Source organism: Ailuropoda melanoleuca, chromosome 2 (genome assembly GCF_002007445.2).
Source record: "Ailuropoda melanoleuca isolate Jingjing chromosome 2, ASM200744v2, whole genome shotgun sequence".
NCBI lineage: Eukaryota > Metazoa > Chordata > Mammalia > Carnivora > Ursidae > Ailuropoda > Ailuropoda melanoleuca.
In genome coordinates, this window is record NC_048219.1 from 101,384,508 (window position 1) to 101,528,686 (window position 144,179).

Sequence of the window (144,179 nt, forward strand, 5' to 3'; positions counted from 1 at the left end):
CTTAACAGACTGAGCCACCCAGGCACCCCACATATACTGCAATTTACAACAAGAAATTAAGATAGTCAGTCTTTGTCCCCGTTTCTGGCGCAAAACTCCTAAAACCCTGGGAACTTCCCAAGTGATGAGAGCAGTAAAGATGTCCTGAGGGTCACAAAAAAACTCTTTTCAGCCCTTTCGAGCACACCGGAGCCAGGCTACTGAGGAGACTTCTGGAAAGCCCTTGAGGGTGAGGGGCTGGTCGCCAGGAGAAGCAAGCATGGGGTTAGAAGGTGGGACCTTCCAGTCCCACCCCACTAACCTTTGGCGGGGCGGGCACCTGGAGGTTGGTTGCCAATGGCCAATTTTGTAATCAATCATGCTTGTATAACGAACCCTCCACAAAAACCTAGGCAGACAGGCATGGAGAGCTTTCAGGTAGGTGAACTTGTGAGAGGTGCTGGGAGAGCATGGAAACTTCACCCCCCTTTCTCCTCACACCTCACTCTACGCATCTCTTCCATCTGGCCGCTCCTGAATTATATCATTTATAATACACTTTAATCTAGTCAGTAAAATGTTTCTCAGAGTTCCTCTGAGTGAGCCGCTCTAGCAAATTAATCAAACCCAAACAGGATGTTGTTGGAACCCCTGGTCTAGAGCCGCTGGGCAAGAAGCGCGGGTCACAGCTTGGACTTTCAATTAGCGTATGAAGTGGGAGGAAGGGACAGTCTCATAGGACCGAGCCCTTAACCTGTAGCATCCGATGTTATCTCCAGGAAATAGTCAGAATTCAGCTGAATCGTTGGGGAGTTGCTTGGTGTGGGGGAAAAAACCACACACACTGGAATTGGTGTCAGAATCTAGGGCTGTCTGACCGAAGCTGAGGCCTTTTATAGACTGATACAGGGATGCCTGGGTGGCTCAGTCGGTTGGGCATCTGCCTTCAGCTTGAGTCATGATCCCGGAGTCCTGGGTTTGGGCCCCACGTTGGGCTTCCTGCTCAGCGGGGAGTCTGCTTCTCCCCCTGCCCCTCACCCCACTCGTTCTCTCTCTGTCTCAAATAAATAAATAAAATCTAAAAAAAAAAAATTTAAAAATAAATAAAAAAGAAGAAGATACACCAACCCACACCAGGAGGGGGCCAGGGAAATCAATAACTTTTTTATTCTCCTTCCACCCCTGTGTCTCCCACTGGTCTTCTTATTGGTCAAACCCAACCAAAATCTAGAACCTGCTGTGCAGGACAGGAGTCCCTAGGCATATGTAGCTATTTAAACTAATTAAAATTTAAAATTCAGGTCCTTTGTCATATCAGCCACAGTTCAAGTGTTCAGTAGCCATGTGTGGCTGGTGGCTCTCCTAACTGGATGGCACAGACAGAGTATTTCCATCGTCCCAAAGTTCTACTTTGGACAAGCTCAAGAAAGGTCAAGGGAGGGCCACTGTCCAGGAAGGTCAGCCTTGTGGGCACAGAGCAGGGTAGGGAAGGCTCAGGAATGGCTCGGGAGGGACACACAGGAGATATACAATATGTTCGGCATTTCCAAAAGCATGTCTCATAAGCGACTCTAAAAAATATAGTAAAAATTGAGGATGGACGGGCAGTCGATGGCCATATAAATTTGACAAACTCTACACACTATTTTGTTACCTTGAAGACTCAAGATACAGATCAGCCTAGTAACAGCCATAAGAAATCCTGGAAATCTGTTCAACACTGTTTAAAAACAGGTGTTTTCTGAACTCTTTTGGCTAAGAAGCTCATCCCCCCCTTTTTTTCTGTATGGGACGAATTACAACACCTTTCACAAAGTTCTTTTTATACGGGATATTTATCATTTTGGGACTTCCAAGATCCTATCAACCTTCCTTACTTGGGGTGGGAGATCCTGGATGGGCTAAGAAGGTTGGATCCATCTGCCCAACACAGAAAGCTGACCAGTGGCTAAGAGGCTTTTGAGGAGCGACCTGGGAGAGATGATCAGATGCCTCCCACCCACGGTGGCGGTGGGGAAGAAACCGTGCCCAGATCTGCTGCTCTGGGAAACACAGTTGACTGACAGCTCCAGCTGCCGCCCTTCTGACCCACACTTGTGTTCTTGCCGCACTTGCCCTGGGCTGCTCCCAGCCAAAGCCGGAACTTAGCAGGGGTATTCGTGCAGGCCCATTCCTACAGACACGAGGGTCTAAAAACACTTTCGGCTTCGGGGCGCCTGGGTAGCGCAGGTGTTAAGCGTCTGCCTTCGGCTCAGGGCGTGATCCCGGCGTTCCGCGATCAAGTCCCACATCGGGCTCCTGCGCTGGGAGCCTGCTTCTTCCTCTCCCACTCCCCCTGCTTGTGTTCCCTCTCTCGCTGGCTGTCTCTGTGTCACATAAATAAATAAAATCTTTAAAAAGATAAAAAATAAAAAAAAATAAAATCACCTTCGGCTTGATGATTCCTCAATGGTCTTGTTGAGACTTTCTGAGGACTGCCCGNGATAAAAAATAAAAAAAAATAAAATCACCTTCGGCTTGATGATTCCTCAATGGTCTTGTTGAGACTTTCTGAGGACTGCCCGGCGGCCCGACACTCCTCCTACCCGCTCTCCTTTCTCCTACCTCATTTCAGAGCTGTTGCACCCGTGTCTCTGTCTAAAGACCCTGGCTTCCTGCCCTTTTTTTCTTCACAGGCACCCCCCACCCAATAAATCTCTTTCATGCATGTGTAATATTGTGTTGGTGTCTGCTTCTTAGAGAACCTGAACCAACATAACTCAAGACCTGAATCTTGAGGAGTATCTCAAAGACGTGGGAACACATAGAAATAATTCACGGCAGAGCTCAGCAACATGGACAACAATTTTGTCTGGCAGGCCAGTCAAGGCTCAAAAGGTTAGTGAATAAACTTCCCAAACTGCTTAAAATCATCTGTCGCTTTCACAGTGGTTAGCCCTGAAGACTGAACTCTTCTCACCAGTTTCCATTGCTAACGTGCCCTGACCATTTTAGAAAGAGCCAGGACCTTTCTCGTGGTCCAAAGCCTTGCCACACATTATCCTCACGATTGGATGCGGGGAGCAGCTCCAGGCTGAGGTCAGTGAGACTGGCGTTCTGCGGAGGGCCAGGTTTTGAGGAGAAGAAATGGGGATTTTGAATACAAGGCACTGTCCTTGCCTTGTATCAATACATACCGTAGCGTTTGGGGTACACACGTCTATGGAGGCTCGAAAAGTGGTGGGCAGCCTTCAGAAAGGGCAAAACAAGTTTCCTTTTTCTTTTTTTTTTTTTTTGGTCTCCCCTTTTGGAAACCTGGGGGTGGAGTAGCGGTACTGGAAGCCACTCCTGGCTCCCTACAGAGAAACCCCCCCAGACTCTGAGGACCTTTGTTTGGAAATGGAGGTCAGGATGGGTGCTGGAAAGTGGGAGGTAGGAGCTGTGCCTAGCTTTCCAGCAGAGCTTTCCATATCGTGGTCCCCATGGGGAAGGGGTTGGGAGTCCTGGGGAAGAGGTGAGGAACGACGGGCAGGAACGTCAACGGTGGGACCAGGCAGGAGACCGGAGCCCAGGCCTTTGCCCACCCACACAGCGCTCCTCTGCCGATGGCCCACGTTGCCTGCCACTCCATGAGCACAGCACTCACCAAAGGAATCCCGTTTTGCTCAATTTGGGTCCCGTACCTTCACCTGCCAGCACTGTGCTAGGCCTGGGAGCTACTGAGATGAATCATGAGTGGCCCTTGCCTTTAGAGAGCTTGCAGAGTGGAGGTCAGAAAAAGGGAGAAAGACATATAGAAATGCCACGTGGTGGCACCAGTCGCAGAGTCGACATGTCCTGGAAGGCCCAGCGAGGCTTCCCAGGGGCAGTGACTTTGAAGCTGGGAGTTAAGTACAAGCAGGAGGTTGCCAGACAAAATCAGGACAAGGAGAAGATGCGGACCCAGTCTCAGTGAATGAAGTCCCCAAATTCCAAACACACGCGTACGGACGTCAGAATGGCCAGTTTCAATACCATCGGTACTGTTTGCTCCTGCAACAGACTGGAGCGATCCAGCATTCTCTGTGAGATGGGGCTGGTCGTAGGTCTCCGACAGCGGGGTGCTGAGCACTAAGTAGCTGCAGTGTGCGCGCACTTTCTAGGCCGTGCGCAGAGCTAGCTCTACCAACACCCATGGCTCTGCCTGTCCGTGTTAGAGCTATTATTACTCATGAATTCAGTGCCAGGGGCTCACGGAGGCAAATAAATCAGAGCCCGGCCCTCAAGGTGCTCTAGGAATAATAAGTCACGCTCACGCGGGCTTAAAATGTGCCACCTTCGCTCCCAGGGCTCTATGTGTGTAAATTGTTTCACCCTCACGACAACCCGAGAAGCAGGTTCCTCTCAGCTTGCAGGTGGGATAGTGAAGCACGGGGCAGGGGGAGGTGGGGAGGGGCGTATGAAAACTTGGGCAAGGCCCCACAGCTGATGGTGGCAGCGTCCAGACGTGAACCCAGGTGAGCTGGCTCCACGTGACCCACTCTTCACCACCGTCCCCTCCAGGGGAATGGACCAGTGAGCGGCAACCATACTACGGCGTCAATACTGTGAATGCAAGTTGAGTGAGGACAGGGGATAGTCTGCGAAAGCTTCTTGGAGGAGGTGGTCCATGAGCTGAGTTCTGGTGAGGAGGAAGGGGAAGGGGTGCCGGCAAGAGGAGCGTCCAAAGGAAGACCCTGAGGGGTGGGAGAGAGCAGAGCTTCTGCCCTTCAGTGTGGGACAGGACAGGGGTGGAGATGTGGGCAGAAGCGGGTCCTGAAGGTCTCGGACGCCATGCTAAGGAGACAGACTGTCCCCTGAGGGCAGCAGTGACTGTGCTGGAAGGCTTGCTCTGACTGCACCGTGAAGGGCTAACAGGGAGAGGCGGGTGTGGGGGACCACTGAGGGCGGAGAGGCAGTTGGGTGGCCAGCACAGAGGTCCAGCTGCCATTCCTGGTGACTGCATGGATGCAAAGTGTGAGGACGGCTCACATACAGCAAACCAACGAGGAAAGAGAAAGCAGAAGAAAAATCGAGAGCGACTATGGGGTCCTGGCCTGCATGATGGGGTGGGTCAGGGTGGCAGGCCCCAGGACCTGAGGAGGAAGACCCGGGGCCTCCCCTGTAGGGAAGGGCACAGGAAGCAGAGCCCGGAGGTGACGGACCAAGAGTGAGCCGAGGGGAAGGAGGGAGAGAAATGAGCATCTGCCCAAGAATCCAGAAAAGTTGAAGGGCAAGGAGTTAGGTCAGACACCAAGAATCGACTTCGACGGAGTTCCAGGTACTTAAACCCAGGCTTAGATATATCTAAAGACCGTGCTTGTCCCTGTGGTTCTAAAAGTCCTTGTTTTCAGTCTTATTTGTCCCCAGTCTTCCTTTGCCAATATTTCACACTTTGCTGTCCCACTCACGTAGAACTGTTTAATGACTTTCTCAATATCTTCGTCTGCTCGTCACTGTTCCCTGCACACGCACGGGTAATGGGACAAGGAGCAGGTTCTGCTGGTGGGTATTTGTAATGTGTTGAGACTGATAAATAAACCGATAAACACACCACTGCTGTCACCACTAATAATAGCAACCGTTCTCAGCTCATGTTTATTGAGCATCTATTATGCCCAGGTGTTCCACTGGGAGTCTCACAAATGTGGCCAATAAATGGAGTAGGAATGACATTTCTCTTTTACAGAGGGAGAAACTAAGGCTCGAAGTTACACGAGGAGCTGAGGATCATACAATAAACAGTAGGTAGCCGCAGAGTATCTGGGTACTACCCACCGAGGGCCCGGCCTTAGGCAGCCCTTCAAAATGTATTTGCATCTACCTGACGCAAGATCCTTGCTAGGATTCCTGCGGAGAGAGGAGCTGTGCGCCAGAAGTAGAGGGAAAGGGGCAGAGCACAGGGAACAGGGTTAAGTGGACTCAGGTCAGGGGAGGACTGTTCCCGAGCCCAGGATTACAAGCTGTTACCGTGCCCTCAGTCAGTCAGTCCCAACAGGCTCTTCCAGAAAGAACAAGCACCTGAATGGGTGTTCGTATTTGTCACAGAGGTTTACCCAAAGAAATGGGTGGCTCAGATGGTTAAGCATCTGCCTTCGGCTCAGGTGGTGATCTCCAGGTCCTGGGATCGGGCCCTGCGTGAGGCTCCTGGCTCCGTGCGGAGTCTGCTTCTCCCTCTGCCTCTCCAGCCTGCTGCTCACTCTCTCGCTCACAGGAATAAATAAAATCTTTTTTAAAAAATAAAGAAATGAAATACATGATGCAAAAATTCCTGGCGAGCTTTCTTTCAGGAACACAGCTTACAAACCCTTTGCTCACTTGCCAACTATTTACCAAGCACCCCTGGAATGCCAAGCATTGGGCTAGGTCCTAGGCACGCAGTGGCAAACATAACCAACCACACCAGTATGAGACAGAGAAGAACAGAGGGTGCCCTGGCCTGAACTGTCTCTGTGGGGGCGACTTGAACCATGAGACTGGTACGCGGAGGAGACGGAGGGCCTTTTGGGCAGACGTGTGGCTTGAGCAAAAGCCTCTTGCTCCACACTGTTTTCACCACCTCTTGGCACCTCCATGTCTTCCAAACTCCAAGTCACCCCTGAAAACTCGGGCAGGCTTGCCTGGACTGCACACCCTCGCTGGGTGGTGGAGCTTTCAGGTGGGCTTCCTCTAGACATGTCTGGAAAAGCAGGTACTAACAGGTGGCCCAGCTCATGAGTCCCTCTCTGGTCTGAGCCCTCTGGAGACAAGTGGGGAGACGTTGAGTTCTTTGTCCCCGGAGCTGGCACAGGGCAGGTCCTCAATAAACGCAGTGGAGTCAATGTCTAGGGTCAATGTCTAGGGTCAATGTCTAGGACCCTTTAAGTAGTCCAGGACGATACTGCCCGTTTAACCACTTCATGGTTTGTTTTTGAGGAAGACAGATTGGAGGCCTGAGCTCTGCCACCATGACTGGAGTGTATCACTTCCGGTTTTGTTTTCCTCTTGTATCAAACGACAAAGTCAGATCAGCATTGTGGGCTTGGGACGTAATATACAACTTATCAAAGTCCATAAGTAGGATTGTTTGTGCTGGAGCAAGTCCAGGGTTTGCCACACCCTGTAGTCAAGATGGCGCAAAGAGAGCTCTTCTAGAAGGGACGTCACCAGCACATTTGGTTTTTATTTTAGTTAACTCACCCACAATTCTGTGACATAGTGTTGCTCTTGTCTGTAATTCACTCGACGCTTCATTTTTCAACAAGAACACAGTTCGAAGTTTCTGGCACAGAATACAAGGGTAGCTGAATGATAATATTTAACATCCATCGAGAACTTGACTTTTTGAATGGGTAGAAGGATCACATGGTCCAAAAATGAAAATGATAGAAAAAGATGTACATTGAGAACCCTGTCCCCCACTCATGCTTGTATCTGCCCCATTTTGTACCCCTGTTGTCTCCCCAGGAGCCACCGGCTTCAACAGTTTCTGATCTGTCCTTCCAGTGTTTTTTATGTAAGTTTGGATTCTCAGAAATGCATCTTCAGCATCTATACAAAGGATCATATGATTTTTCTCCTTAGCTCTATTTTGATGAACTGTCCTTGCATTTTTAGAATAAGCTGCACTTGGTCATGAAGAATTATTCTTTTCGTATGCTACTGCATTCTGATTGTTAATATTTCATTTAGGATTTATGCATCAATATTCATGTTGGAGATTCATTTATTGTTTCTTTTTTTTTTTCCTACAGCCTTTGTTATCGATGTTATCCTAGTAGGGTTAAAAGAAGAAGTTGCCCTTCTTTATCTCTGCTCCAGAACAGTTTAAATGGTCTTGGAACCATCCATCCTTTACAGGTTTGGCTGAATTTGCCCAGGAAACTTTTAGCCCTGGTGCTTTTTAAACATTAACTCCTTTATAATACTACCTAGCTTTTTCTATGAAAATTGGCTTATTTAAATGTTCTGGAGTTGGTTTCAGTAAAGTATATTCTCCTGGAAAAGTACCCATTTCTTTCAAATTTGCAAATTTAGATAAAGTTGCATAAAATTGTTTTTAAAATTTCCTTGCTTTCTGCATTTTTTCTTCTTGCCATTTTCTTTTTTGTCTTTTTCTTTCTTCCTTAATTTCTGAGAAAGCTTATCTGGTCTACTGATTTTGCCCCAGTGATCCAGTTATTTACTTATTCACTCTATTTTCCCCCATTATCTACCTCATTAATTCTTATTATTTCATTTCTTCTGCTTTCCTCTGGTTTATTTTGTTGTCTTTTTTCTAACTTTTGAGTTGATTCTTAATTCCTTATATTTCATTCCTTTTACGGGTTATGACATTGCCCGTGTATGCTGCTTTAGTTCAATCCTTTAGATTCAAAATCTAATTAGTAGTAGTATTTTCATCATCACTGGTTTTTAGAAATTCTGCACTTTGATTTTGTACTTTTCCTTTGACTCAAAGTTGTTTAAATGAAACCAGAGCAATCTACACTGTCAATGCTATCCCAATCAAAATACCAATGACATTTTTCAAAGAACTGAAACAAATAGTCCTTAAATTTGTATGGAACCAGAAAAGGCCCCGAATCGCCAAGGAACTGTTGAAAAGGAAAAAAAAAGGTGGGGGCATCGCAATGCCAGATTTCGAGCTGTACTAAAAAGCTGTGATCACAAAGACAGCATGGTACTGGCACAAAAACACACATATAGACCAATGGAACAGAATAGAGAACCCAGAAATGGACCCTCAGCTCTTTGGGTAACTAATCTTTGATAAAGCAGAAAAAAACATCCGATGGAAAAAAGACAGTCTCTTCAATAAATGGTGCTGGGAAAATTGGACAGCTACATGCAAAAGAATGAAACTTGACCACTCTCTCACACCATACACAAAGATAAACTCCAAATGGATGAAAGACCTTGATGTGAGACAGGAATCCATCAAAATCCTAGAGGAGAACCTAGGCAGCAACCTCTATGACATCAGCCAAAGCAACCTTTTTCATGACACATCTCCAAAGGCAAGAGAAATAAAAGATAAAATGAACTTATGGGACTTTATCAGGATAAAGAGCTTCTGCACAGCCAAGGAAACAGTCAAAAAAACTAAGAGACAGCCCACGGAACGGGAGAATATATTTGCAAATGACACTACAGATAAAGAACTGGTATCCAAGATCTACAAAGAACTTCTCAAACTCAATACGCGAGAAACAAATAAACAAATCATAAAATGGGCAGAAGATATGAACAGACACTTTTCCAATGAAGACATACAAATGGCTAACAGACACATGAAAAAATGTTCAAAATCATTAGCCATCAGGGAAATTCAAATCAAAACCACACTGAGATACCACCTTACGCCAGTTAGAATGGCAAAGATAGACAAGGCAAGAAACAACAATTGTTGGAGAGGATGTGGAGAAAGGGGATCCCTCCTACATTGTTGGTGGGAATGCAAGTTGGTACAGCCACTCTGGAAAACAGTGTGGAGGTCCCTTAAAAAGTTAAAAATTGAACTACCCTACGGACTCTGAGAAACAAAGTGAGTGCTTCAGGGGGGAGGGGGGTTGGGGAATGGGATAGACCAGTGATGGGTAGTAAGGAGGGCATGTATTGCATGGTGCACTGGGTGTTATACGCAACTAATGAATCATCGAACTTTACATCAAAAACCAGGATGTACTGTATGGTGACTAACATAATATAATAAAAAAACATTAAAAAAAATTAAAAAAATTAAGAGTTGATCCCCCCCACAAAAAATGAAACCGTTCTTAAAATTCTGATTTTATATCAATTTTAAATTTTACTGCATTGTGAATAGAAAACATCCACATTACCTCTACTTTTTGAAACTTACTGGGATTTCATTTGTGTTCATCAGCATATGGCCAATTATTGTGACTGTTCCACAGGCACACACACAAAAAATATGTTTTTTATCTTCAGGGCACATAGTTTGATATATATTCATAATATGTACCTTTATGATTCTGTTACATAAGTCTTTTGCATCCTTATTCATTTTTGGTCCAACTAATCTGAAAGCATGTTGCTATTCCTGAGATGTGGAAAGGCTGGGGAGGAGCCGGTTTCAGGGAAGAGTAGGTATGGAAAAATCATAAGGTCTGTTGGAGATGTCTGTTAGATCATCTCCAAACAAAAATCATTCTTGCCAAACACTAATTTGAAAAGATATGTGCACCCCTATGTTTACTGCTGTGTTATTTACAAAACGCAAGATATGGAATCAACCCAAGTATCCATTGACAGGTGAATGAATAAAGATGTGATATATACATGTATGTGTGTGTGTGTGTACATGTGTCCTATATATACCTAACATAAACTCACACATATATAATAGAATATTAGCCATAAAAAAGAATGAGATCTTGCCATTTGCAATAACATGGATGGAGCTAGAGGGTATTATACTAAGTGAAATAAGTCAGGCAGAGAAAGGTATCATATGATTTCACTTGTATGTGGAATCATAAAAACAAATGAACAAACAAAATAGAAACAGACACATAAATACAGAGAAGCTAATGGTTGCCAGAGGGAAGAAGAAAAAAAATCACTCTTGCCATAAAGAAAAGGGACCCCCAAAATTGACTAAGGTCTGTATTTTCCAACTTGTATTGGTACTACTTGACAGGAGAGTCAATCTTTCATTTAATCAGGTAATTTTGTATTGTTTCCTAATTTTTTTTAAGTAGGCTCCATGCCCAGCATGGAGCCCCACTCAGGGCTCAAATTCATGACCATGGGACCAAGACCTGAACCAAGATCAGGAGTCAGACACATGGGGCACCTGGATGGCTTAATCAGTTAAGTGTCCGACTCTCGATTTTGGCTCAGGTCATGATCTCAGGTCATGAGATTGAGCCACACAACCAGTTTCATCATGCTCAGTGGAATCTCTCCGTCTCCCTCTGCTGATGTTCTCTCTCTCTCTCAATAAATAAATAAAATATGAAAAAAAAAAGAATTGGACACTTAACTGACTGAGCCACCCCGACGCCCCTCCTAATTTTTTCATATATGGATTTTTCCCCCCACATCAAGCAAAAAATCGAGTCCTCTTTCACATTTCTATGGTGGGTAGGACAAGGTTCTATTGATGGCTCGGAGGAATTTGAGATGGTGATGTTCCTATTAATACCATTTGAGCACGGACTCTGAGCCAGGCTCTCTTCTAGGCACTCCATATGTCTGAGGCTATTTAATCCTCACATCAACTCATGGCATCCCCATTTTACAGATTCAACAACAACAACAAGGAAAGTGGAGGTAAAAGAACTTCCTCAAGTTGAAACTGTGAGTGAAGGCAGAGCCAGGACCCCACACTTAGTCACTCTGCTCTGCTGCCTCTTTCAGAGACCGGCTCATCCAGGGGCTTCATTTTATTGGTGTGGAAACAGACTCAAAGCTGTTGTGCCAGGCGGCAAACTACTAGCAGAGCTAACACTAGATCCATGAGGTTTGGCCCTTCATCCAGAGCCTTCCCACCATACAGCACTAACCCTCAGGTGCAGAGAAGCAGTATTTTGTCCTAGAAAGAGGGTGTAATTTGCTGGATGATATGGACTAATCCTTTGATAGCAACTCCTGCCTGCCTCACGTCATAGGACCACAGAGCTACCACAGCTCAGGCAAAGAAAGGGGTTTTCAGTAGAATGCTACCTGAATGATGTATACTTTCGACTTCTGAACAAATAATTCAGTGTAAAATAAATTCAGTTTTAATATGATTAGGATATATAAAACAACAAAAAACGAAGATTCTACAAGGGATAAAGGCTCTAGGTGAGACGACTTGCGTTTTTGATAGGCATCTCCTGCACTCTGCAACGCCCATGCACATGACCTTCCCTCTTTGTTTATGGCTTGTGGGTGTGAGGCTTGGAAACAGGCACTTTCCCAGGACAGGGAAGAACTGAAGACAGCCCATGGAAAAACACTTAATCAACCCATGGGGATGAGGAGAATCATTAAAAAACAACACAGAACGGTGAGTTTCTTGTATTGTCTTCAAGTCCAGTTCTCAGTTGTCAAGAGTGACCTAACATTTCCCTACATAGCTTGGCTTTGGAGGGCAAGATCTGTTTGTTTTGTTTTGCTCCATTCCATACTTATTCCAGGAATTATGGAGAGAGAAGGGTTTAGGACATGTGGGGAGGGGAGACTGACCCAGTGTATCAACTTCACTAAGAAAGGACATAAGGGTTTGGCAAAATAAGACAATTTCATTCTGAAAGTGTAAAGACATCCTATACTAATGGAATTATTTGGCTTGCCAAAAAACAAAGTGGTTTAGCTGAATATGGCAGGGACCGAAGCCATATGGCTACAGATGGTACCCCTGTACAACTCCATGGAGCCTTCTAGAAACAGCCTAGGGAAACTGATTCCAATGCTGGAGCTGGTGGTGTTCCCCTTGGATTCATTCATGGTGAGCAGCAAGATGGGAGAGACAAGAAGCCCAGGAAACCTGTCCTCTACTAGCACAGAATCTCTGGGAAACTGTGATCTTTCTCTTGAATCATGACATCAGGAAAAGACTTCTCCACAGTTAGTCCCACAACCTGCCTGCTTTGGGGCCTGCAGCAGAAACGGAATAAAATGCATTCCTCTCATCCTCAAGTGCAAATCGATCTCTCAAGCCTTGTCACCTCGCATTTGGTAGATGCCAAATGAAGAGAGGAGCGGCTAAAAATGTAGGATGGATTCCTTGGGGGAGGAGGTTCTAGACTCTCTTTTCTTAGTTTGCCTGGGTTTCCTTTCAAATGAGAGACTGAAATGCTTGAGTTGTAGTCTGGCTCAGATTCTAAGGAATCGCTTCAGTGGGGGTCTCTAGCTTCACTGACCTAAACATTCTTGTATGCAAAAGAACATTCTATTTAAAAGGAAGTGTGGCCAATTCATACTTTACCACATAGATTATCAGGAGTCTCTTCTGTTGCACCAAGTGACAAAGTTGAGCTGGGAACTTTCTCACTTGCTCCCAATTTAAGTCATAAATTAAAATGTATCTGGCAAAAGTGGGAAAAGGGTTGAAAAATGGTGAGTTTTGCATGAAACCGAGTGTAGACGTTTTCTGAGCACCTGGGTGGTCTTCTCTTCCCATGAAGGACACGAGTTATCTGAGGGCATCCATAGCTTACGTATTACCTGAATCCAGCCTTGATCAGTGTCACTTCGTTACAAAGAACGGAAAACCACTTAATTTAAATCCTTTTTAATGAGTTTATTGGAAGGAACATGTAGGTTTCACAAGGAGCAGAAAGATAGCAGATGGTTTTCCTCTCTTCTCTTTTCTCATTTCTTATTGTCTGTTTCTCTCAGCAACTAGCTCCTTCCTCTTGCTTTTCCAGCTTCTGCTTCATTATGACTTTCTGGCTCTCATACAGGACACCTGTTTTTGTTTTCTGGTTGTTGTTCGGGGTTTTTGTTGTTGTTGTTGTTGTTGTTTGTTTTTTGGGTTTTTTTTTTTTTTTACATTTACCTTATTTTTATCATCATGTCCCATTTTATCTGTGGAGAACTATCCATGGGAATCGGTTTGGCAGTGGATGCTTGACTTGACCAGAGCCAACAAGATATGTTGAGACCTTCGCTGAGGTTTCTGAGAGATGGCTTATGAGTGGGAGCAGACAGGGGGCTGGCTCTGCCAACACCATCCTGCCTCTGGGAAGCCCAAGACTAATGGCAACACAGCAGTAGACCAAAGGGATAGAGGCAGCTACATCTTGATGGCAGTTTGGGAAACTGAATCCCAGTTATATGTGAAGCCAGTTTCATAAGCCAGTAACTTTCTTGCTTGCTTAAGTCATTTTGGATCAGGTATCCTGTCAAGCATAACCCCCAAAGTCCCAACCGATATAGCCATCAGCCCTGGATTCTCACCCAGCCAACCCCATTCATCACCATGACCTTGCAGTTCTAGTTTCCTCATTGGCTTAGTTAGGAAGGGCATGCTCAGGAAGGAGTAGTTTCATGTGGTATGTAGGGCTAGCCTTTGCAGACCTAAAAGTGGGGCAGAGGGAGAGGAAGTAATTACCTTCTTGCATTTATAGTAATTACAGTCCTTGATCTGACAATTAACCTAATCATATTTTTTCCCTGTCTTCAGTAAGGGCATGAATGTCAAAATATGGGGGTAACATGAAAAAATCACTTCCAACTTCACAAATAATGCTTGTGATGCTTTTTCATATGCAAGTCTCATGGAAATTTAGAAAATGAGGGGCCTGTTTTGTCATCATTCTCTTGTGGATATGCCAACAACTTCGAAAATGTTTTCAATATGCCAACTTTAATTTTAAAATTGAAGACAATAGAGTGGCTTGAAAGCTCAGATTTAAGTCATAAATGAAAATGTTATCTGGTAAAAAGTGCATTACGTCCTATTTCTTCATTATGAGACTAACTTAATTCTTTGATTTAAAAATATCTCCACTTTCATACATCATGATTCAGACAATCTTTTCCCACACCTCTTCTTTCAAGACATCTAATTTATTTCATTAAAAAATGATAACTCTCAGGCTCAGAAATCATTTCTTAGCCAAGAATTGTACCAGTGACATTGTTCATTGTTCCAATTAAAATTTAAATTTGTTTAGGAAGGGCGAGGACAGGACTTTCATATACATGTTTAAGTTCCACATCTAACATTTCCTTTTCCACCGACATACATAACCTGTGTTGACATCACAAACAGTCCAGAGGCAGCCCGAGAAGAACGAGCACTTGGGCTCCGTCTCTGGCCATAGAGTTTACTTGTGTGACATTGGCAGATTATGACCTCTGTAAGCCTCTGTTGCTTCACATATAAAGGACTGATCTTATATCTTTATAGATAATAATACTGACCTCATAGCTCTAATGGAGTAAATGCGTGGTAAATGTAAAGCATATAATTGATACTCGGTCTTATTTACCCACCTATTACTTAAGGTAACAAATACTTGCCCTTCATAATAAAAACATTCACAACTCACAAATGCCCATTTCCTACCAGTTGCCAACACGGCCGTAAATCTGCCAGAGTTACAAAATCAAATCTACGCTTTTCATTAATTGAACTGTTACTACCCTCTTAATGCTACGGAAATGTCTCGTTCTGCTACTAGCGGGCCATGAGACCTGGGGCAAGCACTTAAGCAATGTGAGTTGTGCTTTTGCGTTTGCAAAATGCCAAGACTGGACTGTCCTACTCGTATTTGTCCTAGACGAATGTTAGGGTCCCCTCCACCTACACCATTCTTTCCCGTGCATCTTAGAATTCAGTTCAGTGGCCACGTGATGCCTATGAATCATCATGGGATAATTACACCCTGATTTCAAATGTTCTCCTCAGAGGAAAAACCACTGCCATTTAAACCTCATCTCCCAGACAAGTATCAACATCAGGATAAAAGGAAAGAGAGAGTGAGGTGATATAATGGTCTCATAATTCACAGGCTCAGAGTTTGTAATTTTGGAAATCTCTTAAAAGTTATTTCTCAAAACTTGAGGACGAATGTTGTGACATGGGGTGGTCATAGAAAGGTGTGCCCCAGGTCGTGATGGATGCCTCTCCACTGGGCTTATGGTCTACTGTTCCATGTAACAGCTCCGAACCCAAGCTGCCTTCCTTATTGGAAATGCTAATGATTGGTATACTTCCATTTTTCTGAAACTGCAAAGCAGAACTGTCTCATTAACCATTCCTTTGGTATTTACTTTGAAACCAACTGTGCATTTCTTGGCCCCTTCACATACAATCGATGCCAACTCCCACGCAATTCCACAGAAGCCTTGTACAATTTTCACTTGCTCTGCTCCCCTTTTTTTTTCTTAGCCTCCCCTCTATTACCTCACAAATGGTGAACGTTTCAGAAATTACAGTGCCCTTAGAAGGTCTCTACACATTTGTCTAGAAGACATTCGGGGGGAAAATGCAAAAGATGCCTTCTCAGGGAAGTGAGGAAGAGCGATGAATTAAATTTCTAATGGACATGGCCCAAGAAGAAAGTGTGAAGAGGCCAGATTCTCTCTGACAGATGGCACGCCATGCATGCTGTGAGCGGGGCAGTGCTCAAGGGCTTACGCCATTGCAAATACAGAAACAATAAAACTGCTTATTGATTTTAAAGAGATCTGTAATTAAGTATGACATTCTAACAGATAAAAGTTTACCAAGGCAGAACAGCCGGGATTTAAGTGGTCTTAAAATGAGATACTATTTAATGGATACAAATGTCATTCCTAGGATGGCAAAACTTGAAGAACTCCACCTTGTGCGTGTGTGTGTGTGTGTGTGTGTGTGTGTGTGTGTATGTCTGAGTGCAAGAGCATGCATACAATTCATCTAAAATTTTAAGCTGTGCGTGCCCATTTGAAATTTTCTTGAGATTAGAAAAGCAAAGGTTGCTACCCTTACATTCAGTTGCCTTGGGCAAGCAAAAAAAAAAAAAAAATCTGTCAAGACCCAGGTCTTCCTGTTAAGGCTCGAGTTGAGAAATGCCCTCCAAATGCCTTCAAGTCAACATTAGCTATGACAGAAGCAAGACTATTATTTAACAGTAGCAGCAAATGTCAAAAACAAACTGTGCCTGGCGTTTTGACAAGACACTGTTGAAAGAGAACCACTTTTTCAGCACTTGTGTAACCGTGGGGGAGAAACTTGACAATTAATATCCTGAGGTCTGGTAATAGGATTTCCAGGCTGCTTGGTGGTTTCCTTCTGATACACATAAAAGGAGTAGCAAGTGGCGGACGTGAGCAAAAAAGAACCTGAAACGAGGAGGCCCGGAGAAAAGGACTGATATATCAGAAATCAGGTACCTACGGCTAATTAAAACGTAACTCCTTCTTGGGGAAACCGCAGTCTCACAGTGGTGACACTGTGAAGTATGAGGACAGAGCCATCATCCCTAGGCAAAAATAAGATGCTGACAAAACCTATCTCCTGTTTCGCACATCCTTCTTTCCCTCTGGTGCCCTCACACCGTCCTGTGACACCTCCTCTGAGCTTCTCTCCGTGGATGACACTCCCCACCAAACCTGGTCAAACCTCCAGCCCAACAATCACTCAGTATCACCACAATGAGCCACTTTATTGCCCTACTTCCTTAGGAACGTGGTCCTGGAACGTAACCTGACAAGTGAAGCTGTGGATGGCTGTGGGTTGGCATAGAGGATTTGTGCATTCCGTGTCCTTTCATTTTGACAGAGACATCAGGAGGGTATCTTAATGCAAAGGAAATGCAAAAAGGAAAGGAACAAATATATAACTGGATGCCTGTTTATATTACATATGATTGCATGTGACGTTCAGAGGCTGTAAGAGAAGATGGTAGCATATCTCCATGTCATAGATGAGAGTACCGAGGTTTAGAAAGCTTGGGGGACTCGCCCAGGATCCCAGTCCAAAAGGAACCCGTGTGGCATTCAAGTCTGGGTTTGTGGGATTCCCAAGGCTGGCTCTTTCCCTGAGTCACTCTGGCAAACCTCGGGATCACACCTGGATCAGCCTCAGAACATTTTTTTTTCAAGGAAAGTCTGATAACGATGATGATTGATAAATGGGGACTCTATGAACTGTGGCAGATGGGGCAGTCTCAACTTGTAAGCCTTCTAGAATAACCCCCACAGGCAGCTGTGGACTCTTCCAAGAAGCAGCATGCCCTGCTTGCAGGCTTTATGGGAGTCATGTAAACCCTCAAAGAGAAGTCAATCCCCATGTTTAACGTCCTACCTGCCACCGCTCCCTCTATCTCCCATCTTCACTACTTCCAGACTGGTCTTCGGGCTCTCCAGACTACATTCACCTGTCTGCCCACATTGTTTTCCTGTCCATCCCATGCCACCAAGAAATGCCCTCCCCTCCTCAAGTTGAGTTTGAGCCTTCCTTCACACCTCAGCAGGACCTCTGTCTCCACTCTTCGGAGGCCTTTCCTGACCAGCTGGTTAGCTCCATGTTCTTACTCCTTACTCCTTCAGAATGTCTCATGTACACAGCCCATCTGTGCAGATGCCCCAGCCCAGTACTCCTGTACGATGGGGCACATCAAACACAGTACCACCCGGCACTAATGATTCACACAGACGTCTCCCAGAATGAACTCCCAGAAGTCAAAAGCGGTTAAAAAAATGTTATCACCTTTCTGTCCTGTCAGACTTTCACATGGGACTGTGCCTGTGGAGGCTGTGGCAGAACTGTGGAGAGAGGCTCAAGGCCCACGTGTAAGCGTTCACGGAGAGCTGACGCTCTAAGCCTTATTAGCTTCTCAAATAAGCCCGTTCCAGACTGGAGGAGCGAATTAAACGCAAGCCGTGTCTGTGAACTGGAGGTTGCATCCGAGTCAGAAATGCCAGCAGTCACTCACCCTAAGGGATGGCCGGAGAAATCTGCTGGAAATCCCTATGGGAAACCACTCGCGGGGACTGGCAGGGACAGCGCCGCGGGGTGCTGGGGAGGATCCTGGGTCGCTAGAGCGCAGTCAGACCAGAGTCTGAAAGCCCGCTCTGCCTTTCAGAAACACATGGACACCGGCAGCTGTAGAACAGTCCTATCTGGAGGGGTGTGGTAGGGATGTTCATGGGAGGTGCAGAGCAAACACCTGATTCATTTCCTTCCCCTCACCTCTCCTTTTATTAAGATTTTATTTGTGTATTTGAGAGAGAGCGAGCGAGCATGGGGGGAGGGGCAGAGAGAGAGGGAGAAGCAGACTCCCCACGGAGCCGGGAGCCCGACGTGGTGCGGCTTGATCCCAGGACCCCGGGATCATGACCTCAGCTGAAGGCAGACGCTGAACCAACTGAGGGACCCAGGCACTGCCACCCCCCAGCCCTGGTCATTTCTTTTTTTAGATGACAGGAAAAGGTAAAGGTGAGCCCCTTCCTTCTTTCCCACCCTTCTAGAACTTGGATACTAAGTTTACATGTTATGAATTTTAAAGACTATAATTTTAATTTTACCACCAAAAAAAGTATTTTATTTTCTCCTAGCTGTGTTCACTATGAATCACTTAGGACAGGGAATATGCCAGTGGGCAGAGTGCCACAAAATGCTTTACACCCACTGTGGCGGCCTCTACTGCTGATCACCCCGATGTGGTTCTTCTGTCCTGCGGGGGAGGGACCACACATCCCAGCCCCTTTACAGTTAGCTGGAGCCAGAACCAGAACTAATGCTATCAAACATCTAAGGATCACAGATGTATTCTTTCTGGCAAAAACAAACAAACAAACAAAAAAACAAAGCTGAACCTGACTCAACCTTATTATGAATTTTACATACACTCTGGAAAGATGTGCTTCAACGTATACTGACCTGCTTTCTCTTAGACGGGAGTGACACTGACACACGCTAGGTGTGAGGCACAAGAAATTCCACAAAGGTTTGTCCTTACAAACATCTTTAAGCTTCATCTTCGAGTTGTCAGTCTGCGGGCTCCCCAAGCCAATACGCAGAGTCCGTGCAGCAGCTGCACCCAGCTGATCCTAAAATGATGGGGTAGCACTTTGTCTTTCTGTGATGTCCTGCTGGAAAATCACAGGCTTTTGTAAAAGCGGAAAGGATTTTTTCAAAACAGAACGGCCACTGTCATACTTTGGTCGGGTAGACATTCCCAGAAGATCTAGGAGTGACATGTGATGACTATAAAGGGAATAGAAATGAGTTTCGTTCAGTGGCAGAAATTCCCAGGGAATGCATTTTAGAAACTTTTCTTCTAAAACAAACAGATTCAGCACTCGGGTTCTTTCTTTCGTCTCCTCACTTGCTTATCCCAATGACTCCGTCCATGATCACATTCTGTACGAGTGTCCTCAGTAAGTTGTTTCTGAGAAAGAGACAAATCTTGCAAACACAACAATCGTATGTAAACACAGGAGTGTGGCGGGAATTTATTGTTTTCAGAGCCCTCATAAAAAAGGATGATTTTTAAGTGGCAGTATATTTCCTAAGTGCTCATTACTTTTAAAGCCCACCTTTGGGGAGGCCACGAGCCAGTGAGCAGTTGCAAATCCCGCCACGAAAAGCAGAGTAGAAGGACGCGGTTGCACCAGAGCGCGGTTTCGATTTGGAATCAACACTGCCCCTTGTTCATGAACTCCTCACAGAGACCGCAGCCGCGGACACGGTGAAAGGGAAAAATTGCCCATATATGGCAATCAGTTTTGACATGAGGCTCCTCAATAGCCCATTCTCTCCCAGGCACATCATTATCTATCTGATCTGCCGAATGGGATACTTAACAACATTGTCTTCAGAACAGTTGACATACCCTGGAAAAGTCTGTCTTGTAAATCACAAAGAAAGATGACAGGTTTCACGGATTTCGTCAGTGGTAAAAAGAAGGGAGGCATAAAGGGACAGATACTAGTGTACTTAACCCCCCGGCACAATGAATTCAATGAACTAAACGTACTTCGAGAGGAAAAAATATTCTCCATACCTCAATTTTTTTGAGGCCAAACAAGAAGCCACTGACTTCACCTATTTAGCTCAGCTCCTAACTAAATTGAGTTTTTTGAAACATAAAGACAAATGAACAGGCAGATGGCATGATTTCATGGTATAAAAAAAAATAGTGGAGAAAGTTGAACCAGGGAAACAGACTACTTCAGCTGTAGCTTCTCTCTCCTACCCTAGATCCGTAGAAACAAGAACAAAAAATTAACAAGGAAGGGAGTACACAACTAGACTGCCAAATAAGACGTATCCTCCCTGGACCGGACACTACAAGGAACTCCTGAAAGCAAGAAAACAACTGAGAACAGATAGATGGGAAGAAACCACAGCTCAAAAACCCTACCGAAAGGAACTTGCTACAAATGAAACCTGAGACAGTCTAAGCTCAGAGGTGGCTGACGCTCAGAGATGAAAATACCCAACTGACCTGATGGGTTCAAGCAGGCCCTTGTGGAAGCAGCCCTCTGGCCCACTCTACACTTCCGCTCCCCCATCTTGGAGCGGGCAGAGACAACACAGTAGGTGCCCCGGATGAAAGTGGTAAGAGTGAGGACCAAGTTCTGAGAGGCACGGCAGTGCACGCAAGGCCAGCAGGGGAGCACTCACAGCCACAGACAGGCTGGTACGGGCTCCTTGTGCCCTTCCCTGCAATGGCTCTGGAGAAAAGTTCAGAACTTTAAAGGTAGAATAAGTAATACCCCCAGAAAATACAAGAATGACCGCACATTTCCACAAAAAATAAAATAAAGATCTTGGAAATTCGAAGTGTGATCACTGAAATTAAAAACCCAGTGATGGCTGAATGCTGAGTGGATACAGCTGAGGAGCGGCTCACTGAGCTGAAAGATCCAGTTAAGTAATTCTTCTAGAGTGTAGCACAACGGGGAAAAGCTAAGGGATACACAGAAAGCAGAAACAAAAGGTCAAAGATCTTTTGGATAGAGGAATTTGAGAAGGAAAGAAGAGAAGAAAAAAAGAGAACGAAGAAATAATAAAAACAAAGACCAAAAAAAAAAAAAAAATAAAGCCCTGAAGTAAAGAGGAAATATCTCTGACTGAACAGGATGAGTAGAACACAACCTGTGGGGAAATTTCAGAATATGTAGGACGATGAAAAAAAAAAACTAAAAATAAATAAGTAAAAGAAGGGAGAAGGGATTCTAATTAAAATCCCAATACAATCAGGGCATCTGGATAAGTATTTCACTCAAATGGCTGGGAGGACTATAGATAAGACCGTCCATTCCACCTGACCTTTGAGATCATTCCAGGCAACACCAACACTGCTGTAACAGCTGGTCGCCCGGGCTTTGGGTCTCCACTCCGCTGCCTCACATCTCCACCCACTTTGGTGAACTATGTAAACAAAGTTGTTTACGTCACACCTTGGACCTCCCGATCTGGAAATGTTCCACAAAATTCCTGACTACAAACCCCCAAGCCTAGAACCCTTCTTGTGAAAAAGGGTTTTTAACCTCAGGGCAGGAAGTGCTTTTAGCTTACCTCATTCTTTCACACTGTTAGGTCAGCCCTGCTGATTCAACTTCCTTCCCCAATCTGCCTGGATCCCATGATAAAAGATCCCTTGATCTTTCGTTAGGTGCCTCCATTCATTTTTCACATAGCCTTTGTGCCATGTCTTCCAATAAATTCCCAATGAGAATCAGTCTATCCCATCACAGTTGCCCTAAACTCCTGGGCTACTGAGCCCCCCCCAGACATGGCACAACCATGTCGATTGGTTCCACTGCAAGAATCTCATCTCGAGCCTCACCTGAGTCCTTGACAGCCTCAAAATGATCTAGAAATTCTTTATCTCTAGTCTGTCCCTGTGTCCATTCTTCATAAAGGCAGTCCAAATCTCCACCATTCCCTCAAAGTTCTCTAGCTAACCCCAGCTCCCTTCACTTGTTAAATACGACTTAGTATATGATCAGACTTGTCCCAAATATATTTTGTAAGCTATTGGTATATAACGAAATACGTTAAATGTTAAGATAAAATAGGTTAGGAAAAGCATTTTTCAACCTAAAACAATCAGATACATCTCCTTTATCTCTAAGGTTAGTAATTCCTTCCGACTGCACTCCATACTACCAGCTCCCCTCTGCCAGAAATTGCCTTCGCTCTGGTTTCAAGCACATCGCTCTTGTATTTCTCCTCCCACTTCTGACCACACCCCTCCACCTCTTCACCAGCTCTTCTGCCAGCATGCCAGTAAGACTCAGATCTTGTCTCCATTTGCTGTAACATGATCCTTGGGGATCTCATCCCCCTCCACAGCTTCAAAGATCATGGCCACACGACAACAACAAGCTCCCTCATTTACATCCAACAGCCCAGACTCAAATGTTCAACTGCTTATGACACATCTTCATCAGATGTCCTGGACATAGCTCCACCTCAGCTTATCAAACTCATTAACTTCACCCACTCACCTGCTTCTCTGCATTCCTCTTTGGTTTATGGGACTACCATCCACCTCGTTTTCCGAGGAAGAAATGTTAAGTCACACTTTTCTTCCTTACGCTTCACACTCAAGTCATCAAGTTCAGATGACTTGGTCCAAAATGTATCTCAATGTGTCCCTCACTCTTCGTCCCCAGAGTTATGATCTCTCTCTCACCTCAAACATTCCCTTCATCTTACACTCGTCTACACCAGTGAATGGCAATGTGGGCTGCACATTAACACTGCCTGGGGGAATTTATGAAAATCCTCATGTTTAGGGCATGACCCCAGGCCAATTATTTTAGAGTCTCTGGGGGTGGGAACCAGGCATCAGCATACTTTTACAAGTTCCCATATGATTCCAATATGTAGCCAGCTTGAAAATTTTCCCAGAATTGAAGACGTGAGCACATAGAATGAAAGTGCATACTGAATACCAAGCTAGAAAAGTAAAAACAAATCTAAAACTAAACAAGTCAAAGTGAAACTGAGTAACCTTGAAGAGAAAGAAAATATTGCGTAAAAGCTCCTGGAGAGAAAGGACAAGATTACCTACCAAGGAAAGAAAATTACACTAATAGCAGATTTCCTGTCTGCAATATTCGATGGCATAAACAATGAGTCAACATAATGGAAGCAGAGGGGAAGCTATGAACCTAGAATTCTACGGCCTGCTAAACTGTTCTGGGAGAACGAAGCAGATTCTTCCAGACGCGCAAAGCTAGGACTCTACTTACACACAGACCATCATTGGAAGAATTCCCTTACAAAGATTACACAGTTGACCTTTGAACAGCACGGGTTTGAACCACACAGGTTCCCTCATATGTGGATTTTTTTCGATAAATGTGGTACAGTACTGTAAATGTATTTTCTCTTCCTTACGATTTTCTTAAGAACATTTTCTTTCTTCCATCTTGATTAAAAGAATACAATATATAATACATACACAAAATATGTGTCAATCGACTATGTTATCGGTAAGGCCACAAGTAGTTAAGTTTCGGGGGAGTCAAAAGTTATACTCAGATTTTGGACTGTGCAGGGGTCAGCGCCCCTACTCCCACATTGTTCAAAGGTCAGCTGTACTTCATTGTGTAGGCAAGTAAGCCAAAAAGATTAGAGAGCTATTTAATAATGACCACGTCTGGATCCCACCTAGAAAATACCAGACGTGTGAATGTATGCACCACGAAGAGGTTCCAGTCCCCTTGATTGCAGTAAAATAGCTCACTGCAAACAAATTTTATAACAAAAGTATTAGCAGGAGTCTGGCTAGTTAATTTTAATTGTTCTCCTGTGCTTTTGTAGAATTTAGTTTCAGTTTTCAAGTGTTCGCTTTCCAGAACTTTAATAAAAGGAAGTGCTGCCAATGTAGCAATGTTAAAAGATGTTGACCACTTTCTTTTGTTGCAAAAAAATGGATGTAATATATTTATATGCTTATCAAAATACCAAAACAATTTTATTTTTTGCCATTAATATCTTTTCTTATTTTCTAGATGATCTGAAAATAATTTGACAATTCCCAAGTGATAATCATTCAATCCTTGTAACATTAGACTTGGTTTCCTTACATTATTTCTTAGCAAATTCAACCATACATGTTAATTTTATTAAATTAATTCTCAGTATTAGATTCTAAGATTTAGCATGAAGAAGAAAAAAAGACTCTTAACCAAGATGATAATTATATATTTAATACACCTTGCTTTTAACAGCAATATTCAAAGTAAACACATCATAGACCTTATAACTTATTAAAGATTTATAGTCCTTACAAAGTTGATTCTAAAAATATACCTTATTTGTTCTAAATGAATAACATTATCTGGAAGATAGAATAATAAATTATAGTAGTATGTTTACCACCACTATCGTTAAGATTGTGTACATATATTCAATATGAAATCCTTTTAGGATCTTCACACTTTCAGCCTTAAAATGTAAAAGCAGATTAAAGTTTGGCATACAAGATCTCAGTCTGACAGCAATGGTTTTAAAACCAAAAATTAAAAAATATCTAGTTGACATATTACAAGAGCATGGGCACATGCACATACATTTCTACATGTACATTCTCTCACTCAATCCAACACACACACACACACACACCCAAACACATACAAACCCAAAGTAAGCAGTAAGTTCCACCCTTGTGTATCAGACAATTATCATCAATTTCAAAAACAAAAATTGGGGAAAAAGTTAACCAAAAATATGTTTAAACCACACTTAAATGATTCCCATTGTTGGAAAGATAGGCACGAAACTGCTATTGAGATCTTTAACATGCACAGTGTAAGCCATCTCAAGCCATTGTGCAACAGGCTTGAACTGCTCACTAATGGACATATGAACGTGTAAAAAGTCATGTGCTCATCCATTCCCCAGATGGCATTTCACTAACAGTCAGTGACTAACCCAGCCCGGCTAATGTGGTTTGCTTCATGGAACCCAACAGATTATAGAACCCAAGAGAATTAGAAACTTCATTTCGATCTGTTTGGGGTTTCTTGGGTGCTCTATGTGCAAAAGCAATGGGATACTGTACCGCAAATGACAATATCATTGAGCAATTTGTGGCACTGAAAAAGGTCATTTTGGTATTTCTATAATGTATTTATTCCAGCTAAATTTCTCTATGGTGCCTTCTTTTAATTACATATAGTCTTGCAGACTTCGACTTAAAACAATTTAATGCTGATAACCCTCTCTTGCTCATCACTTTTACCTCCAGCAGAATTCTTTTTTGGACGCTCTCCAGTAATGCAGGTTTGAAAATGTGCTATGGAAGTTCATTTTCATTACCAATTAAAACACCCCAAGCTCTCTGAGACAACATTAAAATAGGAACTAACCACATGTCAGGGCACCCATAACTCATACTGCTGTGATTAGAAAAATGAAAAGGCACAACAGTAAGCAAAAGAGAATACACCAGCTTTCCATTTTTCTTTTTCTTTCTCTTTTCTGGCTTCCTCTTATTTTATTTCACTAAGTGTATAAACTGTTCAAGCATTCTTATACTCTGCATGACAATAACAGAATTATTTTGGCACATCAACACTGTGATACAATATATGGTATGTTTAAAAAAATTAATTAAAAAATTTCATCTATTAATGAACACATTGTTTAATGTAGTGCATATATATTTTATAGTTATTTAAGTCAAATACATCAAGGTTTGTAACTGATTTACAGATGAAGCAATCACAGATTGCAGTAATATATGCATATGTGCATGTATATGCATGTAAGTATGTGTGTGTGTATGTGTGTGTGTGTATACATACACATACACACACACACATACACACACATATATATATACACCAATCAAGGGAAAAACTGCATCCTGGCAATTTTACAGTCCGAAGCTTTGTTGATATAGCTATCATTTACGTGCCCTTTGCATCTTGTTTTTCTGTACAAAAGATATATTTTTGCCTTCTTCATTCCTGATGAGATTTTTCTGCGATAACTTTACATTCATACTGTAAAAATTAAAAGGTTAACAGATTAAGGTTTATTTTGAAAGCAATTTCCATACAGACTAGAAATTGATACTTTATTCACATATGTCCACTTTATTTGTCAAAGAATCTGAGAGTTATGCAAGGATTAGAAGCAAATGACAGATGTGACAGGGAAAAAGAAAGTTCGCAGTCGAGAAGTGAAAAAGACATAGCAAACGCAGGCAAAAGACAAGGTTTCTGCATTACAAGCAAATAATAACAGTATGATTCAGATCAATCCTACAACATGAAGGGAAGAAAAATAGGTTTCTCTGAATGTTTGGTAAGGTGAACCAGAAACAGAAAGGTCATGAACTTAAGGACAGAACTGATACGGTGAATTCAGGTAATATTTTCTCAAATCACTTTACAATTTCAAGGGGGAAAAAAATCTATTATATTAGCAAAACCTTCTGGTCAAAACAGTATTTTAGAAGTACAGCTACAGATGTGCACCCATAATTCAAGATAAAGGAAACGGGCTTAAGATAATCAGGTGGCCAGATTATCAAAAAGACATGAACCACGAGAGACTATGGACTCTGGCAAACAAACTGAGGGCTTCAGAGGGGAGAGGGGTGGGGGATTGGGCTAGCCCGGTGATGGGTATTAAGGAGGGCACGTATTGCGTGGAGCACTGGGTGTTATACGCCAACAATGAATCGTGGAACCTACATCAAAAACTAATGATGTACTGTATGGTCACTAACATATTATTAAAAAAAAAAAAAGACACCCACCTAAGCCACTCAATTCTCCTAGCTGACTACAATGACACAAGAGACAGTACTTATTTATGAAACTGCTGTGGCCTTTGAATGCTGCTCCCCGACCCTTGCCATCCATGACCGGGGTGACCAACAGTGTCCTTCTTCTTCTTAACTAAAATGTTCAAACATCTTGATTTGCCAGAGATAGTCTTAATTTCTATCTATTGAAGCAACATAGTTATTAGTAATGCTGCTTTTCACTTTTAAAATGGTTTCTCTTTGATAGAGTAGAAACCTACAGATTAGTTAAAAAAAAATAGGAGGGTAAGTCCTATCACCTTACCCAGAACACATTTTAGCTTTTCTATCCAGTGGTTCCTTCCACTTTTAGTATGCTTGGCTTGGAGAAAACTTGACTTACATCTCAATAACAGATGAAATAAGCATCAGCTTACCATTGCCAGTTGTCGGCCAATGTTTCCCATTGTTATGCCTCCAGCAAAAAATATACACGGTAACCAAGAACGAACATAGAGAAAATCTGGAGATGTATATCTAGAATAACAGAAATGTTTTTAACAACCCGCCAAGGAAGTACAATGATATTTATTAAGAAAATTACAATGGAAATAGTTATTCTGTACATTAAAGTGGCTAACCCAATTTTAAAATCTCAATTCTGAAATCAGTTGTCATTTATTTCTTTTAGCAAACAAACACCGAAAAGAATACTTACTGATAAACACCATTATAGACTAGCAGTTGAGTGACCACGGTTGCCAAGAAAGCAATTCCTACTCCAAGGCCAAAACCACTTCTAGACCTATCAAAGGTCCACCATAGTCCAATGGAGAGTGCAGCCAGTGTAAGAGACAACTGTATGTTGTTATCAAAATCCACTTTCTGAGATCAGTGTTAAAGAGTCATCTTAAAACTTGTAACCAAATAATACCACCTGTTCATTTTTCTAAAATAGGAGATGTTACTGTTGAGACGGGAATTGATTCCTTTTTCTAGAGTGAGTTCAGTCTTTTCATACAATGCAGGACACTGGGTGAGATTAAAACTGTCTCTGATATTTACTAAAGATACACAGAGGGCATGATATTTCATTAATAGATCCCACCTACTTGTAGTTCCCCCCACCCCCCAAAAAAACCCTCTGTCTACACTCACAATTATAAGATCAGACCCATTATTGAGATATGCTTTCTTTACTAAAACTGTAACCGGAAGTCTTGGGACACAGTATTGCTAAAGGAACACACTTTTGCTAAAAAAGAAACCAATATTACTTCTCAAACAGGTTCAGAATTACTTGCGAATCATACAAGAACTTGAAAATAGAAGAGCTGACAGCTATTTAACAGGGTACCACATTCTCTATATGATTTACTGACAGACACATTTTATAATAATGTAGTTCAGAAACAAGAGGACCAAGGACACAGTATCCCTTTCTATTATGTCAACTGTTCTAGTTTTAATTTGTTGAGGATAAAGCCTTGAAGTGAACATTATCTTGCAACCTGCCAAGCTATTTTGGAGCCTGAGACTTTCTGATATAGGACAGTTTGCTCAAATGATATTTTATTTCCGTCACTTACTTAAACATCTATTCACAAATGTGCGGCCCTTTTCTACTCCAAAAACTCTGGGCAAAACGAAGCTTCACAAATTCAATTTTCTCATTTCTTTGCTAGAGGATTACACTAAAGGAATTAATTTCAAGTATCATTAAAAGGGCATTATCTATGTCCCAAAGGCCACATCTTGGCTCTATATCCAGCTCCCCAGGGGAGACTAGATAGCTTGCCAAACTAACTGGCCATCCTGCAACTACAGAGAAGAGAGGAGAAGTTCAAAAAATGCATATGAAACTATTTCCCACTTCCTTTAACATCCTGTCGTTTACCACCCACCCCCGCCCCTACCACACCAGCTGGTACCTCCAACACCCGCCTTGCTTACTTCTCAGCATCCGAAGGCTGTTGTTGGCCATTCCCTCAAGGTCATTTCTTGATTAGGCTTGATTTATTAAAAAAAAAAAAAGAAAGAAAGAAAGAAAGAAACCCACTATATATGGTATGCTTTCTGCAAAAGCTTTTCTTATTCGTTAGTAGGCATTATACCTAACACTCCAGGGAAAAGGTTATAATGCTCTGATTTTTCTGTGTAATAAACATTCTTAAAAAGAGTAGAATTTTATATTCACTGAGTTCTATCTTTGATAACTAAATTAACTTTATTAAGGGTCAAAGGGAAATAAGGTTTCTAGGGTAAACAGGTAAAATACATCTAACTGAAAAATAGTACCATGGGGAACCTAATATTATTAAGGCTATGTTATAAATTTTGCAGACATTTTGGATTTTGCTTCAAGGGCGGACAGAACAGTTAAAAATCACTATACTCAAGTATTTCATTGACAGAGAAAGAAAAGAATGACCGAGGCAAAAAATTTAAATTAGATATATAAAGGTTTTTAAATTCCAGAAAAGGCTATATAAATTTCTCTATTTAAAAACACCTGAAACATCTGGGATAGAATGGTCTAATCCATCAGTTGGGAGGGGAATTTACATGCTTAGGGGGCCCCTGAATGGGGGAAGGAGCCCTTCCTAGACTCAAGCCAGGATCTCTGGGGTCTAGTCTCAACTCTGTCCCAGCCTCGCAGTACGAGTGCCTTGGCAAAGTAACTAACCCCTCTAGCTTTCATTTGTCTTATTATCTTTATAAAGAAAATGTGGAACTGGGTGATTTCTATGTTCTCCTCCAGATACAATATTCTATGAGTCTATCTTTTTAAACCCTCCCAACCACTAGATTTGTTTGTTATGAAATCCTAAATCTCAAAGATTTCACTAAGATAAACATGTTGGGAAATTCTTTAATACAAAAGGAAATGCAAAACCAAACTAGCAACCGCCACTGAGGGGCCTCCAGATTCACAGATCCCCCAGCGCTAGGACAACTGGGAACAGAAAGGCAAATGTGTCTACAGAATGGAGGACCTTGCCACTTGCCTTTTTTCCTCTCTCAAACTTCTCCAAAACAGCTCAGTACTTCCTATAAAAGACACAAGAATCCACCTGCCACATGACCCACCCTCTCTCCAGCTAACCACCAGCCGTGAGCCCGGTGCAGAGCCAGTGAGCCCGGTGCAGAGCCAGTGAGCCCGGTGCAGAGCCACAAGAGGAACCCTGGGCAGCCCGACCCGCACTGCATGCTCTTCCCAGCACCAAAGCTCCTGCCCCCCTCCACTCTCTAAGCCACATCTTCTAGGAAAGGGAGGACTGAACTAGTCAGTCACAGACTCTTTTCTACAAAGCAAAGTCAGGGGTGGGGGAGAAGAAGAGAAGCAGCAGGAAGGAGGACAGGATGAAAATCTTATGAGGGCAAAAACTTTTGTTCCGGGGTGGGTATTTTTTTCTGTTGTATCAGGGAGAAGATAGACGGGAGAAGGGAAATAGAGGTACTTTACCTCTATTCCAGCTGGGATACTCTAAAAATACTCATTAATCACAAAATAAAATGCCAGAATCCATAAACGATCAAACTTTAAAAATATGTTCCTTAGGAACAAATGTTCTTTTTGGCCAATGTCTAAGCTGAACATTTCCACTTACGCCACCTTTAAGAACATTTACGCAGTTTGCTGGCGTTGATTAAAACCAATAGATGAGTCTTTTTTGGAAAAAATTATAGGCTCCTTAAATTAAAAATAAACCAAAAAACAGCCAGCACCTGAAACCACAAGTCCTCCTGGGAAGTCTTAAATGAAAAGAGAGACAAAAGAAATCCTTGGAACATGTATCTATTTCAATCTTAGAGTTACCGAAACTATACAGAATGATGTAACTAATTTAAGAGAAACATGCAAAACGTTTAAACGTGCAAAGTTTCTCAGTGGTCCTGAAACACCGGGATTTAAATGGGAGGCTATCCCCCACCCAGGAACCACACAGCTGCTATTGTGGTGTTTCAACAATACAGCACACGTTCTTTTTACGCTAAGGGGACATATCACAATTTGACAACAGTGAAGTTGCAAGGGACTGTTGAACCTTTGGATTGTCGGAGCTGCTTTGTGATTATGCGTTTCGTTACAGCGGAAAGGATACAGCGCTGGCATGATTTATACCAACAAAGACGGCTACGCACCGCATCACACTGGACCACTCTCTTTTAAATTTATGTGGTTCTCCAAGATGCCTGTCAATGCAGGGGTATAATAACCCAATCACAGCTGTGGAGACAAGGAGAAAAAAATTAAGTCATCTCCAATGCTATAGTAGCAAACCTTAAGCTAAAAGAGTCACTACAACCCCCACAAGCATTTGAAAGATTGTTTCAAAAAGCTCTCCCAAGTTACTTAACATCAATCACTGGTATTTTTAAACTCACCTCCGGAAAGAGGGGAGGAAAAAAAAAAGACAGCACCCCTGCAGAAAGCACTGCAAATGATTACAACAGTATTCCAAATTATAATTGGCAGAGCACTATTTCAGTGTATGATTCACAATTTAGCAGTTTGGACTAGATGGTTCCTGCTACTTCTCTACTTATTACTATCTCTGAGATTTGAAAACATCAAACCAGCTGGCAGTTAAGCAATGTTCTCTCTGAACTGCATAACCATGAAGCGTGCTATAAAATGCCACAAACTGTCTAAAGAGAAGCTGGAAGCGTAAATGAGTACAATAGGGTCATTCCACACAGAGTGTTTGCTCGGATGGCTACGGCCATTCTGTTCTACAGATTATTTGAGGGCCTCCAGCTTGTCTCCTGTGCCCAGTGCTGTGCCCTGACGTTCCCCACCCCCCTGGCCTTCTAATGAGTCTCTAGGTCATATCCAAACAGGGAAACTTGCAATAGAAATCTACATGAAAGCCTCACTCTGCACAAAGAAACACTTAGGAAACATAATCTTTAAGAACTATACATTTTCGGTTAAAATTTAAATTCACTCTTAAAAACGAGAAGTTATTTTAGTACATTTCTTAGTTTTGGAAAGAACACCTTGACTGTTAACCATAAAATTATGATAACTGTAGGCAAAATGTCTATGATTGAGACTCCAAATACTCACACCCAATTTTTAATTAAAATACTTGTCAAACTTCAACATTTTATTCATTTAATGGGAGAAGATTTTTAATGTTAAGTTAGGCACCAAAAAGACCTTAATGAACCAAAACATTCTTCAACAAGTTATAAGGAAAATGCACTTCTACAGATTAAATTTAACAGGAAATAGCTAGGCAGCTTTGACCTGCTAATCTTACTAAAAAACAGGACGGTTATGTTGCCATTAAATAATAAAGACACAATTGTCACACCAGTTGAAAAGCAATGTTTAAAATGTCCAGTGCCACCTACGATGTCTCTTGAAATTATTGTACCAACATCTGAGTGCCTGAGGAACAGGAACCCCCCGCCTGGTGCTGGCTAGCTATATCTCACAAATGATGCACTCAATCTTTAAGGAAAAGAGAAATCAATTAATACCAAAAATCACAGGCTAGCATACCAACGGAGCAGTATTCAAAAGAGGCCTCACAGCCACTCCTCCACCTGGAGGTGAGTGGCTGCAAGGATGTATGCGTGCTCTAATCCACAAATCTGAAAGTGCTCTTCTGAGTAAGGCTTCTGCTGAGTATAGATGGTTCACAGACCATCAAGAGATTAACAACGAATTTCGGCAATGCAGACCTCCAACAGCTATTAGTAAATTTAAAACTTTCAGATCATATTCCTATTTAAAAGGCTCGGCTCTAAAATCCTGGGAGATTAACTGACAGCATTTCCAAATTCCTACAAAATTAAAATGGCAACAAGCATGCCTAACAGTTGAAATACATCTAAATGAATATTACCTCTTTTTTTTTTTCTCAAGGGGTCATGAAACTAACAGCTCATGTCATTCCTCACTCTCGCTCTCCCTCTCTCTCCTCCCTTTGCCTGTTGCTGAGAAAAATCAACTAAGATCAGGCATTCCAAGTCAATTTTCCTCAGCAGCTGAAGCCATAGGTAAAGAATTATCACATAGAGAATACTGACGTGTGTGCAAAGATATAAATAAGTAAAATTGACTAGATTTGTATGCATGTGATGTCAGACTCACAAGTGAGAGACAACTGAGGAGAGAAAGCAAAAACACAAAAAGGAATTTAAACTGCCATGCTGCCAACCCTGGGATTTGCCAATAAAAATCAAATCCATTGAGTATGCATGGTTCTTGGCTGCTCACTGAGAAGGAGAATTCGAGGAAGCTTGTCACTTCCCATTAAATGTCTTCTTCCTTCCCTTTAAATAAAGGCATGGCAGAGTCTGATAGCAATATCTTCAGCACAGTGAGGCTCCACCATTGGAGAGCTCAGCAGAAGTATGTCTGGGCTTCTTTTCTCTCTCTCCCGACTTTTTTATTTTAACAAGAGATTGTTAAAATCATGCCTGTGTAACATTATATGCAAACATCACCCTGCTTAATCGGAGGGCTCTCTGATGCAAAATAATATTTCTTGGGATAGATTTAAGTCACTTCCCAGTGACCAGTTACAGCATACCAAGCCAAAACCAGAAGAAGTTTGTAAAACATCAGTATTAAGTCATCACTTTTTCAGGGTAGTGTGTTTAATTCAGTGATGCACTAAGAGGAACAGTTAAATCAAATGTTTTGCAAGGAGAAGGGGCTGAAAAAACACAGCAATTGAATGAGATGGACTTTCATGGAAAAATACTACAGGATAGGCAATGTTTCATTCAATAAATCCTTAAGCTCCTGTAATATGTCTGGTTCTTGATTATTTGCGGGGGATCCCACCCTCAAAGTAAGCACAGAAACAATTCAATACAATAACATATTAGGGGTGGCACTGACAGGGCCTAGTGGGCGGCCCTGTCTTCTCCTGGCATGTGCTGAGTAGAGGGAGGGTGCTGGAGTGTCGGGAAAGTGGCACAGAAAAGGTGGCCCCTGAGGCAGAAGCCAAATTCAGCAGGTCAGTGGTGTGGAAAGGGCTTTCTAATCCAAGGGAAAAATTGGGGGGAAAGCATGGACATTGCAAAATACCCACTATCACTGGGAAATTGTAAGCTTTAGGCAAAAAGGGAGCTTCAGAAAGACTCTGAAGGAGACAAAAGTTGGCAAGGGTCATATTATAGAGATTACCCTGCAGACACCGGGGAATCAGGAAATAATGCCATTGCATTTGTAGTAGATAGAGAGAGGCGCTCACTCTTACAGTGCTGAGTGTGCAACAACATATGATGGGGAGAGGGGAGTAGCGGGTGGTCGGAGTACAAAATTAGAAGCAGAAAAAGAGACAACTGAAAATTCCCATCAGAGTGGTAGAGGGCCTGAACCAAGAGACAGAGGAAACATGGAAACTTGGGAGGTGAGAGCAGGAGGAGTCTTGCAGGGCTCTCCAGGAACTGGGTAAACGACTGCCTGGCTAACCTGGAAAGATTTGGTTTTTTCTTTTTATGTTAAGTATTAGTTTCATAGGTATGAATATAATTTGGTTACTTGCGATTTTCAAGTCAATTTCCCTAGTTATTTTACCCACATGATGATGGCTATCTTTTTCCTCTATTCATTCCTCAGAAAGATGCCTTTGCAGCCTCTGTAACGTTCAAGAGGTTTCTAACTCTGATTCTAATGTACTGCACACATTGAGAAGTTAATCAACTTGAAACACCAGCCATTATTAAATTAAAAATAGAGAACTAAGAAAAGGAAAATGAGATCAAAGGAACTGTACCAGAGTTCTCTACTGGGTGTCCCTCTAGAAGCACCGCTACCAAATTTTCCAGCACTAGGTGATAGGGGAAGACAGCAAATAGCCAGGGACCCTTCTGTCTGCATGTAGAAAGTGGCGATTCTGGAGAATCTCCAGAAGGTAGCTGCTCTGTCTATGAATATTGGTTGGATAGGAAAAGCAAAGGACAATTATCAGTTTTTCTGACTTAAGATGGTAAAAGCCTAGAGAGTTTTGAAAATGCATACAAGCACATATACACAAAAACATATACATACTTCTAACACACACAAACTTGTATACACTATGTTTCTTATATCATTAACTTCTTATCTCCTTGATATTGTCCTTAAAATTGGGGGCAGGAGGTCCAAGAATCCATTTTCCACCTTTGACAACTTCCACAAATCTGGTATCTTCACTCTCATCTACTAAAATGCCACGACTCACCCAACAAAATCAGTAGCAGAGTTAACTGGAATCTAGATTTCCAAATGCCTCTCTACTTCTGTGTGCCCAGATACCTCGTGGAACGCACTGCTTTCAGGAGAAACACTTAAGCCAGAAATGTAAACGTAAATCCCCCAAATGGAGAAGTATGAAGTTAGGTTTGTAAGTGTGCCAAACCTAGTGGCTGGGAAAAGGAAGGAAAGCAGGGACAAAGTAACTGAAATGTGGCATTAACATTTGGAACTTTCCTTCCTAAATATGAGTTTGTGGCGAAAGTGGCCAAGCCACAGGGACAGACGCAGCCCCTACTCCTCTCCTTAGTGGAGGTACAATGAAACCTCAGTCAAGTTCTCCTGCCCCAGCCACAAATGTCCAACACACAACAGCATGTCCCATCCATGCCTGGCACTTCATCTGCAAGCTTCAAGAGAGGCACCCTGAGTCGAGGGGAAGTGTGAGCAGCTTCCTCTTTCCCCTTCTCCAGCCTGTGACGCCAGACCCAGCTGCACCACTCACCGGCTCCAAGACTCTGGGCTCAATGACATCCTCGCTTCATCTCAGGTTCCTCATTCCCCCAAAGCAGGCACAACGCCAAAATCTCACTCCCAAAGTTGCTCTACAGATCCCTGGGGTTAAGGGATGTGCCTAGAACATTAGGAGGCAGTCAATAAGTAATAGTTTCTCTCCCCTGACCTTCCTTTTGTCTATTCTGAAAAGATATGTTCTTCTAAATCCCAAAAAGCTTCACCTGGTAGCCAGATAGCAGCTATACCATACAAGAAAATAAACAAACTAGAAAAGGATGATGGGAAAACTTAATTTTTCTCTTTTGAGTTTATATGAAAGAAAAGAAAATACATGAGGACTAGCAGACACAACAGAGAATGATAAAATATCACTTATGCTTTCTCCTCTATTTGGATGAGTTTGCCTAGTCTCTCAGAAAATGTCAATAACCCTGGGGAAACTATGAATCACTGCCTTTCTAAACTTTTAATGTGAATATTGTAATAGAGACATCGACACATAAACCACACTGAAACCTTACCACAACATGCCTCTCCATCCATGCAACTGTCCAGTAGGTTCCACGAGGTCATTCTAAAGCATCTCACACCTAACTCCTCCCCCTTCGAACTCTAGCTCAAGGATGGAAGTCAAGAAGGATCTACATTATATTGCAAGGTATTGGTGTATTTTAAGTATGAGACACCAAACGGACATTCCAAAAAGCAATTTTCTCCCTTGATCAGACTTTTCTTCTACCACACAATGACAGCTTCCTTCTATTACTTTCTTTTATAAAATGTTACTAATCTATTGGTCTCAGTCATTAGAAAAAGCTAAAAAGTATCCATTATGGAAGCTCTGCATTAAGAAGGCTTTCTGAAATGCTCCACTTTATCCATTCCATCTTGTCCACCAAAAAAGATCTAAAATAACTACTGAAATAGGATGACTTTAAGCAAAGAGAATCTACTTATTAATCTCTTTAACTATTCTTTATCCTTAAACTACATCTGAAAAAAAGATACCAAAAAAAAGCATGTACAAATATCTAAGAAATAACAACACGAAGTTTTAACTTGAGTAACATTACTCGAGTAGTTTCCATCTACTTCAAAAACAAGGCCATAATACACACACATCTAACCCTTAAAACCACAGTGACGATGACCATCAAAATAATTCAGAGTAAGACCTAACATGAGGTGGGTTGAAGAAAAGACAAAATCAAGAAGTGAAAAGCTTCATCCCGAAGGAAAGCAAGACTCTTTTAAGACTAAAATTTTTTTCTTTTTTTTAATTTTTCAAAAGGAACACTTACTAGGAAACTAAAGGGAAACCAAACAGAATGCAAGAGAACAGAGGCAGAGTTGCAGATGGGCTCAGGGAGTTCAAATTCAAAAACAGCCTCTGGCCACAGCTGGACTGGCTAGGCAAAGCTTTCTAGACACAAAGCCACCTGCCTGCCATGCAGACAGGCTTCTTTGCCTGTTGGCCCCTACAAAGCTAGCTTGTATTTCATACCAACAAACCAGTAACATAGTCAGTAGTACTCAGGGCTCCTAGCTCTCTGGGCAGGAAGATCTTTGGGGGGGTGGGTGGGGAGAACAGTAGGCACAGCTACCCCAGGATCTCCTACCCAGGCTCTCAGTGCCAAGGACATGTCAAAGTTTATTAGGATGGCTGCTTGAAACCTATCAGGGCCAGTCCAGTTTCTCTGGGACTACTCTTCTGGGCTCATCTGCCTGGCTCTAGAGACAGTATTTCTGCTGGCTATCCTGCTGGCACATGTCCTCATGCTTTGGTTCGAAGCACTGGCATGGTGGAGGATGTCTCACTGGGGTGGAATAGGCAGGGTGGAACTTTGGGCAAGGAAAGTTGAATTCTTCTCACATCATCAGACACAGGCAGAATCTTGGCTTCTCTTTGGATCCCGGCGGTTGAAAGCCAATCAGAGATGGAAATGGACTACGGCAGGCTGGGGAATGCGTGAAGCTGGAGTGCAGTAACACTGCCTCACACAACCAAAGGTCTCTTTCCTTTTTAGATGTGAGATCAGCGTCGGGTGTCTTGCACCAGGGAGCTGGAGCAGTAAGAACTTTCTGAAGTCATGCAATGATCCTGCTTCTGCCCAGGTCGTCCCACAGCGAAACGTTAATTCAAATGAAGACAATGAGCTTCCTAGGATTGTATCTTGGAGGAATGGTGCAATGTGTGGTTGGAGTACCTTGCACCCATTAGAGGAGAGAGAGAACCACTAGATAACGACTTAAAATTTTAAAGTTCATAAGTCAGACAGAAATCAGACACAAGAGTACCTACTCTGTGATTCCATTTATATTACATGGTGGAACGGGCAAAAATAATCTAGGGACAGAAAGATCAGTGGAAGCCTGAGGCCGGGGGTGGGGAACGGACTGCAAGAGAGCACAAAAGAGTCTGTGGGTCAAGAAAATGTTCTATGGCCGGACGGTGGTGATGGGTTATGAGACAGTGCGCATTTGCCTCAACTCATCGAACTGTCCATTTATTTTTTTTTAATGATTTTTTTATTGTATTATGTTAATCACCATACAGTACATCCCCGGATTCCGATGTAAAGTTCGATGCTTCATTAGTTGCGTAACACCCAGTGCACCATGCAATACGTGCCCTCCTTACTACCCATCACCAGTCTATCCCACTCCCCCACCCCCTTCCCCCTGAAGTCTTCAGTTTGTTTCTCATAGTCCATAGTCTCTCATGTTTCATTCCCCCTTCTGATTACCCCCCTTTTNATTACCCCGCTTTTATCCCTTTCTTCCCCTACCGATCATCCTTAGTTCTTATGTTCCATAGATGAGAGAAATCATATGATAATTGTTTTTCTCTGCTTGACTTATTTTGAACTGTCCATTTAAAACAGGTCCACTGTCCTACGTTTACATTAAAGCTGAAAAACAAGTACTGCTCAGACAATAGCCACACTCATGTGCCCTCCTTCCTCTCTAAGCATTACAGAAGCCACCTACACATACCTGAGGCTGTGCCACAGCATGGCGGTACCCACCACGCTGAAGAGAAGATACTTGCGATCACGTCAGGTGGAAAGAGCGTCACATTTCTCTGAATCTGAAGTAAATTTAACACTAATGCAAGAAATACTCCAATAAAAAATAGTACCACTCCACGAATCATCAAGTTCACACTCCTGCTAGTGACGGACGAAATGTAGGGGCCACGCTTTTTGGGCCCAGGTGACTCTGTCTCTCCTTCTGCCATGGTTTCATAAGTTCAGTAAACCGGCAACGGGGGAAAAAAAAAAGGCTTCCCAGCTGAAAAGCCAACTGTCTGTGAATCAACGCAGACTGGAGTTTGGACAGTTACAGCATCTTATCCTGGAAGAGGATCTACCAGAAATCCTGCAAGAGATAAGAAAAAAGAAATCAATGTTTGTCTAATAAATGATCATACAATTTTTCTGATTTTAATACTAATTAATTTCAAAGTACATTTTATAATTAATAATAAAGTAAATTTCAAAGTACATTTTAATACTAATTAATTTCAAAGTACAAATAATGAAATGACAAGCTTATCTATTTATTTAAATTAGTTATTTACTGAATAAGAAGTGGTTTAAAAACATTCTTATATGCATGATATAATAAAAAAGTGTTACACTTATATTTACCAGGACAGAGTAAGTGATCTTCGAGGCTCAAAGGTTAGAATAATAATAACAGCTTGCTTCGCTTCAAAGAAAAGCAAAGCAGGTTACCTGAGATAGTTCTACCACAATCTGGAAGCTTAAAATCCCGGTTTCTGTTTTCTCTACCTAAATCGCCAAGCCCATCAGTTAGAACACATGGACTTGGAGATTTAGGTAAAAATCTGTATACTTTATCAAAAAAATAAATGAATTTATACAGAAAATCAACATATTCTAACTGAAAATTCTGTACTGCTCACAATAAAATGTGACTTGCTCATGAGGATGACCTCATGTCCTCCACAGGGGAACAAAATATTTTCATGTTTAATGGTTACGTATTTGAATTTTTGCACCAAAGCATCTTACAAAACACAGACTGCCACCCACTTCCTACATACACACCAAGCACAGAAAGCAGACCTGACCTACTCTTGGCAGGGCCACAGCTGTGTCCCACCCCTGCCAGGACCCAGTCAGCCCTCTGTTGCAACCACAGAGCTACTGTGACAGAGCTGCAATAGGAAGCAGAAGAAAGGAAGCTAAGAAAATGAAGAGTAACCTCACGGCTAGACTGTAAGGAGTTTGAACCACGTGGCTGCTGAAAGCCACGGAAAGTGGTCTTTCTCTTGTGTGCATCCGGTTAAGACAAAGAACACTGGACACTTTCTGTGAACACAAAACCCATGTGTAAACTGGTGGTTGGGGAGAGGGGTGCTGACTTTAGAAATAATCAGTATGAAAAAGCAAGTACTAGTAACTCTCATAGCCAATCAGTTCCATGTGATAAACACAGACAACAGACTGGTTTTTGGTTTTGTTTTTCTTTTGGTTTTGTTTTTTTTTTTACACCGAACCTCCGTCACATCCAAAGCTCTGAGCCCAACACGCACAGGGGGACGTCTGTCCTCAAGCTAGTCCTCGCAAACCTGACTTAGTGCATAGCTTCACTGAGCCCTGTAGCTTAGAGGACTACAGAAAACCGTATGTCTTACAGCTGATTCATGGACAAAAACACTCTGCACACCAACTGAAAATGCCTAGAACCCATCTGGACCTGATCTGGTCTTGCAGACTCTTCCTCGCTGTGCTAGCCAGCAGACCAGCACCCAGGTGTTCAGCTGCTGCAGGATTCTTCACCATCACCATAATCATGACTCCTGATATAGCACCCATCTATGGAGGGCCTACTCCATGCCAGACCTAGAGTCAGCCCTAATCTGCAAAATCATCCAAAGGTACGTTTTATCATCCTCATTTTACAAATGAAATGCAAAATCAAAGAGATTTAGCACCTTGCTTATCATCACACAACACACAGTATAAGAACTGGAATGTTACCTTAGGTCTGATTCCAAAACCCATCCTCTTCCCTCTAAGCCTGAGTCCCATTCCAGTCCAACTCCTCAGACTTCTTTTTTGGCACTTGGATTTATGGAAGGGGATTTGGTTACTGAAAGGTGGTGACATGGAAAAACTAACTCAACTGTAATATATTCTCAATATAAGTAGGCAACCATATAATAGTACAGAGACCATCAGAGTAAATGTACAAATGCCTTGAAATTTTCTTCAAAATTACTAGATCAAGGTATAAAAAGATGTTTTAAAGAAAAAAAAATCACATGGCCAACTTACATACTGTATACCACCATACTGTGTTAAGACCCTTCACTTCCCAGACTTCCAGTACACACAGCAACGTGTCCCAACTTCAGCTGTTAAAATGGCTACTCAGGACAAAGAGTATATATCCATTTCAAGCAGCCCCAATTCCTCTAGTAAATCCTTGTTTTATGTCTGTGATTTTTCCAGGCGGGAATTTATGGCAAAGGATATTTTGTGTTGAATTATGTTTCTAAAAGAGCAGAACAACTTCAGCTCAAAAAGCGTTTTTCAGTTGTGCCAGCTCACAATCACCAATGTTTGTCAGAGGGCACTGGCATTTTGGGCAGGACAATTCCTTGTTGTGTGCAACTGTCCTAGGCATTGCAAAACACTTAATGTCTCTGGCTCGTGCCCACTAAATGCCAGTGCATACCCCTCGCCCATTTGAGACAAACAAAAATGTTCCTACAATATTTCCAAATACCCCCAGAGAGGCAATGCCCTCCCACTAAGGGCCACTGATAGCCACTGACTATTTCCTCAAGCTAGAGACTTTCTAAGTTGTTTATTTATATTATTCTACCACAGCTGTTTATTCAACCTTTCCTGGCAGGGCTTGTATATAGTTTCCTACTTCACCCCAAAAGTTTTCTTTAAAAGTAACACAATATTTATTTGGTGATTGTTTATTTGAATGAGTTCTCTTTTTAAAGATAATATTTTAAAAATCCAAAAGCTGATTTTTATGACTACATAATAATACAACAGTATATAATTACTGTAGACAAAAATAAAAGAATGCTTTAGAACCACAGTACCCTAAAATTTAAGAAATAGAAAGGAACTAAGAGATTATCTATTCCAGGGGGTCCGTGAGCCTGACGCAAAACAAAACAAAAAAGTTGTGTACATACGCATTTTTCTGGAGAGTTCCACAGTTTATACCAAGTACTTAAAAAGTCCATGATCCAAAAGAAGTTAAGAACCAGTGATCTAACAGTTCTCTCATTTTACCGGCTGTGTAGTACTGGATCTTGCTACCACAAGCATGTAAAGTGAACTCCTGGAAATGAACAGACTCACCAAAGGAGTAAGAAATTCCACAAGACCACTCATTCCCTACTATCCAACAGTTCAGTTCCTAAAAAAGCATGCTACTTATAGTATCAGTCACAAAACAGGGAAGTGAGTTATTTAAATGAAAGCTTTTGGGATTAAGTATTCCCTTAATCTGTTTACTGTAAAGTTGGGTTTTCTGATTAGGTATTGGTATTTTTTTTTCTTAAAGCAAAATGTACCTATACCTTTAAATACTACTCTTACATCAATGATAAATTTGATTCTTCTCCAAAATTTAAAAAAAAATCTATATTTGAAAGTTTTAAGATTACTCAAGAAATACTTTGCTGATTAGGGAAGAAGTCTTTGGTATAAAGATATTATTTAGGGAGAACAATACCTCAATAGATCCTCAACGATAATCCTGGTACAATGAGGCAAGTGTCTTTAATCCCCATTTTACAAAACAAAATAAATTAAGTAACTTCCTGAGATGGTAACACTGTTACCAGGTAGCACCAGGACTGGTGCCTTCCCCCACATCCCCAACACTCTGGCTCCTTCTAGAGTTCTTTCCCATTTCACCACACTGCCCTAACTACAAACACCATACAAAAACAATTCACGAGCCATACAAGTGGGAGCTTTTGAAGTCATACTGATCAACTATTGTTAATACAAAAATAATGTGGTTTTTTTTTTTCAAAAATTGACAAAGAAAAATCTCCCACGGTATATAAGAAATTCTTATTCTTCCTTGAGCCCTGACCTACAATTTCTATAAAGTACATTACTGAACAAAAAGAAAAATAGTTCAAAGAGTTTAAACAGGTCAATAAAAAATCATCAAAACTGGAAAAACATTAGTCCAGCTATATGACCACCTGTTAATGGGTGATATTATTCCTTTAAAAAAAATAAGTGATAAGTGATTCAGGACTTTGTGAATGAAAATCAAAGATCACTGAAACAACTTTCAGGCAGTAGGCATTTGAAAACAAATACAAAATTTTCTTTTTTTTTTTTTTTAAAGATTTTATTTATTTATTTGACAGAGACAGAGATAGCCAGCAAGAGAGGGAACACAAGCAGGGGGAGTGGGAGAGGAAGAAGCAGGCTCATAGCAGAGGAGCCTGATGTGGGGCTCGATCCCATAACGCCGGGATCACGCCCTGAGCCGAAGGCAGACGCTTAACCACTGTGCCACCCAGGCGCCCCATACAAAATTTTCCAGTAACCTTAAGAACCGGTTGTATTTGATCAAAATCAACACCTTATCAGGTCAAACAAGATCATTCATCTTCCAGCGATTAACAGTCACAGAAGTGTATTTCCTTCCTCATATTACCTTATCTCTTCAGGTGTTTAGGTCAGATAGACTACAAAATAATAAAATTAAATTACTACCTCACATCTTTCATCAGATGCTCTCTTAATTATAATGGCAGTCTCAAAACAGAATAAGCATAAGCATCAGGAAAAACATACATCAATGAAAAACTTTAACTCTCCTTAAAAGCACACAAATGTGAATCATAGGCTACGCACACTATAACTTCGGGAAAGACAAACATGTTTGCCTTGAAGACAATGCAACTCATTTTTCCTTTCTACATTAAAACCCAAATACAGAAACCATTAAACAAGCAGCATTCACATCCCATTACTACTTTTAATTGTCAAATCTCAGTCACTAAAACGGTTACTCTATCATTTGGGAATAATTTTCTGATAACAATGAAAACAACGTGTCTCTAAATTACTGAACTGCACCTTCTTTCCTTTACAAAAGACCATTCATAAAAGCAACAGTTGTCAGTTTAAAAAGAATCGACCTCTTTCCGAAATGTACACGATTCATTGCTTGGTCACTTTGTATCAGATAAGTACTGAGGACTACAACAAATCACACTAGTCAACATAATGTGCAGAGAAAGAATGAAAGCGGAAAACAGGAAGAGTACCTGGCTAATATTTTTTTCCCTGGAGACCCTATTAGTTAGGCATCTCTTCATTCGTTTTCACTCAGTGGGTGGCAATCAGGGCCAAGCCCCGAAGTTGGAAAACACAATCTAGCCACTGTTTGGCTCCCTTCTTTCTCCCTGTACCTAGGACTGGAGCGTGCCCTCCCCTGCAATCCTCCACTCCATTGCAATACTGATCTGAGCCAGTTTCAGTGGCCCAGGGGTCAAGCCTACCCATTCCTTCTTAAAGCATCTCATCAATCCTACAAAATAGGAAGGCCTTCGTGGTGGTATATTTTTCCAGACTATGGAGCTAACACCATGCTTTTGTAACTTTTTTTCCAACACTACCAGGGCATGGGTCATGATCACTTGTTTTAGCACACTTCTCCCCACCCCTCTCCCCGTCCCCTATCATCCACACCGCCTTCCTTTTCCAGATTGCCAATTCCCACTGAGCAACCCCAAAATCCCAGTAACTGACTTCTAGGTCCTGGCAAGTGTTCTCTTTGGATTTACCCACACACCTACTCCAAAGGTGTCCAATTCCGATCCAAAATGCCAAAGTCCCATTCCTCAACCCAATATCAACATACCTTTTTGCGGATTCTAAACTTACTACAAAAGCTACCTTTTTGGATCCATCCTCCTCCCCAGCCTGAGTCTCCCTGGCTACTAGCCTCCCAGGTCCTGACAGCTCTATGCTTGACAGCTCAGCGACCTCCAGCTTCATCAGATCTCCAGGGTCGCCCTTCCCGCCGTCCTCCAGTCTTCTCTCCGCTCGGACACTCTTTCACTGTCCGGGGAGCCTCGGCCTCTCCTATGACCTCCGCCCGACCCCGCTGTCCCCTCCCGGACCTCGCCGACCCTTCACCAGGTAAGCGGGGCCCCTCGCCCTTCAGGCCCCATCTGTGGTCCTGGCTACCCGCCCCTGCCAGCAGGGTTCCCAGCCTGCAAAAACACAAGCAGTGCCTCTTCCCGAAGGCCATCCCCCTCCTCAGGCCGCTTCCCTCAGCACCGTATCTCCAGAGCTTCGCAGGGGGACCCCAACTCACCCCCGCCTCCGCCATCTTCTGGGACCGGCTCCCGCCCCCCTCCGCCTCTTCCTCCTCCCCTCCCACTGCTCCGCCGGAGCCTCACTGCGCCTGTGCAGTCCACGAGGAGGCGCTCCGACGATCGGGGCAGACGAATTTCCGGTTCATACCCGCACTTGTTGTTGGGCCCGCGAGACGGGGCAGACGGGCTTCCGGTCTGCCCGAAATCAGCCGCAGCTTGTAGGCGTGGACTGTTTAGACGGTAGGAGGCGGCTTGGTCGGCTGTTGTTTGCTGACCAGGCAGTCGTGGGTTGTGAGTATCCAGGCCCTGTGGGCGGTGTAAGAGAATCGCGCACTGACTCACGCACACCCTCTGGGAGGCGTGACCCTCAGCATGTCCCTCTGCTCCAAGGGGAATTGAGGGCTCTGGAGCGCAGGCCTCTGGGATCTCCCCCTAAGGGATGCTGACTCTCTGTGCTTTTGCCTGGCTTTTTTACTCTTTACCTTTTCCCCTTCTTTACTAAGTCATAAAAGCATAATTGATACTTCTCTCATCTCCATTCCACAGCACTTCATAAGGTTTTTATTGATAATCGTTCCCCAAGTTCGACCAGGTAGCAGTTTGAGGACAGCTGTTTCCGTAGGAAGAGCTTTAGAGGTCAATAGCAAAGTAGAGAAAATACAGAATCTTATAACCCCTTCCTTGTCAGAAGGTGTGCTATAATATAGATGTGATCAGGTTACAGTGGTCTTGAGGAAAGTTTTAGGTGAAATTTGGGCCTAGCATAATTGTTTCAGAGCTTTCCATAAAAGTGTCAGTGAAATACCTTTTTTTCCCCTTCCTTTGAATGGTTAACAATAAAATGGATTTTTATGTTTCCAACCTTTATATCGGTACACTTACTTCTCAAAGTCGAAATTAAATCTGCAACAAAATGCATCTAGGCAAGTATTGATATGATCTTTCTTGTTTTCTCTAATGTTACCTATAGCTCATAAATTTCTCTTTTTTAAAGATTTTATTTATTTATTTGAGAGAGAGAGCAAGAGAGAGAGCACAAGCAGGGGAAAGGGACAGAGGGAGAGAGAGAAGCAGGCTCCCCACTGAGTGGGGAGCCCCACACAGGGCTGGGTCCCAGTGATGAAGTTGGGGACTATACGTGAGGTTTAGTGGGGTGGAGTCCGGAGCCAACGACCAAGAAGGAATTCTTGAGCAAAATGGTGGTTTATTAAAGCACGGGGACAGGACCCATGGGCAGAAAGAGCTGCTGCCCCGAGGTTGTGAGGAATGGCCCATTATATACCCTCAAGTTGGGAGGGAGTTAGGGATAGCGTAAGTCTCTAAGGAATTTTGGAAGCAAGGTTTCCAGGACCTTGAGGGGGCTAGCTGTTGTTGGGAAGAGGTCATTTATTACTGTCTAATTAAACCTTAGTCATGAGACCCTTCAGATGTATATCAGTGGGCCATATGCTTGGGGGATGATTGCCAACACATGTCTTGGGGGGTTGGGGGTTAGAGATAAAGGAAGTTTCCAAAGGAATTTTTATACGTTAAAATAGACTTACGGGATCTTGGTGGAGGGGAGGGGGTCAGGCTAGGACTGCCTTTTGCCTTTAGCAAAGTATTAACATTGAGGCAGCTGAGTTCCTAGAGGAATGTTACCATGCCTGTTTCAAGGACTTGTCAATGGGCTGTAGGTAGTAAGGACTGTTTCTTTGTCCTTTAGGGCAGCCAGGAGTGCCTGAGGAATGTCACATACATCCCATGGGGGGCGGGGTTTGCAGGGTGTCAGCTTCTGCTTTGTTTCAGCTTGCCTTCCGTTCCCTCATCACCAGGACCCTTGGATCATGACCTGAGCCAAAGACTTGCTTAAACAACTGAGCCACCCAGGCAATATTTTGCCAGAAATTTGCCAAAAATTTCGCTTCTATGGGTTTTTATACCACCAGTAAAATAAGATTTGGGCAGATTATATGGATGGATGAGGAATTTTAAAAGGAAAAGAGAAGAGCACCTACAAAAGAGACAACAACCTCAAAAATGTCCTGACATTAAGACTCTCTGTAAAACAGTATGAGTTCTATTCATCCGGCTCATGTCTCCCCAAGCCACCTTTTTCAAACACTTAGAAATTGCCTTCAAGAAAATCCTTATGGAAAATTTTAGCCTAGAGGCATTTATTTTAATTTAAATATTTATTTAAAGCTGGAAAATGTTGGTATAGTCCAGGAATTGCAAAGAAGGTAGAATCGCTGGGGGGTAGCAATTGAGAAGGAAGAGGTTACAAATTGAGGTTGTATTAATATCATGATTGAGCACATACTCAATCTATGTGCCAGACACTGTGCTAAATTTAATTTCATTTCACCTGCTCAAAAACCCCTTTAAGATAGATATTATGTAGTAGTTGAGGAATTAAGACCAAAAGCTGTGATACCAAATCCTGGCTGCATATTAGGAGCACCCATGGATCTATTAAAATTTCTTGTGTCTGAGCTTCATCTTCCATTTATTCTGACTTAATTGGGCTGAAGAGGGGACCTGAACCATTTTAATAATTGCTTGTGTAATCCCAATATGCAACCAGAGCTGAGAATCACTGTCTTAGAGTCACTTTGCCCCGGGGTCACCTAGCAACTAAGTAAGTGGCAGAGGAGGCAGAAATTTAATCTAGGTCTGTCTGATTCCAAACCCTGTGCTCTTAGCTGCTCACTAGCACCATCAACATTCAACCATGTAGCACACACCACTCGCGTGCTCGGAATTTTGTTAAACACTGGGACACAAAGATGAATGAGACAGAGCCTTTGCCTTCAATAAATTCACAGCCTTGTAAGGCAGAAGTCTCAGTAAATGAAACTAGGCCAGTTCACACAAGGTAGAAACAAGTCAACTGAAAACTCTGTGATATTTCCTACCGATTTTGAGCTAGATTGGCATCGAAGGTAACCAGTGGCGGGGAATCTAGGTAGGTGGCTATTGCAATTGTAGGCTGAACTAAGACAATGGCGGGGGTTCAAAGTGAATTGGCAGGACTTGCTGACCGTTGATGAGAGGGTGAAGGAAAGAAAGAAGTAGAAAATGACTTCAGAGTTTTGAGTTTGAGTGGAAGTAACACCATTGATCTAGAACAAGAACACAAGAATGGGGTTGAATGCACTTGAAATACTTGTTGAACATTCAGGTAGGAATATTTAGTAGAGTACCGGAAGTGTGCATCTGGAATTCAAATGAGCAAATAGTCTGGAAATAAAGATCTGGAGTCACTGACTTATGAGTGATAGCTGAAACCAAGCTTTGTATAATGTGTATGTTATGTATGGAATTTTTTTTTGAAGACAGCAAAGATCAGGAAGGAAAAAAACCCACCAAACTTGACATTGCCATATTTGAATAGTTCAATAAAGCTATTTTTATCTGCAGTGATATTAAATACAGTCAACTCATGATCACCCATGATGAGTTTTTAATACTTTCCAGACTTTCCCTAGCCTCACAGCAAATTTAACAGATGATGCATGGCCATGGAATGCAAACCAATTTTAAATATTGGCTAAATATTTAAGAACACAATATGATGCATTCAGAAATGTAATAGAAATATCCTAGAGCAGTGTTTCCACACATAAATAACTTTTATGCATCCCTAGTTTTGACTTCAATTATTTTATCCTAATATTACTTAAACCTACAAAAATCACAGTATTCTAAACATAAATCTAGACAGAAAATTCTTAGGCTTAAGCCCATATGCCTCTATAAATCAAAACACTTGCAAAATAAATAGGAACAAAAACATAAAATAAGTAGCTTCAAATTTAATGTGAAGGGTGTTTTCTTGAATTTGAAGAATTTCAGTAAATATTAAATCACTGCTCCAGAATGGATTATTTTAAGATAAAACATGCTTTTAATACTGTATGTCATGTGATGGCTCAATTCTTCACCACTTCTCTTTATTAAACTTTTATTTTTACAATGAATCCTACCATTACTTGGCCTTTATTTGGGGCAAATGGTCATTTAAATTCATCTGTATTCTTTTTGCAAACAATTACAGGCCAATCTTAAGAGAAATCATGTAACAATACTCTGTTAGAATGTGTTCATCAACGTAATCCAGAACAGGCTTGTATTAACAGTTGAAGGTTACCATGTAAGTAAAATCACATCATTTCAAAATTCTTCAGAGGAACTATGGAATACTGAGAATATATTCATGGCCCCTAAAGATCTGCAAATGCCACTTTGAAAAACAGAAAAACCTATCCTAGGTTATCCAGTGTTTTTGATTATTTATGCTTTGTAAAATTCCTTAGCATAAATCTCTAATTCCCAAAATGTATTCCATAGAATCAATATAAGCAGGTAGTTTGTGGCGGGTGTGTGTGTGTGTGCGTGTGTGTGTGTGTGTGTGGTGGAAATGGGGTTCTACATTTGTATTTGGTAAGCATTGGATTAGAAAAAAATGAAATACATTTTCAAATATGGGAATTCTGAGATCCTTTAATATGCCAGGACACACTTGTCCCATGGAACATGAGATTCTTTCCCTCCTTCAAGGCATCTCACAGTGCTAGTATTTGACTGTGTTTATATATTGTCAAACATTTTGGTCTAGTATACTTAAGGAAACCTGGAGGAATGAAGCTGTATTTTACACTGAAGAATGTTTATAAAATCCTCTGTCATCTGTCAATGACCTCTATATAGAAGGCAGAAGCATCATCAGGCATATGGCACACTTTTCAATGCCTAGCATGGTGTCTATTTCATAATACAAGCTCAATAAATATTTGGGGGGTTAATTAGTATTTTGTTGTATTTGTTATCTGTTTTATGTCAATAGCAATTGCTGTTATTTTGATTTAATGAGCTACATATCTTCTGGAGAGAAGACCATGGTCACAAAAGTGTTTTTCTGAAGCCCTGTCATATAACAAATATTCATCCTGAAGTATCATAAGGAAATTTGTCTTAGAATCTACACTGTCCAGTATGGCAGGCATTAGCCATGTGCAGCTATTTAAATTAAATTAAGATTTTATTTATTCATTTATTTTAGAGGAGAGAGTGAGTGTGTGTGTTAGTGTGAGCAGGGGAGGGCCAAAAGGAAAGGGAGAGAGAGAATCTCAAGCAGACTCCGTGCTGAGCATGGAGCCCAATGCAGGTCAATCTCATCCCCCTGAGGTCATGACCTGAGCCAAAACCAAAAGTCAGACACTTAACCCACTGAGCTACCCAGGCACCCTAAATTAATTAAAATGAAATAAATTAAAAATTCAGTTCTGCAGTCACACATATCAAGTATGTAATAGCCCCATGTAAACAGGGCAGATTGTAGAACATTTCTATCATTACATGAAATTTTACTGAAAAGCACCATATTAGATGATTTACATAAATTTAGTTTCCTCAAAATATTAACAAGGTAGGGAAAAAGTCAAGAAATAGAGGTGAAATTAAATTTTTCTCACCAGCAATTTGTCCACCTAAAATTTATAACCTCTTTTAGCACATTGGAGACAGAATTGTATAATGCAAAGTGATCCAGTGGTTCTAGTTTTACTTCAGGAAAAAGTTTAAGTTATGGCATTCCCCACTTTCAGACCTGGCACCAACCTCTTCCAGAGGGATGCACCAATTCCCAGACAGTTTGGTTTCTCAATAAGAGTCATGAGCAGGTGGCCAGTAGAAAGTCTATACCATGTAATGTAGATCAGGTGGTAAAGAAAAGCCCTCCCACTGAAAACAAAAGTGTTTTTGGAATATATTTTAAGTGTCATCAAAGAGCTGAGAAGATAGGGGCACCTGGGTGGCTCAGTCATTAAGCATCTGCCTTCAGCTCGGGTCATGATCCTGCAATCCTGGGATCGAGCCCCACATCGAGCCCTGCATCGAGCCCTGAATCGGGCTCCCTTCTCAGCAGGGAGCCTGTTTCTCCCTCTGCCTGCTCCCCCTACTTGTGCCCCTCTTTCTCCTTCTCTCTCTCACTATCAAATAAATAAAATCTTAAAAAAAAAAAAAAAAAAAAAAAAACAGAAGATGAAGAAGGATTACCAGGCCAAGATCTAAGGGAAAGTAGGACCCTAGAGAAGTAAGCAGAGCAAGAAAGCAACTTCCCCTGAAATGTTTTCCTGGTTGGAAAAAAATTGAAATTTTGTTTTGACAGACTTTTCAGACAAGAGGACAAATGTAAAATCTTGGGGCTTGGTAATTTGGGGACTCAGAGTCCTCAAGTTTAAAAGGTGGGACAGCCAAGGACAACAGCTTTGGCATAAAGGTAATGGGAAGTAAGGCCACTCTCCACCCACACAAGGAAATGAGCAGAGCAGAAGGAAACAAAAATATAACAAGTAAGTACCTGTGGAAATGTAGGCACAAGCTGACCCTCAGGCAAATTTGCATTCCAAATTCACTCCATCTCAGTAAATTCAAAAACTTCATGTCTTTAATTTTGTTAAAGTGTTTTTAGACTGATGGAATCCAAAATACCTTTGAATTGAATGCTTCTTCCAAATGTCTTTCTGGTGTTTTACAAATGTCTAGCCCACATCTAATACATCTGCAAATGTTTTAGTAACACTCAGCTTAACCAAGTACCCATAGCTTTTAACTTATTTGTCCTAGAAACAAAACCTGCCCTTTTAATATTTTTAGTTCTTCAATATACAAATTTTTTTAAAAGATTATTTATTTGAGAAAGAGAGAGAGAGAGCACATGAGTAGGATGAGGGGCAGAGGGAGACAAATCTTCAAGCAGACTCCACGCTGACTGGTGAGCCCCATGCTGGGCTCGATCCCATGACCCATGAGATCATGACCTGAGCCAAAACCAAGAGTGGTATGCTCAACAGACTGAGCCACCCAAGTGCCCCCATCAATTTCCAAACTTTGAATTACATGATGCAATCACAATAACATAATTGGCAACAATCACAATGGACTCTTGATGGACATATAACCTAATTGCTGAAGCTGGACATTCAGGGGGTAACTAGCCCCAGGAATGGAGCATGTTACCAGGGAAAGGAGACTTGCCTTTAAGTATAGGATATTCTTATATCCTTTCTTAGTGCTGTGAGGTCGACAGGGGAGGCTCACAGAGAGGAAGTACTCATCCAGGGTTTACTAGCAGTTGGGTCAGATTAGAAATCAGATCTGCTGATTCCTAATTCAGTGCTTTTTTTTTTTAATAGAATTCATCATGATCTAAGAATTATGCTTGAAATCTTTTAGATCATGTAAAAAGAAATTTGTTCCACTGTTTTAGCTTAACAGACTCTGAGATGATAATAGATAATTCTTGGTATATTTGTAGATAAAGTTTTTGTACATTTCCTTGATAATATGCCCAGAATATTCAATCTATCTTTTCATAACTCTAGACTGAAAATATACTGAAGTTACCAACTATTCAGTTGTAGTTACAAACGTGAGGTGATTTTGTAATAGGGATATCTTCTTGGATATAAACTCATTAAATGTTTTCTGCGATGCCTGGCCTTAGCTTTATTTTATAAATTTTTGTTTGGCGGCAAACTCTATAGTAGATTCAAACAAATTGGGGGGTGGGGGTGGAAGAGGAAGTGACAGAGGTGCTTATAAATCAGTCTAGTCATAAGCAGGCAAACTAACCTGAATTCTCATGGTGGCACTGCTTCGATCTGTGATTATTAGTTAAGATCGACGCTGGCTATAGAGGAAAAAAAAAACAACAGCATGTGGCCAAAAAGGGGAGGAGGACAGAGAACAGAGGCAGGGTGAACCCCCAAAGCTCTGAAGGAAGAGGTCAGTAAGAAGGGCAATCACCTTTTAGTAGTGACCTTGGTGTAACGCTGTCAGGGTGCTTTTGGGGTCTGTTAGGAAGTAGTGGTGACTAAAGTTAATAAATTGAACGTATATAAAGTCAAATGGTCCCTGTAAGGCTTGGTATGTATCATCAGGCAACAAATAAACTAAACAAAGCCCAAACAAGGTCACCACGGATGAGCAAGCAAAAGCAGAACACAGCTCTGAGACAAAATCACTGAGGTATAAAACATCAGGGTGAGAAGACAACTGTAAAGACTACAGACCATAAACTATTTGTCAGAGAGGCAGTGATAGAGACCAAGAGAGAGAGGCAACACTAGCTAGTAATTATTACAAGGGCCCATGCAATTTGAGGTCAGAAAACATAACAAGGTGTTCTCTAAGAGATTTCTCTCTTGCTAATTCACCACACTGTTGTTTCTGTTGTGTGACACTCTTGCATTCGAATCAAATTCACACACTGGGGACTTAGATGGTATTCAGTCTCTCCCAAAGGCGAAAGGTGTATTCCAATCTCTGACTGAGCTTAAGCTAGACTCATAATTGTCTAAGAGCATATATTGTTTTTATAAGAGACTGAAAAAAGTAGCAGAGAAACTCCTCTGGTTTGCCGATTACATATGTATATGGATACACATTGATTCACAAAAGCAGAGGATTTCATCTGATGACAGATGGAAGACACAAACAATCAAATAGTTGAAAATTTCCCAAAAGAAATATATATAAGGCTAGGTGATGTAACAGACATAAAACACACTTACAGAAACTCAATGGCTTGGATTTAGATTTCTTCTGGGACACAGATTTGCCAAAAACAGAGACTTCCAAAAGAATTTTCCATGGAAATAAAGATATTGCTTGAAATGATTTTAAATTTATTTCCTTTGGAATTTGAGAAGAGTTGCTTTTTTTAAAGACGAGGAATCAATGCTTTAATAGTGATTAGAGAGAATTAAAAGGACTTAGACTTTTCTTTTTTTTTTTTTTAAAGATTTTATTTATTTATTTGACAGAGAGAGAGAGACAGCCAGCAAAAGAGGGAACACAAGCAGGGGGAGTGGGAGAGGAAGAAGCAGGCTCCCAGGGAAGCAGGGAGCCCCATGTGGGGCTCGATGCGGGGCTCGATCCCAGGACCCTGGGATCATGCCCTGAGCCAAAGCAGACGCTTAAGGACTGAGCCACCCAAGCGCCCCTAGGACTTAGACTTTTCAGAAGCAGATCTTAGATTCATAAAATTAATGCTAGTATTGAAGTATGACAAAACCAGTAGTTGAAAAGACATTCCAAGCTGGAAAATAATATGTGTAGCTCAATAATGGCCTGGCAAGTCCTGGTGATGCTCACTGTTTTCAGAGGCTTAATTAGACACCCGAGCTCCAGTAGGTCCCATTGCTCCTCTGTTCTTTTAAAAATTGCTTGGGTGCCCAGCTCAGTTTTATTTCAGGGAGCCTGGGGTAAAGGAAAAGCATGCACACTGCATAGAAGGAGGCATATCTGCGTTCCAGGCTCTGCTCTCTATTACCAGCTGGTTATTCTTGGGCAAGTGACTTGCCTTCTCTGATCCTCCGTTTCCTCATCATTGAAGCACTTCTTGTCATAAGGAATACGTGTAATAACGTAGTCATAAAACATCAGAGTTTTGTGGGTATTACCATTAATCACTTTGATGTTCTCCTTGACAAATGATGTTCCTCTTTCTGTCGAATACCTCCAGGATTAAAAATTCCTCACCTCTTAAGGAAACTTGTTTCATCTCTGCAGAGCTCTAGGTGCAAGAAAGTTCTTCCTGGAGTTCAACTATATGCAGCTTCTTGATGGCTTCCCACCCACTGACACCACTTCATGTGACAACCTTCTCCTGCTCTGCACTCCCCACAGACTCTTGTCCTCATTAAATACACCATTTGTTTAGCCATTTTCCATATGACAGATTCTCCATCCCCTTACCGTAATTGTTGCTTTCTTTTGGACATGCTTCAGACTATCAACATCCCCTCCATAGGGTTACTTCCAGAGCAAACACACAAAGTCCCTCATTTTAGATACTTCCTTGAACACAACGCCCCATTACAGTAGCATTTTTGGCAGTCATATCCTACTATTAAGTTGTATTGAGTTGTTAAATTTAAACAGCTCTTAAATCCTTTCCATGTGCACAAACCACATTTTCTCTATCCTATTCCTGTATAGTTGTGGGTAGAATTGGGGGGGGGGTTAGATTTTTCCGTGTTTTCCATTGAGGGTGATGGGTGAATGTCGAAACAAAAGGGATTATGATATTTCTGTTGAATTTCTTCTTAAACAGTGTCTTTCCCATACAAATTCCAATGTTCAACATAATGATGAGCCCCCTTAAGCCTTGTGTTCCGTGCAAACTACATCAGCTTGCCATCAGAATCTTATCCCAAGTCCTTAATCAACACTTTGGATAGTACAGTACCAAGTACAGAGGCCTGTGGTGGGCTTTGGAGAGAGTCCTGCCATTTGGTTTGACATAAATCCATTCAACAAAAAAGAATTCTGTTTATTATAGGCCCAGTTTACGTTCAGAGTGGCGTCATTACAGACTGGTAAAGGCATTTAGAAAGTCAGGCGAACCATTTCATCTTCACTAACTGATGCTGATTCCTTTGCTGAGAGCTTGCAAATCAGCTCTTTAATGCTTTGTTCTAGAAAATTCCCCAGATGTCAGGCCCATCTTCCAGAATTCACAGGATTCACCTCTGCTTTGAGAATAAGACATTTGTCCATTTTCAGTTTTCCCTAATTCTTAAGGTTCTTCAGAAATTATTGACAGGGGTCCCTCGGTTTTATCCCAAGATTCTTGTAGTCTCTAGGAAAGGTGCTTCATCCAAGCCACGAGACTTACATGCATTTGAACGGCCAGTGCTTTCTTACAGGTTTCTCCCCTACCATCCTTTTAGAAACTAGCAGTAGAGGGCCGCTTGGGTGGCTCAGTCATAGGGCGTCTGCCTTCGGCTCAGGGCGTGATCCTGGCGATCAGGGATCGAGCCCCACATCAGGCTCCTCGGCTGGGAGCCTGCTTCTTCCTCTCCCACTCCCCCTGCTTGTGTTCCCTCTCTCGCTGGCTGTCTCTCTCTCTGTCAAATAAATAAATAAAATCTTAAAAAAAAAAAAAAACTAGCAGTAGAGCTGCTTTTCCTTCTCTGGCAATCTTTCAGCTGGAGAAAATATAGGAATTAAAGCAGTGAAGTGGTTCTACCCTCCTCGTCTTCTCTCTTAACACTGCAAGTAGCAGGCTCCTTAAACTTTGAGCACACGTCTGTCCCATCTATGAAAATGTGCCTTGCGTGACTCATCACCTCCAGCCTGAACCACTTACATGTAGATTGTTCACAACTCCAGTCCTAAATGCTGGCACTCCACAGTCTAACCTGTTTCCAGTCTGACCCTAGGACTTATTTTTATCTTTCACTTCTCCTTCTCTCCTGAGACCTAATACTTCCCCATACTCCGATTTTCTTTTTGCTCTTAGCTCTCTGGCCCCTGTTTGGTCCCCCAAGAGTAAATGCCCCTCCTCAGTAAATGGGTTCTTGCCGTTGGCTGATCTCCTTGGGTCTGACGTTCCCACCGGGTGTTCCAGCCATCCACTCCTGTGGACCAAACCAGGGAGCAACTTCATCGCCTGTAAGTCACACGGCATCACTTCTGCTATCATCTGTTGATCAACCGATCACTAAGGGTGGTCCAGATTCAGAGACAGGAGACACAGACTCCAGCTTTCAATGAGAAGAGCGTCAGAAAATTTGCACGCAGGTATTTAAAATGCCACCAGGTTAGCAGAGCCCAGCAAAGAAAGCCCTGGCACGAGGCAGCAAAGCCATCATTTACTAGTTCTTCTTTCTCTCTACGTAAGCGTACGAGTCTACAAATGCTTAGCATGTTTCATACACCTCCCTCCATCCTGGCCATTAGGGTCTAATATTCTTCCAGGCTTACATTGCTGTCTTACCTTTGAACACGATTGCTTGTCTGTGGAGTTGTACCAATTTATTAGGGGCTTTTCCATTGCTTCCATTCTACCGTAACACCAAAAATTAGGCTTTGAAAATATTTCATCCCTTATGTTGTTTTTTTTTAGAAGGAAAGGAGAGAGAGAATCTTTTTTTTTTTTTTAAGATTTTATTTATTTATTTGACAGAGAGACAGCAGCGAGAGAGGGAACACAAGCAGGGGGAGTGGGAGAGGAAGAAGCAGGCTCCCAGCATAGGAACCTGATGTGGGGCTCTATCCCATAACGCCGGGATCACGCCCTGAGCCAAAAGCAGACGCTTAACGACTGCGCCACTCAGGCGCCCCCATCCCTTTTCTTAGAGTCCCTATAAATGGAATGCTAGAAATCCCTTACCTCTGTCTACATAACTCTGCTTAACATTAACACGATAGATACTGGCCTCTTCTTAATTCTTCTCATCCCCTTCTTAGGGTGCGGTAGGTATAACCATGTGGTGAAGAGTCAGGCCTGAGAGCTCATTCCTCCTCTCCCTCACTAGCTAGCTGGGTCATCTGGAGATTTTACTTCTTTAAGAGAATAAATTTTTTGTGATAATGGGGATGACAGTAGGATTAACTGACAGTGGGATTAATTTTTTAAGATTTTTTATTTATTTGAGAGAGAAAGAGCACAGCAGTGGGAGGGGCAGAGGGAGAGGGACAAGCAGACTCCCCACTGAGCGAGGAGCCTGATGCTGGGCTTGATCCCAGGACCCTGAGATCATGACCTGAGCCAAAGTCAGATGCTTAACTGACTGAACCACCCAGGCGCCCCTAACTGACAGTGGGATTAAATGAAAGAATATAGAGAGAGGATTTAACACACTAGCTGGCACTCACTAAACAGTAACTTTGTTAATCTTATTCATCTCTTACCCTTACTTTTTTCTAAAATTTTATTTACTTATTTGAGAAGGAGAGCATGAGCAGAGGGAGGTGCAAAGGGAGAGGGAGACGTGGACTCCCCACTGAGCATGGAGCCTGACCTGGGGCTCGATCCTAGGACCCCGAGATCATGACCTGAGCCAAAGGCAGAGGCTGAACTGACTGAGCCACCCAGGTGCCCCTATCTCTTACCCTTATTATCTTTTAACTGAAAATGGCAACAATTTCTCCATTCTGGACTCTGGGTATGCATAAAACAGCAGCTGTATATCTGTACCAAACACCCTGGCAGGGGACTTTATAACACCCTGTGTTCACGAGTAGTTGCATATGTTTTGCCTGGTTTTGTCAGGAACTTCAGCGAGATCTGCTAGGGTCATGGTGACCCATTCCTTCCCTTCTTTTGTAACCCTTGCAGTACCCACCTCAGGCCTGAACTATGAATACCAGAGGCGCATCCCAGATCGCATAAGCTGATCCTAAGTTGAACAACTGAATGTCAGAGCCAAGACTGTTGCCCCAAGTTTCTCTCTGCAAATAACTGTAGGACACCTTCCTACAGAGAACCTCGTGTAGGGGAAAGCTGCTTGTCCAGAGTGCATACCTGTGGGTGTGTAATTAGTCACGAGTCAGCATGTAAATACTCTGAAAATTGCTGTATTTGTTAATGTGAAAAGCCCTGCAGAAATACAAGGAGTTACAGGAACCAGGGCTGAACACAGGAGATAAGGTACCGTGGGGAGAGAACCAGTGAGTGAGGCATCAGTGTGTGTCACGTCTCCCTCCAAGGGGACGAAGCCCATAGGTTCTCCTCCCTCACTTTCTAAGAACACCGACTCCCCTGGGTGAATAATTTAAAGGACAAATTACCTCTCTTCTGGGTACCAAAGCCAGCCATAAGCTGAAATTAAATTAAATCATAAAGCCCTACAAGAAACTGAGGGAAGAGGCAGAAATATAAAACCAAGGGAATCCAGAGCTAAGCATGAAATATTAGAGTCAGTGCAATGTCCTTGCCTTCCTGTGCTGATGAAGGGAAAAAGTGAAAAGCACCCCAGCACAGACTGAAAGGACCACCATCAAATATCCATTGTTAAGTACTTGGTAGTGGCTATTGTAATGATTTCAATTCCGGTGGGGTATTGGAGGGAGGTAGGAGAGACACCACTAGATCCACTTCCAGTCCTTGCATCTAGGCTAACTAGCCGGGTGACCTTGAGGTACTCACTATCTAACCGGGCCTCTGTTTCCTTTACCTCTGAGTTGAGAAAGATGAAATCAGAGTTTGGGTTTCTAAAGTGGTTTTTTTTTTCCCCTTATCATCTCAAAGGTCATAGTGAGCTAATAAAAGCATGCATAAAATTTGCTTATGGAAATACAGAAAGCGTTTTTCACAGCACCAGCCCTAGCACCACCATTAAAATATGCTTCTACTCCTTAGTATACTCCTTATTATGAGGCCAGGAGATTGGGGGTGAGGGTGGGGGGAAGGGGAACAACTTTGGAAACAGAAACTATGAAGTGTTGTAATAAAACACTGTGTCCCCACACTTGTTTCCTCCAGACGGAAATGAGTTGTTTGCATGTGACCTAGAGGGAGGGTCCCACCCTGAATGCAGGAGTGAAGGAGCACTTTAAAAACCCCAGGTTGGCTTCTGCAAGAGGAACTCAGCATGTCTGGACTCAAGTAAAAATCCAACCATCTAGCAATCTACGGCCACGGAATAAGGAAGGATTGGGAAGCAGTTCCTTTATTTAATCAATACAAAGCAGGGACTTTGGTAAGCAGGTTGGCAGATCTCCTGCTGCCAACGTGGCATGAAGTTCTAAAATAAATTAAAGGCTACAAAGCAGATGGTGATTTCCAGGGTGCTATACAGTTGAAAGACCTGGGACGTGTCCTACATCCGGCATATTAAGCCTAACTCTAGCAACATCACGGCTAAGCCTGATCTGTATCTATGGCCACAACATATCCCAGGAACAGGTAAATAAGACCCTAACACACACTGGTCCTTTTCCTTGCTAGAAAGCTATACTCGGCCTCTTGGCCTCCATGAGTGAGGGTTGCAGCGAAGGCCACGTATCAGGAATACTCACCTAACTTGGTGGTGCCCAGATCTTTGGATTTCGGTGGCCAGCAAAATTTCAAAAGGAAAGAGAGAGACCATCATATAGAGGCCAAATCTGAAACTATTATTTCCCCAAGTAAAAACATCTACTATCCACGACGACTTATCGTTTCGTAAAAGGAGGTTTTAACACTAAAGCAAAGGAAGGGCACTGTCTCAAATAAAGGATGGTCCTTTAAATTGCTTCTGTTTAGTTTTCGGACACATTTGACTACATTGCTCTTTACAGAGCAGTCATGGACCAGCGAAAACTTCATTCTGGGCCAGAATGATTCTTAAACCGGCATTTGGGAAGTCTTCCTCTTTGTGAAGATACTCTGAGAACTCGAAAGCCTCTTTCTCCAACAATTCCAGTCTCTCCTTTCCTCAAGGCTGAACTTTAAGCCCCGTTTCTACTTTGAAGCTTTTCCTGAGTACCTATGAGCATTTATGATCTTTCTAGTCCCTGAATTCTTACAGCACTTAGAATTTTAACATATAATCTAGCACTCTTTTTTAAAAAGATTTTATTTATTTGAGAGAGAGAGAGAGAGAGAGCACACGCTCGGGCACTTGAGCAGGGTGAGGGGCAGGGGAGAAGCAGACTCCCTGCTACACAGAGAGCCCCATGCTGGGGTATCCTGGGATCATGACCCAAGTCGAAGGCAGACGCTTAACCAACTGAGCCACCCAGGCACCCGATAATCTGGCACTCTTGTGGGAACAGGTTTTGAAATTTAGAATGTTTTGTAGATAACAGTTCCATTTTTAATGAAAAACTTCAAAAGTTTTCTTACTACCAAAAGAACCACAAGTTAGACGTCTCTGAACAAGAGCCCAGCTTAGGAAAGAAAAAAGAAATACAGAGAAATCTACCGTGGAGATGAAATGTCCATTATTCAAAATGCATCTGAGTTGGCTGAGGTCTTTTAAGGTTAAAAGTATAGAATTCAGGGGTGCCTGGGTGGTGCAGTCATTAAGCATCTGCCTTTGGCTCAGGGCATGATCCTGGGGTCCTGGGATCGAGCCCCATATCGGACTCCTCTGCTACGAGCCTGCTTCTTCCTCTCCCACTCCCCGTGCTTGTGTTCCCTCTCTCACTGGCTGTCTCTCTGTCAAATAAATAAATAAAATCTTAAAAAAAAAAGAAGAAAGTATAGAATTCAATACAGTTTGATCAGTAGGCCGTTATGTTGGAAATGCTCTGGTAGTACATCAGGAAGGAGTTACAAGACCTTAGATTTTAATACTGTCCCTTCTTTTTACCAAGCCAAGTAAGCATCAGGACAATCACTCCCCTACTTGTTCCAAATGGCCCATATTCCCATTTAAATAGAATAACAGATTTCTGCATAATAGAAAAATTGGCTTAGAGATCATCTAGTCCGCCCTGTTGTTCAACAGATGGCATATCTAAGGCCCAGGTAAGTGAAGTGACTCACCCCAAATCCCAAGAGGTCAGTATTAGCATTGGGATTTCTACCATGATATATGATCTTGCAGTATTTTAAATATAATGTCTTATATCCCCGTATCTCCAGGTATATAGTGTGCTACACATCAGTGCAGTCCCTACAGGGCTTAAGGAGACAAGTTTTTCCCAGCCCCGTAGGCTTGCCTTTTTGCTTTCTTTTTACCCTGGATTATTTCTTCTTCCCTCCTTTCATCCACTACTCCTACCCTCTCCCCTCTCCACCCTACTCCCTGTCCAAACTCCTTAAAACCTAAGTTCTCAAGAAAGGCTCTGATGAATTTATCCAGCCAATGCAATGTCCTCATAATCCTTATGGACTGAAGGTCCATATGCCCAAACATCACGTTGGGCATCGCTAAATGTGTTCCTTCTACCAGGGGTCCTTACAATTTTACAAGGTAGAGAGATAAGCCACTAAATTAAATCTTTATTCAAGAGGTAAGTGCAGTTTTCTCTTTCCTTGAAACAACCACATGTAGACAATGGTTTACTTTCAAAGTTAGCCACACTCTTCTTTGGTGCCCTCATCACAATTACCACAGTCCTAGATATTTTAGCAATCTGTATAAATCTATATTGACAACATAAAGGACCCTTGTTCATTATCCTTCTTTAGGGTCCGATCTTTTCTTCCTTAACTAAAAGCAAAGCCTTATGCTTTCCACTTAAATATGACTTTGAAATATTTGAAACATTTTAAGATGTTGGTATCAAAATCAATCACTCATACCCAAACCCAGAAACAAGGACTCCCCATTTCTGGAACAAATATAGCACAGGACCTGTGCCAATTCTCTAAACTTCTTTGGCTACAAGTTTTCACTTTTGTGAAACAGAAAGACTGTTCTTAACTAAGACTGAGGTATTGGAGGGTTGGGACCACACCTTTTTAATCTTCCATATGTTACCATATAGAGCCTCGTCTCGGGCTCTGCCCACGCAGATGCTCAGGAAATGCTTGCTAACTGAAGATTTTTATGATCACTGATAGAAAGACAGCATAAATGCAAAACACGATTTTTCCCTTGCCCCGAGTTACCCAGGAGCATCATTCTCATTCAGAGATGACCACATTTCAGAAAGTGGGTCTCATAAAACATACAATTTAATGAAGCCATCTGGGAAGATGATTGTCATATAAATGCAAGATATTGATATTATCTGGCTACTTGGGGAAATACCATGTAAATGAAGGTACAACCCAGCTCCATAATTCAAATCAAGTATTGATGTACAAGGTCTTTGGATAATGGACTTTGAAGATTGATATTTCTCGCAAATCTGAGGCTACTTTTCTCTCCTCCTTTGCAATTTTGCTATTTTTGCAATGAGATTTTTATTTTACTTTTTGGAAAACATCTTTTTTTTTTTTTTAAAGCAGGAATCTATCCGTGTCAACTGGGAGTCCTGAAACAGAAAATTTACATCTGTCTTTATCAGGGTTTTTAACTTCTCTTTTTTGAAGCAAGAAATGAGGCAAACAACACAGGCATTTCTTCCCTGCTCCAGTAATTATGCAGAATGTTGTTCAGTTATTCAGCCTCCCAACTGACTCAGCTGCCTCCTGATACTATCCTGAAGACTGTCCTGGATGAAGCCACCCCAATTATCTGTACTCTCTTTTCACCAATGTCACCTCCTTTCTCGGAGAGACAATTGCTAAAACAGTACCAAGTTCACTGATGCCAGTAATCACAAAAGGAACCTTCAGCTAGCTTTGGCACTCTCCGTCTTTTACATGGTCAAGGAAAGGGACAGAGCCTTTCCTCTGCACTTACGATTCTGCCTTACTACCGATGCTGTGGGAATTACCCTTCTCGTGGAGGCAGCACCTGCCCCCACAGTGTAATCTGAAGCTCCTCTGGGCTCCTCACTGTCTCTGCTGGAAAAGGTGCCATCCAGGGTTTGTGCCTGCTTTCCCAAACCCCCGAGTCCCTGTGGCCCTGGCTATCTCCAGCCTCCTCTGTCATCACACACTCACCAAAATACATGTAAATACAGTCGATATCAACACTCCTCCCAGAAGTTGTGTGTGTGTGTGGGGGTGTTCATGGACATTGTCTGTGGTGGGTTTGCTGGTCCCAGGCACTACACGGAGTGTTCATGGAGAGAAAGTGCATGGCACGGGTTGGGGACATGGAAGCAGAGAGGCTGTTCCTAATATCTTGCCTGGATGACAACTGGAGTAGAATGGGGGAGCTGACAACATATCCTTGATCCTTAATCCTTTTCATTAAGAAATGGTCACTGAAGGAACTCCTCCTCACGTTGCTCCTTGGCTTGCATCCCTAAATCACAGCTTAGAAACAAGTGTGCCCAGAGCTGAAGACCAAGACACTCACATGCCTTGTATCCTAGAGACAAGTTTGTACACTGAGAAGCAAGGCAGAAGAATCTGCTGGCCCTCTTTCTCCTCGGGCTGCCAGGCACTGTCGCTGCCCATCTGTGATGGGAAAATAATAGTCTGCGTTTCAGCCGAATAAGCTGATGGGAGGCCTAGTGTCTTGAAAGCCATATAAGCAAGCCCATTTAGTGAGTGCTATAGGCCAGATAGGGTAGTAGACATGGGGGTACAGAAGGGAGAAAGCCCAGTTTGTGTCCCCAGAGAGTTCTCAGCCTGGCAGGAACATCATAGTAAATTTGACCATATGGATCTATTAATGTTCTCAGCATTATTTTCCATGAGAACCCCAAATGTATTTTTCATGAAAATAAATTGCAAATGTGATGACAAAATTAGTGTGAATATCCCAAGGGACTGGAACTCGGACTGCGGAGACAGCAAATATGGAAACAATCCCACCAAAAGAGCTGACGGTAAGAGATCAACAGCAAGCACGCTGAGAGGAACAGCAGATTTGCCTCAAAGAAAAGGCATCAGAGGGGCGCCTGGGTGGCACAGCGGTTAAGGGTCTGCCTTCGGCTCAGGGCGTGATCCCGGCGTTCTGGGATCGAGCCCCACATTAGGCTCCTCTGCTATGAGCCTGCTTCTTCCTCTCCCACTCCCCCTGTGTTCCCTCTCTCGCTGGCTGTCTCTATCTCTGTCAAATAAAAAAAAAAAATCGAAAAAAAAAAAAGGCATCAGAACCCGGAAAAGCCTTTCAACTTCGCATAAAACATCAGCCCATTATAGGAACTCAGCACTTACGTTAAAAAGGTCTTTGCGCAGGAAAATCAGTCTCTCAGATAAGCACGTTTTCTCCGCATTCGGAGATAGGTTATCACCATAAGAGAAGACAAAGAAGTGGGACACGATCCGATCCTTACCTTGAGTCACAATATTGGTGGGAAGGTGAGTTTTTGCATATGGAAAAATTAAAGCGATATTGATTCACACTGTAAAATATTTTTAAAACCTTTTGTCTAATATCTGAAGATTCTGTGGCAAAAAAAAGATGTATGACCATAACCAAGAGGTAAAAAATTGAGTTTAGAGGGTTTTTGTAGTTAATGGGGGGGGGCGAGGTGGGCACTGACAAAGGACTTGGGGTCTGGAACCTGGGAAGAGCTGATGAAGTGTTTTTCTGTGCAAACAAAAAGCCAAATCTTTTCTAACAGTTTCCTGAAGTGATTTTCTGTAAGCATCAAAAGTCTAAGACCAAAAGGATTTTGTACTCTGTCATTAAAGTGTTTGGGAAATTTCAAGTCAAATATAGATTTAAAAAAAAAAACCCAGAAATTGTTTCTCTGATTATTTCTTTTCATAGCAAAAAGACTGTATGGGAAATGATAAAGAGAAAAGCAAAAATTACCCATAATACTGTTGCAGAGAGATCATCAATATTAGTATTCTGGTGTGTACTCTTCTGAACATTTTTCTATGCATGTGCACACGCATGTAAACATATACTTTTTTACAAAAATGAAATCATACTAGGCATATTGCTTTTTAGTGGATTTTTTTACTTAATAAGATTTCATTTTGCATCTTAATAGATATAGGTTTAAGTGAGTATAGTGAGTTATGTTCCCCCAAATTTCATGTCCATCCAGAACCTGAGAATGTGACCTAATTGGGAAATAGTGTCTTTGAAATTTTAATTATTTAAGAGTCTTGAGATGAAATCATTCTGTACATAGGGTCCCTAAATCCAATGACTGGTGTCCTTATAAGGAAAAAGAGGGGGATTTGGACATGGAGAGGGCCATGTGAAGACAAGACAGAGGTTGGAGGATGCTGCCACAAGCCAAGGAACAGCTGAAGATGCCAGAAGTTGGACGAGGCAAAAAATTCCCCCCTCCCCAAACCTCCACACTGCCAGAGCCTTCAGGGGCAGTGTGGCCCTGCTGATACCTTGATTTGGGACCTCTGGCTTCCAGAACAGTGAGAGAAGAAATTCCTGTGGTCTTAAGCCACCCAGTTTGTGGAAACTCCTTATGGCTGTCCTAGGAAACCCATACCATTAGCATTTTTCTTGGCTGCATAGCATTTATCGTATTCCATTCCAGGTGGAGGTACCACAGGGAACGTCATATAGTGATGGATGTTGTTGATGGGCATTTAGGTTGCTTCCAATTTTTCACTACTGCAAACAAAGCCGCAATGACCATTTTTGTTCAGGCAACTCTGTGCCCCTTTATGGGGCGAGAATATAGCCTGATGCTTAGCAGCATAGCGTGGGTCCCAAAGCCAGAGTCACACTGCCTGAATTAGAATTTGGGCTCCGTTACTTACTGACTATTACCTGGGTATTAATTAAGCTGGAAATGTGCTGTTATATGGAAATATTTTTTGTTTTACAATGTCTAACATATAGTAAGTACTAAAGACATGTTCCCTATTTATATTCTCGGAGATGGATAATTCCTTCTAGATCAAAGAAGAAATACATTTTCAAAAATCAAATGGCAATCATAGAAGGCTCAGGAATAAATCTAATAGGATCCAGAGTTCACTTTTGTTCACAGGCATACACACATTCATAGGAAAATTAGAGCAGAAAGGCTATGAATACTTAATTTCTAACACCTTCGACAAAAGAAAGCACATTAGGAATGGATCATGTGACTACCTATCTGTCTGGTACATGCCCCGTTGCTCATTTTTCAAGATTTGGTTCTAAATCCAGCCCCTGCATGAGATTTCTGGCACTTCCAGGTAGAACTGATAACTGCTTCCTTGGATTGTCCCCTGCCTATACAGAGATCTAGCACGCATCTAGAACGCCTGATTGCATCTATTAGCTTCTGTGTTTCTCTCCCCATCTTGACCATCTGCTTCTCAAAGGCAGGGATCCTGTCATATTCTTCATTGATTTGCAAGTATTTGATATACAGTACGACCTGAATAAATACTTACCAAATGAATGAGCTAACAAAACTAAATAGCTATACGGTGCATAAAAATTAGTACATCTTGGAAACACAAAGAAGGAAACAAATAAAATGCTCTGAAACGCTAAGTACAGCCTCTTCGACATAGGAGCATGTTTATTTAGATTGCAGTGTCTGACTTTGTTAGCAGCGAATTTCACAGAATTTCCCAGTGAATTCTCCAGATACTGCAATGGAATTCTTGGTTGCTTCGCTCCTCTGCACAGCTCTCCTCTGCAATACAGAGGAGGGGAGTCAGGCCTGGATGGGGATGTTTATGTACTTGCTAATCATACGTTTGTTTTCGCTCCAAGCTCAGTTCTGCCTGCCAAGAATAGCTCAGGATGACAATCATTTTCATGCTTTCAGTCAAACAAAGGCTCCAGAAGGACATGGAAGAAGGGAACAAAGCCAGAAGTCGAACATCAACAACAATAAGGAAAAAGAAGAAGAAAATAAGTTTAAATATCCTGCTCCCATATTTTGCTACCGCATCTTGGCATTTTAGTACTCCTGTTCACGTGAAATTGGAACATTCTGGGTACGTTGGGACCAGTAGACTTTAAATAGCTACAAGAAATAAGAAGACTCCATTCCACCCTACACTTATACCCCTCAAGAGTCATTTGAGTTTTTAAATCTCTCTCTCTCACCACCCCCTTAGTCTTTCATGTGAACTTGAAGCCATGACTAGAAACTGTTCACAGTGTTTATTCCTATGTCTGTTTCTTTAAAGCATTGTTTCCCAAAATGGGTTCCATGAAATGTTCATAGATGCCTCATGGAAAAAGATTCTGTGTGAAACATTTGGGAAATTCATGGTTATGCAAGCTAACAGATCTCTTTGCAACAGGCCTCATGTCCTTTAATTTTCTGACTTACCTGGTCAATCTCTAGGAGGAAGCATAGTTCACACCATAGAACCCTCTTTTTCTGGAATCATCTGACCAAACTAGTGTTCTGATTAATGTACTTTTTTTTTAAATATTTTATTTATTTATTCAACAGAGATAGAGACAGCCAGCGAGAGACGGAACACAAGCAGGGGGAGTGGGAGAGGAAGAAGCAGGCTCATAGCGGAGGAGCCTGATGTGGGGCTCGATCCCATAATGCTGGGATCACGCCCTGAGCCGAAGGCAGATGCTCAACCGCTGTGCCACCTAGGTGCCCCCTGATTAATGTACTTTTAGAAATGTCACTCTTTTGGGAATCCTCTTACCCTGTTGGTGGGAATGCAAACTGGGGCAGCCACTCTGGAAAACAGTATGGAGCTTCCTCAAAGTTAAAAATAGAGCTACTGTACGACCCAGGAACTGCACTACTAGGTATTTACCCAAAAGATACAAACAGTGATCCGAAGGGGCACCTGCACCCCAATGTTTATAGCAGCAATGTCCACAATAGCCAAACTATGGGAAGAGCCCAATGTCCATCGATAGATGAATGGATAAAGAAGATGTGGTGTATATATATATATATATATATATATATAGGATAAAGAAGATGTGGTATATATATATAATGGGATATGATTCAGCCACCAGAAAGAATAAAATCTTGCCATTTGTAATGACATGGATAGAACTAGAAGGTATTATGCTAAGCGAAATAAGTTAGAGAAAGACAAATACCATATGATTTCACTCAGGTGGAATTTAAGAAACAGAAAACAGATGAACATAGGGGAAGGGAAGGAAAAATAAGACAAAAACAGAGAGGGAGGCAAACCATAAGAGACTCTTAACTATAGAGAACAAACTGAGGGTTGCTGGAGGGGAGGTGGGTGGGGGGAGGGATAACTGGGTGATGAGCATTAAAGAGGGCACTTGAAGTAATAAGCACTGGGTGTTGTATGCAACTGATGACTCACTGAAATCTACTCTGAAACTAATAATACATTGAATTTAAATAAAACATTAAATTAAAAAAAGAAATGTCACCCTTTTGGTTTAGCCATTAGCTTGAACTGGGAGCTCTTGTCATCAGAGACACAGACATTTAGAACTACCTCGGTCATTTGGATTGGTGTGCAGCTCTTGACAACAGAGAGGAGACATTGCAAAAGAACTTTCCCAGATAGTCATACAATGAATTTCATTCTTCTGTGGGCTGACACCTCTGTGCCCTGGAGCCTGAAATGCCAATCCTGCGAAAAGAGATAGGCTAGAAACATAGCCTGGTCAAAGAGCCAAGGGACCTAAACGGGGCACCGTGGTCTTAGAGATAAGCATCTCAGGACCTATTTGTGCATTTAATCTCTCAGCAATTGCTTGTTAGAAGAGGAAATACCCTTCCCTCTTGGGCTGCTATCATGGAGAAGCCCATTTTTTTCTATTTTTACTCCCACCCACCCCAACACAGAGCCTTCCTACTATGCATAGCCTTGGTGTACAGTGTTCCCACCAAGAATATCACCTCTCTGCCTAATTCCTACAGAGTCGTCCATCTCCTGCTACTACATGAAGACTTTCCTTTCAACCCACGTTAACACTCCTCCCTCCTTTCTCTAAATACCCAAACTACTTAATGGCTCCGCCAGAAGTGAGCAAAGCCTGGTCCTCCATGCAAATGCAGCCTGCCATCCACTTTTGTAAATAGCAATTTCACTGGGACACAGCCACACCGTTCATCTAAGTATTGTCTACAGCTGCTTTCTCTCTACAAGGGCAGAACTGAGTTGTTGAGCCAGAAGCCATGTAACACGCAAGCCTAATGTAATTACTATCTGTCCTTTACAGAAAAATTTGCCAAACTCTATACTGTTTCTTTAGTATTTATCAGATGCAGCCTCGCTTTGTGTTGGGACTCATACTTTTGATGTTTCTGTGTGTCTTCTCAGTGAGTCTTAAGCCCATGAAGGGCAGGGCCTATGATGTGTACCTTTTTTAGGTCCTTTGTAACACCTAGCTCAGAATAGGTTATCAATAAACATTAGTTCATCGCTGGATTTTTTATGGATTTTTTCTGAATGAGTACAATTTTCCCAAATTCTCCCATAAGATGTACCTGGTACTGAAAAGGAAAGAAGAAATAATATCGCATTATTTTCATACCATTTCAGTCTCCTGGTTTGCAGTGGGAAGTGGGCACAGGCTGTTTACACTGGTTCACTTCAAGTTTTCTCTGAAAGTAAAATAAAACCTCAGGGGGGCTTTTCTTCCTAGTAGTCTGGAAAATATTATACTCTTTATACACAAATTGCAGAACTTCACTACTTTCCCCCATTCTACTATATACTGATTCCAGCTACCTCCAACAGCTACAACACATGCACACACACACACACACACACACACACAGCCTTCAATACTGAAGGCTCTGTGAGCACTAGCAGACAGAATGTGGACTGGCAGAAATTGATCAATATACTTCCGTGATGGCCGCCATGCTGATCTTGCTAATGGCCACTTGGTGAAATGAGTGGCCTGGCTGAGACCTGGGTTCCCAGCAAGGACTGGTTTGCAGTGAATGGCCTCTCATTTGAATACTGCAGGTTGCCTACATAAATGAGCCTCAGAAGATCCGACTGGAGGAGACAAGAAGCTCTTTTGCGCAGCCATATGGTCTATTCTGAAAACTTCTCCAGCTGGCATTTGACTGGGCAAATGAAAATCCTAAGTTAAAAGTCATAAAAGCCAACAAGGAAATCCTCCTCATGATTAGCAGCTTGTATACTCTCAGATGGGGTTCAATCAGCCACTCAAAGTGCTTATTTAGTTTGTTCGGTGCCAAGAAGTGGGTCCTAAAGTTGTATGCCTGCTTGACACACACACATCTGCATTCTTATGGCTCCAGGTGGTTGTGTGGGCTGGGCTGAATTATGACTTTGTGTAAATCCACCTGCAATTTGTTCCCTACCCGTGAATACAATTGGCTGGGGGAAGAAAAGGAAGGCAACATTCTCAGAGCTCTCCTGCAGCAAGCCTCCAGCTCCAAGACTTCCATTCAGGCCGGCTCATCTTGGTTTCTGAATAAATGTGAGGATGGACTTGGGGTTAGGTGTGCTGTGATCTTCCCCAGGTCTGGCCTGGGGCTGGTGGCCCAAGCAGAAAGAGTCCGAGTTTTCCATTATGAAATTGCAGCAGCTGATATGTTCGAATCTGCAGAAAGTAGCCCTTTTATAATACTAACAATTTTCTGTAGTTATAATTTTCATGGTGTCTACTGGTGGAGAGATGATAGGACTTATTCATAGAATTTACACTCTAGTGGTTTGATAAATATATAACATGTTGAAAAGGAGTTTCGTGAAAAAGTAAACGTTATTCATCAGGGCTTTGCTTTCTCTTACATTTTGCTTTCAGCTGAGCAATATTACAAGTTGTGTGATTTTTATTTGTTTTTCCTTTATTTGGTTTTCTTTCTAGATCCTATACCTAATTGAACCCAAATAAGAACAGCACTGAAACAACACTAAATATGGCATAGGGGGAAATGTGTATATCCTTTTCTTTATATTATCTTTTGTTCCCATCCTGAGGGCTATGGAAGGCAGAATGTGGCGAGGTGCTATTTTATAGCATGTTTAATGCTTATCAGTAATTTTTCCCCCTGACCTTCTGCCTCAGACAATTAATTTTCTGGAACTGCTCACACACCAGAAGAACATTAGGGGGGAAAAATAATGTTAGTCCTAGTGAATATAATCTTGGAAGAAAAGCTGTGCAATTATTCAAAGACCTAATCTTATCTCTTGTTTCATTTTTATATCACAAGTCTACATTTAAAAGTATTAGATATACTGTCCTGCTGTCCCACACCTTTAAACCCCAGTAAATAAATGCTGCTAAGTGCCACCAGGAGTGAAAGAGCTTGTAATGAGAAGTGTGAGGAGATATGTGCTTCATTCATCATTCTGTTCAGTCCAATATTGAGGCTCTTGTTATCAGCAGGATTCGTGGCGGTGTCATCGCGGCTGGCATAAATCTTCTGTCAGTGTGGGTCGGACTGATGCCCTATTAAAACTCTGCTTTCACCTAATCACAGAATGACCTTTCGATGTCTTTAATTAACCTCTGACCTGAACCATGCCAATGTCTTGTTGGTAGGTAAATCTATGGCATGACATTTGCTTATGACACTACATTTGTCTTGGTTTAATCATCGTACCTTTCGGATTATGGCCTGAATGAAATACAGTTGGGATCCCTGCTAATAGTTGGATTAATTTTTAAAAGGTTAGAACATAATATTTTCCTCTGAGCTCCCAGTGATATCTTTGCGGACATTTCCCCCTGGGGAGTTGGGGTCCCCCATTAAAGTAAACTCAGGTGAGCCTTCAATTTCACCAACAATGTCATCTTTTCTACTCAAAGTTATTCTTTTTGAATGGCCTGGGGAGCCAGAAGCATTCTAGATCCTACAGATGACTTTAAAGCTTTAAAATATGAGCTATCCTCGCTTATCCAAGACAATAGAATACAGCAGTAGCATGGGGTTAAAAGAAAGAAAGAAGGAGGGAGGGAAGGAGGAAAGGATCAGGGAAGGAAGACTTTCATCTCACTTTGGGAATGTGCTTCTCTACTCTATAATATATGTGTGCCTCAGATCTTGAGACTTCTTTGAATAATAAAATTTCATTCATTTCTCATTCCTCCACTGAGAGGAACCTTGTTGGTGACCTCCTATCTGAATCAGTAACTATTACAAATGTAAAATATTTATAAAGAAATACACTTTTCTTACACACAACCGTACTTATAAATTGATTGAAGTGGTTACTAATTCATTTAAACTGAGTAGGTCTTTTAAAATGGCAAGTTGGGATTGGCCTATAAATCATGACATTATATGAATAAAATAAAAGTTTTGAGCTACCTAAGATTTATCTAATTTTATACTCAATCAGAAGCCCCATGAAGGGCTTAGACTAGATGATCTCTCAGGTCTTTTTTCAGTTGTAAAAGTCTATGATTCAGTGTCTCAATATTATAAATTCTAGGTTTATTGAGTCTGAATTCAAAGGCTTTCCTGCCTTCAAAATACAATTTGAAAGTTATATTGAAAAGACTTTTGAAGCTGGAAGTTTTCAAGTGTCCCACCTGCCTTTGCTCTCCTTCCTGCCCCTTCCTCCCACCTGAGCCTTGTAAGGTGTGGAGACGAATTCCTACCAGTAGAATCCTTTGGAGATTAGAGAAAATGTATACATGGCACCCAAAACAGTATCTGGAATGCAGTGATGCCCAGTTCATTCTGGATGCTGGTGGATCTGTTAGTAGCTGCAGTGTTTGCCAAGAGATATTACCTCCTTAGATTGATGCACTAGCCCTCCCCTAATCTCTTTTCTTTAAAAATTATACGATTTAATGGCTAACAACTTTGGAGTCACCCCTGGGTTCAAATACCTGCTCTATCAGCAACTTAGTGGCTGTATGAACTTGACTTTACTTAACCTTCCACAATTTCTTGTCCATAAAGTGGGAAAATAATAGTACCTAGTTAATAGACCTATTGAATGAGATAATATATGACAGTCACAGTGTCTGCTCCATATTTTATCTCCATTACCTAGCATACTACGTGGCACACAGTGAGTGAGCACTCAATAAATACTAAGATTGAACTGTTAGGTAAAACTGTTCAATTAATTTAATTATATATTAATATTATCTATATATTATCCATCACCATCATCATCAATCAACTCGTTCTGTTTCTAGCTCACATCTTCTTTGATTTAGAAGTAGTAGTTACCTATTTTAACAAAAGTGGGCTTTGGTTAGGTCCAAGACTGAAGTTGAGAAATGATAACTACTAATGATATCATCTATTCTGCTTAAGTATTTATCATTTAAGAAGAATTTACTGAGCAGCTATTATGTGTCAGGCTCTGGGGATATGATAGAAGGGTAGAAGACACACAGTCCCTGGTGTTATAGAGCAAAGAGTTTATGAGAGAGAGATTGATGTCAATCAAAGAAGGACACTAAAAAAGGAACAATTGTATCACTTGGCCAAGGACCAAGACAGAGAGATACACAACTCTGTGAGTGGGCTTTGCCATAGTCAGGCAAGTGAATCAAAGTCTGAAGGAGGAAGAGCAGAGAATAAAGAAGCCTAACCACATGGGGATTTATAATGCCATGTTATAAAATTTTGGATTTATCCTAATATAACAGGAAGTAGAGGATAAGGGCATTATGAGCTTTGGGTTTCCAAAAGCTTACCTTGATGACCATATGGAGAGTAGGTCTGAAGGAGACAGGGGCATACATGTTAAATGTTACTGATTTACATTGTACCAAATCCCAAAGAAGTAGTCTCCATTGTGATTCTTTCTCTGAATCTCAGAAAAATTAGGTTAGGTTGGTCAACCTTCTTATTAGGCACAAAAAGGTAGAGGAAGAGAGACCCCCAAACATGTCAACCTTTCCTTTTACAGTTAGTATCAATACTAAGGATCAAGAGGCACCACAGAGGCCTCTGAAATCCTCCTCTGCTACTTTTGCTATAACTGCAAGAGAACAAGGCCGTCCGTGTTTACTACCCTATATAATGGGCAGTCACCTGCTCTCGAATTGGAGGGTTACATGCCAAGCCAATGACCTGGACTCATAAAACCTCACTGGTTATTATGCTGATGGGGCTGGGCTATATAATGCAATTAGAGTTACGAAACTCACCTCTAAGGGGCGCCTGGGTGGCACAGCGGTTAAGCGTCTGCCTTGGGCTCAGGGCATGATCCCGGCGTTATGGGATGGAGCCCCACATCAGGCTCCTTCGCTATGAGCCTGCTTCTTCCTCTCCCACTGCCCCTGCTTGTGTTCCCTCTCTCGCTGGCTGTCTCTATCTCTGTCAAATAAATAAATAAAATCTTAAAAAAAAAAAAAAAAGAAACTCACCTCTAAATAAGGTCCAACAAGGGCAGAAGAAAAAAACACCTCTAGACAGAGAGCTCTCAGGGCAAGCAACCTCTTAAAGAGGTTGAAGTGACTTTATTCATATTCTTCCTGCAAATATTTATTCAATTGTTATGGTCCAGCAGGTACCTTCCAGGTATTACATGGTTAACTAAGCCCAGTCTTGAGGGGGACAACTGCTATGTGATTTAAAGGGAAAGGTTAGCATTTATGAACCTACTGTGTATTTGGTATTTTACATGGATTATCTGATTTGGTCATCTAGACAACTTCGCAAAATAGAAATTATGATCTCTGCTATGGGAGAGTTAGAATTTGAACCCAAATCCATTGACCACAAAGCCTTTGCCTTTCCGTTACATCATGCTATGTGCCAAGAAGGTGCCCCTTTTCAGAGACAGCACCCCAAGGAGGGGAAGCTACCAAGATTCGCCCTCTCCCCAGTGCCCCCTTTTAAGGCCGTAAGAAGGTTTCTGGATCACCACTGACATTTAGGAAGGATGATTCTTTGTTGTGTGGGGCTGTCCTGTGTGCTGCAGGACGTTTAGCAACACTCCTGGACTCTACCTACTCAATTCCAGTAGCGCTCCAGTTGTGGTGACAAAGCTGTCTCTGGATATTGCCAGGTGTCCCTGGGGAGCACAACTGTCCCTGGTAGAGAACCACTGGTAGAGAGTAAAGGCAAGAGGCCAAAAGACTGAACTCTGAGGTCAACCAGCATTTAAACGGAAGGCCAAGGAAGAGAAACTAGTGTGAATGATCAACAGAGGAGACTTTCAAGAAAGAAATAATTGGGAAAGTCAGCTGTCCCAGAGAAGTTACATAAGATATGGACATTAAAAAAAGAAAAAAAAACCCAAGTCTTTTAATTTGGTGATGAGGAGGTTTCTTGGTGAGTGCGCAAAGGTGAATTTCAGAGGACTACAGGAGGAGGAGGCTGGAGCCTAGAGGAGGGCAATAAGTGGAATATATGGGATGGAGTGAGAATGAACTCTCCTTTCAATGAGCTTAAGAGCACTGTAGAAATGATGTGCAAATGCTGAGCCCAGGGCTTAAGAGCCCAGAAACATCTACTTTCTATATCTTGGAATACTCTCTGGGAGCCCCAAGCAGCCCTATAAGAAGTCCCAGCACCCCAAGGCCACCATGATCACAGTCTCAACTGAACCCCAACTTCCACCTTTCCTGTCAAGTGGCAGACATGCAAATGAAGTCATTTTGAAGCCTCTAGACCAGCCCACCCATCAGCTGAATCTAGGTGACCTAAATCAAAGCTGCTTGGGGCAGGATTGCCCAACAGAGTGAGCCCTGCCTAAAGGCCTGAGCCACAAAATCATGAGATACTATAAAATAGGAAGTTTGGGGTGGGGATGTTTTTTTTTTACCCAGCAGTAGGTACCTGGACCACATTGCAGTGCTCATCCCAGCTGCCTCTCCCATCCATGAGAGTTAAGGAGGAAGGATGTTAGACTGAATGCCATCTTGTCCCCACTGCTCTGAGAGTAACTGCTAAGCATGAGTTTTGTGCTATTAGCATGTGACGGTCAAACACTGAGACTCTAGAGTCATACAGACCCAAGTTTAATTCTTAGCTTCTCTACTTCCTAGCTTTGCAAAATAGGGGTTATTGGAGGTCATATTCATAGAAGCATCAAGCTTGAGTGAGTTGCATTTCTACAAAGCACTTACACAGTGCCTGACACAATAAATGCTTGCTAAATATTAGCTCCTACTTAAGTAATGGATTTTTCCATCAAAGGATAGCAAATCATCACAGGCTTTATAAAATGACCCTGATTTGAACTTCATAAAAGTTTTCACTAACTTCATGCCTCCCAACTAGCAGAACTAATGGGACCTTCTGCCCATACCTTATGCTTCTTAATAACCACAACCACAACCAAGTCTGATCCTATTGGCCTTCTTATGGCTTCCAACTTCCAGTTCTCACTGTATGACCTACAAACCCCCGCCCCCCCCCACACACACACCAAGAAAATGCCTCTAAACCGCAAGTTCTCCTGTGGGAAATGTTAAATATTAAAGGATTGACTTCTGAATGTCTTTTTAGCAACCACAAAAATTCCAGTGCCAATTTGTGTGACATGTGAATCACTCCTGTTGGAAATAACTAAAAAAAAAAAAAGAGAGAGAGAGAGAACTAACTAGGTGTTGGGGATATAAAAGAAAGAATAAAGTAGAAGTCACTGGAGGAATAGAGATTTTTGTAATGAGACACTGGGAACTCTGAAAGGAAATTGAAAAAAGGGAGAAAATACCTATTTCTGCCAGGAGGCAAAGGCCTGAGCTGTGTATGAACAGGGCCAAGGGCAGAGCTGAGGCTACAATCCTGGCTACTGGGCAGATATTTCAAGTATACCAAATTAGCCAAGAAGATAGCCCAGGGCTTTTTCCATCTTGGCCACCCAAACTACTCTGCATTTCTCAACCCACAAGGGACCCAGGATCTCGGAGGTGAGAGTTAATGATTCTGAGTCATAACATTAAGTAAAGGACAAGACACAGAGAGAAAATGCCTCATAGCATGCATATTATCTGAAAAAACAATTTATAAACATTTCATTGATCTTCTCCAGGAAGGAACTCCTGCAAAGTCGCTAATAAGCAATGCGGGTTAAGACAACATCAATTATACAGCGTCCATCATAACGAATTTAAAAGGGTGAATTGTCGCCAGAAATTTATTTAGTATGCTCTTTACCTTCCCAGACACAAAAACAGAAGGTAAATGACAACCTCTGACCTTTAACCCCAATTTTCACATTGTCAGAATTTCCTTATCTTCCATGGGCTTTTCAAGAAGAGGTCTGAGGATTGACATTAGTGTGTGATGGGAGTGGTGGGAGAAGGGATTATACTAGGAATATATGGACTTAACAGACTGGTGGTAGTCCCTTGCTACGTACTCCATCAGATTCTTCCAATGGGAACAGGCTGACTTTGTAGAAACAAATTGATCTGATGCCTTTCGAGTCAAAGTACTTAAGATGTGTCTGTCTCGCTGAGAACTATTCCTTTCGACCGCAGGGCAGAGAGCCATGGACCAACTACTTCATATTTGCAGAGGTCCTTCTGAGCATTACCCAACTCCATTCAGCCCCATCTAGACCTCCCTTCCTCCAACCAGGGCTCTACCTGGTGCGGTTTGCATGTGAGCGAGGAACAGAAGGAGGAGCAGTCAGATCTCACATTCATAAAAGGCCTGAAATTTAGACTTTTGACATTTTCTCCACACAAATTTATATGAACACTATACTTTTTGGAGTGTTAAAACATTAATTTTTTAAATGTAAACATTCAAAATCTACTGTATACGTACACCCCACTTAGCCATCTCTTCATTTTTGGTATATCTGATGGTCAAAAATGGAGTGGTCTGGTTCTTTCCATCTGTGGGAGCCCCCAACCAGCCCAATAATCACCTACAGCTCTTCCCCCCAAATATGGAAACTTCTCAAATGAAGGGAGCTAGATAGATGTTAAGCTGAAAATGGGAGTGATAAATGAATATGCAGTGGGCATATGCAGGTCAAAAGGAAGATACTAAATTCTATTCCATTAAGTCCCTCTAGAAGGTATATCCCTCAAGAGCTGGGGCTCAATCTTTCATCTCTATATCCCTAATTCATAGTACAGTGCCTAGAACACAGTAGGAGCTCAATGCATGTGTGTCAAACGGGTGAATGAATGAATGAATGAACAACACTAGCCCGGACAGACTATTCTTTATGCAATATATGATACTGTCAAATTCCACTGCCTGCAAGGGAATCATTTGTCTATGGAGTAGGCAAATTTTCAATCTGAGGCTGACTTCAAGCCATTGCTCAGACTACATGCCCAGCTAAAGGAACATAAATGATTCTTAATATCCTACCAAGGAAAGCATAAGTGGGAGAAGGAGAGCTTCGGCTGGAAAAATCAGAGCATATTCCAAAACCAAAGAGAAATTCCTTTTGGATTGTCAATTATTTGGGATTACCAGGGCCTGGGTCACAGACCATTGGTGTGGATAATCAAGAATTGACTGCATATGTGGATGTTAAGCCTGCTTGGACTCGGGCATCCCCCAGTGGCCCAATCACAGCCTCCACTACTCCCCACCACACAGAGCCCAGGGCAGGAGGTGTAAAAGCACAACAAAGCTGGGGGGCAGGGACCTTCGACTAATGCCCCAGAAGATTAGAGTTCCCCCCCAGAGCTATAGGAATGAAGTGGGCTTTATCATGCACTTGACAAGCAGAGCACAGGGTGAGAGAAGTGAGGGTGTCATAGAAGAGAAAATCAGGAACTGTCTATACCGGTTTCATTGTCCTAGTTGCTACAATCTCAGACTAGCCTATCCTAATCCATCACATGTATTCAAAGCAGGAACAAATACAAGCAAAGCTGAAGAGTGGGGAATCCTGCTTGGGGCACTGCCACCCATTGTCCTCACTGCTTTGTCCCTGACACTTGGCCTCCACTGGTGTCCATTAGCTGCTCAGGGACTTTCCCCAAAAGCCTCCCCTGGGGATGATCTAAAGTCCCAGCCTCTCCTCCTGCCTGGTAGCCAATTTCCTGCTCCACATTCTGTTCTGCCAGAGGCCTGCCCTCAGCTCTCAAAGGTTAAAGCTAGGACAATTTGATAAATTAATCTGGGCTTTCAGATTAATGTGTTAATGGACACTCTTTCTAATAAGAGTTTTCAGAAGACCTTTGCCCATTTGTGTCGACCATCTAATGGCCCCCAAGGAAGGCAGCACTGGGAGTGAGTGGTTGGGTGGTGTCAGCCAGAGAGAGGTTATTTTGGGGATCTGTGCACTGAGGCTTGCAGGACACTTCTGGCTTCCTCGAGATGCTCTGTCTACAGAGGCAGGTGACAATCAGGATTTCCTGTACTGAGGGACAAGTCCAGGATGTCACTTGCTATTTTCCTACCCTAGGGGGCTCTCCTGAAAGCAATTTGAGACGCTTTTCACTTTATCCTTCTAGTTTCCTGAGAGTACTTAAGCAAACACAAGGAGGGACAATTTGAGAGATTATACATAGCATCATAATCAATACCAAGGAAGGGACCCACCATGAACTGAAAATTCTGTGGCCCGTTCTATGGAAGGAGGGCACTGAGAACACAGAAACAGAGCGTCTGCCCCCACAGTTGAGCTGTCTAAAGGAGTCCTTAGCCTCACCAGAAAGACTGGGATAATTTATACGTTAACATTTTCTTTTAATGTGGATAGCATTTTCCTCATTTATAGTTAATTAGGTTAAGCATGCATGGGGAGCGAGGGAGAAAGGCTTTTAGTGATGCTCTAAATGATTAGTAATTTGAATAAAGTAAAGAACTCTCTAAAAGACGGCGCGCTGGCACGGAGTAAAGGGGCCCACTCTGATGTGGAGGATACTGTGGTAATTAAAGCACTAAGATAAAAAGATACAGAATGTGCTAAATATTTTAAATAGCTTTTAAGCCATAAGTATGTGTGATATAAATGACATCAGAACAAATGTCTGAAGACTGAACATATTGGATATTTGGTATCCTGGGAGCCACCTTTGGCCCCAGAGTCACACCAACACGCCAGGGCCTAGGGACAAAGTGGCAGTGACGAGGGTCAAGACGAAAATAATAGTAGTGCCCTTCCGCGCCTTGGTGGTGTCATGATGATGAGAGATAACGTATGCATTTCACTTTAGCCAATAGTGGACACAACTAATGTTGTTACAATATCAATACCAAGCCTCCTTTGTTGACTAAATCAAACACTTTAGGCTCGCTTTTCTTGTCTTCTTCCTTTTTAAAAATATTTATTTATTTATTTATTTGAGAGAGAGAGAACTGGGGGAGGAGTAGAGGGAGAGAGCCAAGCAGACTCCACGCGCTGCGCAGAGCCAGACACGGGGCTTGAAACTGCGACCCTGAGATCATGACCTGAACGGAAATCAAGAGTGGGATGCTTCACTGACTGAGCCACCCAGGTGCCCCTCCTGTCTTCCTCTTTTTAAAGAATCCAGATTCTTAAATTTATGGCAGCTAATCTCATGCAAACAAGGTGGAACTCCTTACATATATGGCTTTCCCCTAACACTAACCCAATTGGAAGAGTTCCAAGTAATGCTTCCTTACCAATAATTTTCAACAAATAAAAATATAAGCAACAGAGTGCCTGGGTGGCTCAGCTGGTTAAGCGTCTGCCTTCAGCTCAGGTCATGATCCCAGGGTTCCAGGATCGAGTCTCCCGTCGGGCTCCCTGCTCAGTGGGGAGCCTGCTTCTCCCTCTGCCTCTGCTGCTCCCCCTGCTTGTGTGCTCTCTCTTTCTCAAATAAATAAATAAATAAGATCTTTAAAAGAATATGTAAGCATCAGAAAGTTTTTTGCACAGTTTGCAGGACATCATTTGTTCCTATCACACTGCAGCAGCTTTAGGCAGTCCTAGCATGTCTACAGACCTTCGTGTTCTATGGGCAGAGAGGCCAGTGAGTGTGGTGTCATATGACCTAGGGAACTTGGCCTGGTCCCAGCTTCATCACCCCCTAGCTGTGTGACCTGTGGCTGGTTTCCAGATTATCTGGACCTGTTTCACTCTCCATAGCATGGGCACTGCCTTCATGAAGTAAATACAATTATTTAAGTGAAAGAATTCTAAGTCTCAATCCACAGGTCAAAGAACTATTTTTCTAGACACAAAGTTTTCATGGCTTAAAAGGACCATGTGTCCCCACATTTCTCTGGTTGGCTTCCCTCTCAACTCTTTCTCCTCCATCAGCCTTCTCGTGAGGGGACCCATGAGATTCTTCTGAGTGGAAAGAGTGTGGGCTGTGCAGCCGGTAGACCAAAATTTGAATCTCAGGACTTCCATTACTGGCCATGTGAGCTTCAGCAAATGGCTTTGTGGTGGTCTGGAGGCCTCGGTGTGTTCCCTTGGCCTCAGTGTGTTCCCTTCCCAGGGCCCAGTCCCAGAGTCAGCATGAGGATAAAATAAGGATCAGGAGGGCCTGACGCAGAGTTGGTATAGAGCAAGTTTTAGTTCCTTTCCTTCCAACCAGGGAACAGGAAAATTGGTGGATTTTCAACCCCTCCCCCCCATGGACTTCGCAGAGGCCCCTGAACTAGTCAGTCAAAAGATTATTTTTAACTATCTCACTCTCACACACACACACACACACACACACCCCACCACCCCTAGACTGTACCTACCCTCTCCCGCCTTGCCCACTCTCCCCAGAAATGAAGCCTGCTTAAGACCATTTAAAAGCAGTGTTCAGACCTTGGTGGGGAGGAGTCACTGCCTTCCAACCGCCTTCGGGCAGCTGGCTGGGTGAGGAGAAGGTGATTCTTTTTTCCATTGTTTTAATTTAATTCTAATTGAATGTATGGCTGGAGAGGCCTTAAATGGACTTTTTTTTTTTTCTGGTTAAATTTCCTCAGGGAGTGTACCCCAAGACCTCTCTCTTTGTGATAACTTATTCTCCCTGGCAGAGCCTGGGTCTATTTATTACATCTCCCGACCACCTCCCTCCAAAGCTCTGGCAGGAGGGGCCCCTCCGCAGTTGCTGATGACTAGGGAATTACTCAAGTGTGAACTGTTTCACTGTCTGTCACTTTGCTCATTAGGCAAGTGAGAAAATGTATCTATGGCTCCGTGTCACGGTCCTCATTAGCTTAGCGGCACATTTTTACTTCCCTTATTTGTTTTAAAGATGAATGCAGAAGAAACAGTATTCAGCCGGTGTTCCTCAGTATAATTTTAAGAAGCAAAAGCCTGGATAATCTTATTATCTTCCCAATAATTGTGTTGTTCAGACGATAGGGATAGGGTAATTGCGTCTACTGCATTGCCAACCAGGGTACAGGGGTGTAACTGTTTTCAGTTGTAGTAAAAACTGAAGTCCTCAGCACGGGGGAAAGATTGCGGTGTTTTTGGAAAGACAGTAAACAGATAGTCCAATCAAGACAGCAAATAAAATAATGAGCCTGTACCCTAAGAATGCTGGGTTGTTTTGGTTTTTGTTGGGTTTTTTTTTTTTTTCCCCTTCCAATACTCTAGTTCCTGTAGGCAGGAAATACACTATTACTCTCACCACCTTTGTATTAAAGGTAGTTCTGTCTCCACCTGGAGATTTAGCAAAAGGTTCATTGGGAGAGGGGGCAATGGTATGGGAGGGAGATGGGAGAGTGTACATTTAAGATTTGATTTTTATGGGGCATTCTTTACAGGTATTTATGGTTGTTAATCATCACCAGATTTATTTACTGAGATGATAAAACAGAGCTGAGATGGCCCAATATCATTCAAGAGTTTGACATTCTGGTTGCCTTCCTGATAGAAATGTGTCAGCCTATTTCTTGTTTGCTGCGCTTGACTTGGGGTGTTTAGGATTCATTTTTGTTCAGCCACATAAATGTTGTTCCAAATTCATTAGCATCCAAGTGGAGTCCCAGCCACAGCTACCCTGTGGCTGAAGATGTAAGCAGGGAATGTCTGTCCCACAGGGCTAAAGGGCAACGTTGCTATGCTCTTTTCTTTACCTAAAGTTAAAACTTCTAACACATATGTTACCACATTGGAGCTGGCGTAGCTGCTAGCGTTAGTTCAAATCTAGGTCCGCATAACTGAACAAATAGATAAACTGGACTGGCACATATGCAGAGTATATTTTCTGTTTATTCGCATTTACAGATCTAGAGTCAAAATTTAAGAAGTGTGGAGAAAGAAGCATTTTCTCCTATTTTTTTTAAAGCTGGATTCTTTTAGTTACAATGCCAGCTAAAATGCCTGATTTTCATCTCCCTCAACCATTTTCTTCATTCAGAGAAATGAGAATGCACGTAACCCATTCAAGGGAAATATAATGCATTATTATAATAGGACTTGGCCTAAGTAGCTAATCACTTTTTATTAACACTTTTTGGCCCAGGGAGTTGGGATTTCTCCAAGCTGACTGTCAGGGCAGGGATTCTGGGAGTCTATATTAGTAATTAGCATTACAAGATCTCGACTCCTGGGGTGATTCAAATTAATACAAAATAAAAGTGCAAATTTCCAAATAGCTTTGAAAGCCTTATCTATTATTAAATTTCTGTTATTAAAGCTCTTTCCAGCTAGTGTGACAGAGGAGTCCAAAGTGGAAGGTTTCCTTAAATATCTGTACAAGTCATCTTGGACTCTTTAAAATTAAATAAAAGAGCATATACAATGAGAGATCAAAAGAATTTTCTGTACAATTGAGTTACGCCTTGGCAGTAAAGTTTTCCACCAAACCAAATCCCTACAAAGCAATATGAGTTTCATGGTCACAGTTGCTTTTGGACCTTCCTTGATACATTTGGCAGCTATCTTGAGAGCATCCAAAGAACCGCTGGCAACATCAATCACTCATTTCATAAGCAGGCGCTAAGAGGCGACAGGAGGGCGCTTGGCACATTACCATTTCTCCACCATGGAACCCCTCCCAGGCAGGAAAAAAGGGAAACAGTGCAGCATAGAGACATTATGGAGTACTCGTCTTCGAATAAGGTTCTACTAATGTGTAAATAACCTGCTTTCTCTAACCATGTCTTTAGCAGACTAAGTGGTTAATTGTTATTGATCGGCTCTGCCCACTGTTCCAATATCAGTCATTATTGAAAATAATCTCAGTATCCTTCATTAAGCATGCATCTGTTTCCATGGGAATGCATTTTCAACCCTGAGAGCTACTTGAGTGTTATTGGTTTCACTGGTTGTGCCGGCTCCGAGGGCTGTGGTTGCCCAATCTGTCATAGTTAATCAACTCTCATCTCTTAACACTGGCTGCAGTTATCAATGAGGTAAGGATTAATATTCTGGGCGAAGCAGATGATAAATCATTTGTATATAATTAGTGTACAGCAAGGTTACAGCTGACATGAATTTTTATCTTAATTATGAGAGAAATTTGTTCCATTAATTTAATTTAGTTTGCATGAGTGGCTAGACACCTAACAAAGTTAATCTTACACCTGTCATTACAACGTTAAGGAGAGAGCCTCGTGTTGAGGCGCTGGTCTCGGGTCCTCCCGCGATGAGGATAATGTTGTTCATCCTGATGTGAAAATAGATGATCGTAGACAGAAGATGTAAAGTCGACTCTCTTTAAAGATGTCCCGGGGGATTTATGAGAGCATATCAAAGCAACTCAACTGGCATTGCCACACTTTGGATACCATGGTCCCCTTTCAAAATTACCTCTCCCCTGCCTTGTAAATCAGGTGCAAGACACAAGACACGAGAAGAGATGTGTTTTTGTTTTTCATGTATAGATGTGAACTTCAGAGCTTGTGGTCAGGGAGAGCTTTGCTTCATGACAACCTCTTGGGTTTGTATCAAATGCAGTGAATTAAGAAATGTGTGGTGTTCGGGCTGTCTCTTCTAAGTGCTTCGTGTTTATGTTGTAATTGAACAGGATAAATCACATAACTCAGTCTACTGTACAACTGGTAATTATGCAGGCATCCCGAAGGCTTCAGAGTACTGTACAAACCTAACCCCGGTCCTAATTATCCAAGTAATTACTAAGTCTGATCAATCATATTTGATTGATCGACGAGGTGAGGCTGTTTATGCAGCACAATGTGATGTTCTTTATTTTCCTAATGGCTGGCTACCCACTTACGATTTAAAAAAAAGAAAAAAAACTTGCTAACCTGGATTATTTTAAATGGTTTCCCTATAGGCTTAGCTCTGTGCTAATTGTTTTGCCCGGGGTTGGCTGACCTGGTGCAGGGGAAATCTTTAAATGAAAAGGGGCAAGAAGTCACAGAGTCAAAGTACAACATCTTTGCACACACTCTGATGGAGGAACGATCCCAGCGATGTCAAAACAGAATGAAACCAAGGATCGTGGAAGAGGCCATTTCCAAAACTGCAAATTTGTGATCTAAGTTCTAATGTCCAAAGGAAAGGGCCCGTGCATTTTAGGAAACCCTGAATCAGCCTGCAACTGAAATGCTAATCGCACAGTAACTCAGATTAATGTATTGTAATATTAGTCCACAATTATCACTTGGAGATAGGGTCAAGAAGTGTATAGTTGGTTATTCACAAGAAATGACTGATTTAAAAACAAAGAGCTTTAATGGAATTCAATAGTGCTTTTCAGTCATTCTGCTTGGCATCTCTATTACCTGAGATGATTCACAGTCCATTATGGGGGCTTCCATGCTAATAGAATGTCTATCTTCTGTAATACAGACACATCAGAGCACTAACTGGGAATCTGTCACAATGAATTTCATCTAGATTTCACTTCATCTCTTCATGGACTGTAAAATTTGCTCTTGTACAATGCCTAAATTTACTGTGGGTAATTGAGAGAGATCTATAGATGCAGCAGCACTCGGTAAAAAGCAGTTTTCCAAAGATCTATTGTAAATTGTGCAGCTTTGCCTCAGCTGGGGAAAGATGATGGTGAGCTGAATCTTGCCTTTACTAATGAGATGTTTTGGTGAGTTCAAAAGAGAGAGGGGGGCAGATGCTTTAGGGGAGTCTGCCACGTGGAAAAAGGCAAACAAGGGAGGCACCTATCTTTCATTCTCAGCAAAGCTTTGCAAAAGGGGCAAAAAGAAGTTTGGACACAGGCTTCATTACCTTCCACAAGAGGGATAAATCAGGGCTGCAAGAGACATAATATTTTCCGAATCTGCCTGCATTTACTTGGCAGAAAAAGAATGTCTCCAGCACGACCCAGCTTTCCAGGGGCTTACATTTGCCTCTGCTTGCGGCTGCAGGTAGAACAAATTCCATCTCTCATTTGCTAAACCTTCTGTTTCACAGATTGTTAATCCTAACTAAAATATTTGGTATTAAGCTATCTGCATGAATTGTTGATAAAGAATTAAGATAACATTTGAGCTATTAAATATAATGTGTGCTCATATTTTTTCAATGGATACTTGGGTTACTGCTCGTAAAGTATACACACTAACCACGATTTTTTTTTTCTCCTTCAAACCATTTCCCTTTCTTTATTTTACTTATCCCCATCAAAAGCTAAACAGAATCACTGGGTGCCCTTAACAATCGTAGGGTTTAATATTTGTTAGCCAATTAGAATTGTGATATATTCTATAGCTTTTTTCCTAAGCCAGGAACTGAATAATAGCATCATGCTTCACTGGCAGTGAAGTGAGCTGAGCCTTTACATTAGGAGAAAATCAGAATGGTATGACTGCAGTTCATTACTGAAATAGGTAACTGATGAACTGAAAAGACAAAGGGCATTGTTAAATGAAATGTCATTATTAGAGGTGCTCATGTTTAACAAATGTACTGTAAGTTAATTCAGTAGTGTTTTCTATAAAGTTCCTCACTGAATGTTCGCTGCTCATTTTTACTGTCTTTGCATACCTAACATCTCCTTAAAAATGTATTAAAGGAAACAATGTCAACCCCTAGTCATGGGGAGTAATTAAACCGAGGTCAGAACCCTCTTCTGAGCTCAGGTACTTGGCGTCACTTTGACTGAAGACCCTGACCGGATGCAATTGTGTTTTTGTTCCTAGATCTACATGCAATATGCCAAGATGTGTTTAAAAAAAAAACCAAAAAACAAAAACAATCATTTTGCAGAAAACTTGAGAAAAATGTTTTTAGCTTAAAGAGAAAAAAAAAAGCAATGAAAACTCTTTGGCATCTGTGCAAAACTGTTTGCTTGGCTCTGGAGGTGATAAAAATAATTTATGAAGCTCTACATTTTTAGCAAGAGGAAATGACCTCAGCTTTTGGCAATCTGATGCAGTTAGTGAAGCCTCTCTCTACTACTTTTATGGATTTCCTTGAGCTGCATATTCTGTGACCTGTATTTCAGATTTATTGGCAGATACATAAGGCACATTAAGTAATATAAAATGCAGTGAATGCATCAAACAACTCAGCAGGGACCTACTGACAGCGGGCAAGAGGCTGTCTCTTCGAAGAAGTTGCTTGCAATCGAATACCTGTTTACGCATTTGTCTAACCAGGCTCTGAATTTTTGTTTTAAATAAAGACATGTTTTCAAAACAAGAGTCTCTAGCTGAACATGTAATATAGTGAGTGGCAGGAAGAGGGTGTATGGCCAACTCTAAAATCTAACCAAACCCTCAGGATTTTGAGTGTGAACAATCTTGCTTCCAGTTTGGGGGGAAGCCTGACTTCTCAGTAGGAGAAAGGGGGCCCTCAGCATATTGTGTTTGGTTCTAAGCAAAGTAATAAAGTGGCATTTTGATGCGGGAGATGCAGACTGACAAATAATGCCTTTGGGTAAATACCTACCACCCTGATTAAGACAAGAAAAGTATCTGGGAGGATGTGTATTCCACAGGGCCATATACTTAGCGCTTGGAACAGAGCTGGCAGATTTTTGTAAAACCTATATCCCTATCCCTGTTGCCAAAAATAGTCAGGGGCCCATGTGGCCAAGTAGAAAGAGGACCAGTATGGCAGCGAGGAGACCCGAGTTCTAGCTGGGCCAGCTGTATCATCTTTGGCAACTCATACCTTCTCTCTCTGGAGTTCACAATGGAACTCTTGGCATCTCTTCCAGCACCAAATTCCCTTGATTTTTAGATAATGAAGTCCTAAAGATTGATGTAAGAGAAGTGAGATCGCAGAACGCAGAGGACACCTCGACCAGGAGCAAATCACTTGGGAGGATTCAGGCCCTGGCATAAACTCAAACAGGAAAATGATGGACATGTGGTTCCATAGGGGGAACTTCACATTCACCTTCTTCTGCCTGTTAATTTTACCGCTAACTATTACCTTTTAAAAATTGCCCTGCGGGAATGCAAGTTGGTACAGCCACTCTGGAAAACAGTGTGGAGGTCCCTTAAAAAGTTAAAAATTGAGCTACCCTATGACCCAGCCATTGCACTACTGGGTATTTACCCCAAAGATACAGATGTAGTGAAGAGAAGGGCCATGTGCACCCCAATGTTCATAGCAGCATTGTCCACAATAGCTAAATCGTGGAAGGAACCGAGATGCCCTTCAACAGATGACTGGATTAAGAAGCTGTGGTCTATATATACAATGGAATATTACTCAGCTATCAGAAAGAACGAGTTCTCAACATTTGCTGCAACATGGACAGCACTGGAGGAGATAATGCTAAGCGAAATAAGTCAAGCAGAGAAAGACAATTATCATATGATTTCTCTCAACTATGGAACATAAGAACTAGGATGATCGGTAGGGGAAGAAAGGGATAAAGAAAGGGGGGGTAATCAGAAGGGGGAATGAAGCATGAGAGACTATGGACTCTGAGAAACAAACTGAGGACTTCAGAGGGGAGGGGGGTGGGGGAATGGGATAGGCTGGCGATGGGTAGTAAGGAGGGCACATATTGCACGGTGCACTGGGTGTTATACGCAACTAATGAATCACGGAAATTTACATCAGAAACCAGGGATTTACTGTATGGTGACTAACATAATATAATAAAAAAACATTTAAAAAATAAATAAATAAATAAAAATAAAAATTGCCCTGTGGGACTCAGATAAAGGCACTCCCCTTCTAAAAAATCTCCTGGGTGCCTTCCATCCTATTATGACGGCCTCTCCATTCTCTAAAGGTAGACTGCTCTTTTTTTGTCCCACTTGATATTGCCCACAGAACATGTAAGTAGGGAGATTAAAGGCTCAGGTTCTGGAGTCAGATGGCCTGGGTGGAAGTCCTGGTTCTACCATCCTTAGCTGTGTGCCCTTAACCTTGGGCAAGTCTTCTAACCTCTCTGAGCCCATTTTCCTCTCCAGGAAAGCAGGAGTGACAATAATAGTGTTCATTTAATGGATTATTGTGACGATGAAATGAGATCCAATTTGTAAAGCATTTAGCACAAAGCATGATACAGAGTAAAATCCTCAGTCTATATTAGGTCTGATTATTATTGACATTATTATTATTACTCTGTTCATGCCTTTTCTTAACAAGGGAGCAATTCATTAAAGGCAGAGCCACAGCAGCACGTGTCATCTGTGTTCTCTCCACTGTTGGGCTCCCATTATGTTTTCAGAACAAAAGTACTGATGGATAAGAATTGCACTTCTAAGAATGGCTACCATTATTAAATATTCACCTTATGCCAGACACTTCACAGAAGTTGTTTCCAAACACTACTCTGCAAGATCTGTGTTATTATCCTTGTTTCACAGACACAAAAATTGAAGTTCCAGGTAAGATATATTCACAAATGATACAACATTGAAGTGAAGGAATGAGGGTCAATCACAGGTCCATCATCTGCCAATGTCCATTTCTATCAAACAGCCCCTCTACCCACTAAATCCTGACCAATCAGACACAATCTGAACCTCTGCACATGCACCACAGCCATCTCCTACTGGTGAGTAGGGGGAAGAAATTAAGAGATGAGATAGCCGTAGAAGCCCTCAGTGCTGAGTCACAGAGCAAAAATCGGAACAGCCCACAGTTGAGAATCAGTCTTCAAAAATGCGCAATATGAAAAGAAATGCAGATCACAGTCTTCTGGGGCTCACACCAGGCCTTAACCATCACCAGGATTCTCTTTGAACTCCGACAATAGTGGCTTAAAGACAAAAGGTGCTAAATAATTAAGACATTGAAAATGGTTATTAAATAACAATAATATGATGCCATGTTACTTAGAAATACAGTCATGCATTACACCTACAAAACCCCTCTTCCCAAGCACTCCCTAGAACACTCATTAGCATTTAATTAGGAGTAATGAGATGGGGGATTCACACTGGCAAAGTTGGGACATGGCCTGAGAAGACAGGATAAGGAGAGGCAGCCAAGACCAGCCATAAAATCCCAATTCGAAGTGCCAGTACAGGTTGTGGTTTGGACTGGCGCCAAGGGAGAAACATGTGGTCCGTGCACGACATGTTGGGGGCCATATTGTCAGAAAGGACTTGGTATTACGAATGTCTTTGTCTGATGGAAAATATCTGGTCTCTCTAAGCAACCATTTGCAGACCTGAATGTTGCCTACCCTCTAGAAATACCTCATCCTAGACCTGAGTTAATCCCCTTGTTTATCCAAAGGCCAGGTAGAAATGCTTGGGATGATAAAACAGAGAGTACAGGAATACATTTGCCTGGGGTACGTGTTCTTAAAGTGCTTCCCAGCAAAGAAGTCCTAGCTAATCTAATCAGAGAGTTAAGGCAAGAACCACCTCTAATATATTCCAAACTAAAATTAGACATTCACCTGAAAAATTCAGGTAACCAAAACAAAAACGAGGGGGACTTTGTTTATTTAAATTATGAGAATAATTGCCTCAATTCTCCAATTCCCCTCACTCGGGTGGGCTTGGCTTGAGTATATCAGTATCCATGGTGACTCATCTAATAAGTAAACTGCATTAGCTCTGCTACTAGCAGAGAGGAAAGGAAAAGGTCTTGAAATCTATCTTTCGTGGCTTCCTTCCAGAGCAAGGGATTTCATTATATCCTGAAGACATGAGGCAGTTCAAAGAGATCTGAAATATGGAATGAGAAGGAGGAGGAGGAGAAGGTCGAGCTTATACACTTGCTTTTTAGTTTTGTTTTTATATATGAGAATCAGACACTAGAAATAGAGACTCTAGAGGGAGGCTTTATTCTTCTGGTCCAGGATTTTGTTTTAGTTTCATCTATGGTTGATATCTTTCCAAAGAGTTCCCCCCATGAGGAAGCTTTCACATTTCCCCTCATGTACATAATTTTAAATAAGTATGACAGGGGATCCTTTAAAAAAAAATACAAATACATGATTTTATATTCCATGGCTGGAATGGAACTTGATGAAACAAATGCATAATGGTACCTGTTTAGTACATCCAGACTGCGTGGAATGATAATAGAAATCATCCCAAAAGAGACGCCACGATTTTCCTGCAACAGGAGAACAATCCTTGCTTTGCATCCATCTACTTTTGAAAACCATTTTATGATTACAAGCATGTAAGCTATTCTAATTATTACTGTAAATAATTAATCATTTCCTTTACAATCACTTATTAATTAGCTGTCATAACACTGTTGTGAGTTAGGTGGAAGACAAGGATTCAATATTCAGTTATTAACACCTAATTAAAATATTCATTGTTTTCCATATGTTGTTTATAGCTTTGCTTCCTCACATTTGAGCACAAATTTCTCTAACAAGGAACAATGTCCTCCATTTGCTTAGCGACATCGCCATCTGTTGTCGGGAAGTGGAAAACATCTCTCTGGGTTCTTTCACGTAAACAATAGCTTAATCCTCACCTCAGCTTTTATTTGGAATCGAAAAAGTTTGGTGCACACTGTTCTCTCCTGAAATGCTTCCCTTGACTTTAAGGTATTCTGCTGACTAATTTCAATAGCATCATCTAAGTGGTAAATGAAGTAAGCCCATTACAAATTGTGGTGAAATATTCAAACTACACCGACATCAGGAAAGAGAGAGGAAATCAGCTAACTGACGTGGTTTACATAAAGTCAAAAGAGGGGGGATATTAAAATTGATCACCAAACAACCTACATGTAGATTCGCTCTCCACTAACTCATCTGTATAATGAAGTTCGCAAGTGTTGAGGGGTTGCTGAGTGCCAAGCCCTGTTCATCCTGCAACGGTCCAGGTATGGAGACATTGTTATTGTGACCTGTTTACAAATAAGGAACCATTGTTATTGTGACCTGTTTACAAATAAGGAAACAGAGGCACTGAGAGCAAAATAATTTGCTGATGCAGGGTCCGCTGCATAGTTTGCAAAATGAAAATGTGGGGTCTCTCATTTCAATAGCAAGAGAAAAATGCCATCAACAGTACTGAAATACAAAGCTTTTGCCTCTCTTCCCTGATCTTTCCCAAACTTGCTATAATTTCTTATTTGCTATTTTATGTCATTCTAAAGAAAATTTTATTTTTAAGTTACAAGAATGGATTGTACCATTTCTTTTTATATTGCACAGTATCAGTTTTAAAGGCAAATGTAAAAACATTTAACTCATATGCAAAATCACTGAAATTACACAATGTGTTATTTTGTAGCTTCTATACATATCTCGTTCTTCCCAGAACAGTGGAAACGCTGCACAAAATTAACACAGCTGCTTTTATTTCACTTGATAAGTGCACATTCTTTTTTAAATTAATTTTTTTTAAAGATTTTATTTGACACTTCTGAGAAAGAGAGAGAACAAGCAGGGGGAATGGCAAGCGGAGGGAGAGGGAGAAGCAGACTTCTGCTGAACAAGGAGCCAGATGCAGGGCTCGATCCCAGGACCCTGGGATCATGACCAGGGCCAAAGGCAGCCAATTAACCAACTGAGCCACCCAGGTGCCCCATAAGTGCACATTCTACCAACACTCTCTACCTTTGGCTTGCTGATGAGTAAGGAAGGACTGAAAGGAAAAGGAATGATAATTCTTTTTCTTTCCATGCCATCATTGGCAGCATAAATGGGTGGCTAATACAGAGAAATAACATATAGCAGGATGCAGCAGGGTTCCCTGCCATTCGTGTATCTTAGAATGCCACTGTCTTCTCTCTGCGTTCAGGGCAAGTCCAAGTGCAAACAGAAAGTCAGTCACAGACATAACAGGTTTACCTTGCAGGCACTTTGGGTCTCACTGAGCTCCCACATATTGTGGGCCCACCAGAATTCTATGCTCCTGGGGCCATCGAGAATCCTAGAAGGGCAGGAGCTGGCGAGGAACAGTGGGCACTACTGCACTCATTTTCTCTACCCACAGGCGTGCTCCAACAATGTCTTGTCGGATTTCACTTCTAAAATGTAAGCTCGAAGATAAAACAATCAAGACTTTCAGGACAGTGACAGCAGAGCATGAAACCCAGTGTGAGGCTCTCTGCACGTGCAGTCCTGCAAGACTGCGTAGAGCACACACCCAGGAAGCAAACCCCAAGGAGAGGGCCATGTGCAGAACCCAGGCAGTCTGAATCCAGAGCTCCTGCTCTCAACCACCATGCTCTACTGCCCTCAGACTGTACCCAGAGGCACCTTTACAAGGTTCTACTTTATGTGCCATTATTCGTAGAATTAAAATAAAGATTATAGCAGCTGTAGGGCATTGGGAGTCCAGCCTCCTCGTTTTACAGACACAGATAAGGGGCCTAAAGAGCCAGGATGACAGCCCCGGTCAATCAAACTGCCAAAATGAATGCAATGGTCCCTCCTTTCCCTCTCCGGCCCTTCCCCGGCCCACCTTTCTTTTGTTGACCCAATTCTCCTTTTCTACGCCATAGGAACCCTGTTGAGCTCCTGTGGTTCCAGTGAGGTGAACTCTCAGCCCTCCCACCAGGGCCCAGAGAAGAGCTCACAGGAACACCTGGCAAAGCCACACACTCCCCTAAGAACCTCGCTACGGTTGTGGGGAAAAGAGACACCCTCTTTCCTCCTCTGGGATCTCAAGACAGGCAGACCATGGGATCCTGGAGCATCCAGTCGCCAAATTGTCACCACTTAGAGAGAGACTGTGTGAAAACAAGGACAATGTGGAAGAAAGCTGAGCGGAGAGTGCCTGAGCAAGCATGGCTTTGGAGTGTCTTGGCTGAGCCCTCAATTACATAAATGAGCTAATAGAGTCCCCTTTCAGCCCTAAGCAATTTGAATCAGGTTTCTATTTCCTGCAACAAGGAGCCTTGCCCTAACACAAATGAAGATAGAGACTTGAGAATCGCCCGTGTAAACATGGTCATTGAAACCCTGGTGAGGGTGTAGTGAAAAGAGGAGCAAAGATAAAGCTCTAAGGAATCTCAAGGAAAGAGAGAGAAAAGAAAGAGTAGGCAGGAAAGAAGACTGAGGGAGCACCTGGGGAGTTTTCAGGAGGCCCAGAACAGAACAGAATGTCCACCAGGCAGCAGTAGGCGATGGCTATGGGTAGCACCGAGTACTACAGAATATTTAAGCAAGATGAGGACTGAAAAGAGTCTCCTGACTTGGGAATTAGGAGGTCAGTGAAGACTCATGCCAAGAGTTCCCTGCGTGGTAGGAAACAAGGCTGGGGCCTGGGTATGAAGAGTAAATGGGAAAATCTTGAGTTTAAAATGGTAGGTTAAGTACCCATATTGATCACTACTTCTTCCCGAGACACAACTGAAATGATAAGAAAATAATAAAGTTTAATCGACAAGGACAATGAGAACAAGAGAGACCACAGCGCATGAAAATTGGCACCTGCAAACAAAAAAGGCCCACAAAATTTTGGAAGTAGGAATATAAATGATAGACTAGTATCTGGTTTTACAAAAGGGAGGGAGAAAGACACCTCAGAGCCCTCTTGGGGTAACGGTGGGAGTGGTTTGCCACTGAGAGCCCCAAAAACCCCAGGGCTGAGGGGCCAGGTAGCTGGGAGAACAGGAGGAGGGACAGCAGGAAACCTGTCTGGAGCCTCTGTTAGAGCAATTGGACACATCCCTAATCTCCCACCCCCCATCTCTTACAGTTGGGTCACTAACACTCTGCCACAAGAAAACAGAGAATTATTCTCTGGAAACACTGAAAGGACCAGAATCTTGACTCTGGAACCCTTAGCAGGTGGGGTCATGGATGAGGTTCTGTGCCCCAAGCTGAGAGATTAGGGAATGGCACACAGATCATGGTTATGGGCTACAGCCCCTCCTGTCTCCTGCCTTTTACCAGAACACCAGTAGTCAGGTGTATACACCCAAGAAAGACATTGAACTAGCTTCCCTGCAGAAACAACACAGAGTTCAAACAATGGTGGTTTATATTGTGGCACTTTAGCTAAGAGGGAGATACATTTAGCAGAATCCCCTTTCCTATGTGGTTCTGGGTTAGAGTGACAAGAGAAATCTCTGTGAAGTTTGGAAAGAGGAAGGAGGGAAGCAGTCTCCATTATATTCTGAATGTCAGTGTAGGGCGCGAGGTGCCACTGCAGTCCCGACACGTTGTCACTGATCCACTGGCCCACCTTGCTCCGGTTTCTTTGGTAGGTCATCTGAATCACTGAGGTTGAGGTGGTGAGTGCCCCCACTGCAGCCCCACTCCAACCCACTTCCCCAGTTCACAGAGGAAATTAGGGAGATAAAGAAGACGTGTTCACATCAGAGTTGCCCAGAAGAGTCCAAAGTATCCCTCCTGTACTCAGTCATTGGAGAGTGGGCAGCATGCCTGATACAAATGCAACAATGGATCAGAGCACAGCATCTGGAGTCACTGGTCAATTGCACTCATTGTAGTAGGAAATCTGAGCGGCCCATTGCATGGGTGCCACAAAGCTGTCATCAGCCAATAAGACAATTGGGCGGCTTGTGTTTTTCCTTCTTCCTACTTCCTGTATTAGTTTACTGGGGCTGCCATAATGAAGTACAACAAGCTAGGTGGCTTAAAACAGCAGAAATTCATTGGCTCACAGTCCTAGAAGCTGGAAGTCCAAGATCAAGGGGTCAAAAAGGACATGTTCCCTTTGAAACCTACAGGGGAATCCTTCCTTGCCTTCTGGTTTGCTGGTGGTCTATGGCATTTCCTGACATGTAACCTGCGTAACTGTAGATGGCTGAACTTGTGGATTTTCTCTGACATTAGCTTCACTTCTTTATGTTTCAGATTCTGATTCTTTACCCATAAAATGAAAGCCATTGTGTTAGCTTATAAAAAGGATTAACACCAATGCCAGTAACATTTTTTTTTAAGTACATTTTTTCCACAAAAATTCTGGGTTTCTTCTCATTGCCAGGCACCAGGCATTGTGTAAGGCCCAAGGACACTCTAGTCAACAAAACAGGCATATCCTCTGCAGTTCCAAGAAGTTCACAGAGAAGATGAGAGTTACACATATTGGGATAAAGAAGTTGTGGTACGTTCACACAATGGAATAATCTAGCAGTAAAAGTAAAATGCCGCTAAACACAATAAGCTGTGTCCACCTCACAGCCACAATGGTGAGCATCCGTAGGAAGTTCAAGACGAGAAAAACTAGCCTATAGTGATAAAGGTTAGAAAAGAGAATCATCTGTGGGGAGGGAGGGAAGGCACAACCTTCTGGGATGTTGGCAGGGTTTTATAGCTCGACCTGTATGGCGGTTCCTTGGATTTATACACCTGAAAACATTCTTCAAGATTCGGCACTTTGCTGGGTGTATGTCATACCCCAGTAACATGTTAACAAATATCCCCACATAGAATTAATCTTTGCTAAAAATGCTAGCAAGAAAAACTAGTGTTCCACAGAGGACCTGATCTGATCTGGGAGTCCAGGATGGCTTCTGCATGGAAGTCAGAAGAAGCTTCAAAGAGGGGTGCACAGAGATGAGCCTGCAGTAGGTGCTGAGAAGAGTTAGACCTCTGGGGGATCAGAGGCCAGAAGGCCTGGGGCACAGGGAGCAAGAAGAGGGAGTGGTGTGAGGCCAGCATGTGGAGATGGGCTTAGGTCTGAGCTGGCAGTCACTTAGAGCCTATGTTAAGGTCATGGCACTGAGACCCTTGGAGAGGTTTTCAAGGAGGAAACATACCACAGATTACTTAGAATGGTTCCTCCATTCAGGTACTTTTCCTACTGGCTGGGTTGACAACTGAGGGTCTCTCTGTAGCGATACTTAACTTTGCAATTTGCATTTAGGGGAACCACTTATTTAATAGGAACCATAACTCGCCTCCTTACTTTTTCTGCCCATCCTGCACAAGACAGCAGTGCCAACTAAGTCAGTCTCTGACACACACACACAGAATCAAGCATGGACACCCCTCTCCCAGATACAACCTCTGGGGATGGACTACATCTAAATGTACAGATATATACAGATCAAAACCTTTTTGCATAACCAGCCAGCACATCAGCTAGTGAGCCATTGCTCAAACAGGCTTCCATGGGAATGCCAGTGCTCCACGGAGCACCAAATCGTACCTATAGTTAAACATGATTAAGAAACAAGAAGCGTTGGTGTGGAGGAAAAGGAATCTTCATGCATTGTTGGCGGGAATGCAAACTGGTGCAGCCACTGTGGAAAACAGTATGGCGGTCGTCAAAAAATTAAAAATAGAATTACCATATGAGCCAGTATTTCTGCTACTGGGTATTTACCCAGAGAAAACAAAACACTAATTGGAAAAGATATATGCACCCCTCTGTTTATTGCAGCATTATTTACAATAGCCAATTATAGAAGCAGCCCAAGTGCCTATGAATAGACGAATGAATACAGAAGAGTTGGTATACACACACACACACACACACACACACACACACACACACACACAATGCAATATGACTCAGCCATAGAAAAAGAATGAAATCTTGCCATTTGCAACAATATGGATGGATCAAGAGGGTATGGAAGTGTTGAATCACTATGTTGTACACCTGAAACTAATATAACTCTGTATCTTAACTATATCAGAATTTTAAAAATTGAGCGATGTATAAAGATGCTCGTTTGTACATATGAAAAAAATAAAGACATTCAAACAGTTACATTTTTTAAAATGCTTGTGAAATACACAGGTTTTCTATGGCAGGACTTCTCAAGAGGTTTCTTATGTTAATGTTATGATCCTCCAACAGGAGAAAACAATGTGCAACATTTCCAAACTAGTTTGAGCCATGGAGCCCTTTCATGGGGTGAACTATATAAGCAATTCGAGGTATTATTCAGTGCAACACATTGTGGAAAGTGGTGATCTGAAGTCTGACAGCATGGTGGTCAGGTACTTTTTATTAGTTAGGGATCTATGGCACGATGACAAGCAACAATCTCTTTCATCTTAATTTTGAGAATAAATGACGGAAAGCTGAGGTTGTTGTTTTATTCTTGCCTTTCACCAAGTTTTATTTCTTCCTTCACCGCTATCTGCTCATCTTCTGTATTTGTTCTTGGGAAGCTCATTCATCTCCATTGGCTGTAGCTTATTCTCTTCTCTGGTAATCTTAAGAATCTAAAAGTCTTCCCTAACTCCTTATATCATTTGCAAGAAGCCTTATTGCTTTTCAACCCCTTTCGGAAATTATTAGGTGACCCGGGCTTAGATCCCCATCCTAACGATCACTACTGACACGTGAAATAACACTTTCACATCTCAAGTCCAAAATCATGTTATCTGTTGTAGACAATTTCAGTGGAACACACCGCAAGAACCCTAGAAATGTTAATTCTGCTGCATCTGACATATTGAGAATTTTTGGTATTCAACCCAGGCTTTGCATTTTCTTTGCAATTTTCAAAATGCACAGCCTCACACTCTCTTTCAAAGGCTCTGGTATTATCCAGAAGCAATTACGAAGAAAAACGAAATTACCTTTCGTCATTCTATCTATTCAGGGCCTTGGAAATGCAGACTGACAATGAGCTGACAATTATTTGCATTCCACTTTCAGTTAATTTCGCCATAAATTGAGCCTGAGGACTGCTGACAAATAAAATATATCATTCATCTGAAAACATTCTCTTTGGGGCTCCAGATCTCCAATCTATTTCATTAGTGATCACGATCAAACTAAGTTGAGGATTGATTTATGCAATAGTTATCCCGCTGCAATAATTAATTAGGAAAATAATAGTTTGGTGGAGCTTTGAAAAGGAGCAGTTTCTAAGGCTCTTTGATAAAATAGAAAACTTTTAAAATAATTATGAGGCAGTGTCCCTAAGGGAGTAGATACGCCTTGCCCTTGCCTATTTCCACAAGTCACTAGACTTAAATCACTGTCGGGGATAAGCTCCTTGAATCTCAATTCGGTTCATCTAACAATTTTTTAGTGTGTGCTACATGCCAGGCACTGTATGCTAAGTCTGTGAGTATTACAAAAATGAGCATCCTCAATGAGTGCACATGGGCAGGTAACCATGTACGATATTAACGGTCCTAATAAATGCTTATAATAGACATAATAGCAAAGGGCTTTTGCAGCCATAGAGACTCCAAGGATTAATTCTGCCTGAATCACTGGGGAATGCTTCATGGGAGAAAGTGGCATTGGAACTGGTCCTAGGACAATGGGTACACTTTCGATTGGGTGAGATGAGGGGCTATGGGCTGGAGGGAATGCAAGAGTGATACCAGGCAGAGAGAAGGGTATGAACAATTGCAAAGCACTAGGACGGTTCCAGGTGGGTTTCAGAAGAGGTAAGAAATCTACGGTGACTGTGAGAAGTTAGGAGAGGAAGACATGTTGAGATCAGATTGTGAAAGGGAAACCAAATGCACTTACTATTTGTACTAAGTTGGTTTTTAAATCGGGGGCTGTGCTGGTCAAATGATACATCTGGTGGCAGTGTCGTGAGATGAAGGAGTGCTGGAAGGTACACTAATTGTTCTGATGACAGCCAATAAAGCACTGTGGGAGAGGAAAATAAGGATGCAAGAAGGAAGTGGGAATCATTCATTTATCCCCGTAGAAGTCAAGGCACATTGAGATCAGGGGTTGGAAGCATCTCATAGGTGCGGTGGTCATGGAGGTTGTGAGCAAGAGATGGTGAGGAAAATAAATTATGAATTTAGTGTTAAAGTCTCAAGGAGGATGAGAGTGTCTTACAAAGTGATGGAGGAGGAGGATGTTTCTTCTCTCTTTGGTTCATTTATTCATTCAAAAAACAGTCTTTGAAAACCTACTCTGCTGGGCACTGGGAGTGCAGACACCAATAAGACACATTAAGTCGCCAACTTTGATCAAACGGGGTCTTAGCATTTTTGGGCAGGAGAAGAATTCAAGGCTAGTTTTCCATAAAGTAGAAAGCCATAGGATTCAGAACAATGTGTGTGTGTAGGTCAACAAGACTGTGTAAGGAAAAGGGGGAGAAATGCCGCTCCAACTCCAGCTTTGTGTCACTTTTCCAAGCAAGACAAGACTGGAAAAGAGTAAACAATATGTATGCTCTGTCTTAACCCCTCTGAAGAACTCTTCCTAGGATATATCTATTTACGTTTTATTTCTCAGAAGTAGGTCAACATGTCTACTAATCTACATGAAAAGCTGAGAACTTAGATATTAACTGAACACATTTTTACACCCAATAGATTGTAGAAAGGGTGCGAGGGAGAATGAACATTGTGTAGACAACTATCGAGTCCATTTTATGTTTAATATATATTTATTCTATCATCCTGGTTGATTAAATCTTACCAGAGTATAGAATTCCAGGTTCACAGTAATTTTTCTTTAGAATTTTGAATGCATTGCTCTATTGTGTTCTGGCTCCCTGTGCTACTCAAGAAATTATGCCATTCTGATCTTCATTTCTTTCTTGTGTGACCTGGTCTTTCTGTAAGTTCTCAGCATCTTCTCCTTATCTCTAGTGTTCTGAAGTGTTGCTCTAATGTGTGTGGGTATGGATCATTTTCCCACTCATTATATGTGGCACTTGGAGAGCCTTTTCAATCTCGACACTCCTTTATTATTGCTTTGGAAAGTTCCTCTCCTGTTGTCCTCTGTGACGATGCCTGACCTCCTGGATATTTCCATGGCTTTGTCTTCCAGCTCTTCTATCGGATCTTTAATTTCAGCTATCATTTTTCTCAAATTTCCAAGAGCTCTTTTAAAATATTCTAATGATTACTAATTATAATTGGTAATTGTCTATAATATAATTATGTAATTAAGGTATGCCAGGCTGTTAAATGAGATTTTTAAAAATAAATTTGTAGTTTTGGCAAAGGCTCAAAGCCCAGAATGTAATACACCCCCATATTCCAAAGGAAGACACCAGATCATTCATATAGGATTTAATATGAGACAATAAAACAAATCCTGTTCCTCTGACCTTAACCCACCTCCTATCCCTATCCCATATATGAAAATAATACATACATACATACATACATACATAAGCAAACAAACAAATAAGGCTAGAGACTCTTCAGAGTGGAAATTTTTTTTTGAAGTTATATGTGGGAGAGTGAGCATTTAAATAGGTGTTTCTTTTCATCTCTTTGGCCGAATAAGGGTCATGAACATACTCAAAACCCTGGGATGACCTGTCATGGATGGAGACCAGTGTCTCAGCCACCAGCCAGCTTCCGCTGAGCTGCAGAAGGCTGTGGGCCTGCTCTACATTGCAGCCAGGGCAAAGAGTGGGGGAAAGAGTGTCCTTGGGAGAACTAGACCCATGTTCTCCAGATTTAGAGGGGTCGGGTGGGTGGGGGACAGGAAGATTAGTGTCTTCTATTCACCTGAGACTGCCTGGAGATGTCTGTATAGATCAAAGAAGGGACCAGAGTGGAATGGCCTAAACTTCCATAGTTACATTAGACAGAGATTCATAAGTTTTCCCCCAGAACTAAGTAGGAACCAGCAAAGGGAGAATGAGCTTGAAAGGACCCCACCCAAGAGTTCTGCACCAACACAGTGAGCTTGCACCAGGACTATGTGGAAGGAGAATTAAGGGAACATCATGAGATGTCAGGTGCATGGTGCTTCACCTAGCGAAGTGGGAGGAGAAAAGGGCAAGCTCAAAAGATTCACAAGGCAGTAGGCAAAAATCCTGCAAAAGCATCCCCAGGAAAAGGGTCAGCTTTGGGGCACCTGCCACACAGAGTCATCGATGCCAAGTACAACAACCCAATCAAATACAAATTCCCTTTTCTCTCCTAATGGGAGGGGCAGAGGCATAAGTTAGTAAATGGGGCAAGAACAGAGGTGAGAGAGAGATAAAAGCATAGACCACGAACCCCTACTTCCATTTTGCATAATTCAAGGTTGGATCCAAGCTAGGAAAGGGGAGAAGGTACGAATTGGATGAAAGATTGAAGATTAGATTTGACAGGACTCTGAAAAGGAGACTATTTTCACCTGCAAAAGTACCCAGAAAAGCCTTAGGATCTGTGCAAGATATCATTCAGATGTGGGGGAAAGGACACCTAACAGAACAACGTTAAAGAAGATGGATGGGAAGAAAACCCAGTTGTTTCCTGACTGCACCTTATTAAGTATATCTCCATTTAAATCAACTGGTTATAATAGCATTTTCATTTCCCTTTCCATTCTCTTAGCCTTTGTAGAATCATACTTCTACCATCCTTTTATTTGGATTTCAAAAGAAAGAGAAGACAAACACAGCTCTACTTTTTTTTTTTTTTGCACCAACAGCTTCTTTACCAGGAAAAACTAAGTTGACCTACTGATATTCAAAATGAGAGGTCAACAGATAGCAGGATAATCCCAAATTTCCACGTAAATGTTGAGCATATTCCACTTACATAAGCTTACACAAGATAAGAATTATAACTGGTAGCTACCATTGGAATGCCTTTCTCTGAAAGGATAATCATTGCCTGTCACATCTGCCATCTGGTGGCCACTCGGATAAACACATTATGCTAATATACCCACACTACACCTTTTCATCCATTCACGCATCAGACCATCATCATCCATGCACCCATCCATTCATCCGTCCATTATCCATCCATCCAACCAACCATCCAATCACTCACGGTACACTTGTTCGAAGCAGGCTCCAGGCATGCAGATAAGTAGAACACACACAGTCCTTGTCCTTTGAGGGGCTGACAATCTATGGGGGAAAAATTTTTTTGACAGAGATTGTAAGAGCTCAGGCTCTAAGGCTCAAGTCTATGTTTTCAACCTCTTTTTTTTTTTTTGGACTGGATTCTTCCCAGTAATTTAATAAAACATACTTAAGTCTTTGCCATCTTAAAAGAAGGCCAAAGAAACAAACCCTCCATCAATCATGCTACCCCTAACCATCTTCTTATCATAGTCAAGCTTTTGCAAAGAGGAGTCAACACCCTCTGTCCCCTTTCTTGCCTCTAATTCACTTTAGTGTTTGTTTCTCTTTATTTCATTTTTAGTATATTTTGATTATAAAATAATATATATATGCAGAAGGTAAGAATAATGTAATAATTACCCACCTATTTATCATATGCTCTATCCAGTATTGACATTATACTGCATTTGCCTCAGATCTTCTTTCCCCTAAGAACTAAAGCATTATGGAGTTGATTGCCCTCCTTTCTTTTTCTGCTCCTCCTCCATTCTCTCCAGAGAAAACCACAATCATGCACGTTTTCACAGCTTTACCACACGTTCCTGTATATATAAGCATTGAATAAAATTCTGAGTGTTTGGGGCGCCTGGGTGGCACAGTGGTTAAGCATCTGCNCGGTTAAGCGTCTGCCTTCGGCTCAGGGCGTGATCCCGGCGTTATGGGATCGAGCCCCACATCAGGCTCCTCTTCTACGAGCCTGCTTCCTTCCTCTCCCACTCCCCCTGCTTGTGTTCCCTCTCTCGCTGGCTGTCTCTATCTCTGTCAAATAAATAAAATAAATAAAATCTTTAAAAAAAATTCTGAGTGTTTGTAAACTTAGCAAATCATTATGTATGCTGTTTTCTTAAAAATTCACCTCTATATTTTTCATAGTTATCAGGTAATGTTCAAACATATAACTCTAGATCATTTTCACTATTGTATATTAATCCACGGAGACATCACAAATCACCCATCTATTCTTTTGATGGACATTGGGTCATGTGAAGTCCTTTTCTATCTCAAACCATGCTTGCCATGGACAGTGTCATGCACATCTCTTTATCCGCGTGTGCAGTTCTTGAGAAGAATACCCTCTATCCTTCGCCCCATTCTAAAAAGTGAGGAAAAATCTCCCTAGGAATTCTCTCACTGAGGGTCTTCACTGGCCCATCACATCACAGCAAGAAATGTTGCTATGCCGAGCACTGGGCTCAGTCCTCTGACCACACAACCCGAAAACAGAAGCAAGTCACCTTCCAAGTTGATCCCACTTGTAATGAGTCCACTTCTGGACATCAAGACCAGCAACAGATATTTTTCTATATTAATGTAATTCAGATTTCTTTTCTTGTTACTTTTATTGCTATTAAGGGATGAAATAATGGTTCAAATAAATGCTTGTTAGGATTATGATTTTTAGGGTGATGCTTTAAAATTTTAGAAGACTTAGATATGATCTTATGATTTCTGTGTTATTCTATTTGTGGATCAAGTACTTAGAGCATATTTGTTGCTGTTAACAAGTCCCACAAAATAATCCATAAATACGGCAGCAGTTTTTGTCTTTAGTGAGACACGTGAAGGGTCTCAGGATAACATTTTAGAAATCTACAATATATGTGTGACTCTTAAGAGTATATTATTTCCATCTTATTTGATTTCAAGATAATGAAAGCATAACATATCTTTTTTTTTTAAATAGGCTTTTTTTTAAGATTTTATTTATTTATTCGACAGAGATAGAGACAGCCAGCGAGAGAGGGAACACAAGCAGGGGGAGTGGGAGAGGAATAAGCAGGCTCCCAGCGGAGGAGCCTGATGTGGGGCTCGATCCCATAACGCCAGGATCACACCCTGAGCCGAAGGCAGATGCTTAACTGCTGTGCCACCCAGGCGCCCCAGCATAACATATCTTTATTGCTAGTTAAGAAGTCCATTGATCCAGAAAAACAGTATTCTTTGTCCTCTCTTCTAAAGTAATTTGGATTTTCTCTCATTTAGTTTCCCATGGAAACTTGATAGAACTACAATTCCTAGGACAATGCTATGTAAGTGCACTTTATGTAGCAGTTAATTTCCTGAGTGAATTGTTTCCTTTTTTTTCCATTTCCAGACTGTGTTAGGGTTGGATTTTTGGCTGTGGCTATTTACCAAATCCCCGTGACATGAAGAGTAGTAGGAGTTTTACATGTGCAGTCTTGCCACTGGGGATGCTTGAAATTCAAAGTCTGTTTCTGTAGACCACGGGCTGAATTGATTTCAGTGATAGGACTAAATGTTCACCAAACAATTTTTCTTAAGCCATCTAATTGCTCTCAGGGTGCTTCAGTGAGATCCAAACCCCTTCTCTTTTATTTATTTATTTATTTATTTTAAAAAAAAGAGAGAGAGAGAGAGAGAGAGAATGAGCACAAGCCAGAGGGAAGGGCAGAGGGAAAGGGAGAAGCAGACTCCCTGCCGAGCAGGGAGCCCATGTGGGACTCAATCCCAGGACGCTGGTATCATGACCTAAGCCGAAGGCAGAGGCTTAACTAACTAAGCCACCCAGGCACCCCTATCCAAATCCCTTCTGATAGTTCAACAGGTCCTGCCTGGTCTGGGTCCCACAGCCCCATCAACCACCTTGAGCTCTCTGTGCTCCAGCCCCTCAGGCATGCAGAGCTCCTCTGCTTGGCCATGCAGGTCTCAGTCTGAAATGCATTTCCCTACTCTGTATCCAATTCTTGCTCAACTCCAGATCTCCAACATCATGTCCTTGGAGAAACTTTCACTGATTTCTCACTCAAAATTGTACCTCCTGTTCCTCTTTCTCATCCCACCTTTCAACTGCCATTAAGAGCACTGACTTCAACATGCAAATATATAATTGTTGATGTGATTATTTGTTGACTGTACACATTCATCCCACAACTCCACTCTGTTCATCTTCTGATCCAGTGTTTGCCAGGGGGCAGGGGGTATGGCATTTAGAGGGACAATTCTTTCTTTTTTTTTTTTTTTTTTTTTTAAGATTTTATTTACTTATTTGACAGAGAGACAGCCAGCGAGAGAGGGAACACAAGCAGGGGGAGTGGGAGAGGAAGAAGCAGGCTCATAGTGGAGGAGCCCGATGTGGGGCCTGATCCCATAACGCCGGGATCACGCCCTGAGCCGAAGGCAGATGCTTAACCGCTGTGCCACCCAGGCACCCCGGGACAATTCTTTCTTGTACGGTGTATTAGTAAGGTTATGCCATGATAACCACACTTAGGAAACAACTCCAAATCTCAGTGTTAGAAACAAACATTGATATCCTGCTCACAGGGTGGCTGGATTGAGCTGGGCTGGGATTTCAGATCCCCTCCCTTCTCTCATGTCTGTTTCTCAGTCAGAGGCCCAGGCAGAGGGGAGCAGCCACTGCCTGGGTAGGTTCTCATGATGAATGGAATGAGCATAAGAGAGTGATGGAGACACAGAACGGTTCTTCGCACCACAGCCCAAACTGAGACAATCCCATAGCTTCCCACATTCCTCTAGCCAAAGCAATTCTTTTGACCCAAAGTCAATGCAGGACCCTTGGCATCCATAACGCTGGGTACTAAATGTTGGTAATACTTCCCAGTCACTGTGAAAACTCCAAATGTCCCCTGGGTGCTGACTCACTCCTGCCACCCCCATTGAGATGGCTTCTCAGTGCCTGGTACACAGCAGGCACTCAATCATATTTGGTGAAAAATGAACTTTGCCAAATCACCCTCTAGAACCTCCATAAAAACATATTTATTGACTGGGGAGTACAATGGCAGTTTAATGTCCTTTAAACAGTAATTATTACCTTCATGCAAAGGTACCTCATTGTAATTTTTTAATGTGAGGCCGAGAATTTTTTTCATACGTTTAGTGACAATTTCTTTTAGAAATTCTCTCTTCAAGTCTTTTGTTCAATTTTTGTTCTTTTGCTCACTTCTGTATTAAATTTTTCTTCCTCATTTGTAAGAACACCTGTCACAGGTAATGAATATTTTTCCAGTTTGCCTTTTAAATGTTTTACTGATTTTCTGACAGGACAGGCAGACATTGTTTGTACTTACCTAGCTTCATCTCTCACCCTTTTCTTGCAGGGCCTCTAGCAGTGAACATTTTCACTGACAACATCATGTTACACAAAATGGACACATTAAAATGTATTTAACCACTCACTTTCATGAGCTAGTGACATGGTTTCCAGATTTTTCTCTCATAAATAACACTGTGATGAAGATCTTCGTACATAAGCCCTAAAAGTGGCAGTATCATATCCAAGGATATTTTTTAAACTCTTGATACATTTTGTCAAATGACTCCCGAGACTCTAACCTCCAGGACCCACAGCCCAGCTCTTCACACTATAGGTGCCTACGTGCCAGGCCCTGCTGACGAAGGCTTTACCAGCCAGCCTTATCTGGCGGCAAGCAAGATGAGAGGGGAAACAGTGGGTCCGGGGGGGCCAAGAGAGGTTGTCCAGAACACCCCAGATGTGCCTTCTGCTTGAAAAGCTTTTCTCTGAACTCTTTTCATGGTGCTTTCTTGAGATTGAGATCTCCCCTCGAAAGCTGCCTGAGCGTCCTATCCTGACCCCTCTACCTGGAAGAGCCTTGGACTCTAGCTACTCCTTATCATATTCATGATCCTGGGGTTTTTCCTGAAGAGCACTAATCTATCCAATATTATCTTATTAAGTGGCATGTTCCATTTCTGGCAGCAACTATCTTGTCTGGCTTGCTGACTGCAGTATCTCCAGCACCAAGAATTATTCCCTGGCACAGAGAAGAATGGGTCTCAAACCGGCTGTTCATTGGAATCACCTGTGAAATTTTAAACATTTCAGATTTTTAAAATCTTATCCCCCAAAATAAGAAATTTTTAATTATTAAATCACTTGACCAAGAAAATGTGAGATCTCATTTTCTACAGGAGACAGAGAATGCGTGTGTGCGTGTGTGTGTGTGTGTGTGTGTGTGTGTGTGCACGCGCTGGGTTGTGTCCAGAAGCACAGGAAGTTTAGCTTTGCTTGTACCACCCGGGCCTCCACTTTTTACTATAGAAATGTGATATGCTAAATATAGGATGGTGTGTTGTAAAACTTCACTGCTTGAGAACAGATTAGCATACGATTAAGAATTTTCAGGAAGAACTCATTTAACTTAAAGATTCTTAGTTTATTTATGGATCTTAAATTCTGTGTGCCACCATGATCTAGAAAGAAACTTAATAATTATGAAGTCACTGTTCATTACTGTGCTGCATGTAAAACAACATATTCCTAGGGGAAAAAATCCCATATGTATGTCTCACCCCAGACCAATTAAATCAGAATCTCTGGGAGTAGAACCCAGACTTTGGTAGCTTTTAAAACTCCCCATGTGATTCCAAAGTGTAGCAAGTCTGAAAGCCATTGACATAGAAGTAATATTTGTTGGAAGAATGAATGTTTGATAGATGAATAAAAGGACATCGTGAATCAGAAATTTGGGGCTCTGGTCTCAGCACAGCCACTAACATGCTATGTGACCTAAACTGTGTCACTCTACTTTCCTAAACCACACATCTTAAAGGCAACTTAAGATCCCTTCCTATTTTAAGACTTCATGATTCTCCTTCTTGGTCACAGCAAGAGCCAGTTTGGAAGGGCTGGGAGAAATGAGAACAAGATGATGGAGGCTTTCTAGAAAACTTCACTTAGGATAAAGGTAATCCTAACAGGAAGCTCTTTACTCTGGCACACTTTTTTTGACCCAAAAAGAGAAAGTATTTGTGAGGTTCCTGAGAATCTTGCACTGAGAAAAACATCACACAGCTCTGTACTGAACGTGCAGAGGAGGGGTAGAATGATCCCTAATCCCCAAAGATCCCACTAGGGTGACAAAATGTGTGTATGGGTACCTTCAGCCGGTGGAGACGGACAGAGATGCATTTAATCCAAAGTCCTCACAAACCTCCTTCTCTGACATTGTCTGTTCACGTTCTTCTCCAAAGCTGTGCTGAGGTTCCTCTCTCAAACACAGGAAGCCCAAGCTTTCTTGACTGCTGCCATGGCCGTTTTGCTGAGATCTTTAAGGGGAAAAAAAAAAAAAAAGGCATGCTGCCAACCCAGCTCTGCTAGTGTCACCCTACACAGACAGTAAAACTGGGAAATTTAGCTGCTCATGTTTATTTAAACATTGCAAAGGCATTTACTACAGGGAACTTGTGTGTGGCCTACCTGAGTTCTATTATTCTCCAGACCCTATTTTCTGAACTACTTTATATACAACTATTTAGGCTTGCCTGCTATGTGAGATTTTGCTATCTGTCCCTAGGCATCAATATTTTCTAGTCATTCAACAGCAGCCACAAATTACCCTCCATTCCCTCTCATCCTATACCACCTCAGGGAAGGACGATTTTAAAATTACAAAAATAAATAAATTTGGGAAGTTGAGAATGGGTGCCTTAAAAATTGAGATTCATTGGTTTCCCGATGGGTGAGCGCAAGATGTCACATAACTCTGCTAAGGGAGTTCCCATTTCAACGCCCTAATTTCCTTATTCAATTTTCTCAAATTTGGGCTGCCTGGAGCACAGTTTTGTTAGCAGTATTTGCTAACTGCACTTAAGAAGGAAATGGCCATTCTTAGGGCCTTTGGGACCACATGGGTATTCAGTCAGGACAAACTCCAGGAAGAGTACCAAAAGCCCAAAGAATTCCTTCAAGGACAAACATTTACTGAGTATCTACTTATTAAGATGCTAGGTATGCACAGAGGAAATACACACACACACACACACACACACACACACACACACACACCTCTTGATCTCAAGGAGCTCAGAGCTTCACATTCCCCACTCCCTCCAACCCCCTCCCCCTTCCCCCCACAGAGGGAAGATCTCTTCCACAGCACGTTTTCATGTCACCTCTTTCTTCATCGCTTAAAACTAACTAACTAGATTTTAAAAAGCTGGAGAAGCCACTCTGAAGCAAGTGCGGGTTTTGAGGGGGTCTTGTAGCCCCGGAGACAATCCTTTTATATAACTGCCATCCATCTTCTGGGACAGACAAGGGGTACGTCATGCAAGCGAAGTGGTAGCTAAAAGACGTCAAAACAGAGTGGCACTCTCAGAGATGACCTTTTCCTAAGGAAGACCCACAGCTAGGGATGTTGGGGGTAGGGGGATATTATGCCAAACCAGGTTTCCGGGGAAACAAGGTGCACTGGCTGGAACACTGGGGAAATAGCGGGCGTGCAAAAGCCTTTCTTGGAGGCTCCACTCCCTGGTCCATATATACATCGAGAAGTTTGCCCAAGTGCGCGTGAAGCAGGGGACACCCCGATTCAGCTAGAACCGGGCTGGGGTCTGGAATTCCCAAACGCATTCATGCTGGAATTCCAACACCAGAGCGAGGGGGCTTCCGAAGCACGGCTCGCAGAGCGGACAGCACCCCCACTTGAGGTATCCGGATGCCCGTGAAAAGCAGAGAGGGAGCCAAAGTGAAAAATTTCCCCGAGATGAAGGGATCTCCCCTTTTGTAAAGCACCTCAGAGAAAACTGCGGAGATCTGGAGCGAGGCTCCCGCGGACACGGGCCGGGGAGCTCAGCGGGATGGTCGCTCCAGCCTGCCCCGCCGTTCGGCCTTGGCCCTGGGGTGCTCTGACGCAGGCGCAGTGGCGCCGCGCTTCCGTCCCAGCGCGCATGCTCCGCCGGGCGGCTGAGCTCCCGGCCCGCGGCGGCAGCGGTGGTGGCGGCGGCGGAGGAAGTTCCCGCTTTGCCTCCACCCCGGTAGCCGCTTCGCGATCGGGGACAGCTTCCTCCGGACGCTCCGCGAGCTTTGCTGCCGCCGCACGTCTGTCAAAGGACCATGGGGTTGCCCAAGGGGCCGGAGGGCCAGGGTCTCCCGGAGGTAAGGACCTCCCTCTCCCTCTCCCTGACACGTCCGGGTTCCTGGGAGAGGGCCGAGCCGGCGGGGCGGCGGGCTGAGCGGGGCCCGGGCTGCGTTTGGGGCGCCCCGCCCCCTTCTCAGGTGTGTCCCCCTCGGGGAGATCTGGCCCTCTGCGCCGGGGGCCGAACAGGTCCCCCTACCTGGGCGGGGGTGGGGACAAACTTCAGCCGCTCTCGGGTCCCCCGGGACGGAGGTGGTCTTCCCAGCCCAACACCTAGCCCCACGCAGCCCCAGGCGCCGTGGGGCCCGGGGTCCCACCTATCCCGGGCAGTGTCCCCCGATCCCCGGCGCCGCAGGGCTCGCCCCGAAGCACGGGGCTGCTTCGCCCTGGGAGTCACGAGACGCGTGCTGGGACGGTCCGGGCTCGGGTTGTGCAAAGGGCGGTGACCTTGTGGCGGCTGCTGCCGCCTCGCGGGGCCCGCGGGGTCCCGACGGCCAGCCCCACTCGCCTTGGTGTGTGCAGGAGATGCACGCCAGACCCTTGTAGCAGCAGGAAGTTTGGGAACCGTGCGCGCACTGGGTTGTGTGCGGGAGGCGACGCGCTGTCCGGTGGGGCTATGTGGCCGGGCCAAGCGCCTGGCGGAAGCGTGGCTGCTTCTCCAGAACGTAGCGGGTGTCTTTAGTTACAGAGATGTTTGTTATTAAATACTCACTCGGTCCTGAGGGATAGGATAATCAGTGGTTTCCGGATTTCCACTTTGGCTGAGAATAAAGGGAACGTACATTTCCTTTTGGCTGCAGCTGTCATATAGCTAGGTGGTTTGCAAGTGTCTTCTCTGCCAGTCGATTTATTCCAAAGCTAAGTCTAGTTTACCAGATTCTGGAAAGAAATAGAACCCACACTGCACCTCTGCCTCGCTCCTAAGGTTCTGAAGCAGGTATTTGGCAGGAGGACTGATTCTTTGACATGGTGAGTGGTCCCTTCACTTTCAACTGCCTGACATTCCACCCAGCCCACCCCCTGCCAGTCCTCAGTTCTTTCATCCACAAGTACCCACTAATTGAGGGATCACTGTTCTGTGCATAAAGGCGGGGAATATAGTGATGGAGGGACAGACTTATCTGTCAGTGTGTGCTCCCAGAATATAAGTCCATTTTGTTGTAATCTTAGGAAAACCTAAGAAATGTCATGTTGTCAGAACCCTTGTATTCGGTAAAAACTTCCATGCAAATTACATCGATGGAATGGGGGATTATGAAGACTGAGAACTGTATCCTGGTATTTGATACTTCTTTTTTGTTGCTTGTTTATTTTAGACTCTCATCAAGTTTTGCCCGGCTTTTGCTATAGACTCCTGTTTGGCCTCTCAGGTTCCACCTTAAATGCCTCCAATTCAATGCCCCACAGTGCTATAAATGGGGGTCTTTCTAAAATAAAAAGCAACATGATCCTCTGAGACCTTTGTTTAACCCTTTTCTGACTGCCTGGAGCCTGGGTCTGATTTGTCACTTTCCTAGGAACCTAAGACAGTTCTTGGCAATTAGGAGGGTTGATACAGTTAAATTACTATCATGTAGCTCAAGGACCAGTACATATGAATATGGATAGTCTGTGTCATTAAGCTGTCACTAATACAGTTAATTCCTTAAATTCAATTTTTTTTAAAGATTTTATTTATTTATTTGACAGAGATAGAGACAGCCAACGAGAGAGGGAACACAAGTAGGGGGAGTGGGAGAGGAAGGCAGGCTCATAGCAGAGGAGCCTGATGTGGGGCTCGATCCCATAACTCCGGGATCACGCCCTGAGCCGAAGGCAGATGCTTAACCGCTGTGCCACCCAGGCGCCCCTAAATTCAATTTTTTAAACCCTTTACTGTATGTTCTGTGAAGGATAGAAAGATAGCTAGACCTTGCCCGCCTTCCAGCTTACGTGAACCACAGTACAGAGCAAATGAAAATTTAGTGTGCCTGGTTTAAGAGCTCACAGTCATTCACCTTTATCAGAATTTTAGTTTTTTAACAATGGATGTATTAACCAATCTGATGGCTTTTTATTCCCTCAAGAGAGGGTATTCTTTCAGTCACTGTGTATTAGCCAGTGGCCCTTTTTCATTTTGTCTCAGTGTTAATCTGTGAAGTGAATGTGGAGTCTTAATAACATTCTTCATTCAGTGTCTTGCACCACGAAGTTATTTCACAGGTTATATTGCAAAAGTATACATACTTCTCCATTCTGTGGGTGAGTAGATAAAAAACATGGGCCATGCATCTGCCTTGGGGTTGGCCAGCGGGTGTTTATTAGGTACAAGGCAAGGCAGGAATGATCCTCCTGGGATGAAATGTCCTCTTCTTAGAAGTGTTGATTGAACAAATGAAAGGTTCCTGTTTTACATCTTAGGAGTTTTAAGAAAATACTTATATCATTCCATTTTTCTCTTCTGCTCTGTCTTTGTGAACCATATTGCTCTTTACCTTCTCTTTTCTTTGAGTCTCCCCACTTAGAGATGTTGCTTAACTGTCCCAGATCTTTTGCAAAAGAAGAGAAGGTGTGAGTAATTAACATTATTTTTGCATGTCCCTCAAGAACTAGGGAATACTTTGATAGGCTGGACCAGGGTGATTTGAGAGAGAAGTAAAACAAGCTGTCACCTTCACCACCTCCTATTGCAAGAGATTGTCAATCACTTTAATAATTCTTTGTTCAACTATTTGTTAATCTATAAGCTCCCTCTCCTGGCAATTTGTACTTCAAAATAAACTTGAATTTCCATTATCAGTGTCATGACTATGAAAACATTTTGTTAATCCGTGACTGGCATAGGTCATGCACTTTAGGTGATGATTGAACATTGTCATTCCATATTTAATTGTCCTTTGAGCCTAATGCTACTTCAGGAGAGGTGTAAACATGACTGAATAATATATGGGTCCTCTCCTGATCCAGCTGATAGCCCATTTCAAAAGACAGGCATATATATTAACACCAGACATTTCACTCAGAAGAGGTTGACACTTAATTGTGTGAATGGCAAGAACTATAAATAAAAGAGAAATGCAGAGGAGTGACCATTTCAGGCTGCATTTTTCAGGGTTGGCATCAAATAAGAGCTAGAATTTGAAGCTAGCTTCTGGGTGGTTAGAGAATATCAGGAGAAGGGAAGGGGTGTGAACAGTGAAGAAATGGGAATGAACCATGCTTGAGGTTGGCCATAAGCATGACTGGATTGTTTTGGAGGGAGGTAAAGGATGAAGCTGGCAAGATAGGTTGCAGCCAAAGATCTGAATGCCAAACCAAGAACTTTGGAATTTATCTTACAGACGGTGTATGATGCATTAATGGCAAGGACTGGGGGATGAGCTAAAGAGGCAGGATGTGAAAGCTGTGATTTAGGAAGGATTGAGGAAAACAGATAAACAGAAGAAAGATTGAGAGGCAGTTGCATTAGTCCTGGCATGAAGTGTAAATAAAAGAGAGAAGGGTAAATGTGACACATGGAGTAAAGGAAGATTTCACGGGCATTGTTGGGGGAGGGAGTAGTCAGAGGTGGGTACAAGAATTTGAGCCAGCTATACGTTGGTTGTGTTTTATATAGAGAAGTGGTTTTTTATGCTGTGCAGTAACGGAAGAGAAGAAAGGTAACATTCATGAAAGTAGATGGAGGCAAAAGTACTAGAATATTTCGGTGGTTTTAAGTTGTAGATCAACACCTGGGAGTGAAGGTAAGATACAACTTAAAATTTTTAAAATCAGGTCCCTATTTAAATATATTAGATGAATTTATTATTTTTAAGGCAGTCCTGTCATGTGGCAGTAATCATCCTTCAGTGTATCTAGGTTGGCAGCCCTCCTTAGATTTGCTTTAGAGATCAGAAAGAGAAGTGCAGAGAAAGATAATTTGAACTCCCTTCTTTGTTCTTTCCCTGTTTGTCAGTAGCTTCTGGGACCAAGATGTGCCTAAAGCTAAAAAAAAAAAAAAAAAAAAAACAAAAAAACCCAACCACCTTATTTTTGTCTGTAAGGAGTTTATAATTTAGTCGGGAACGTGTCAAGTAAACGGTGTGTTAGAGAGCAGGGAGGTAATGGGCTGTAATCTTCCTGTCCCTGGATGCCTTCAGCACCAGATGAGTAATCTATACTACCTGTGTGTGTCTTCTCCCGCTATGTATGACAATTAACACAATTCATGGAGGCCTGAGAACGCTGTTCTTTGGGACTCTGGCAGCACTGTCCCCCCACGCTCCTGCACAAACAGTGATACAGCCAATGTCACCTGCTTCTTAGCTATTGAATTGTGGCATCAGGGAATACACCCAGTGTGCCTTTATTCAAGGTAGTTTTTTTTTTTTAATTTTATTTTATTATATTGTGTTAATCACCATACAGTACATCCCCAGATTCCGATGTAAAGTTTGATGCTTCATTAGTTCAAGGTAGTTTTTACCAGCCTAACTTTTAGCTTTTGTTTTAGGTAGAAACAAGAGAAGATGAGGAACAAAATGTCAAGCTCACTGAAATTCTCGAACTTTTGGTTGCAGCTGGGTATTTCAGGGCAAGAATTAAAGGCTTATCACCTTTTGACAAGGTAAGGGGAAACCTTTCTAATCATTAGGCTGTGTTTTGTTGGGACAGATAGTTTACCAGGGCAGAGAAAAGAGGAGGAGATTGTGTTTTTACTTTCTCCAGTGTCCATGTTTCTCTCTGATTTGGGTTTGTTATTAGAAGTGTTCCAGTTTCCTATTACAAGAAAATAAAAATGTATCAGTAGATATGTCTTGAATTCCTTTTCTGTGTACAGAGCTTTGGGAAGTGCAAAAAAGCATTAGAAATAGTTCTTCCTTGTAAGGAATTTACAGTTTGGGTGGAGAGAGAAAGCTTATATAAGATAAAATCATAGTTAATAAGGAGCTGTCCCACGTCAGTGTGCTCACAGTTGCCACATATTCTAATGATGGTGAATTCTGAGTTTGGAGGAGAGAGAAGTCACTATGGGATGAAGTCTGTTAATTCAGCAGAACTTTCAAGAATCATGCACGAGGCATAGTAATAGGTGTTGAGGTCACAGAGATCACACCAAGGCCCTGTACTCAAAGAGCCCAGCTTCTGTAGAATAGAGAAGGGAGACAAGTAAAGCCATATACATAGAATCAGTGACATGATGCAGCAAGGGCAGCAGAAATGAAGCTTCTAGATCAGACAGAGCAGGCCAGGAAAGCTTTCCGGAGGAAAAAAGTGTTGAATGCTCCAGTGGGCCACGGCCTGGCTTTGCATAGCAATCACAGTGGACTGTTTTATAATACAGATGTTGGGGCCTCACCCTTTGATATTTTGGTTAGATCTGGGCTGAGTTCTGGAATCTGTATTTTATAGGCATCTCACGTGTGTCTAAACACAGCCAGGGATAAGAGTCTCCATCAAGCTATATCTGAAAAGGATTTTGTTTCAAAGTGGTTTTTTAACCTCAGTCTCATTTGCATCTCTGAGAAGTCCTCCGAGAAAAGTAGAGCAGGAATTCTCCGCTCCTTTAGATACCTAAAAAAAATAAGATGTATGGAAATTCAGTAATGAGCCACAAATGACAGCCTTGCTACTAACCTGTCTGATCTGCAAAACACAGAATTCCTCTGGAATCTGGCACTTACCTGAAACTGGATTAAGGCTTCTCTTGGCTGAGAATTAATGTCTGTCCCCCTCAGTATAAAGAGGATCTGTGAATGATATGTCCATTTCATAATATAAGTCAGCTTCTCGGTCACTCTAGCTACATTTCAAGTGCTCAGTAGCCATATGTGGCGAGTAGCTACTGTACTGGAACGTATGGACACAGAACATTTCCATTGCTGCAAAAAGTTTTATTCAATGGTGCTATTTTAGATAAATTGTAGTTGATGGAGTCAGAAGGACACATATACTCTCTCTCTAGAGATATGTACTTTTGTATGGTCATTGATTCTGTAAAAACATGTATTTTTTTCTACCTTCCATTTCTTCCCCTCTCCCCAAACTAGAAAGAGAAAACAGGTATTTTCTTTGTGTCTTGCAGGTAGTAGGAGGAATGACTTGGTGCATTACTACTTGCAGCTTTGACATAGACGTCGATTTGCTCTTTCAGGAAAACTCTACAATAGGACAAAAAATGTAAGTTATCAGGGTTTGCCATGGAAGAGCCTGAAGGGAGAAGAAGGGAGCTAACTTTTGAGTGTCCACTATATGCCAAAAGTTGTGCAAGGCACTTTACATGTTTTATTTTAATTTTCATTGCAACAGGTATTATTACAGTTTTACAGATTATGAAACGGAGGTTGATAGAAGCCATGGTCACACAGCTAGCCTATAAGTCATTTAATGCTCAGACTATTTCTAACACTTTCTCTCTCTCTTTTTTTTTCTAGTTTCATTGAGATTTTATCATCACATAACATAGTATTAATTTAAGGTATACAACATAATGATTTGATATATATATATATATATATATATATATTGCAAAATGATTACCACAGTAAGTTTAGTTAACATCCATCACTTCATATAATTATAAATGTTTTTTCTACTCTCTTGGCAACCTTCAAATATACGATACAGTATTGTTAACTCAAGTCTCCTTGCTGTACATCACAGCCCCAGGACGTATCTATCTTATAACTCCAAGTACCTTTTGTACTTTTTGTCTCCCTTCATCCATTTCCCTCACCCCCGACCCTTCACCTCTGGCAACCACCAGTCTGTTCTCTCTTTCTATGAATTCAGTTATTTTGGACTCCACATATACATGAAATCATACAGTATTTGTTTTTCTCTGACTTCTTTCACTTCACATTAATGCCCTCAAGGTCAACCCATGTTGTTGCAAATGGCAGCATTTCCTTTTTTCTTTAATGTCTGGATAAAGTTTCAGAGTGTGTGTGTGCCACATCTTCTTTATCCATTCATCCATGGATGAACACTTAGGTTGTTTTCCATGATTGGCTATTGTGAATAATGCTGCAATGAATGTGGGGGGTGCCGATATCTCTTCGAGATACTGATTTCATATCCTTCTGTTAAATACTCAGAAATGAAATTGCTGGGTCATATGGTAGTTCTATGATTTTTAAAATTTTTTATTTTTTAATTTTTTGAGGAACGTCCATACTGTTTTCCATAGTGGCTACACCAATTTACAATCTCACCAGCAATGGACAAAGGTTCCCTTTTCTCCTTAACCTTGCCAGCATTAGTTATCTTTTTAGTTAATCTTTTTGAGTTTAGCCATTCTAACAGGTGTGAAGTAATGTCTCATTGTGGTTTTGATTTGTATTTCTCCAATGGTGAGTGATGTTCAGCGACTCTAATAGTTTTTCTAATACTCTCTAAGAGTTTCCAGTGACTGCTTAGTTTATCTCTTTCCAAAGGCAGCTGGAAGGAACATATTGGATGGAAGTTGAATAGAGTGAGGAGAGAAACTTTCCCTCCCCATTGCCTCTGTGTAAGGCAGAACCTCACTTTGCCTGCCATCGAGAGAAGGCAGCCTGGACTCCTTGCTAGAGGTTTCACCTGAGGATATCCTGCCCGGCCTTCCATACCGCACCAGGGGCTTGGTGATTTCATTAGACCACTAGGGGTCCCCAGTTTTGCCCAGTCCTGCCAGTGGGCAGCTGTGTGACCGTGGACAAGCCTCAGTTCCCTTATCTGTCAGGAGAGGGATTTGTGATTTCAGATCTGTGTGCGTCCATGACTTATTTAATCATTTTTCTGAAGCTTTATCCTCCCTCAGGAAAACACTCTTCCAAATGGATTAAAGCTGGCTTACAAATATGCGTATGAAGCCGTAATAGAGAAAAGGTGAAGCAAAGCAAAAGGAAAACAAATTGAGTTGGGGATAAGGCTACAGCATTTGTCATGGGCCACAACATGCCTTGTTTTCCTGAGGGTGGGCCACAGATTTGGCTCTAAGCTTTCTGGGAGCCAACAAAAAGAGAAAAACATGATAAATTACCCAGTTCACAGTTTCCATGCAGAAGAAAAATCGGTCCTACAGAATCACTGAAATTCTTATAATAATAAGACCAAAGGACATCTCTGGGCTGCTCATTAAATAGGACATATTGTTCTCTGTGACACTGTGCTCATCAGTGCCCAGCCATGAATAGCGGAGCTCGACATCTGTAGCATCTGTCATTCTGGGACTGTGGCATCACAGCCAGGGACCTCTAGTGGAAAGTCCTTCACTGGGAATCCGTGGGGTGGAGTCAGGGCATGTGGCTCTGCTCTCTGCTGCTCAGGCTAAATCCAGAGGTAGATTTTTATTCTTGTGTGTTTGTTATTTTGTTTTTATTGTGTAGGTGCTATATCCTTGAAGTAAAAAAAAAAAAGAAAAAGAAAAATTCAAATACTGCCAAAGGGTACAAAATATACAGCTAATGCCGCTCCCTGTTCAATACCTTTATTCCCTGGCAAGAATCATCTTTGCCTGTTTCGGTTTTAGATTTTTCAGAGAGCTCACTTCTGCATCTCTAACCTTGTATGTTTCATTCAAGTCTGATAGGAGGAATTTAGCTCACCTGTACTACTCACTACATCCCCTTTGTTCCCATCTTCCAGTCTTGTAATTATTATCTGTTTTTCTGGGATCACTTGTATAGCTTTAATCTACATAAATAAGCTTCTGTTTCTTGACTCATTTACATAAAATATTTTCTCCTGGTTCCTAGCTATGTAGGGTAAACGTTTTGCTCTCTGTTTTTCCTTCTTCCTTTCAGCCTCTATCTACTATCATATCATTACTCTTACAATGTTCAGGGCATAATATTTATAGTCTGTTTTCTATAATAGTAATTAAATTGTCCATGCTTTATCTACTGGTAGATTCTAAAAGTAAATCTATGAACAGTGTTTACAGTAAGAACTAAGAATTGTGATGGTGCCAGAGAAAAAGGAATGTAATCTTCTGGACCACAGTGGAGCTGTTTGATGGAGAGTATTCAAAATATTACAGTCAAAAAGAATCTTCGTTTATTTATTGACTCACCAACTACTTATTGAGTCCCTCCTATGGGTCAGACATTGTTCCGGGTACTTTGATATGTTAATGAAAAATGTCCTGCCTTCACAGAGCTTAGAATCTTTGCAGGGGGGGTGGGGAGACAGACCATAAACAATTAATTTAATAAATAATTGAATTATATAGAGAGGTAATATGTGCTGTGAAAAAAACTTACAGCTGGGAAGTATATGAAGAGGGACATGGTTTGGAGGCAGTTGTGTAACTTCAAGTCAGTGTGGCCGCATTGAGAAGGTGATACGGTAGCTAAGACTTGAGAGAAGAGGGTTCCAAGCAAAGGAGACCATGGTGTGAAGGCCCCAAGCGGAAGCTTGCCTGGAGTACAGAGAGGTGGGGGTGGAGGAGCAATGGGAGAGGTGCAGACAGGTGGTGGGGGCCAGATCGGGTAGAGCTTTGTAGGTCCGAGTAAAGACTTTGAGTTTAGTCCGCGTGAGGTGGGAAATTCTTGAGGGGTTTTGAGCAGAGAAGGAACATAATCTGTTCATAATCGGTTTTAGAGGGAACCCTCTGATTACTGACTAACGGGGTGAAGTTGGCATCGAGAGCTTCTTTAGCACGCGGTCGCCATGCTCACGAAGAAGATGGTGGCCGGACAGCGGGCTAGCAGTGGAGGGATTCTGGATCTGTTTCGAACATAGAGACAACAGGAAGTCATGACAGGTTGGATTTGGGTGTGAGTAAGAGGGGACTCAAAAATGGTTCTGAGGTGTTTGGCCTGAGCAAATGGAGGTGGTCTCTACAAAAAGTCACTGAAAATCAGGCACAATGTAATTTGCCTCATATTTATACGGCTTATTTTCCTTGAGTTTCTGATTGCCTTTTTTTTTTCTTTTTTTTTTTTTTTAAAGATTTTATTTATTTATTTGACAGAGATAGAGACAGCTAGCGAGAGAGGGAACACAAGCAGGGGGAGTGGGAGAGGAAGAAGCAGGCTCATAGCGGAGGAGCCCGATGTGGGGCTCGATCCCAGAACGCCGGGATCACGCCCTGAGCGGAAGGCAGACGCTTAACCGGTGTGCCACCCAGGCGCCCCTTTTTTTTCTTTTTGACAAAGAAGCACATAGCCTTACCTGTAGCCAAGATCAGCCAGATTCTTAGTCTGTTTATTAACATAAATTCACCGTCTTCTCAAGGACACTCTTGATTGAAGCCTCTTTCTGTTTCAGTTTAAGTGATTGCTTTTGACACCTGTGGCACCCCTAATATGCTGGGACTTCTTTCCGTTGCATTCTTTCTGCACCAGTCTAACAATTTCCTAGATTCTGTGTATCTGTTCTTCCTAAATTCCCTTGGAGTTTTACAGTAGTTCTTAGCCCCTTTTGACCTTGGTGTTCTTGGGGGTTATGGTACTTTCCTATCAGTGACAGTACTCTTAGTAGATTTTGGAGCACAGTGGGGTTTTTTTGTTTTTTTGTTTTTTTAAAGATTTTGTTTATTTATTTGACAGAGAGACAGCCAGTGAGAGAGGGAACACAAGCAGGGGGACTAGGAGAGAAAGAAGCAGGCTCCCAATGGAAGAGCCCGACGTGGGGCTCGATCCCAGAACTCCGGGATCACGCCCTAAGCCGAAGGCAAACGCTTAAGGACTGAGCCACCCAGGCGCCCCAAGAGCACAGTGCTTTTATGCAGATTCTTAATCTGAAATCTAAAAAACAATGAAAACAGGCTTTTTCTTTCTAAGTGTAGATACAAAACTCATTTGGGAACGAAACATGACCTGAACTTTTTTTTTTTTTATTTTTTTTATTATATTATGTTAGTCACCATACAGTACATCTTGGTTTCTGATGTAAAGTTCGATGATTCATTAGTTGCATATAACACCCAGTGCACCATGCAATACGTCCCCTCCTTACTACCCATCACCAGTCTATCCCATTCCTCCACCCCCTCCTCTCTGAAGCCCTCAGTTTGTTTCTCAGAGCCCATAATCTCTCATGCTTCATTCCGCCTTCTGTTTACCCCCGCTTTCTTTATCCCTTTCTTCCCCTACCGATCTTCCTAGTTCTTGATCTTCCGAGTTCTTATGTTACATAGATGAGAGATAACATATGATAATTGTCTTTCTCTGCTTGACTTATTTCACTTAGCATTATCTCCTCCAGTGCCGTCCATGTTGCAGCAAATGTTGAGAATTCGTTCTTTCTGATAGCTGAGTAATATTCCATTGTATATATGGACCACAGCTTCTTAATCCAGTCATCTGTTGAAGGGCATCTCGGCTCCTTCCATGATTTGGCTATTGTGGACAATGCAGCTATGAACATTGGGGTGCATATGGCCCTTCTCTTTACTACGTCTGTATCTTTGGGGTAAACACCCAGTAGTGCAATGGCTGGGTCATAGGGTAGTTCAATTTTTAACTTTTTAAGGGACCTCCACACTGTTTTCCAGAGTGGCTGTACCAACTTGCATTCCCACCAACAATGTAGGAGGGATCCCCTTTCTCCACATCCTCTCCAACAATTGTTGTTTCTTGCCTTGTCTATCTTTGCCATTCTAACTGGCGTAAGGTGGTATCTCAGTGTGGTTTTGATTTGAATTTCCCTGATGGCTAATGATTTTGAACATTTTTTCATGTGTCTGTTAGCCATTTGTATGTCTTCATTGGAAAAGTGTCTGTTCATATCTTCTGCCCATTTTATGATTTGTTTATTTGTTTCTCGTGTATTGAGTTTGAGAAGTTCTTTGTAGATCTTGGATACCAGTCCTTTATCTGTGGTGTCCTTTGCAAATATATTCTCCCATTCCGTGGGCTGTCTCTTAGTTTTTTTGACTGTTTCCTTGGCTGTGCAGAAGCTCTTTATCCTGATAAAGTCCCATAAGTTCATTTTATCTTTTATTTCTCTTGCCTTTGGAGATGTGTCGTGAAAAAGGTTGCTCTGGCCGATGTCATAGAAGTTGTTGCCTATGTTCTCCTCTAGAATTTTGATGGATTCCTGTCTCACATTGAGGTCTTTCATCCATTTGGAGTTTATTTTTGTGTATGGTGTGAGAGAGTGGTCAAGTTTCATTCTTTTGCATGTAGCTGTCCAATTTTCCCAGCACCATTTATTGAAGAGACTGTCTTTTTTCCACCGGATGTTTTTTCCTGCTTTATCAAAGATTAGTTGCCCAAAGAGCCGAGGGTCCATTTCTGGGTTCTCTATTCTGGTTCCATTGGTCTATGTGTCTGTTTTTGTGCCAGTACCATGCTGTCTTTGTGATCACAGCTTTGCAGTACAGCTCGAAATCCAGCATTATGATGCCCCCAGCTTTGTTTTTCCTTTTCAACAGTTCCTTGGCGATTGACCTGAACTTTCTTAAGGCTATTTATAGTCTATATTGATCCCACTTAGGTGAACATTCATAAGTTTTGCTGCAGAAATAATAATTTCTTCAAGTATAGTTTTCAGTTGGGGTCTAGATTTCACTTCGGCTCTACACAATATATAGTATATATGATTTACTCTAGATTTCACTTGGGCCCTACATCATGTATAGTATATGCCTCTTAGGTGCACAAAAGTGCAAACATCTAAAAAGTTCTGAATTCTGAAACACATGTGGCCGCAAAGGGTTTAGATAGGGGGTTGCGGATATACGGTATTAGGTTCTCTGGTAAGTACTTGATGTACTTTTAAGTGCAGAGCCATGAACTGTAATAGTGGGCGAAGCTGGGGACAGGTTTTGCAGGACTGAAGATCAACCCACCAGACTCCTAGCAGTGCATCAGGCAGTTGGGTCTCTATTACCTGTAAGAGAGATGCCATAGCCACAATGTACTGAATTATTCAAAAATCTTTTCTGTTTGGTTTTGTAGTATGTTCTGTGTTTGGGGTTACTCCCCAGAGTTTCTAGTTAGGTGCAATGTAGACTAATACTGCCTTATGTTGTCAGTGCTTCATATGTCCCAGCTGATGTGATGGGGGCCAGGTCACACTGTCTGAGGAGTGCACTTGCCTCTTGAGAGCATCATTATCTTTCAGGTTGTTTTCTGTGTGTACCCAGTTGAGGCCTTTCTGTTCTTGTTGATCCTTTTTTCTTGAGAGTTTCATGAGCTTCTGCCTTCTATCTATATCCTTCTTCTACCCTCCCAGCCTGTCCTAAAGCCCCATGACTGCAGAGTCCTACGCTCAGAGGTCATGAGATTTTAGGCTTATAATTGAGTTCAGTAACACACAGGTAGGAGGCATCTGTGTGTAGAGCACCTGCTCATGCAGTTCACTATTTCACCTTCACAACAAGTTCGAATAGTAGGACAGGCATCATTCCTCATTTTATGATGGGAGTACTGGACCAGAGGGATCAGGTGGCTTGCCAAGAGTCCCAGAGCCGGTGATGGAGCTGGAATTTAGACCCTGGTTTCATTCACTCTCTTTCAAACTGTTTGCAGTGGAGGAGGAAACCGTGTACTGAATACTCTTAAAAACTGAAGGAATCCAACCAATCACCTATAGGGACAAGTGGGCATTGGTAAAATCGTAGGCTAGGAAACCTGTCTGGGGACCTCTGCATTTGTCACTTTCCCAGATTTTCAGAAAGTCAGAGAGTGTACCCTGAGCTCCAGGGAGAAACAAATGGGGGCTAGTGAGCTTCTACGGGAAGTCCTCTTGACGTTTGCCCCCTACCCACAACCTGCCTGTGTCTCCCCCACAGCCCTCCCTCGGCCCAGCAGTGTTTGTGCCTCCAGCTGCTTTCATAGGCAGCCCACTAAGACCTCAGTCTTGGCAGTCATTTCTAGGAGGCGGTTTTAAGAGGCTTATAAACCCCGAGATGACCCGGGGCATCCTTCCCTCAGGACCTTTATGACCTGGGAAGGTAGTTAGTCTCTGATCAGTGGCCAGACACAACTCAGTCTGAAGGTAGAGAGGGTTGGGCTAGATAGTGTTCCGAGTCTGGGTCCGAGTGTCTTATTTTTAAGCTACTGAATGTTTCCATGCAACCAGTAACCCTTTGCAGACTCAGATCTGTAGCCACTAGGGGGAGCTTCCCTCCCACGGAACCCAAATATAACCAAGCAGAAAGGCCCCACGTCTGTGAATAGTTAATACCTCCCCTGAGCAAGGATGCCAAGTGAGGGTCATCTTCATTTACTAAGCTTGGAGTTTAGGGAACAGGGCCAACTAAGCACCAGTATCTTCCCCTCACAAATTTCAAAGACATTAAACAAGGTGTGAGAGTCTGATGGAGATTAAAATAAAAAATGAACTGTGTTACAGAGAGAGCCTTAGATACGCTGCCAATTGTGTTCGTTAATACTTGCCTACCAAACTATCGCATTTGAGTCCCAGCAACAGTTGGACAGCCATAGGCTTCCCCACTGGGCCAGCCACACATCTCGTGACAAAAAAAGACACTCACGTTCTAAAGACACTCTGCTTAGAAAGAAGGGACTGCAGTAGTAGCTGAGAGCCATATGACAGTTTCCTTCTGTGTCTCAGACCTTTTGGATAATTCACATATGCACTCCCTCTGCTGGGGTGAAAATGTTCTCCCATAGGCTTCTCTCATAGGAGGTAGATGTTTCCTCCTTCTGGGAATGTGTGCAGTAGGGTGTCAGTCTTCCCCATCCATATTTTTTTCTCTTAACATATTAGACTTATGATCCATGGAGCTGGGGGTGTGACTATTTCTCTTAGCAGTTTTAACCTTGGTGCCACCATTTAAAGCTTCTTTCTGGGAATAAACATAATTTTGTAGTGTGTTCTCCAGGGACCTTTCTTTGGGGAGCTGTTTAGTGCTTCTCCCTAGATTTTACTTAGCTCCCACCAAGACTGAGGGGATGGAACCTACTAAGAGCAGCATAGGTAAGACAATAATTGCTCTCACCCAGGTCTTTGTTAGATGTGGGTCTTAAGGGTGTCTGTCTCTTGGGAAGGATTATGGAGCTGCAGGAAGATAAAAGTGTACAAGATTTCTTTGAACAAGGAACACTTTGGGTAAATCCAGACTTGCTGAATTTGAAGCATCTAGTAAGACCTGGGGAAATAGTCCTCACCAGCAGACAAGGCCACAGTAGCTGCTGTAGCTGGCTAAGATTTTTTTGAAAGGGTTTTATGTGGGACTATAACCTAAACTATCCCTGTCAGCTGAGCCCGAGTCCCCCCTTTCTCCATATGGCCCATAAGGACATGCCTTGTGACTATTTCTCAAGGCAGATCCACTAAATAACCTCTCCTCTCTTCTCTTGAATCTGATCCAATTAAGATCTAAGAAACAGGAGCCCGACATCTGGAGATCAAATATCAGCTGTGTAGAGGAGGTAACTGCAGTCTGTGGTGGGGTAGGCTCGCACACAGATTGCTCTATCACCCCACCCAGGGCCAGACGGGAGCAGGGGAAGATGCTGGCCTCCTGCCTGAGCTAGAAGAATGCTCTGGGGTCTCAGGGAGCCCCGTTCTTCCTCCAGCTCCCAGACGTTTCCTAGGACTGAACCAAGGTATGGGAGAGAAATCAGAGTGCCTGACTTTTGCAGAGAAGCTCTGCTCTCTGGAAAAAGAGAGCAAGGACATGGTTTCCCCAAATCTAGGATTAATTTTAAAGTATTAAAAAAAATTAAAGACTATCTTTTATTTTAAAAATGCTTTTATACCAGAATGGAGAACTCCTTTTTTTTTTTTTTTTTTTTAAGTATAAGGCCCTGTTTTGTCTTAATATTCTGGGCACCTGGCTCAGGGCCTGGTAATTGTTTGTTGCCTGAATGATATTTAGAACAATTTTTTAAATGTGTAGCCTTAGTGGTTTCTAGGTCTTTGGAAAAAGTAGGCGGGTAAAATGAAATGTAAAAGAAGCCCTGGGGCACTGAAAACTTTCTATTTTACCATGTAAGGATATTCAGTAGTAATTACTACCTCAAATATCACCACAATTTCACAAACAAACTGTGGTTTAATATAAACAAGATAGGGAGAAAAAAATTCTGGAATAAAGCATGAAAGCAGTACTGTGGCCTCAGTCACATGCATACACACACATCTAAATTGTGCTTATTTTTCTCATTTTGCAGTCAGCCAAGAGAAGCTTGGTCATGGTCTGGCGCTGAGAAGCCCCAGATTCTTCTGGAATGCTGCCCAGACTTGAGAGATGTCTTAAGGGCCACTTAGTGTGTTCTCACTCTTTTGCCTGTTGTTTTTTCCAAACAGAGCCCTATCAGAAAAAATCGTCTCAGTCCTGCCAAGGATGAAGTGTCCACACCAGCTGGAGCCCCACCAGATCCAGGGCATGGATTTTATTCACATATTTCCTGTTGTCCAGGTGAGAGCCTCTTTGTGGTTTCTTGTCCTCTGCGCGTCAGAATTCCTGCCGCCGGTCTGGCTCGCAGGCCATCTGGTCTGGATCATGGGTCTAACGGGTGTGGTATGGAATTGGAGGAGCAGGACGTGATGGTGCTTCCTGATGTCATTCTCAGAAGGTTGCCAGTACCCCATCCCTGCCACCCCGGTTTCCCCGCCACCTGTTGTGATCTCTGAATGTTCCCATTAATTGGTTTTCATTGCCCTTTTGGTAAAGATAGAACTCCGTAGCTGCCCATGCTCTGGTCCTGTCCCACCTATCCAGCCTAACTTTATTTCTTGCTCTTCTTTGTTCTTTCTGTTCTAACCCCTCTCACTCTCTTTCCGATTTTCTCATACATATTATGCTTCCTCCTGTCACAGGCCCTTTCCCTCAGGCTAGAAAGCTCTTCCCTGTCTCTCATTACCTACTTAATCCATATTCACCTTTCAGATTTCAGTTCCTCCAAACCTCAAGAAAGCTTTCAGTGACCCCCACCCCCAATCTAGAACAGGCTCCTTTGCTGTATCCACTCGTACTGGCCATATTCCTTTCCCTTGTGGGAATCTTCCTTGCTATAGTTTGTAACCATGTATATCTGTCTGGTCACTTCTGCCCCTCCCGTAAGCTTTCTGGAGGCAGGCACTGTAGCTGCCCTGCTCACTGTAGTGTCTTCAGCACCATGGAATGGCTGGCATCGTGTCAGCAGTTAGTCTTCATTTGATGACTAGATGTCTAATGGGAGAGAATTTCCACTCTGGCCGTTTCCCAAGGCTCTGTGATTAAGCGGCTCATGCTGTACAGCCCCCTACACCCTTGCTCTCTGGTGTCTCAGCCTCCTCTGGGCACTTGGAAAAGAGGAGGAGCAAAGGGCCTGCTGTGTGAACAGCACTTTGCAAATGATCCTAATCGAGTTCTTTGAAGCATCTATTAAAATCCCACTCCTTATGTCTGGCACAGGTGAGATGCAGAGAGTAACTGATTTGCTCGAGGGCAGAGAACTGGTGTGCAGAGAAGCAAGATTCCAGTCCAAACTCCTTGTCACTAAACCTTGTTCTGTTCCCACTCTGCCATTCAGGCAGCCCCTGCTCGAAGAGTCTTCCAATCCTGTGTTAAGATTATATAGCACAGGGGTTGAGAGCGTGGACTCTGGAGACTTCCTGGGTTCAGAGCTTGGCTCTGCCACTTAGCTGCGTGACCTTGGGCAAATGACTTGACTTTTTGTCTGTTAAATAGGAACAATAATTGTACCTACCTGACAGGATGAGAATTAAGTACATTAATATGTAGAAAGCACTTACCCGAAGGACCAGCACGTTTTAGTAAGTGCTTTATAAGTGTTACATAGTCTGTTTCTGGTTTTGTTACTGGTATTGGGGACCTCCCCCTTCATCAGACTTTTAATCAAATCCTGTGAAATTTGCGATTTGGAAGCTAAGACTTTAACTCAGAATTTGATTTGTGGGGTTTGTTAGACTTTCTCTTTCTGATGCGGGGGGCGGGATGGTACCTGATCCTTTTTGTGAAAATAGGAAGTAGGGACCCTGTGTTGATTATGACTGAAACTTCCACTACCACCATGTTGAGAAGTTGTTGGCTTTCCCCCCAAAGCCTGCATCTCTAGACCTTACTCAGCCCTATGCTAGAACTTTGAGAGCAAAAAACCTGGTCCAGGTAGGAGAAGGTGATGAAAGGGAAGTGATCATCTGTCGCTAGTTTGGGCATTTCAAACGTCTGAGTGTTCCGTGTTGTACGTGGAATGCTCGAGGGCCTCCTGTCTGGATATGAGAACCTAGGTTAGTAGTTACCAGATTTCTTAATTACATGGATCTGTAAAATTTTAAAGCAAAAATGGAGGCTGACCTGTGGTTGCCACCTATATTTTGCCAGGCAAGAACATCTTTAAAAGTAACAGCTATCAAAACAGACAGACTCTTAAATACAGAGAACAGAGGTGGTTGCCAGAGGGTGGTGGATGGGGGATGGGCAAAATAGGTGAAGCGAATAGTAAAGAGGTACAAACTTCCAGTTATCAAATAAATAAGTCGCAGACATGAAAAGTACAGTATAGGGAATATAGTCCATACTCTTGTAATAACATCGTGTGGTGATAGATGGTGACTGCATTTATTGTGGTGAGCACTGTATAATGTATAAAATTGTCAAATCCCTATATTGTACACCTGAAACTAACATAACATTGTATATTAATTATATTTCAATAAAGAAATTGGTTTAAGTAACAACTATCTTTCTCTGTCATTTCCTAAAAGAAAGGCCTTTTAACCCCCAATCTCAGAATAAAGGACAGTCCTTTAAATGGAATACTATGGAAGTATTATGAAAAACTAGCCACATGCTTGTAGTTTTGCCTGTTTTGCTGGAGACCAGTGAAGGAGCAGTCATTGAGCTAGCTGTCTCGTGTGCCTCTGCAGGCTTACCACCTGCGTTCGCACTGTTTAGCACAGCTCTAGGAACACTCTGAGTGCCAGCCCAGAGAAGAATGCGTCTCACTTCTGGCCCCGGTAGTTCTAGGTCCCCTCTTTTTCTTCCATGCCAGACATGTGAATCCTGTGAGGGTAGGTATTTTGCTCAAATGCTAGGGACCTGGGGCAGAGCTTGGCTGTCCAAGAGGTTCCCTCCACAGCCCTTCACTGTAGGAACCCCAAAACAGCAACTGATTCTCTGAATCCTAAGACTTCTTACCTTCTTTATCTGATCACACTCACCAGGATCCAGCCAAGTAACGACTCAGTGTAGATCTAATTCATGGAGGAACATCTGAAAAAGAAACAACTTTGAAAGTCCAGAAACTGGATCTCCCCATCCACAGGAAAGTAGAGAGAAATTGAGTTGAGCAAGGAGTCAGCCTCCTTAGCTGTCCTGGTCCATGGTGTTGGGTGGGGGTGCAGGAGAGGGGCTACGGAAGCTCTGAATACTATCTGATCTTCTGTCCCTTCTCCTGGGTCATGGTTTGGAGGTGGGGTGGAGTGGAGTGATGGAAATAAATAAAGCTAACAACAAAAGAATATTCCTCATAGAGTTATTTGCACCTACCCCCATCTTGGGCAGCGATTTCCTAAACATGTCCTTCACTTGCACTGGCTGCCGTCTGCGAGCAGGCATTCTGTCCATCCCTGCTGGAACACCATGCCGTTTGCCATGTGTCTGCTTTCCTTGATACCTAAGCCTTGCCAAATGTGTGGTGCTCGTGGGAGAACTACAACTACTGTCCACAAACTGCTTTCGAGATGCACTAGCTCTCTCTGGACAGAGCATGGTGACTCTGACAGATGGCATCCCCCTCCATAATGCCCTTCAGTTGTAAAGGGAAGGTGTGAAGAGCCAGGGAGGAGAAACAGTGTTTCTGTATTTTACATTCTTACTCTCAGAGTGCCTGCATCTTCCGCAGGTTATGGGGGTGTGTCTCTGTGTGTTGTCATTAACTGGAGTTTTAAATAGGGAGCAATGGAGAACAGCTACTTCTGCATATCATCCTATTAAAGCTGGGAAGAAGCTGGAAAACATTTAATAAAACCCGTATGTCCAGTCTTGCGGTGTGGAAGAGCCTCTGAGTTGTGACTCGCAGCCTTGGGCTTGCTATTTACAGAGCAGTGGACAGATCACGTGGTCTCTATAAGCTTCAGGTTCTGTACAACGTGGCTGGCACCAGCCACCTTATAATGTTGTGTGGATTAAGAGAGCAAATGCTGTGAGTGCCCAGCTCCCTTGAAGCCTAGGGCTGTGGTCTCAGAAAGCCTGTTCTCAAATCTGAATACTTGGGTTGTTTCAATCAATGAAAGAAGGGATTGTACTAGATGGTCTCTGAGGTTTTCTTCCCTTTCCCTGGTCTGTGGCTCAGGGAGCACAAGAAAGAGAGAGTAACGTTCAGATCTGCTACTAGAACCAGGAGGCTGTGGGGAGTAACTATATTTGTGTTGTGCTTCAGGCATTTTCGGAGCATTCTAGTCCTTGTGATTGCATTTGCTCCCACAGTGGCGCTGTGAGGAGAAAGAAACGATAATCTCTCCTCTACACAGAGGGAAACTGAGGCCCGAGCATCCGATGTGAGACTTTAAGGCTCCTGCACAGCCGCTCTGCTCTAGATCCCATTGGCTCTCAGCCTCTCAGATGCCCAGCCGGCTGCTTTTCATGTAGTTTCTCATCACCTGGTCAGTTCAAGTATGGTGATTTGGCTTCACGAGTTGTACCGTGTCTGAGCTGGCCTTTACCACAGCGGTATCTCATCCCTGTCCTCACATTTCCTAACTTTCTTTCCCAGTGGCTGGTGAAGCGAGCTATAGAAACAAAGGAAGAGATGGGTGACTACATCCGCTCCTACTCCATATCCCAGTTCCAGAAAACCTACAGTCTCCCTGAGGTCAGTATTCCCCATTTCTTTTCTCGTCCGACTGAGAACACATGTGCACACTTAGAGACTCTGCAGGAAGGAGCGGAGTAAGTAAGCCCAGGCTCTGCTGCGTGACGTCTCTGCCCCTACCTGGCCAGCATGGACAGTGGGCCTCCTTGTTCGTCACAACCGCCTCTTTAAACGGGCACTGGGGGAAAAAGCCCTGCAATTTTGTCCTTGTCTCTCAATTTTAGTACTTGATTCAGAACTTTTATTAAATTACAAGAACGTGAGTATATTTTTTTAATAGTCATGTAAAGCTTTTCGAGAGACCACCTAGGTCATTGCCCAGGGCATTCCTGTAGTAACAGTGAAGTAGTAACCACGCCCACCGCCCCATCCCCCGCAATAATAACAACGGATAGCTACTGAATACTCTACACTCAGTCCCAGCCCTTCACATGCCTTCTCCTCTTTAATCTCCACAGCTGCTCCCTGATGTAGGTGGTGGTGTCCCTGTTTACAGACAGTGAAACTGAGGCTTCGAGACTAGGTAGCTTGCCGGGGGTGTCAGAGCTCATAAGGATTTGAATGAGAATGCCTGGCTCCACCAGTATGCTCTGTGGTCCCCCTCTTTCTTACCGCTATGGGATCTGTTTTGGAGCCATCCGCAGAGGCCCTAACTTCTACCCATACAGAATATATTCCAGTTTGTTAGAAGATTGAGGCTTCTGCAGGCAAAGCTGTGATGAGAAATCAATTTGTAAGACAGGTTTCTGAGAAGTCCAGTTGAGTTTCAGCCTTCACACAGGGTTTGTTTAATCCCTGTGTTTTGTCTTGCAGGATGATGACTTCATAAAGAGAAAAGAAAAGGCCATCAAGACAGTTGTTGACCTTTCAGTAAGTTCCCCTGCCCCTGTGTAAGAGAAGGACATAGGTTCATAGCCTCCAAATAGCCCCATGATTCAAATCCCAGAACCCTTGGGATTGGGGTTACCCAGGTGCTGACCTCAGGTGGGTGTGTAAGGGAGGCCCTGCCTGCCTCAGTGCCCATATCTACATGCCAGCATTCATGGGTAGAAAATGGCACAACCACTGCCCTGTGTTTTTCCTAGTTCCAGTTTTCTGGGAGAAATTTTCCAAATCCAGAACCTTTCCTTATTTGTGCCAGTGACAGGTAATAAACGTTGAATAGCTCCTCTTGAACTGGAGGTGGTAAATTGAGGTTAGCACCCCATGATGGCTCTGGAGAGGCAGAGCCGCTCCTGAGCCTTGTGTGGGACACACTGGGATGGCCTTGGTCACCCACACAGTGGATCTTAACCGTGGAGTCTGCACTCGCATTCCATTCCCCTTGGTGCAAGGGGCAGAGGAGAGCTTTTCAGATCTTTCTGGGCCAGACCCCAGCAGAACCTTCTCAGTGCCACCCACCCCACCCCAGCCTTCCTACCTGAGCTGCTGGGAATGAAGCCACAGTGCCTGAGGGGGAGTTCGCTTTCTTCCAAAAATAATGTGTAGTGTTATTTTGCATTTTTCTCCCTCCTTTAAGAATAAATGTGTGGTCTTCCAAGGTGATCACTCTAAAAAGAGTAACAATCATTTGATGACATGAAGTGGTCATTTAAAACAGGAAAGTCTTTGTCACCTTAGAGTTGTAATTTGTATCTCTTTCACAATTCCATTTGGGAAATGGAAGGAATGGAAAATCTTCAAGATAGTTACACTCTGAAGCCAGATACTGTTCTCAGAAATGGTGGCAGTGTTAAATAATAATAATAACAGGACATGATAGGACATCAGAGTAATTTTTTCCCTGGTTATGAAATAGTTGTTCAGTTTAGACATCCTTAAAGGTTTTTGGGTTTTTTAAAGGTTGATAGATGCAGAGGAAGGGAATCACCCTTAATCTCACAGCACAGAAGCAGCTTTCTTTTGCTGCTTGGACGTATTTCTTCCATGTTTTGGGTTTGGTTTTGTTTTTTTAAGATGTTATTTATTTACTTGTCAGAGAGAGAGAGCACAAGCAGGGGGAGCGGCAGGCAGAACAGGCAGAGAGAGAAGCAGATTCCCCACTAACCAGGGACCAGTATCATGACCTGAGCCGAAGGCAGACGTGTAACCAACTGAGCCACCCAAGTGTCCCTCTTCCATGTTTTTAGTGTGCATTTTTATACCGAATTAGAGTCATATTTTAAAAATAATTGTGTTGTTTTTTTTAACTTACCAATATAGAGTCTCTGTAAGTTATTAAGGATTTCTCGTAACTGAATTTGTCATGAAAAATAATAACCAATTTGTTGGATATGTGGTTGCATTTTTATACCGAATTAGAGTCATATTTTAAAAATAATTGTGTTGTTTTTTTTAACTTACCAATATAGAGTCTCTGTAAGTTATTAAGGATTTCTCGTAACTGAATTTGTCATGAAAAATAATAACCAATTTGTTGGATATGTGGTTGTTTTCTCTTATTTTAAATGATGCTTCATTACTGGAAAGCTAGGAGAACCAAGTGATGGCATTAACCTCTCATCCAGGGAACTGGGGATCCTGGGGCAGGAGAGGAAGGGAAACACTCTTTTCCCTGTAAAGCCTGCCTTATTTGAATGTTATACCAAGTCTGTGTGTTACTTATTCAAAAACAATAAACAGGGGCACCTGGGTGGTTCAGTCATTAAGCCTCTGCCTTTGGCTCAGGTCATGATCCCAGGGTCCTGGGATCGAGCCCTGTGTCGGGCTCCCTGCTCAGCAGGAAGCCTGTTCTCCCTTTCCCACTCCCCCTGCTTGTATTCCCTCTCTCGCTATGTCTCTCTCTGTCAAGTAAATAAATAAAATCTTTAAAAAAAGAACAATAAACGAAAGTAAAATTTTCTAAATGCTTACTTGAATATCTTCTTTTATAAATCCCACTCTGAGCCCTGGGTAGAGAGTGAGAAACAATAGTTTCCAGCCTTATCACTGGGAAGAAAAGGCCAGCATAGCCTTCAGCCATCCTGTCAATGGAACTGGGCCTGGCATCTCCATACCCACTAAACATTTCAGGCTTCTAGAAACACATTCTTTCTTCTTATTATTAGTAATGGATTTTTTAAAGAAAATCCTCCTCTTCTGCTTGGTAACGTGACTGCATAGGATTTAAGGAGGTAATGATAATGACAACTACCTGGTTCCCAGACATTGTTGTAAACATTTATGTGTACCTTACCCAGTCCTCACAATAATCTGCTGAAGTAGGAGCGATTATCTGTTTTTACAGGTGAGGAAACTCAAGCACAGATAAGTTACCTAAGTTGCCCAAGGTCACATTGGTGATGATGGAGTCAGGATGCAAACCCAGTCTTGTAACTAGTACACTATGGGCCTCTAGATAAAATGCTTTTTACAGCTAATTGGAAAATATCAAAATAAAGGAAAATGGGAAAAATTTGCAAGTCTTTTGATAATAGTTCAGATTGCTCAGTTGATTTCCTTTTTTTTTATGTGTGAATTTACTCCTCAGTTGACTGTCAATACGTGTGTAGCAGGAATGATAAAGAATTTTGATGGATGGCCAGAGCTGGCCTTTGGGTTTTATTTGTTTTCTTCTTTCTCTNTATGTGTGAATTTACTCCTCAGTTGACTGTCAATACGTGTGTGGCAGGAATGATAAAGAATTTTGATGGATGGCCAGAGCTGGCCTTTGGGTTTTATTTGTTTTCTTCTTTCTCTGTCTACCGAAAATACCCCTGATTTCCAGATGCTGTCTTCTTAGGTTTCTTAGCTGAGCTCCATTGCCATTCACTTCCCTCCCTCCCACAACTTCTGTAAGTGCTTCGTGCTTCCTTGCCTTGAAATGCGAGTTCCAGAGCTTACAGGAGACCCCAGGGCTGCAGGGCATGTCCCTGGCCTGTCCTTGTGAGTCCTGTAAAGAATGGAACAGCGTGCTGGTTTTCATTCGTCGTCACTCTTCCCAAGGGGTAATTTATCCCTTAGTGGAGGGAATGAAGTCTTTCCTTGATGACCAGAAGCTGTGGCTCTTTGTAGGTCTCGGGTTCTGAAGGCTGCTTCCCTCTCCTTCCACCNTGACCAGAAGCTGTGGCTCTTGGTAGGTCTCGGGTTCTGAAGACTGCTTCCCTCTCCTTCCACCCTTTCCCCAGTTCTGCCCCTCACATGCCTCATCACTGTTTCTTACCTTCTCCTTATCGACGAATCTAGAATCCCAAACTTAAATTGTGAATGGTAACTTACGGATTCAAATAAGGTCACACAATAGGTGCCTAATTTCTGGACCCAGCCTTTTATAATATATGTCTGTAGCTGCCACGTACTGATTGAGGGCCTTCTGTGTGTTTGGCACCTAATTAGGCTATTTCACGAGCATCGTCCCATTAACTCCTCTCCAACACTCAGAGAGTTCTATATTATTATTTCTGTTTCATAAATCACAAGGNGTGTTTGGCACCTAATTAGGCATTTCATGAACATCGTCCCATTAACTCCTCTCCAACACTCAGAGAGTTCTATATTATTATTTCTGTTTCATAAATCACAAGGTTGAAGCCAGAAAGGTTAACAAATTCCCTCCATATTTGCAGAATAGGAAGAGGCAGCCAGATTTTACATCAGACTCCTCAAACACGACAGGTGTGGTGCTCCTCCCGTTTCCTCTCTTCCCTTGGACTAATGTTCCTGGCTTATTTGAGGGCTCTGTGATGTTACTCATCTAGGTCCCAAAGACTCAGAGACATCCAGAGTGGCTAGGTGCTCTCCCGCCATCTCGTCAGTCCCCTGCGGGGGCGTTTACTGCGACTTTTCCACTTGAAGACCCTTTGTCCGGCTAGAGAATGTCTGCCAAGTGAAGAATGTCATGTAGCCTTTCTTCATCTACGAACATAATACCATGGCGCCTCAGCCAGCAGGCTTTTACTTATTCTTGCTTAGATATAACCTCTTTTTAAAAAATAAATATCAAACGTTTTAATATTTTTCAAAGTATTTAGCTTATTCTTATCCTTACCCATCCTTGTAGGACTGTTCCAGTCTTTTGCATTTGTCCTTGGTTATGTAGCCCAGCCATTTTTTGGTGCATGATTTTTTTGTTTTAAAAAAGCCTAGATTTATTTTGTACTAGTACCTTAGTAATAATAACAAAAAATGAAGAAATGGGAAAAAATTACAAAGACTAAGTCACCATGGTACCACCAGCGAGGGAAAATTACTGATATATATTCCAAGTAGGAAATCCAAAGTTAGGGATATCGATACAGAGAATTAGAGATCCCTAAAAATGGCATTATATTGTATATTCTGTTTTGTTTTTGCTCAGCAATGTAATTGAGGCTCTTTCCACAGCAGTAATATACCTCCATAGCCTTTTTACTGGCTATACATTATTCATTATGTGGTATTAATTTAACTAGGTTACTTTGTATCCTTTTTTTTCTTTTGGCCATTATGTAGGACATTCTCATAAGTTTTTCCTTTTATCTTTATTTACTTAGGAAACATTCGATGAAATGGAATTGGGTCAGAGGTTATGCCTAAGGCCGTTAGTACCTCTTGGCAAATTGCCAGGCAGAAAGACTGCTGTGAACTTGAATTTCTGGGCTTATCACTTTGGGGTTCTCTCTCTTTTTCTTGGCCTCATTTTTCTTCCTCTTGGGGATTATTCCCAGTACTATGCCTTTTTTCTTGAAATGTGTTACTTCTTGGCTTCTCCATACCTCCTTTTTACAGAATGCTAGCTGCTTTGTAGAAGGCTTGCTGATGGCAGGTGTATTTTCAAAGCACCTAAGAAATCAAAACTCTTGCCACCCAGGACAGGTCACCCTTTACCACCTTCTCCTTTTCGTGTCATAACTTAGTCACTTGTTTGTCTCACTTAGCAGGCTGTTGTACAGCTTACTTGCTCCTCGTCTGAGCTGTCAGCCTTCATATCCCTCAAGTATCTGTTCTGAGCGGTGAGGTCTGTGACTCCCTGTTAACCTTGAGTAAAGAGTACCTGTGAAACTTTACCCAGAGCTCCAAAAAGTAATTGTTTACTATTCACTGAACATTTTTTGGTAATATTTAGAATTTTGTGNTGTTTGTCTCACTTAGCAGGCTGTTGTACAGCTTACTTGCTCCTCATCTGAGCTGTCAGCCTTCATGTCCCTGAAGTATCTGTTCTGAGCGGTGAGGTCTGTGACTCCCTGTTAACCTTGAGTAAAGAGTACCTGTGAAATTTACCCAGAGCTCCAAAAAGTAATTGTTTACTATTCACTGAACATTTTTTGGTAATATTTAGAATTTTGTGTAAGAATAGAGGGGGGAAAAGGACTTTTAGAGCTGCCAGTCTCGTTGAAAGAAATGCTTTGCAGAACTTATGGGATCACCTAGGAGACCATGTCATTTGAAATTACCACTCCAGTGTGTTCTTCCACAGGAGATGCTATAAGGAAGGCCTTTTCATTCAACACATAAAATATGTGGCTGCACACATTAAACAATGTTAGTACATTCTATCAATATAATATATATACATACATGTCTTAAAAATATATACCTTAGGCTCAGTTGGTTAAGCGTCCGACTCTTGATTTTAGCTCAGAGATTCTTCTGTCCCTTTCCTCTGCCCCTCCCCCTCAAAAATATGTATATCTATCTATCGTAGATATATATATCTTAGCCCTTNTATCGTAGATATATATATCTTAACCCTTACTGTATGTCAGATGCTATGAAATAATTAATTAATCCTCACAATAACTCTACTTGTATCTTTCTTATAGATGGAAAATCACAGAGGTTAAAGTAACTTGCCCCAAATCAGACAGGTAGTAAGTTATGGGGTTAGGACTAAAACCTTGTTTGTCCACCTATTCATTCAGTAATAATAGTTGCACACTGACCGTGTGCCAGATCGCACTCTAGGAGGTGACATAAAAGCCGTGACATTCCATCCTAATGGAATCAAGGGAATTTGGTTGAGGTCTCATCAGGGAAAAAGACATGACCACAAGGGGGCAGCAGCACACGTAAGCTTTACTGGGGCGATGCTTTGACAGGTTTGCGTGTAGGATGGGGCAGTCAGTCCCTCACAGCAAGCCGCCATCCAGAGTTCTAGGCACCAGGGCGGCATCCAGAAGGGGAGGGGAGCTTGGGAACTCCTCGGGGGGTCCTGGAGATCGTTCAGGTGCTTCGGTGATGTCACACAGCAACAGCACAGAGAGTCTCCAGGTCAGAGATCTCTGAAGGAGGTCTGCAGCTTCAGTTTGGGGTCTTTACAGGCCCAGGGCTTATCCCATCTGTGGTTAGCAGATGCAGTTCTGTAGAGCATGCGACACAGACGGGCTTTACGTGGCTAAAAATCTGCCAATTTGGACCATGTTTGAAACAGCTGGTTGTGTAAAAATTTGAGCTTGGCCCTGGCACACTTCTGAGCCAGTAGATCTCAGCCTGCTGTGCAGAAATAAACCCAAGAGCCAATGTGCAGAAGCCATCTTTGGCTCCTTTATTTAATACAGTGACCTTAGTCTTACCCAGCAAATTACACCATTTGACTCAAGGAGCCCTGCAGTGAGAGGTGTGCTGGTCCTGAAGGAGCAGAGCGGAGCTCATGTGAAAGAGAATAGAAAAGGAACAAAGTCTGGAGAAAACTCTGCCTCCTCAACTAACTTTCCTCCCTGCAGATGTGTTCCTCTCTCCAGAAATAGTTGCCATCCATTGATCTCCCATTTCCTTCACTTAGTACCCAGGGGCTTTGTTTTGTTNTACAGTGACCTTAGTCTTACCCAGCAAATTACACCATTTGACTCAAGGAGCCCTGCAGTGAGATGTGTGCTGGTCCTGAAGGAGCAGAGCGGAGCTCATGTGAAAGAGAATAGAAAAGGAACAAAGTCTGGAGAAAACTCTGCCTCCTCAACTAACTTTCCTCCCTGCAGATGTGTTCCTCTCTCCAGAAATAGTTGCCATCCATTGATCTCCCATTTCCTTCACTTAGTACCCAGGGGCTTTGTTTTGTTCGTTGTTTTATTAGCATGAGAATGGAAAGAAAAAGAAAAAAAGCAAATGTATTTGTCCCAGTTATAATAACTCTTTCCTACGGGATGTTTTGGGACTTTGGTCTTGATGGTGGACACATCTGTGGAGCCCCTTTAGGTGAAGCAGAGTTAGTTCATGGGGCTCCTGGGCTGAGGTGTGTCTGTGAGAACTGAGCCCTGAGAGACTGTGTTAAGGTCAGTGGAGGCAAGTCAAGGGAATGTTACATCCTGCCGACCTGGATGTGGCCTGGCCTACTGGAGCTTTCCACCAGAGAATGCCAGGTTGGTGGTGGCTCTCTCATTATGTCAGAAAGGAGATCCCTCTCTTGCTGTTTCTCTATCTGTCAAATAAATATATAAAATCTTTAAAAAAAGAAAAGAAAATTTAAAAAGTAACTTGCCCAGAGTCAACTATTAACTACTTTTAAGAATTACTAAAAGCCTCGCACTGGGACTTGAACTCAGGTTCGTTGGACCCTCAAAAAGCGTTCTCTTATCATTATCTACAAGTGTTGTTTGAGCCTCCAGGGGAAGTTCAGCCCCTGGTTTTAGAAAGACAGGCCCAGTCTTTGTTGTTTGGCCTGACACTAGACAAGACGAGAGTGTTTATTAAAACTAACGGAGCAAATTAGACAGAACTTGAAGGCCCACCAGGTGTGCATTTCATTCCCCCTGCTTGGGAAGGCCCTCCCCTCCTTTCTGGCTCTCCGACTTTCTCCTCAGGGTTCGGTCAGTACTGTCCCCTACACACAGGTCTTGCCCAGTAAGTGAGGATTGCATAACAATACACATGTGAAGAACTGAGTAGTTTGTCCTGTGCAGAAAACAGTAAATGTCAACTGTGAGGCTCTGTCGTCAGCAGTACCAGCAACAGTTTTCAGTTCTCAGATGCCTTTAAATCTGACCTGTAGACTCACATGTGCCTCTCCTTTCAGTTCTCCTTGTCCCTGTACTCTGTGCCCCTAGCACTAGTCCTCCCCCAGCCCACCCTTCCTCCTTCCCTTCCCCAGTCAAGCAAGGCTGGGCCTCCAGTGGTCCTGGGACTCCTCCATCCTGTCTCTCCCTTCAATGTGAACATCACGGTGCCCCTTAATTGATCACCCCCACCTAGGAATCCACATCCCCCATCTCTTGTCAGTGCCTCTGGTTTCCTCCATATCTCACCTCTTGATAAGAGGACAAGTATTTTGACTCCTGGAGTAAAAAGGTCTGAAACTCTTTGGCGTTGAAGGTTACTCATTAGCTTAGGCCCACAGTGCATCTGGCTTTGAGGTCAGCATTCCAGCTTCTTCCACCTTTTTTGACTTATTTGCTGAAATGAAGTTGAACTCTGAGCCTGGCCAACCATGCTGAAGGATTTAAGGACTGTGTGCCTGTTCATGTTTGGATAGATTTGTTTAAGTGTCGTGGTGTTGGAAAAACAAGACTCATAGTTTGATTTTAGACTTAAACCAAATTGCAAGTCTATAATATTTCAATTTATTATGGGCCCAATCAGCTTTTAGGAGCTAAATTAAAACACCTAGCCATGCTATAAAACTGCCGCTGTGGGGAAATGCATTTTATGTGCGGTATATTTGACTTTGTTAAAAACCAAAATTCAACCGAGTACATTTGAAGATCTAATTGGCTTTATTAAGTGATTCATGAATCCAGCAGCCTCCCATGTAGCAAGTAGAGATGCATTCCCAGGAGCTATACAAACTGGGAGGTTTTTATGGGAAGGAGAGTGGGACGAGAAGTTATTAGCAAAAGAGAACAAGGGATTGTTTCAGGCAAGGTCACCTTCCTTTAGGGGGAGAAGAGAGGAGGTCTTATTAGGTGATTACCTCATCTTCCTTTGGAGGATGGAGAGGGCCTTTAAGACAGATTACCTCTTTGGTGCTGACCAGAAAATTTTAGATTGATTGGCTTAAAATTCCACTCCTGGAGGGGTTGAAACTGCAGTGGAGTCTTGGTTTGGTCTCACAGGGTCTAATGACTGTACCTTGGGCCTGTGGAGTTCTCTGACAACTTGGAAGTGGAATTTTGAAGCATAACCACTAGAATACTGGCGTTAACCTCTTCCACACTATTTGAGGCCTAATTTTAGTTGCTTTGAAGTCATTCTGTACTTAGTAAATGAAATACGACATGGCTCTCCCAACCTGTGTGTATCCTCTGTGATGATAAGGCCTGTGACGTGCTCATAGAAGGTATTTAGTAAATGCTTGTGAGATGAACGGAGACTAGAGTCCACAGTCCTTAGTATTTAGGGCTTTTTTATGTCCCAGTTTTGTTCAGGATTCCAGGTAGTTTGATCTCTGTCTTAATTTGCCCTGTGGCATTTGTTTGTGAAGGTTAGTTTGTTTTCTAGAACTGTGATGTCCACTGCGGTAGTAGTAGCCGTATGTGGTGTTGAGCATTTGAAGTATGACCCATGTGACTCAAAAACAGAATCTTAATTAAGTTACATTTAAATTTAAAGACTCAGGCTTGATTTAGTTATTGGAAAAAGTTTAAGTTTGCTTGAAATAACTTGAATATGTGAACCTACTAATTTAAAGTTATCTGTTTGGCTCTCTTTACTTTTTTCAGACTGTGCTGTTCTAGAAGATATACGCCCTTGATGTTAAAGATCAAGTGTGAGGTGTAGGATATGAGGAGGTGAAGTGGGTGGGAAGAGGCCGGAGTTCTGTCGGTGCTGACATTGTAGGACATGAGCGGGGCTGGTGGCTCAGAGCTAACACAGGGGAAGGTGGAAACAAATTAAAGCATCTGGCAGCACAGAGAGGCTGGCACTTGTGAGGACAGGGCAGGGCAGACAGGGCAAGAGTTGAGGGAGCTGGGGGACAGAGCAGCATACCTGTGAGAGGTAAAAGAGAAGTAAATGCTTTGTAGTAGAAATAAGTTGAAGCATCCCCTCGTTCTTCATGAGGGATGATAGGCCGTAAAGAGATACCATGTTCTCCTGGTGAAGCTCAAACAACGTGGAAGTCTCCCAGAGACGTCTTGACCGGTGAACATAATGAGGCAGGCATTAATAGGCAAACGAGGACAGCTCTTTGTCATGGAAGCCTTGTCACCATGTCACATGGAGAAGGAAGCCTTAGAGAAATCATCAGGACTCTACTCATTCAGCGTACATTTATTGAGTACCCAGGACAGCACTGGGGATACAAAAGTGAATGGAGCTGTCTGAAACATGCTGAGTGAAGAAGCCAGTCACAGAAGTCCACCTAAGATTCTGTTTGTATGATATATCCAGAATAGGCGAATCCATCAAGACAGAAAATGGATTACTGGTAGCCAGGGGCTGGAGAGGGGGAAGTGGGACTAACTGCAGATAGGTATGGAGTTTCTTTCTGGAGTGATGGAACTATTCTGGAATTAGATAGTGGTGACGGTTGTACAAATAGTGAATCCACTAAAACCACTGAAGTATATAGTTTCAAATGGTAAATTTTATGTGATACGAATCATATCTCAGGGTAAAAAACTATTTAAAAAAATGAGTGAAGCACTCCCTCCAGGAGCTCAACAGACAGATTTATAGGATTAGACATAATCATTGCATCCTGTGGGATGAGTGCACTGGTGCCTAACCTAGACCTTTGGGTAGTCAGAAGGGCCTGCCCGCAACCTCCATCTTGACGAGGGAGTAGAAGGGACCTAGGAACTGAGTCACTCACAGTTAGTTGTTTACTGCTTTATTTGGAAAATCCAAAAAGTTCTGGGTCCTCAGATGAGGCTCTCTGCCTGAGGATATGTCATCTGCCCTAAGGGTCTCTACGGACGAAAGGCCTGGAGAACGAAGGAACACCCAAGGTGTGAGGTTACTTCTAAGAGTGGGGCACTGTGGTGAGACCCTCTGTTGGTCTGGCTTCTGACCAACCAAGGTTCCTCCAGCTAGTTTCAGCAAAAGGGGTTGACTACACGGATCCCTGGGAAGGCTTAAGAGGTGGGATCCAGGCTGAGCCAGCGTCACTTCCCAAGCAGCACATCAGAACCAGGCCTCCAAAGATGCTGCTTCTGCTTGCACTGTGGGGAAGCTAGCTAGCGGCCTGTGGGGCTGACAAACCATGCTACCTTGGCCAAAATCAGGGTGCTGCTCCCACTGCTGCTGGCCCCAGAATCGGGTTACCTCTGTGATCCACAGCAGCACGCACACCCTCCACACCCGCCCTCTCTCCTCACCTGGCCCCTGCACATTCACATCACCGCCTGAAGGGTGGAACCTAGGTAGCATTCCAAGCCCTGCGTGCAAGGGAGTATAGAAAATGGAGTCTTTGGGGTACCTGGGTGGCTCAGTCAGTTAAGCATCGGACTCTTGATTTTGCCTCAGGTCATGACCTCAGGGTTGTGAGACTGAGCCCTGCCTTGGGCTCTGCGCTCAGCGTAGAGCCTGCTTGAGATTCTCTCTCTCTCCCTCTCCTCCTGCCCCTCCCCCCCATAAAAAGAAAAAAGTCTTTTGTTTCCCAGCCTCTGGAGTATAGGAAGATGCAGTAAACATTGTGAAACTAATGCACAGAGTGTGTCCTAAGGTCCTTTAGAAACCGTGGGTGGACACTCCGAATTTACCTTCAG

At 42.6% G+C, this 144,179-nt stretch overlaps 2 protein-coding genes and 1 long non-coding RNA gene across 11 annotated transcripts in view; 2 read left to right on the plus strand and 1 right to left on the minus strand.

The window, feature by feature from the left end:
* Positions 1–13,198: 13,198 nt before the first annotated feature.
* Positions 13,199–45,321, minus strand: INSIG2 (insulin induced gene 2). Of its 9 annotated transcripts, none has more exons than XR_004623437.1 (7): positions 45,208–45,321; positions 38,848–39,231; positions 31,238–31,362; positions 27,850–28,016; positions 27,569–27,668; positions 18,116–19,458; positions 13,199–13,992 (listed from the first exon to the last, which is right to left on the minus strand). XR_004623437.1 is itself a non-coding variant. In XM_034654423.1 (7 exons), exons 2-7 carry the CDS (start codon positions 39,089–39,091, stop codon positions 13,926–13,928), a joined length of 873 nt encoding a protein of 290 aa, XP_034510314.1. In that variant the 5' UTR covers positions 39,092–39,231; positions 45,208–45,321; the 3' UTR covers positions 13,199–13,925. The 9 variants fall into 9 exon arrangements, 8 of the variants coding, with proteins under 8 accessions (XP_034510314.1, XP_034510312.1, XP_034510315.1 ...); XM_034654423.1 differs by having other exon boundaries at positions 19,289–19,458; XM_034654421.1 differs by lacking the exon at positions 13,199–13,992 and having other exon boundaries at positions 14,466–19,458.
* LOC117801057 lies at positions 40,667–64,098 on the plus strand. The gene is made up of 3 exons (XR_004623438.1): positions 40,667–40,759; positions 44,865–45,029; positions 62,868–64,098. It is a non-coding gene; the product is annotated as an uncharacterized LOC117801057 (long non-coding RNA).
* A 46,683-nt stretch (positions 64,099–110,781) lies between these two features.
* Positions 110,782–144,179, plus strand: part of CCDC93 (coiled-coil domain containing 93) — an 87,385-nt gene continuing 53,987 nt past the window's right edge. Inside the window, 6 exon segments of the mRNA XM_034642012.1 lie at positions 110,782–110,985; positions 115,437–115,550; positions 117,009–117,103; positions 127,133–127,244; positions 131,545–131,643; positions 132,457–132,513. Of these exon segments, the coding sequence (XP_034497903.1) occupies positions 110,944–110,985; positions 115,437–115,550; positions 117,009–117,103; positions 127,133–127,244; positions 131,545–131,643; positions 132,457–132,513 (519 nt within the window). The 5' untranslated portion in view covers positions 110,782–110,943.

Excerpts from the sequence above, each read along its gene's own strand:
- INSIG2 (XM_034654421.1), bottom strand. The coding sequence starts at position 39,091 with ATGGCAGAAGGAGAGACAGAGTCACCTGGGCCCAAAAAGCGTGGCCCC. Across the intron at positions 31,363-38,847 it reads ATGCTGTGGCACAGCCTCAG|CTGTGATTGGGTTATTATAC; the intron begins GTATGTGTAGGT and ends TTGTCTCCACAG. Across the intron at positions 27,669-27,849 it reads GTCTATAATGGTGTTTATCA|ATATACATCTCCAGATTTTC; the intron begins GTAAGTATTCTT and ends CTGTTATTCTAG.